Source organism: Oncorhynchus mykiss, chromosome 13 (assembly GCF_013265735.2).
Source record: "Oncorhynchus mykiss isolate Arlee chromosome 13, USDA_OmykA_1.1, whole genome shotgun sequence".
NCBI lineage: Eukaryota > Metazoa > Chordata > Actinopteri > Salmoniformes > Salmonidae > Oncorhynchus > Oncorhynchus mykiss.
In genome coordinates this window covers 41439230-41581885 of record NC_048577.1, presented here as the reverse complement: position 1 = coordinate 41581885, position 142656 = coordinate 41439230, and the positions used below count along the sequence as shown (strand labels likewise).

At 45.7% G+C, this 142656-nt stretch overlaps 9 protein-coding genes and 1 long non-coding RNA gene across 19 annotated transcripts in view; 5 read left to right on the top strand and 5 right to left on the bottom strand.

Annotated features, from left to right (window-relative positions):
- Positions 1-188, bottom strand: part of LOC110486386 (next to BRCA1 gene 1 protein) — a 13193-nt gene extending 13005 nt beyond the window's left edge. For both annotated transcript variants that reach the window (XR_002468066.2, XM_021557931.2), the window contains exon 1: positions 1-188. This exon is cut by the window's left edge and continues 115 nt beyond it. The gene's annotated coding sequence lies outside the window, so the exon portion shown is untranslated.
- Positions 189-308: 120 nt separating this feature from the next.
- Positions 309-8437, top strand: LOC110486387 (proteasome activator complex subunit 3). The gene is made up of 11 exons (XM_021557932.2): positions 309-484; positions 1031-1063; positions 1272-1334; positions 3456-3560; positions 6152-6203; positions 6446-6561; positions 6699-6767; positions 6927-6994; positions 7101-7155; positions 7240-7326; positions 7448-8437. The coding sequence occupies exons 1-11, from the start codon at positions 440-442 to the stop codon at positions 7526-7528; spliced, it is 774 nt and encodes a 257-aa protein (XP_021413607.1). The 5' UTR covers positions 309-439; the 3' UTR covers positions 7529-8437.
- Positions 8438-14460: 6023 nt separating this feature from the next.
- Positions 14461-17831, top strand: LOC110486385 (primary amine oxidase, liver isozyme). Its single transcript, XM_021557930.2, has 4 exons — positions 14461-16080; positions 16297-16582; positions 16692-16824; positions 16950-17831. The coding sequence occupies exons 1-4, from the start codon at positions 14508-14510 to the stop codon at positions 17232-17234; spliced, it is 2277 nt and encodes a 758-aa protein (XP_021413605.2). The 5' UTR covers positions 14461-14507; the 3' UTR covers positions 17235-17831.
- A 5204-nt stretch (positions 17832-23035) lies between these two features.
- LOC110486384 (glucose-6-phosphatase) lies at positions 23036-26897 on the top strand. Its single transcript, XM_021557929.2, has 5 exons — positions 23036-23502; positions 23726-23835; positions 24700-24805; positions 24957-25072; positions 25306-26897. The coding sequence occupies exons 1-5, from the start codon at positions 23285-23287 to the stop codon at positions 25812-25814; spliced, it is 1059 nt and encodes a 352-aa protein (XP_021413604.2). The 5' UTR covers positions 23036-23284; the 3' UTR covers positions 25815-26897.
- A 1397-nt stretch (positions 26898-28294) lies between these two features.
- LOC110486383 (histone acetyltransferase KAT7) lies at positions 28295-40726 on the top strand. Of its 5 annotated transcripts, none has more exons than XM_021557925.2 (14): positions 28295-28476; positions 32172-32319; positions 33123-33284; positions 34674-34913; positions 35092-35174; positions 35329-35415; positions 35597-35695; positions 35980-36069; positions 36574-36759; positions 36901-36990; positions 37097-37237; positions 37325-37418; positions 37548-37801; positions 38389-40726. In XM_021557925.2, exons 1-14 carry the CDS (start codon positions 28462-28464, stop codon positions 38485-38487), a joined length of 1788 nt encoding a protein of 595 aa, XP_021413600.2. In that variant the 5' UTR covers positions 28295-28461; the 3' UTR covers positions 38488-40726. The 5 variants fall into 5 exon arrangements, with proteins under 5 accessions (XP_021413600.2, XP_021413599.2, XP_021413602.1 ...); XM_021557924.2 differs by having other exon boundaries at positions 35980-36090; XM_036941113.1 differs by lacking the exon at positions 28295-28476 and adding an exon at positions 28970-29147 and having other exon boundaries at positions 35980-36090.
- Positions 40727-52136: 11410 nt separating this feature from the next.
- shfl (shiftless antiviral inhibitor of ribosomal frameshifting) lies at positions 52137-57015 on the bottom strand. The gene is made up of 9 exons (XM_021557922.2): positions 56566-57015; positions 55957-56092; positions 55225-55274; positions 54990-55049; positions 54624-54665; positions 54326-54481; positions 53994-54097; positions 53743-53903; positions 52137-53565 (listed from the first exon to the last, which is right to left on the bottom strand). The coding sequence occupies exons 1-9, from the start codon at positions 56590-56592 to the stop codon at positions 53348-53350; spliced, it is 954 nt and encodes a 317-aa protein (XP_021413597.2). The 5' UTR covers positions 56593-57015; the 3' UTR covers positions 52137-53347.
- Positions 57016-64295: 7280 nt separating this feature from the next.
- LOC110486379 (retinol dehydrogenase 8) lies at positions 64296-72508 on the top strand. Of its 5 annotated transcripts, none has more exons than XM_036941108.1 (7): positions 64296-64404; positions 65727-65883; positions 66002-66181; positions 68572-68751; positions 68868-68961; positions 70879-71062; positions 71202-72508. In XM_036941108.1, exons 2-7 carry the CDS (start codon positions 65793-65795, stop codon positions 71415-71417), a joined length of 945 nt encoding a protein of 314 aa, XP_036797003.1. In that variant the 5' UTR covers positions 64296-64404; positions 65727-65792; the 3' UTR covers positions 71418-72508. The 5 variants fall into 5 exon arrangements, with proteins under 5 accessions (XP_036797003.1, XP_036797006.1, XP_036797005.1 ...); XM_036941111.1 differs by lacking the exon at positions 64296-64404 and having other exon boundaries at positions 64445-65883; positions 71202-71424; positions 71569-72508; XM_036941110.1 differs by lacking the exon at positions 64296-64404 and having other exon boundaries at positions 64445-65883; positions 71202-71424; positions 71521-72508.
- LOC118938292 lies at positions 66889-67431 on the bottom strand. The gene is made up of 3 exons (XR_005035546.1): positions 67382-67431; positions 66970-67033; positions 66889-66917 (listed from the first exon to the last, which is right to left on the bottom strand). It is a non-coding gene; the product is annotated as an uncharacterized LOC118938292 (long non-coding RNA).
- On the bottom strand, positions 72242-73573 carry LOC110486381 (microfibril-associated glycoprotein 4). Its single transcript, XM_021557923.2, is given in 5 exon segments — positions 72242-72608; positions 72748-72915; positions 73058-73154; positions 73370-73396; positions 73398-73573. Coding segments are annotated over 5 exon segments (657 nt in total). The 5' UTR covers positions 73515-73573; the 3' UTR covers positions 72242-72360.
- Positions 73574-74149: 576 nt separating this feature from the next.
- notch3 (notch receptor 3) lies at positions 74150-121497 on the bottom strand. The gene is made up of 27 exons (XM_036941107.1): positions 121196-121497; positions 119171-119243; positions 99211-99353; positions 98660-98995; positions 97422-97778; positions 97091-97246; positions 96785-96970; positions 93732-93845; positions 92365-92478; positions 90197-90430; positions 89611-90060; positions 86773-87159; positions 86319-86547; positions 85984-86185; positions 85565-85721; positions 84505-84689; positions 84240-84372; positions 82034-82291; positions 81818-81930; positions 81048-81583; positions 80467-80942; positions 80095-80320; positions 79724-79983; positions 79185-79489; positions 78841-78988; positions 78619-78716; positions 74150-78423 (listed from the first exon to the last, which is right to left on the bottom strand). The coding sequence occupies exons 1-27, from the start codon at positions 121257-121259 to the stop codon at positions 76942-76944; spliced, it is 7422 nt and encodes a 2473-aa protein (XP_036797002.1). The 5' UTR covers positions 121260-121497; the 3' UTR covers positions 74150-76941.
- Between the last annotated feature and the right edge of the window lie 21159 nt (positions 121498-142656).

The window sequence follows — 142656 nt, the reverse complement described above, 5'->3', positions numbered from 1 at the left end:
TATGAATTAAAACATATCAAGGAAAACAAAAATGAATCACTGTTGCCGAGATAAATACAGATAGTCTGCCTTTATGGTATGTGATTTATCCGGATGAGGCGTCTTTTCTGTTTACATCACCAGCTATGTAAACACACCCATACGACCACGTGACAGAAACGCATATTTGAATCAATGTTGTGTAAAAATAAACACTGACACACAGTTAATGTAATACATGGACGTAACTTTTGTTTATCAGTATATAATCTTAAATTGTAAAATAATCCATGAGAAACATAGCTAGTGATGCGCTTTTTTTGGTCCACGTGGTTGTTTTACGAGTCGCATCTTTCCTACGTCATAACTTGATTTCGAAGCAGTGTGCGGCAAAGCAACAACGAGCCACTTAAAACCGTTTTTGTTTGTTTATATCAGTTAATTTGATTTATTTCAAATTATGTCTTCAAAAGGCATTAAGGTAGACAATGACCTCAAAACAAAGGTAATGTTTTCACAATTTCTTTGACGCAGAAGTTGAATAATTGAGAATGCTTGCCAGGCCTAGCTAGGGAGGTTAGCTGCATTTTGCTCATTGATTATAGTAGCTAGCTACGTTATTAGCACAGCACAACATCTATGAATGTTAAATTGAAAAAATCTGAGCTCAGTAAGTGGTGTTTGTTTATCTATCCTGTTGAGACTGGACAGTAGCGATTTGTTTGTTTATCTACAGTATCCCGCATCACACATTTTAAGCACGCGGGCTGTCTTTTTCTGCAGAAACGGCAACGTTAGCTAGTTACGTTAGTAACTCTATTTCCAATTTAATCTGTTGTAACACTAACAGTTCTTGGGGAGAGCGATAACATTAGCATATGTACAAATTTAACTAGATTAGGTCCCCTGCTAGCTACAGACGGGGGGAAGTATGGTGTTAAGAACAGCTGCTCCCATCAAATGGCACGTGGTGTTATTGGACTGTCATTCAACATGGTTTTACTTTCACTCACGTTTTATAAGATGTGTTCGAAAATTGTTATTTTCTCAGGTTGACGCCTTCAGAGAGCGGATCACGGGTGAGGTGAGTAGCAATATTATGTCATGTACCTATTTTAGACTTTTGATGGTCCTAGTCTTATATTTCACACATTTTACCAACCACAAATAACTATCAATCAAAAACCACAACTGTTTGGAGTCGTCATGTAGTGGAGGCATCATGTATATACTGATGCTGGTGGACACGTGATCATTGATTAAAAAAAAAAAATAACTTTGTTCTTTACTAGGCTGAGAACCTGGTCGCAGACTTTTTCCCCAAAAAGTTGCTGGAACTTGACAGCTTTCTGAAGGTAATTCATATTCTAATAACAGGGATTCTATTGTTGTACATTTTATTGTCAAAATAGAATCTAGGTTAATCCAGGGCCCCTTAATTAAGGGTAAGGTTTGAGCACGCCTCCATCGATGTGGCTGCAGTGAAGTGGGTTGAGAGCCTGAAGTTCCTGTGTCCGTATCACTAATTAACATGGTCCACACTAGAGCTGGGACGATAAACCGAAAATGATCAACACCAATCACAAGAATTTTGCCGATATCAATCATTACGATACGTAGCCTATACTAGTGAAATTTGATGTTAAATACACTTGCTAATATGGGTGATTCTTAATGGAACAGTTGATGGCAACAACCATCAAACCAGTAGTACATAATAACTGTAGTGCACATTAATGTTATAACTTATTGTTATTGCATCAATTCAGGCACTTTATTGCGCTTTGGATTTGTCCATATCACCCAGCTCTAGTCCACATATTACAGTTTAGTTTACGTCCCTTTCCTCGCCCCTACCTGGGCTCGAACCAGGGGCCCTCTGCACACATAGACAACAGCCACCCTCGAAGCATCGTTGCCCATGGCTCCACAAAAGCCACAGCCCTTGCAGAGCAAGGGGAACAACTACTTCAAGGTCTCAGAGTGAGTGACGTCACCGATTGAAAGGCTATTAGTGCACACCCCGCTAACTAGCTAGCCATTTCACATCAGTTACACACACCAACACAGTCGTGAGGAAGGCACGACAACGCCTCTTTCCAATTTAGGAGGCTGAAAATATTTTGCATGGGCCCTCTGATACTCAACGTTCTACAGCTGCACTATTGAGAGCATCTTGGCTGGCTGCCTCACTGCTTGGTATGGCAATGGCTTGGCATCCTGGGTCGTACGCACTACCGTCCAGGGCCTCAATACCAGGCGGTGTCAGAGGAAGGCCCTAAAAATTGTCAAGTACTCCAGCCACCCAAGTCATAGACTGTTCTCTCAGCTACGGCACCGATGCACCAAGTCTGGAACCAACAGGACCCTGAACAGATTCTACCGCCAGGCCATAAGATTGTTAAATAGTTAACCAAATAGATACCTGGACTATATGCATTGAACCTTTTGCACTCTCTTTTGACTCATCACATACACTGCTGCTACTGTTTATTATCTATCTTGTTGCCTAGTCTCTTTACCCCACATATGTACAGTTGAAGTTGGAAGTTTACATACACCTTAGCCAAATACATTGAAACTCAGTTTTTCACAATTCCTGACATTTAATCCTAGTAAAAAATCCCTGTCTTCGGTCAGTTAGGATCACCACTTTATTTTAAGAATGTGGAATGTCAGAATAATAGTAGAGAGAATGATTGATTTCATGTTCTCAGTGGGTCAGAAGTTTCCATACTAATTGTTTGTATTTGATTTTGCATTGCCTTTAAATTGTTTAACTTGGGTCAAACGTTTCAGCCTTCCACAAGCTTCCCACAATAAGTTGGGTGAATTGTGGCCCATTCCTCCTGACAGAACCAGACTTGTGGAAGTCTACACATTTTTTCCTGAGGTCTTGGCTGATTTCTATTGATTTTCCCCATGATGTCAAGCAAAGAGGCACTGAGTTTGATGGTATGCCTTGAAATACATCCACAGGTGCACCTCCAATTGACTCAGATGATGTAAATTAGCCTAACAGAAGCTTCTAAAGCCATGACACAATTTTCTGGAATTTTCCAAGCTGTTTAAAGGCACATGCAACTTAGTGTGTGTAAACTTCTGACTCACTGGAATTGTCATAGTGAGTTTTATAGGTGAAATAATCTGTCTGTAAACAATTGTTGGAATAATTACTTCTCATTCACAAAGTAGATGTCCTAACTGACTTGCCAAACCTATAGTTTGTTAACAAGAAATCTGTGGAGTGGTTGAAAAACAAGTTTTAATGACTCCAACCCAAGTGTATGTTAACTTCCGACTTCAACTGTACATATCTACCTCGTACCCCGGCACATCGAGTTGGTATATCCAAGTTATCGTTACTCATTGTGTAATTATTCCACGTGTTGTTATTTTTCAAATTCTCTGCATTTTTGGGAAGGGCCCGTAAGCATTTGACAAATACACTGACTTGATTTCTTCATCCTTTCCAGGAGCCCATTTTGAATGTCGCAGACCTGAAAGATATCCACTCCGAGATAAACGTCAAAGTACCTGACCCAATCATTCTCAACAATAGTCATGATGGAGTAGATGTGGTAAGTTCATGGATTCTCATTTGCATCAAATCAGTATCATGAAAGTGTATACATTCAATACAAAAATTCATATTTACAATGACGGCCTAGGAACAGTGGGTTAACTGCCTTGTTCAGGGGCAGAACAACATATGTTTACCTTGTCAGCTCGGATTCGATCTAGCAACCTTTCGGTTACTGGCCCAACGGTCTAACCACTAGGCTAACTACTAACCACTAGGCTACCTGCTGCCCCCATGGTTACAGGTAACACACTTGATTTAGCAAATCGGATCTTGATTGACACCGGCACCCTCATAGATATCATCCTGACCAACCTGCCCTCTGAATACACCCCTGCTCTCTTCAACCAGGATCTCAGCGATCACTGCCTCATTGCCTGCGTTCGTAATGGGTCTGCAGTCGAACGACCACCCGTCACCCTAAAACACTTCAGCAAGCAGGCCTTTCTAATCGACCTGGCCCGGGTATCCTGGAAGGATACTGACCTCATTCCGTCAGTAGAGGATGCCTGGTTTTTCTTAAAGTGTTTTCCTGACCATCTTAAATAAGCATACCCCGTTTAAAACATGTAGAACCAGGAACAGATCTAGCCCTTGGTTCACTCTAGACCTGACTGCCCTTGACCAGCACAAAAACATCCTGTGGCATTCTGAATTAGCATTGAATAGCCCCTGTGATATGCAACTTTTTTTTAGGGAAGTTAGGAACCGATATACACAGGCAGTTAGGAAAGCAAAGGCTAGCTTTTTCAAACAGAAATTTGCATCCTGTAGCACAAACTCCAAAAGGTTCTGGGACACTGTAAAGACCATGGAGAATAAGAGCAGCAGCTGCCCACTGCACTGAGGCTATGAAACACTGTCACCGCCGATTTTTTTTTTTTTTTAAATCCACGGTTAAATTCTCAGGCTGACTCTTTTCTCTGTATACATCAATGATGTTGCTCTTGCTGCTGGTGATTCTCTGATCCACCTCTACGCAGACGACACCATTCTGTATACCTCTGGCCCATCTTTGGACACTGTTAACTAACCTCCAGACGAGCATCAATGCCATACAACTCCTTCCGTGGCCTCCAACTGCTCTTAAATGCAAGTAAAACTAAATGCACCGATCGCTGCCCGCACCTGCCCACCCGTCCAGCATCAGTACTCTGGGCGGTTCTGACTTCTGAGAATATGTGGACAACTACAAATACCTAGGTATCTGGTTAGACTGTGAACATCTCCAATCCAACATTTTAATCTAGAATTGGCTTCCTATTTTGCAACAAAGCATCCTTTACTCATGCTGCCAAATATACCCTTGTAAAACTGACTATCCTACCGATCCTTGACTTCGGCAATGTCATTTACAAGATTACCTCCCAACACTCAGCAAATTGGATGTAGTCTATCACAGTGCTATCCGTTTTGTCACCAAAGCCCCATATACCACCCACCACTGCGACCTGTTGGCTGGCCCTCGCTTCATATTCGTCGCCAAACCCGCTGGCTCCAGGTCATCTATAAGTCTTTGCTATGTAAAGGTCCGCCTTATCTCAGCTCACTGGTCACCATAGCAGCACCCACCCGTAGCACGTGCTCCAGCAGGTATATCTCACTGGTCATCCCCCAAAGCTTTGCCTGCCTTTCCTTCCAATTCTCTGCTGCCAATTATTTTATTTTTTTTCCCCCCACCTTTATTTAACCAGGTAGGCAAGTTGAGAACAAGTTCTCATTTACAATTGCGACCTGGCGATGACTGGAACGAATTGCAAAAATCACTGAAGCTGGAGACTCTCCCTCAATAGCTTTAAGCATCAGTTGTCAGAGAAACTCACAGATTGCACCTGTACATAGCCCATCTGTAAATAGCCCATCCCCATGTTTTTTTTTTTCTTCTTTGCACCCCAGTATCTCTACTTGCACATTTTAATTTTCTGCACATCTATCACTCGTGTTTAATATATCTCGAGTGTTTAATTGCTAAATTGTAATTACTTCGCCACTACGGCCTATTTATTGCCTTTCCTCCCTAATCTTACCTCATTTGCACACTCTGTATATATATTTTTTTCTATTATATTATTAACGGTACGTTTGTTTATTCCATGTGTAACTCTGTTTGTGTCACACTGCTTTGCTTTATCTTGGCCAGGTCGCAGTTGTAAATGAGAACTTGTTCTCAACTGGCCTACCTGGTTAAATTTAAGGTGAAATAAAAAGATTATGAGAAGTAGAATCAGGTGTGTTACTGCTTGGCTGGAACAAAGGCCTGCACACACAGTTAGCTAGCGTTTGTTTATATTGCCACTGCCTAACAACTTCATTAGTCTGATCACAAGGGTATGTTCCACATCTGAAAGAGACTACCCCGAACAAAGTGGAGCATAGCCAACACCAGCACTCTCTCACTCACTTTAACATAACACTGTGAAGGAATGTTAATGAGACATAAACATAATGGCTCATTGACTCTCAGCAGGTCACTGTGCTCAATGCACTTGACCATTACTGTTCGAGGGAGAAAAATGTGGAACCCCTTTGATCAAGGGAGACCTGTAACAGAAGTAATGCCTATGTTAACGCATGGTTAATGTTTTATAGCAAAATTCCAGAAAACGGAAAATGGAAGATGGACTCGATGATAACTGTCAAGGTAAACCCTACTGCCTGTAGTCATGCCATTTTGATACTTGCATAATAAGTCTGGTGGCATTGCTGTACTGTAAAATAAAGTGTATCTCTTAATGTCTGTCAATGCCGACTTTTGCCAGAACCATTAATCTTTAATACATTTCTTGATAGAAGAGAATAGTAGACTACACTTGACTGATTTGCAGTATTCTATATTAGCTAGAAACTGCTTGGATATTTGACCTCTCAATCCCACCTCTCTAGATGGCCCCAAGGTGTTTGTCATGCCAGGGGGCATGATAAAGAGCAACGGCCAGCTGGTGGACCTGATCGAAAGAGTCAAACCAGAAATAAGAACCCTCATAGAGAAATGCAACACGGTATGTACCCACAAACACAGCCATTTTTCTTTGAGGGATTTATTGATTGCTTTTTGAGGGCTCTCCCCCTCTGAATTGCTTAGTGGAGATCTACTGTTAAGAAATGACTGTCTCATCTGTATGTCTCTCACTCTCAGGTCAAAATGTGGGTCCAGCTCTTAATCCCCAGAATAGAGGATGGTAACAACTTTGGTGTATCCATCCAGGTATTATACTTTCCCATCAGTATGAGTGCAGAGACATTCACATGTCTAGCTTCTGGTCTACTTTTCCAAACATGAACAAATCTCCATCACTAGGGTGCAGAAATTGCACTCTTTTGCCTTTCTGTCAGATTATGCTGGTCTTGTTGTTTCTGTCCACAGGAGGAAACTGTTGCTGAGCTCAGGACTGTGGAAGGAGAGGCAGCCTCTTACCTGGACCAAATTTCCAGGTATGCCACAGTATACACTACCTTGTGTTTTTATTTACTTCACAAAATTCCCTTATGAATCTATAAAACGGTTCCTTGGACTGTCTCAAACATTTGTTTTCAACAGGTATTACATCACCAGAGCGAAGCTAGTCTCAAAAATTACAAAGTACCCTCATGTGGTAAGTGTTAACTGCATACTGTTTACATCCACATCCAATCTGCCGGCCCGAGTCTCTTGTTGTTGACCATCTGTCTCTCTGCAGGAGGACTACCAGCGCACGGTGACTGAAATAGACGAGAAGGAATACATCAGCCTCAAGATCATTGTGTCAGAGCTGAGGAATCAATATGTGAGCAATACACGCACACTGTTCTGGCTCTGTTCATCCAAGTTGTATCAATGTTATGTTTGCCTGTCATGTTCTGGTGCAGATATTTGTTGACTAATAACCAAACTCCATCCGCTTGCAGGTGACATTACATGACATGATCCTGAAAAACATAGAGAAGATCAAGAGGCCACGAAGCAGCAACAATGAAGCCCTCTACTGAACACTCCACTTCTCCTTAACCTCTTCTCACCAACTCCTAGTAATAGCCACATTGGCAGTATTTGGATAGGCAGCCCAATTCTGATATTTTTTTTCACTAATTAGTCTTATGACCAATCAGATAAGCTCTGTTGTGATTGGTCAAAATGCCAATTTAATTAGTGGAACAAAGCTCCAAATTGGGGTGCCTGTGTGAATGCAGCCATTGACTGTAACAGGCTTTGTTCTGGACTATTATCATCAATTCCTTCAAGGTGGACTTCAAAAGAACCTCCTTAGACATGTTCTGAAACATCCATGTTTCCAGGACTTGTGAGAAGGTTGTACCTTGATTATGGATTTTTCTCCATGTCGACCAATCAAGCGGGCTTGAACTGAACTCAAACATGGCCGGCCTCCACAAGGTTGGTAGGAGGTCAGATGAAACTTTTTGTGTGCTTGTTGTCTGTGTGCTTGTAGTGTGTATGTCTTGTCTGGAAACCGTCATGGGAGTTTCACAGGTATACTTTGTCTGTTTTATCTTTAGTTTGTTTTTAAGGAATTATTTTTAGGATTCTGAAGTGCTTGGTGGTAACTATAATTAGCTGTATGTGAGATTGTCAAGGTGAGTGTGTGGGAATGCTCAGTCTGCATTTTAGTTGTAGTGTAGCTTGCAGTCCTGTCAGTTATTTCTATTTTATTTTTTCTTAAGGGACTACTCACAAGTACATTATGAAGGACTATGGTCTGTTTCCAGCACAATATGTAATGGCCATCCACTCCCACTCTGATCTTGGAGTTTCAATTGTGTTAAAAGCCAGATCTGTAATGTTCTCATATCCAGATGCTACGTGATGAGAGAGATGTCTTTACTGTATCTCTCCCTTAATTGTAATTTTGTTTTAAGAATAAATATTTTTACTTAATACAACTTGTTGAGAGAATGACATGGTTTCTGACCTGTTGTATATGCTGAAACTGTGTCTCAAAGAGCTTGTGTCGTTGAATTCAAGCCTTGCTGTGAAAATGATTAACCTCCGGATGAGGGGACAAAATACTTAGAAACCTAGCTATTAAAATCTCATTTGCTACGTATTTTCATACAAATGTGAGCAAATCTGCATTTTAAAAATCTGCATTTCCCCACCAGAGGTGTTTCCATCACACTTTTTTTTGTGGATAAAAGGCTGCGTGATGAAGTTTCATGTACTGAATTAAGGTCAGTGTTTCAATGGCATTTTCAGCTCTACAGATTTAGTTTTGTCACGCAGTGTTGCGATAAATGGCAAATTTGCCCAATTTTGTTCGTATGCTCTAGACAAGTTTGTTGGTGTACACAGGTTAGGTTATATGATAAGATGGATAAGAGCAAGATAATTTGTTAATTGGCAGCTAAGCACTGTTCATGTCACTAGCATACAAATTAAGACCCTTGATTTTTATTGGAAAGGAGCATCAAGCTCATCACTGTGCGCTTTCAGCACCCTGTAGTGTAGACAACTGCATGCTTTACCAAGTTGCAGTGGGATGACCACACATAGCAACGTGTGACTGCAAATTTACCTCAACATGATTATTCTATCAAATTGCGTAAGAAATTTCACCACAATTCGAAGCACAATTAATTTTACCGACACAAAGATCCTACCATGTCGAGTGAACAAATTGTAAACATTTACAGAATTGTAAGGACACATCCTGCTGGTTTGTTCTACTTGATCATTAATTGCACTCAGGTCTAAACCAGTCCCTGATTTAGAGGGGAACAATGGAAGAAAATAAAAAAGCATTGGCTTTGAGGTCCATAGTTGAGTTTGGGGGCACTACACTATGCACTCGAGTAGTGGTGTTATAGGGAAGTGCACCCAAGAGGTAATGTATAACAGGCTAAATAATGGGAAATTACAGGGGGTGAACTACCCACCCTCCTGGACACCTACAGCACCCGATGCCATAGGAAGGCCAAAAAGATAATCAAGGACGCCAATCACCCGAGCCACTGCCTGTTCACCCCCTTATCATCCAGAAGGTGAGGTCAGTACAGGTGCATCAAAGCTGGCACCGAGACTGAAAAACAGCTTATATCTCAAGGCCATCAGACTGCTAATCAGACATCACTTGCACATCAGAGGTGGCTGCCTATAGACAGATTATTGAAGTGGCCAGTGATTCCTAATGTCCCTTATCTAGCATTACTCATCTCTGATGTATAAACTGCACTCCACAATATTATACAGTATCTTAGTCACTTAAATTGTGTTTGCATATTGCATCACCCATTTCATATGTATATACTGTATTGTATTCTATACTACACCACTGACTGTTAAACAGTCATCTCCAGCACACCAGAGGATGCTGCCTATAGACATAGATTAGGAATCACTGGCCACTTTTACTCCTCTCATATGTGTAAACTGTACTCTATACTATTCTACGGTATCTTAGTCATAGCTACACCCGCAATATCTGCTAAACACTTATGTTACCAATAAAATTTGATTTTAAATAATCATCTATTTTTTTAAGTATCTAATCTGTTCGAAATATTTTTGCTGGTAAAATAACTGATTGGTTATCTTTTTTGTAATCAGTTTTTTTTAGATAACTCCCCAACCCTGGTCACGGGTGTGATATGAAATGTTCGTATATAGTGAGAGTTTAGAGAGACGGTGAGTCTTCAGCACATGACTTTACTGTATACAGAACAGTGGTTGTTTAGAGTAGCATTAGTGCCTGCTAAGGTTTATTGTACTCTTATATAAGATACAGTTGGTAAGTCTTGTCAGGGGTTACATCTGATCTTGACCTGAACAATGTTCCAAAAGATCCCATCCAGCTGTAAATGCAACCCTGTGATGTGAATGTTAATAAACTCTTAAAGGGAATGGTTGGTGTGGGCTGGTCATCTCAGATAAGATATGCACCTCTCACAATATATATATAACTGGCAACCGTTCCTTTACTGCTTTCTTCAGACCTCCCCTGCAAAATGGTCGCTCAAGGAATGTATTCGTTAGTCAAATGGATATTGATAGTCCTTGGCATTGCCTCAGTAATGGGGAACATTGTTCTAATATGGCTTAATACGAGAGATGTGACAGCAGGGCAACAATTCCTTGCTCAACCTCTCCACCCTATAACGGGTGAACACAAGGAGCGCAGCGTTGTTTTTGCTGACCTATCAGCTGAGGAATATCGTCAAGTACGCGACTACATGGGCACAATTCCAGACATAAACATTTCGTACTACTCACAAAATATGCCTTTTGACGATTACTTTAATCGACCTTTCGCTGCCAAATAAAGTGGATACGCTGCTCTACCTGGATGACAATGGACTCAAGCCGGTGAGAGACCCGAGGAGGGAGGTTTTCCATGGCACCCCCGGGTACATTAAAGACAGTGGTGGCAAGGTACCCAGTTGTCATACTTGAGTAAAAGTAAAGATACTGTACCTTAATAGAAAATTACTCAAGGAAAAGTGAAAGTCACCCAGTAAAATATTACTTGAGAGAAAGTCTAAAAGTATTTGGTTTTAAATATAATCGAAAGTAAATGTATCGAAAGTAAATGTAATTGTTATATTATTCCTCCTCCACCAAACTTTAGTCGGCACTATGCATTCGGCACGTAGCATTCTCCTGGCATCCGTCAAACCTGGATTCATCTGTCAGACTGTCAGATGGTAAAGCGTGATTCATCACTCCAGAGAACGCGTTTCCACTGCTCCAGAGTCCAATGGCTGCAAGCTTTACGCCACTCCAGCCAATGCTTGGCATTGCGCATTGTGATTATAATATTGGTGTGGCTGCACGACCATGGAAACTCATTTCATGACGCTCCCGACGAACAGGTCTTGTGCTGACGTTGCTTCCAGAGCCAGTTTGGAACTCGGTAGTGAGCGTTGCAACCGAGGACAAAACGTTTATGCGCTATGCACTTCAGCACTCGGCAGTCCTGTTCTGTCAGCTTGTGTGGCCTACCACTTCGCACCTGAGCTTTTGTTGCTCCTAGACGTTTCCACTTCACAATAACGGCACTTACAGTTGACTGGGGCAAAAATCTGACAAACTGACTGACTTGTTGGAAAGGTGGCATCCTATGATGGTGGAACATTGAAAGTCACTGAGCTCTTCAGCAAGGCCATTCTACTGCCAGTGTTTGTCTATGGAGATTGAATGGCTCTGTGCTTGATTTTATACACCTGTCAGCCACGGGTGATCAATCAGGTCTCCATACCCACATCGATAACCACACATGCAGCCTAGCATTTTGGGGGCCCTAAGCAAAACATATATATTTTTGTAATTATGAATTGTGTTGCTATATTGGATCAATAGAATATGGGGAATAAAATGTATCCAAATATACCAGTTAATCCTGAAATTAAACCTAGATTCCTTAATTGAAGCATAAAAATAGAAAGCCATCCATATCGCGGTCACCAACGCCCCACTACCGGACGAGCTAAACACCTTTTTCTCATGATTCGAGCACAATGACCCTAAGCTGCCGAGGAGAGCCCCCGATGACAACGTGGGCTACACACCCAGGACATATGTAAATCATTAAAATGTGTTAACCCTCACAAGGCGGCCGGCTCAGACGGCATTGCTAGCCCTGCCCTCAGAGCATGTGCAGACCCGCTGGCTGTTGTCTTCTCTGACATTTTCTCTGCCTAGGTCATATCGGTCAGGCCGCTATACCTTCAAGATGTCCACTATCATCCCTGTGCCCAAGAAAGGGAAAGTAACTGAACTGAATGACTACCGACCAGTAGTACTCACTTCTGTTATCATGAAGTACTTAAAGATGCTAGTCAAAGACCATATCACCTCCCTGACACACTCGACTCTCTCCAATTCGCCTACCGCCCTGACAGATCCACTGACGACGCAATCGCCATTGCACACTGCCCTTAGCCACCTGGACAAAAGGAATGCATACGTGAGGATGCTGTTCATCGACTACAGCTTGTTCTTCAATATCATAGGGTCTGAACTCCTCCTTATGCAACTGGGTTCTTGGCCTCCTGACGGGACACCCCCAGGTGGTGAAGGTAGGCAACATTACCTCGTCAACACTGATTCTCAACACAGGGGCCCCACAAGGGTGCGTCCTCAGTCCCCTTCTGTATTCCCTGTATACACACGACTGTGTGGCCTCACACAGTTCCAACTTCATCATCAAGTTTGCTGACAACACGACAGTAGTAGGCCTGATTACCAACAACGACAAGACAGTTTACAGGTAGGAGGAAGGCTCTCTGATGGCGTGGTGCCAGGGAAACAACCTCTCCCTCAATGTTAGAAAAACAAAGGAGCTGATTGTGGATTTCAGGAGGAACCAGGCTGGACACGCCCCCATTCTCATCAACGGGGTCGCCGTGGAAACAGTCAATAACTTAAAATTCCTTGGTGTACACATCTCAGAGAACCTGAAATGGTCTAACCACACGGACACGTGAAGAAGGCACGACAGTGACTCTTCAACCTCAGGATGAAGAAGAAATTCGGCCTGTACCGAAGGGCCCTCCACAGTGTTCTACAGGTGCATCATCGAGAGCATACTGTTGGGCTGCATCACTTACAGCAACTCCACCGCCACGGACCGTAAGGCGCTTCAGAGGGTGATACGTGCAGTCAAATTCACCATTGGGTGCACACCGCCTGCCCAACAGGACACCTACAACACCAGGTGTCGCAGGAAGTCCAAGATGATCATCAGGGACCCCAGCCATGCCCTGTTCACCCTGCTTCAATCACTCAGATGCAAACAGTTGTAAGGGATTTCTGGCCTATGTTCATACAAGAGACCACAGGAAATGTATTTGTTCAGAGGTTAGTTTGTCTAATAAGGATTGCAACCTGGAGTATACACTTACAGTAATTTGCAAGTAACACACTCAGTTCTCAAGATGGTGTTTGCCCTTTTTCTCCCCTACTATGGTTAAAGCAGCACAGGGTGAAGTCCCTGTGCTGCTTTATAAGCTCATAATTATCAGTTGCTAATACAAAATTGTCTCTGCTAGACATGTTTTGATGGTATACATTGTTCATTTACATTTAGGCCTACATTGTTTACAAACATTGGTGTAAAACAAGCTTATATTTTGGGTTCGGATGGGGTAAGTCTACGACAGTTGAACTACCTCATGAATCAATGGGTATAGGCTATATCATTCATGTATAGCAACTAAGACTTATAGCTGTGTTTGTTGGTTAGAATAAGAGAGCTCCTTTTAGGGCTTGCCTCAGAAAGAAAAGTGAGGAGCGCTATACACTATAAACCTACTTCAAACTGAGGACTTTCAGAAAGGCTGCCAAGACTTGTGGCTTTCCACAAATGTTGGGAAGAGAATGTTGGCTGCGTTCCGAAACGGAAAACTATTCCCACCAGGGTCCAGGAAACACCGCGGGCGACAACAGACGAATCAAGACGGCGTTTTTTCACTTCGACAGTGCAGTGAGTCCCAGTCTAGTGAAAATCAACAAAAGCAACACCATTAATTGTTTTGTCTGCGCGTGATGCCTGGTTTATAGAGGCTTCCAAACTAAAATAACCATTATAGTGTATTTCGACTTCAAGAAGAAGTTGCTCTTGCAAACCACATTTTGTGTAAAAATAGTTACACCTTTAATGTAATCTAGGCCTACATGTACAAATAAAAATATATTAAAAAAATATATCAACATAACTAAGTCCCTTGAACGAGTATTTATTTGACAGGAACGTGCAACCCTTTCCACAGTATGTGCGTAAAATGCACTTTACGCAGGAGGAATGTTGGCCTTTATCCAAAAACTATTGGATTAAATCCCGACAATTGCATAACTTTATTCAAAGTATGGGAGAACTTTGCATTTCTTGAGGGTGCTGCATGGGGGTGGGATGAGGGACGGACGGGTGTGGCTCATCCCAAATTCACTTGCGCGCCTAATCTTATTTTATGCTCCTCGCAATCGCCTCCTCTATCCAGAACACCCCATGGTGTTTAGATGTTGGTTTTGAGAATGACTTCATTAGTTAAATGGATATTGATATTCTTTGGCCTGATCTCAGTAATAGCGAATATTGTCATTGTATGTCTTTACTCAGGTAGGCTGCCCAAATGCTCCTCGAAGCCGCATCATGTTTTCAAGGGAAAACACAATGAACGCAGCGCGGTGTTTGCTGACCTGTCCGCCGAGGAATATCTCCAAGTCCGCGACTATATGAGTAATCAGAAAGACTTAGATATTTCTGTCAATGCGCTTACAAAGCCTTCAGGGAATTTTCTCTTCTTAATTGATGTTTTGTTGCCAAGGAAAGCAGATGCGCTTGGCTACCTAGATAACAATAAGCCCAAGCCGGTGAGAGAGGCGACTGCGGTGGTTTTCTATGGCACCCTTGGGCACATTAAAGAATATGTGGTGGGACCTCTCCCCAACCCGATTTACCACCGCGATGTCACCGTTGAGAGGTATAAAGAAGAGTTGCCCATCAATGCGCGTACGGTCACCATTGGTGAATATGCACTTATTTCCAAGTTTATTAATGAAGAGGTATTTACAAAACTTGGTAAAATTGCGAAAGAAAGTTTTGATGTCAGTAAAGAGAAAACCCTGAATTATTTCGAAGGCATGCCTCGGGGTGTCAAATCGGGAGAGAGACAGACATGGATATCTTTCTTTCGTGATTTGAGTGGGATGTACATCCACCCTGTAGGTTTGGAAGTTTTAATCAACCACGAAAGCACCAACGCGTCTCTTTGGAGTGTGAAGAGATTACTTTATAACGGACAGTACTTCGACAGTGTGGAGGATCTTCTAAAACAATATGATGATGGAAAAGTGACTAAAATTGTGTATAAACCTGTCCAGAACTATGCATCACTCAAACTTAAAAGTAAACCCACCGGTTTAAGCCCTCAGCAGTTTTACGCGCAAGGTAAACGCTTCAGTGTCAAGAATAATCATGTTATGTATCTCGAATGGAGTTTTGCGTTTGGTCTGAGTTCCCTCACCGGTATGAGAGTTTTTGACGTTCGTTTCAAGGGGGAGAGGATAGCTTATGAGGTTAGTGTTCAAGAGGCAATGTCAGTTTATGGTTCCATCACACCCGGCATGATTCTGACTAAGTTTTTGGACTCTAGTATCGGAATAGGTCGCTTTGCGCACGAGCTCGTTCGAGGCGTGGATTGTCCGTACGCGGCAACCTACATCGACACTTTCCGATACATTGACGTCAGTGCACCTCAGAGATTCAGGAATTCAATTTGCCTTTTTGAGCACAATACAGGCCGTCCTCTCAGAAGACACTTTTCGGACTTTTTCAGCAATAGTTATGGTGGCATGGTTAACAGTGCCTTAGTTTTTAGGACCATTACGGCCATAGGTAACTATGACTACTTGTGGGACTTCATTTTTTATCAGAGCGGCTCTGTTGAGGCCAAAGTGCATGCCACTGGATACATATCGTCATCTTTCAATGTTGACGGCAATCTCAAATACGGACACCAGGTGGCAGAAAATACTATTGGGAACATCCACACTCATTTCATCAACTTCAAAGTTGACCTGGACGTGTTGGGTAAGTGTGAACAATACATTTGGCCGAGTATGAACCGATGAAAGGTCAAGCACAGTTATAAATGTTTTAAATGTTATTGTGGCCACTGAAGACCTGGTTTGAACCCCAGTTGGTTACATTGGTGCTGGACGTGTCTGTGAGTTATCTTTCATTTCAATGATAGGATTATAACATGATCCAATAATTCGAATTTGGAATTGGGTTTCTGTACCACAGGGGTTGAGAATGTATTCCAGACCAAGGACATGAAGTTTATGAATGTGTCTTTACCCTGGATGCCGGAGCGCTATGCCATGGTTCCTCAGCTGGTGGAGGCCCAGCTAAAGACTGAGAAGGAGGCTGCTCTCCGCTACGACACCAAGACGCCACGCTACCTTCACATCGCCAGCAACCGCACCAACCGCTGGGGCCACCAGCGCTCCTACCGCCTCCAGGTGGTCAGCTTCACCGGTGACAGCCTTCCAGAGACGGAGCCAGAGGAGAAGTCCATGTCTTGGGCTAGGTGAGTCTCCCTCCCCTCTCCTCTTAAGGAAGGTCCTACTTCCTAAAACACAGGTTACAGGTAGACCAAAGGCAAAGCAGTTTGACCAACTTTTGTTATTTTATTACAGGTATAAAGTGGCCATCACTAAGCACAAAGATTCCGAGCAGACCAGCAGTAGCCTGTACAGTCAGAACAACATGTGGACACCAGCAGTGGACTTCAGCAAGTACATTGAGGATGACGAGAGCATTGAAAACCAGGTATGTTTTTGATCTTATGGCCATTGTCCTTACATATATTTTACCCCTCTCTTGAGATTTGCACATTTTCAGGTCATTGATAAATGAAGGTTTGGTAGTCACCGAATTAGTGCTTTTTCGTCTAGGACCTGGTTGCCTGGGTAACCACCGGCTTCCTCCACATTCCTCATGCTGAGGACATCCCCAACACAGTTACCGTTGGAAATGGAGGCGGAGTGATCCTGAGACCACATAACTACTTTGATAAGGACCCGTCTATTCACTCTCCAGACGGGGTGTACATCAGCCCAGGGTCAGAGGGAAACTGTGAAAATAACAAGATGGCCTGCTTGGCTGAAGACGCATGCAGCCCAGTCGTTGAACCCTTCACCTACAATGGGTTTGAAGGGACCATAAAGTTTGAAGAGTGAAAAAAAAAGTCCCCAGTCCCAATCCTGAGTGTGCTCTGCACTAAACACTAAAACACTTATAAAAACGTGAATCTTGCCCAAGACAACATTTGAAATAATTAAGGAACAGCATTGGATTTCTAACTTGGCATGGACTCTACAAGTTGTCAAAAAGTGTTCCACAGGGATGCTGGCCCAAATTGACTCCAATGCTTCCCACAGTTGTTTCAAGTTGGCTGGGTGTCCTTTGGGTGGTGGACCATTCTTGATACACACGGGAAACTGTTTAAGAGTGGAAAAACCCAGCGGCGTTGCCGTGTGCCTGGCACCTGCTATCATACCCTGTCCAACAGCACTTAAATCTTTTGTCTTGCCCATTAACCCGCTAAATGGTACACTCACTGTATATATTCAACTCAATACAGTATAGGTTTATATCTGCTCATTTGAATACTTTATCACTGCACTGAGGCTTTTCAATTCACTTTCGTCTGACCACTCTCTGTATGAGGAGGAAGCTGGGACTCTCCGTTGATTGTTTTGTCTATGTTTTTACCTTACACAGAAGAATGAATCTCTCTAGTTGTCTCTCCCAATAAAAATAATTGTTTAAAATGGGCCGGTCCTCAGCTGTTTCCTGTTTTTTCAGTCTTTCTACTCCCCATGGTGTCTGCAGAGACCAGATCAAAGTGGGTGAATGAACTCCCCACCCCTCCTCACTTCATGGGAACACAAGTTCTTGTTGTAATGCATTTGAATACATTGGAAACATTTTTTTAACCTTTATTTAACTAGGCAAGTCAGTTAAGAACAAATTCTTATTTACAATGACGGCCTACACCGGCCAAACCCAGACGACACTGGGCCAACTGTGCACCACCCTATGGGACAATCACGGCCGGTTGTGATACAGCCTGGATAAGAATTAACTTTTTTTTTCACAGTACAGTAGGGTAACAAATTTAAACAGCACTGCAATTCATTTCCTGTAAACATGCATTTCTGGGGGGTTTGTTGCACAAGATTTGGTCATTTTTTAAGTCCATTGCGAGTCTGTAATTTCCCCCATTGGATAACCCACAGATTTTGTAACATATCTTGGCGCAGCCTCCAATCCTTACAAAAGGTGACCTGAAAATGACCTCCTCTCGCTGGCCATCGTAAATATTTGAAGGAATGTCCATGCAGGTAACAGGCCTCTTACGCTGAACTTTGTCCACATTTTGGAGTGATGGATTTCTCCTCCAGTGCTAAGTGCCTCTTAGACCTGTGTAGGCTGCTCATCACACACACGCACACACACGCATGCACGCACACACACGTCTACTCCCACTTGTGTTGCAAAACGTCTGTTTGAATTTAACCTTCCACTTTCAATAAATTCCACTCACACTGTGTAGACATTCAGTTACAGACCAGATGTTAAAGTGTTAGAATGTGAGGGGAATGGATACATTGAATCAACACTGGAGTTAGTGGTGTCAGAGAAAACGTTCCTATGGAGATTACCACATCTGGGTTCGCATGATTTCGGTCAGACACTAAGGACACTTCGGTTTGTCGTCCATTCTAATTAATGCCTGCAGGCTAGCTTGGTTAAAACAAGAAACATTTGTAAAAAAATAATTAAAAAAAACACTCATTTGTCAAATTCCTAACTTGACTCCTGACTCTTGCAACCACACCCCCCTCCCCCTAAATAAAGAGGAGATAACTGCATCTGTGTTAATGTCCGGGACATTTTCAACTGGATTCAAACTCTCAGCTGCCTAGTGCTGGTCACCCCAACATCCTTGCCCTGTGACCTTCCTGCTCCACTAACCATATAACGGTCATAAGTCATGACCAGTAGACTGTTCCAGTTAGTGGTAAGAATGACTGATCTCAGAGGTAGACCAAATACTGGTTGTCAGTCTCTCCAGAGGCACCTTCATTCTGAGAGTCACTCCCTTGGAGTTGAAAAGTCTGCACCAAGATTACTAGACTTAGACTAAGCAGTAAGAAGACTTGAATAGAGGAACATACACAGGATAGCCTATAGCCTATGTAACAGTATAACTTTAGACCGTCCCCTCGCCCATACCCGGGCGCGAACCAGGGACCCTCTGCACACATCAACAACAGTCACCCACGAAGCATCGTTACCCATCGCTCCACAAAAGCCGCGGCCCTTGCAGAGCAAGGGGACCCACTACTTCAAGGTCTCAGAGCAAGTGACGTCACCGATTGAAACGCTATTTAGCGCGCACCACCGCTAACTAAGCTAGCTGTTTCACATCCGTTACACCTACATAGAAAGATAACATATTTCTATACAACATTAGATCAAATGCTGGCCAGATAAAACCACACATCTTTAGCTATTTCCATGAGTTCACTTGAGCTTGATTTTCATTTCATAATGAAAGACCCATGCACAACTATTAGGTAACTTCAACCATGGGAAATGTTTTTCTTTATGGCAACAAGAAAATCTAGCAAAAAGTACTCAATGTCAGGGTCTCTTGGTTCAGGGCATGCTGTGAAGAGTCTCAACTGACTTGGGAAAGTATGTTGGAAGTTTCTATAAAGAACCTTACTGTCATAACAGGACTGTTTATCATTTGGATTCTCTTGGCAGACTGCCTGGCGAGACATCGAGAGCAACATGGGTGTCACATACTATAACTTCCTCTGTCTATTCTCAAGGGCAATAGATGGAAAGTTGCCTACAAGTTGAGGTTCGTGATAGTATAGTACAACACTTCCTTTGATCCTGTAGTCCTTAATTAGTCTTGTTTCTCTTTCAACAACAACTTCTATAACAGATGCATAGATGTTGAACAGACCAGATGACTTTATAAACAAGACCTCAACTTTATGGCTAAATTGTATTGTGTAAACACAGTGATGCTATTTTAATACACTAATATATCTGATGCAGCACATCAGATGATTGTTTATTCAATATTTCAATGTGTTGTGTACCCATCCCTATTAAAATAAACCATAAATGAAATTAAATCTAGGCCTATGCATGGTGAGACCCCAGTATTTGACTACCCTTTGGAACTTCCTCAAAGGTAAGCCTCTCCAACTGATGAAAGAGGATGCTGACAGAGTCCAGAAACTCGGGGAGGAATCCAAAAATCTCCCATTGACATCAATGCATTGTTTCTGCAAAAGTCTGAGCCTTGTGATTCCCTGGTGCTAAAAGTCTCCTGTAGACTGTTATCCTCCTTTTATAACGTGGTGAACAACAGCAACACTAGACAATGTAATGAACGCATGGTGACCTGCACAGGTTTCCTCTCTAATGCATCATGCATCCTCACACTTGTGATGGATGTGTCGGGGATGTCTGTAATCATTAACTGATAGACCTGGTTTGGTCATAACTCACAGTCCCAAACAGCCACAGCTCAGAGGACTGATCTCCATACAAAGCAGACAACCATTGGCTGAACATTCAATATTTGGACAACTGTGTGTTTTTCTCTAGTTTATCAGCACAGTCCACTGGGACAGATGGTACCTTGGGGTGCAGGGCAGTGATGTTGGTGATGTGGTCTATGGCAAGGGTATTATTGGTGATGGAGTGCCCGGTTTAACCTCTGTTTTAATTCTGCTTATTAAGCCTGGTTATAGCACTCTGGTAATCAACATGGCGCAATTAAGACAATTGCCTTGTTAATCACAGACGTATTTGTGTAGACATAAACAAGAGGCTCTTGGCTGAGTAAACATATTGTAACGATTCTCTTCTTGTGAAGTAGAGGCGGACCAAAGCGCAGCGTGGTGGTTGTTCATTGTAATTTATTGACGACACTATACATGAACAAACTAACGAAAAAACAAGAAACGTGAGAACTCAAAACAGCCCTGTCTGGTGCAAACACAAAAACAGGAACAATCACCCACAAACACACAGTGAAACCCAGGCTACCTAAATATGGTTCCCAATCAGAGACAATGACGAACACCTGCCTCTGATTGAGAACCATATCAGGCCGAACATAGAACTAGACAAACTAGACATGAAACATAGAATGCCCACTCAGATCACACCCTGACCAACCACAACATAGAAATATACAAAGTAAACTATGGTCAGGGTGTGACACATATTCACAGTTACATGTTTCATAGCAGAGATCAACCACAGTTGATGACCTCCTTGAGTTTCAATCTCACACCAGTAGCAGTCCCTTGGCTGGCTAGAAAATATCAATAGGTTTGTAATGGATTTACAAATGTTACATGAATAAATATCGCAAAAATATATCCTATTCTACCATCAGGGAAGAGTTCAACAAAACACACTTAGATCATGCATCTCTCACCTGGTTTCCCCTCCCCTCCCCACCCCACCCCACACACACGTTCACTTGTCTCCCCCCTCCCTAAACGTGTTTCTCAAGGAAAAGCCATCCGCTCCATTAGGGCAGTTGGAGGGGTGGGGGACGGACATGAAATGGGAATTGTAGGATGTGTGTGTACGTGTGGTGGGCTGCACAGTGGGACCATGCTAGTGTTATTTTTAGCTCCCTGGGGAAGATTATGGTTTGTGGAGCAAACAACAGCAGCAGTAGCAGGCAAGGAACAGGCCTAATGTCTGTCAGCCGGCCACGGCCAGATAACATATCACCTTGGAAACTTGTGCTGGTTGGAGGGTGGTGACTGGGAACACTCAGCTAGAAGTAAACACAGACCCTCTCATCCTCCCCTCCTCTTCCCTCCATGCCTACCCTCACTAAACGAGGCTACACTCTTTTCCATCACTAGCTCGGCATGCCTGTCCAGTGTGGGTTTTTCCATATTGCCCTCTTTTTTTCCCTCCTCCTTTGGTCTTCAGCAACACATGCAAAGTAGTATGTCCAGGAAAAGTCCTCTTTCTTAAAATGGTTAACCATACACTCTTAGAAAAAAAGGAGCTATCTAGAACCTAAAAGGGTTCTTCGGCTGTCCCCATAGGAGCACCCTTTTTGGTTCCAGGTAGAATTGTTTTGGTTCCAGGTAGAACTCTTTTGGGTTCCAAGTAGGACCCTTTCCACAGAGGGTTCTACATGGAACTCAAAAGTGTTCCACGTGGAACCAAAAAGGGTTCTCCTATGGGGACAGCCAAAGAACCCTTTTGGAACCCTTGGAGAGTACATGTAGTTTAAAGCAGTCATTGAATGAAATAAGAATGATGGATCAATGAGACATTGAGAGATATTGAACTCTTGAAAGGAGAAATCTGTCAGCGATTCATATTGAACCCATACTCTTGTTATTGTTCAACTCCACTATCCCCATAAGAGGGCAATCAGGCAGCGGGGGAAAAAGAACACCTCACATTTACTTCATCTGGCATCTACTCACTCTGAGCTCTCAACAGGGCAGGGAGCGATAACTGGAGGAGCAGCCCCTGCACATGCATGACACGTGACGGTGGTGATGAGTATGTGTGCATGCATATGTCTTTCAGCGGAGGCTGGTGGGAGGAACAATAGCAGGACTGGCTCATTGTAATGGCTGGAATGGAATTAATGGAACGGAGTCAAGCATGTGGTTTCCACATGTTTGATGTGTTTGATACCGTTCCATTGATTCCATTCCAGCCATTACAATGAACCTGTCCTCCTATAGCTCCTCCCACCAGGGGGGGGGGGGGGGGGGGGGGTCCAGCAATACAAGGCCACAGGTAGTAGTCCCCATGGTGATGCACTGACCAGCTGGCTGCAGTGCAGTCGGTCATGATGTAATGTTTGTCCAGTTCTTTCCCTCCTCACTCTCTCCAGTTCAAAGATCAGGCGTGGTGGAGTGACCAGGTGTTCACACAGGGTATAAAAGGGATAGCAGCGGTGACAGGCGTGCACTGGACAGACAAGCAGCACACACTACAAGGGCTGCACAGAGACCTCACACCACTACCTCTTAACTTTATCAGACAATACACACAGAACTATGGTACTGCCAGCGGGCAACTCAGCAGACACCTCTGCTCTTCTGACATAAGATATCAGACAAGGCAGCAGCTATAGATCAGTTGTCGAAGACTGTACTTAACGTTAGTGTGACTGTCAGATACAGTGAACTAGAGAGCAGCCATGGACACCGTCCACGCCTATGGGGTTAGCACCACACGATACCTCCAGACTCACTACAGGGACACTCAGAGCTGGTTCCTGTTTGTTTCCATGGCAGCTGACCTGCGGAACACCTTCTTTGTCTTCTTCCCTGTGTGTTTCCACCTGCGGGAATCAGTGGGGGTCAAGCTGGTCTGGGTGGCTGTGGTGGGAGACTGGCTCAACCTTATCTTCAAATGGTAGGTGACTGCTAATACTAATACTAATCACAGTGCTCAGATGCTAAGATAAAGAATAACAATATAATATGTATATTTCCAGGATGAAAATACTGCAGGTTCCAAATGTTTTAACTATGCTATGAGAACGATCCAACAGATGATCCCTCCATTTCGTATGTTGCCAGACAGAGGAGGATTCAATATGTGATACATGATATATTACTCTCTCATGTCTACACAGGATCCTGTTTGGCGAGCGTCCCTATTGGTGGGTTCAAGAGACTCCTTACTATGCCAACTCATCAGCGCCACAAATTGAGCAGTTCCCTATGACCTGTGAGACTAGTCCAGGTGAGTGCCTGTTTGTCTGCTGCTGGTGGCAAAACCACTTTCCCTTCTGGAGAATCCGTGCAGTATTTTCAACTCAAATGAATTAAATTCCATTATTATTTTTTTAATTTTTTAAAAATCTTTATTTAACTAGGCAAGTCAGTTAAGAACAAATTCTTATTTACAATGACGTCCAACCAAAAGGCAAAAGGACTTCAGGGGGGCTAGGATTAAAAATACAAATAAATTAAATAAAAATATAGGACAAAACACACATCACGACAAGAGAGACAACACAACACTACATACAGAGAGACCTAAGACAACAACATAGCATGGATGCAACACATGACAACACAGCATGGTAGCAACACAACATGGCAGCAGCACAACATGGTAGCAGCACAAAACAGGGTACAAACATTATTGGGCACAGACAACAGCACAAAGGACAAGAAGGTAGAGACAACAATACATCACGCAAAGCAGCCACAAAGCAGCTCTCAGTAAGAGTGTCCATGATTGAGTCTTTGAATGAAAAGATTGAGATAAAACTGTCCAGTTTTAGTTCTTGTTGCAGCTCGTTCCAGTTGCTAGCTGCAGCAAACTGAAAAGACGAGCTTTAGGGAACTTTAACAGAACGTGACTGGCAGAACGGGTGTTGTATGTTGAGGATGAGGGCTGCAGTAGATATCTCAGATAGGGGGGAGTGAGGCCTAAGAGGGTTTTATAAATAAGCATCAACCAGTGGGTCTTGCGACAGGTATACAGAGATGACCAGTTTACAGAGGTGTATAGAGTGCAGTTTGATTCAGTTGGATTCCATTTAGTTCGCAATTTTTCTTTCAAGCAAAACTGTACTTGACAGCAGTTCTCCTCTCACAGGAAGTCCGTCGGGTCATGCCATGAGTGCTGCAGGGGTTTACTACGCTATTATCTCATCACTCCTCGCCATCCTCCTCAAGGAACATGGGGGTCACATCAAGAACTGGTAAGAGGACAAATTCTGTTGTTTATGTTGTTTATCAGAGTTTATCCGCTAGACACAATTATCTAGATTGAATGATCCAACTCTAGGTGACTGTGTGTCTTTCCCCGTGTGTGTGTGTGTGTGTGTGTGTTTGTGTGTGTGTGTGTGTCAGGTGTGTCCGCGGGACCCTGTGGGCTGTCTTCTGGTGTGTGCAGGTGTGTGTCTGCCTCTCCAGGGTTTTCATTGCTGCCCACTTCCCTCACCAGGTTGTCGCTGGGGTCGTCACAGGTCAGTGGAGAGCCCCAACTCTTATACCGAATTCTAAATCAAACCCTACACCCTACCCTGTTGTGTATGTGTGCCATTCAGAGGGTAAATGGGCAAGACAAAAGATTTAGGTGTCTTTGAACGAGGTATGGTAGTAGGTCCCTGGCGCCTTTGTTAGGTGTTTTCCCAATTGAGAACATTCAAGTGAAAGCTGGGAAAGAACTTCTCTTTGACAAGCCTGTCCGTTTTCTTAGGCATCCTAGTGGCGGAGATCTTTGACCAGATCCAGTGGATCTACAGGGCTAGCCTGAGGTGCTACGTCTACACCACCCTCTCCCTGCTCTCCTTCGCTGTGGGCTTTTACCTGGTCCTCAGGGGCCTGGGGGTGGACCTGCTCTGGACCCTGGACAAGGCCCAGCGCTGGTGCCAGCGGCCCCAATGGGTCCACATAGACACTACACCCTTCGCCAGCCTCCTGCGCAACACCGGCACTCTGTTAGGCCTGGGCTTGGGCTTGCACTCGCCCCTCTACGCCGAGGCCCGGAGAGTTGGCGGTGGCGCCACCTACAGGCTGGCATGTGTGGGCGCCACACTGCTGCTGCTCCACCTACTGGACTCATTCAGGCCACCAGCCCACACCAGGGCTCTGTTCTACCTGCTGTCCTTCTGTAAGAGTGCCACTGTGCCCCTGGCCACTGTGGGCATAGTGCCCTACTGCGTGGCCGGGGCAGCGGGACAGAACGGAAAGAAACACCAGTTTTGAACTAATTCAAACTTATTGTAATTCTGTGAAAAATGCCATGATGGGACAGACAGAGGCGGACTGTCATAGGAGAGGCAGGAAAGTTCACCCCAGTTGAAAGGGCTTGAAGGTCGGTCAATAGACACTTGTTGCTGCATGAGGTGGATGTTTTATATTAGATTTCTTATTTTATTTTTTGTCACATGCACAGATGTAGTTGCAGTGTACAGTGAAATTCTTAAGCTCCGAGCTCCAGCAGTGCAGGTGTGAATGAAACAATAAAAAAATATTATTATTATTATTATTATTATTATGTATACATGTTTACAACATGACAATGGTAAATATAAATGTTCATTGGGTGAGGGCAGGGTAATTGTCCGTTGGGGGGGATAAAATGTCCATTGAGAGATCAGCTGTCGTTTTTCAATGGAGAAGGGCTGGTGCAGTGCAGTGGTCATGGACAGGGCTTGCCCTGAGAAATTAGACAGCATAATAAATCCGTTATTAGCTCACTACTTGGTTTTCTTTTCATATGATATGAGAGAATATTATTTTAAAATTAAATATATATATATTTTTTATTGTGTACAATCCACATGAATCATGCTCTATGAAACAGACACTTTTCCTGTAAATGCCCTGTGATTTATAATACCCAATGGCACATTTTATTTGACAATCAAATAGCATAATTAATAATCACTTACTGTAGATAGACCACAGTTCATTTATTTGTTATCGCTCTCAGCCAGAAAAGCCTGTGGAGGATTCCGTCTTTAGATTGTAAAATCAAGAAGCACTCCCAATCGGTTTGTTGTCTTCATGAAATATTGTTATAGGGAGAGAAGGAGGGTGAGCATAGAATTACATATATACTGAACAAAAATATAAACGCAACAAAGTGTTGGTCCCATGTTTCATGAGCTGAAACCAAAGATCCCAGAAATGTTCCATACGGACAAAAAGCAGATTTCGCTCAAATGTTACGCACAAATTGGTTTTACATCCCTGTCATTGAGCATTTCTCCTTTGCCAAGATAATACATTCACCTGACAACTGTGGCATATCAAGAAGCTGATTAAACAGCATGATCATTACACAGGGGGAGCGTGCAATTGAATGACTGCAGGAATGTCCACCAGAGCTGTTGCCAGATAATTGAATGTTAATTTCTCTATCATAAACTGCCTCCAACGTTGTTTTAGAGAATTTGATAGTATGTCTAACCCGGCTTCACAACCGCAGACCACGTGTACTGCAGTCCGCCGCGAAACCGACTTCAGTGGGCAAATGCTCATCTTCGATGGCCACTGGCAAGCTGGAGAAGTGTGCTCTTCACGGATGAATCTCAGTTTCAACTGTACCAGGCAGATGGCATTGTGTGAGCGAGTTGTCAATTTTGTGAACAGAGTGCCCTATGGTGGTGGTGGGGTTATGGTATGTGCAGTCATAAGCTACGGACAATGAAAACAACTGCATTTTTATCAATGGCAATTTGAATGCACAGAGATAACGTGATGAGATCCTGAGGCCCATTGTCGTGCCATTCATCCGCCGCAACCACCTCATGTTTCAGCATAATAATGCACGGCCCCATGTCGCAAGGATCTGTACACAATTCCTGGAAGCTGATAATTTCCCAGTTCTTCCATGGCCTGCATACTCACCAGACATGTCACCCGTTGAGCATGTTTGGGATGCTCTGGATCGACGTGTAAGACAGCCTGTTCCGGTTCCCGCCAACATCCAGGAATTTCGTACAGCCATTGAAGAAGTGGCCACAATCAATAGCCTGACCAACTCTATGCGAAGGAGATGTGTCGGACTGCATGAGGCAAATGGTGGTCACACCAGATACTGACTGGTTTTCTGATACAAAACCATACTTTTTTTGTTAAAGGTATCAGTGACCAACAGATGCATATCTGTATTCCCAGTCATGTGAAAGCCATAAATTAGGGCCTAATGGATTTATTTAAATTGACTGATTTCCTTATATGAACTGTAACAGTAAAATCTTTGAAATTGTTGCATGTTGCATTTATATTTTTGTTCAGTATAGAACTCTATAGAACTCGGTGGGAGTGAGACTTAGTAGCAAAGACTGTGTGTGGGGGAGGGGAGGTCAGCTACACAAGACCTCCCCTGATATACACTCAATCAGCGCTCTATGATGAATGAATGGTCTATGTACATCCTCATCAAACTTCTCACTATTCATCTTGTGTACTGTACTGTATTTTACCTCAGAAAAAAAATACACAGTCTATTTTTATGTAAACTGTATGAGTCAGTGTATTTCACTGTACATTATCTGGGGTCCTTGGGATGTCCGTACCTCTAGACCCTAACCTTACATTTCAACTTGTAGTGGGTAGGGACTTCCCATGGATTCCGGATAGCAAAGGGCCTTTACACAAGGGACCATCATGTACACGTTACAACACTGCCATCTAGTGGCCAATTGAATAACAGTAGAACCGTTTCAAAACATTCCGAAACGTGTCGACTTGCTTGAACATACCACGGAAGTGTGAGACAAACGTTGAGCGGCATCTCCAGTCAACCAGTTTCATTAGTGAGCATTTTCATTTTAAAACGCTGTTTATTTTTTACAGCTAAGGGATAGCTAACGTCTTAAAACAGACACCGTTAAAGTGAAATATGCCTCGGAGAAAGGTAAGAACTTGGTTTATTTATATACGTAGTTGTAAAATACAGGTGACTGACTCATGCTAGCTATATCTAATGTCAATTTGTTTAGCTAACTTACTATCATGTCGAAATGTCACTATAACGTGACAGATAGGAGCTAATTGAGTCCTGGTTGGCCTTAAAGCATAGCACAATCAATTTTGTGTAACATTTAGAATAGCACAAATGCCATGGCAAGCTGATGCGATACTGGTCTAGTTAATGCTAACTAGCTATCCATGAGTGTGTTCATTCATGGCTATAGTGATGGGGCGCATTTGAACATCATTTCACAATCGCTTTAGCTATCTAACGTAGTTATCTATCTTACAGATGAACTACCAGCTAGCAGTGATATAACCAAAAGCTTGGTGGAACAGGCCCGCAGGGTGTACGGAAAGGTGTTATCTAGGTTCAAACCTCTCTGGCTGAAGCTAGTTGAATCCTGCTGGTGGTGAGGCAAATACTTGTCTTCCTCAAAACAACGATTTCATTGGATTGATTCAGGAATAACATAGTGTCAATTGGTTTAATTTTCTCCTGTCCCGCCTTTCCTCACTTGCAATTGGTTAAAGACACATAGTGCCCTCAAGATTGTTAAACCATTTTCATCTCGAAATAATTTTCGCTACGCTAGTTGTCAACGTAACAGTATGGTAATGTTGATATGCATGGTCCGTTGCATGTTCATGTTTGTTTTGGAACATTTATGGAGTGGATTTCAGTTCTGACTGTTAGTAAATGTTTTGACATGGTGCATTGTGGGAAAAGTACTACGGAAGTGTTGCTTGTACACATGCTCCTCCTCCACATTAATCAAGATGTAAACCATTGACGCTTGTAAACAATGTTTTCGGTGATTCTTGTATTTTATGTGCTTGTGCTGTTGGATTAGGACTTTTTTTCTGTGTAGAGTATTAGATAGTATTCCAGTCCAGTTTGCTTCAAAACATACAATGCCTTCAGAAAGTATTCACATACCCTTGACTTATTCCACATGACACCCTGAATTCAAAATAGATTAAATATGTTTTTTTTCTCACCCATCTACACACAATCTACACACAATACCCCATAAGTATAATGACAAAGTGAAAACATGTAGTTTAGAAATGTTAGCAAATGTATTGAAAATGAAATCAGAATTATTCACACCTTTGAGTCAATGCATGTTAGAATCACATTTTTTCTGGGTAAATCTAAAAAAAAAAACGTTGCACACCTGGATTGTGCAATATTTTCACATGATTATTTTTTTTAATTCTTCAAGCTCTGTCAAGGTGGTTGTTGAGCATTCCATTTTCAAGTCTTGCCATAAACTTTCAAGCCGATTTAAGTCAAAACTGTAACTAGGCTACTCAGGAACATTCAATGTTGTCTTGATAAGCAATTATTGTGTATATTTTGCCTTGTGTTTTAGGTTATTGTCCTGCTGAAAGGTGAATTTGCCTCAGTGTCTAGGTTTTCCTCTAGGATTGTGCCTGTGCTTAGCTCTATTCCATTTATTTTATCCTAAAAAATTCCCTTGTCCTTGCTGATGACAAGCATACCCATAACATAATGCAGCCGCCACCATTCTTGAAAATATGAAGAGTGGTACTCAGTGATGTGTTGGGATTTGCCCCAAATATAACGCTTTCTATTCAGGACATAAAGTACATTTCTTTGCCACATGTTTTTGCAGTTGTAGGGGGCTCTCACACAATTGGTTTGGTGTGTTTTTTCTGACCTCTGGTGCGTTTACCCCCTTAGTTGGGCTCGTTTGGACTGGTGTGATTACTATCTGCACTCGAAAGCACACTAAACAACACACCGTGATTTGCTCAAGAAGGGTGTACTCTGTCCGATTCTATTCATACCGTGGTGCGGTTCACTGCAGGTGAGAATGCAGTCCGGGCTAAACACAGGAAAATATCCTATCACATTTTTTTTTCTCACCTTTATTTAACCAGGTTGGCCAGTTGAGAACAAGTTCTCATTTACAACTGCGACCTGACCAAGATAAAGCAAAGCAGTGCGACACAAACAAATGTACAGTCAATAACACAATAGAACAAAAAGTCTATATACAGTGTGTGCAAATGGCGTGAGGAGGTAAGGCAAGAAATAGGCCATAGTGGCGAAGTAATTACAATTTAGCAAATTAACACTGGAGTGATAGATGTGCAGATGATGATGTGCAGGTAGAAGTACTGGTGTGCAAAAAAGTAAATAAAAATAATATGGGGATGACGTAGGTAGATTGGATGGGCTGTGTACAGCTGCAGCGATCGGTTAGCTGATGTTTAAAGTTAGTGAGGGAGATATGAGTCTCCAACTTCAGCGATTTTATTTATTTATTTTTAATTGATATTAATTTGTTTTTGTTTTTTTGTGCAATTCGTTCCAGTCATTGGCAGCAGAGAACTGGAAGGAAAGGCGGTGTTGGCTTTGGGGTCACCTCACTGACCAAGGCTCCGATTGCTAAGTTTGGCTGGGCGGCCAGCTCTAGGAAGAGTATTGGTGGTTCTAAACTTCTTCCATTTAAGAATGATGGAGGCCACTGTGTTCTTGGGGACCTTCAATGCTGCAGGCATTTTTTTGGTACCCTTCCCCAGATCTGTGCCTCGACACAATACTGTCTCGGGGCTCTACGGACAATTCCTTCGACCACATGGGTTGGTTTTTACTCTGTTATGCATTGTCGACTGTGGGACCTTGTATAGTCAGGTTTGTGCCATTCCAAATCATGTCCAATCAATTGAATTTACCACAGGTGGACTGCAATCAAGTTGTAGAAACATCTCAAGAATGATCAATGGAAACAGGATACACCTGAGCTCAATTTCGAGTCTCAAATCAAATCTTATTTGTCACATACACATGGTTAGCAGATGTTAATGCGAGTGTAGCGAAATGCTTGTGCTTCTAGTTCCGACAATGCAGTAATAACCAACAAGTAATCTAGCTAACAATTCCAAAACTACTACCTTATAGACACAAGTGTAAGGGGATAAAGAATATGTACATAAAGATATATGAATGAGTGATGGTACAGAGCGGCATAGGCAAGATACAGTAGATGGTATTGCGTGCAGTATATACATATGAGATGAGTATGTAAACAAAGTGGCATAGTTAAAGTGGCTAGTGATACATGTATTACATAAAGATGCAGTAGATGATATAGAGTACAGTATATACGTATACATATGAGATGAATAATGTAGGGTATGTAAACATTATATTAGGTAGCATTGTTTAAAGTGGCTAGAGTCTCATAGCAAAGGGTCTGAATACTTATGTAAAAAAAGGTTGCCTTGTCATTATGGGGTATTGTGTGTAGATTGAGGAGGGGGAAAAACGGTTTAATATATTTTAGAATAAGGCTGTAACGTAACAAAATGTGGAAAAAGTCTCTATGGGTCTGAATACTTTCCGAATGCACTGTAGGCTACTGAATATAGCCTATTCACGTCGCAGTTAGAGCGGCTATTGCGCTTTTTCCTCCCACATGTTGGAAGACAACGAAAGTAATAGGAAGATTGGGGCACACAAGTGATGCTTCGTGATAATCATAAATAGATTCAACGATAGCATTGTGTTCATACAAGCTAACAGGAACCAAACCAAATAATCGTCATGTTTATGTTACTGATGTGCATAACTGATGACCGATCTTCCCTTTTGTTCTATGAAAGAGGAATGCTGGGAGCAGCTCCGATGGCACTGAGGATTCAGACTTCTCTGCTGACCATGAGCACACAGACCGAATCGAGACCTATGGGAGAACACGGAGGAACACGCGCCTCACCCGGGCTTCGCTGCGACTCAGCCAAAGTTCACAAGGTAAATATGCCTTTTCAAATCAAATATTTGTCACATGCGCCGAGTACAGTGGCTTACTTACAAGCCCTTAACCAACAATACAGTTTTGATATGGAACTGTCATGAGATGGCCAATATATTTATATTGTTATGTTTCTGCATCAAGAACTTGCTGAATAACTATGAATCCTATATGAATCCCTTGGATTCCAGCCCTATGAGTTTTTAGTCTAGGTCATTGAACCAAATGTTATGACAATAATCTAAGTCAGAAGATTCAAAATGAAGATACTGAATGTAATGCTGGGGTTCTCTTTTGTCTGTCTGTAGCTATACCCATAGATGTGCTCATGGGTTATTATCGCTTGCTGTACAATAGCCATTGTATATCAGCATTCAAACTCATAAACTATGAATAGGTTTAGACAGCAGTCATCCCCCCTGATCCCTATTCGGTTTGGCAGTCATGGTTTGAGTAGAGGATGATATAGTTTCCACTCCCTTTTGTTATTGAAAAAAAACTGGATGCATTCTATGTGGTTTTTAAAAAGCTTGGCATGTCCCTTGGTCCTCAATTTGACAACTGAACTGATATTGTTATTAAGTTGTTATACACAACAAGTAGCCTACTGCTTGGGCCTATGTTTTGTTTGTTGCCTGTACTCTACTGGTCAGTTATGTTGTGGAAACGAATCCGTTTGTTAAGGGAGCGTACGTAAGTGTCTCTGCTTGACGAGACAAGAGTTGTAGCTCCTAGCCTGCTACATTACTGCTGAGGGCCAGAGACCCCTGTAGACATCTGTTTAAAAAAAATGTGTTTTTAGATTCCAGCCCTGTCCAGATCAGCCCAGCAGAGGTGGTGACCTTCTCTGCCCGGCGTGTGACCCGTAGCCGTAGTCTGCAGCAAGGGCCGCCGGTCACCCCCAAGAAATACCCTCTGCGCCAGAGTCGCTCTTCGGGGTCGGACACGGAGCAGCATGCGGAGGGTAGGAGGAGGAGGCAGCATGGTCACTTTCTCTCACAGTTCCCCCTGCTCCATTGTCCACACCCGAGAGCTGGCCACCCACTGCGTTATTTATGTTATATTTTCATTGTATTATTTTAAGTTTTCAAAGAGGCAGTGATGCTCAACCAGTGCTTTTCTAATCTTTAAGTTTGTTTTGGGCTTGTGTCCTCAAACATAGATGATTTGAGCTTGTGTTGTCCTCCACATGTTATTCCACTCATTTGTTATGTTTCTCAGACAGTTCTGTTGAAAATTGCAGCCTATGCTTGTAGCTACCATCCCTATTGATTCCTTTGGGTTTCCGTTGCTGGTGTGGTGGGGTCGTTGTATGCGATCATGTATTGGGTGTTTGGTGTCATGATGAGTCATCATCCCCTCCTGTCCTGTTTCATTCCACCCAAGGCATGTTTTTCCAAACCTGAAGGGGGTGTGCAAGAATTGTGAAAAATAAATGCATCACCAAAAGCATCACATTGACAAAAAATATGTAGCATAGTGTGTGTGTATAACAGCATCACAACAAAATGAAATCTTGTGTCTTGAAACTGTATAAACATGGTACTGTGAGAGGGTGGTGAGATAGTTGGAATGTCCTCATTCACAATTCTAGATACAAGCCAGGCACTTGAAATATGAATTAAGCCCCATCATGTGGGCTCCCAAGTGGCACAGCGGTCTAAGGCACTGCATCTCAGTGCTAGAGGTGTCACTACAGACCCTGGTTCGATTCCAGGCTGTATCACAACTGGCCGTGATTGGGAGTCCCATAGGGCAGCGCACAATTGGCCCAGCGTCGTCCGGGTTTGGCCGGTGTAGGCCGTCATTGTAAATAAGAATATGTTCTTAACTGACTTGCCTAGTTGAATAAAGGTTACATTTTTTATTTTGTATTAATAAGAATTTGTTCTTAACTGACTTGCCTAGTTAAATAAAGGTTAAATAAAGGTCAAATAAAAAAGTGAGTAGTGTGGAGATTGTGTGGAGAATGTGTGCAGTGTGGAGATTATAACAGAACATGGCCAAGATGTTCAAATGTTCATAGATGACCAGCATGGTCAAATAATAATCACAGTGGATGAAGAGGGTGCAACAGGTCAGCACCTCAGGAGTGAAAACAGCAGGTCTGGGACAGGTAGCACGTCTGGTGAACAGGTCAGGATTCCATAGCCGCAGGCAGAACAGTTTGAAACTGGAGCAGCAGCACAGCCAGGTGGACTGGGGACAGCTAGGAGTCATCAGGCCAGGTAGTCCTGAGGCATGGTCCTAGGGCTCAGGTCCTCCTCCGAGAGAGAGAGAATTAGCGAGAGCATACTTTAAATTCACACAACAATTCCTTTACATGTGTTCTTCTCCCCGTTGGCTCTTCCAGACCTGAAGCGAGCAGCAGACCAGGACGAGTCTCCGCCCCGCACCCCAACAGGGAACGCCCTCTCATCGGAGTCGGACATTGACGTGTCCAGCCCTAACGCCTCTCATGACGAGAGCCTGGCCAAGGAGCTGTCACTCAAAGACTCTGGCAGTGACCTCTCCCACAGGCCCAAGCGCCGCCGCTTCCACGAGAGCTACAACTTCAACATGAAGTGCCCCACACCAGGCTGCAACTCCCTGGGTAAATGATCTCATTCTTAACTGTCAGCTCCACCGTCAATGAGGGCAGGGCATTTTATTTACATAGTTTATTTTTTGTGCAATGTGGACCTCAGAACGCTACACCTTCAAAACACACACTGTTAATTGTTATGTTCTGCATTTGTTTCACTTGACGTTCTGTTTTATTTGTTTTTCAGGCCATTTGACAGGGAAACATGAGAGGCACTTCTCAATATCTGGCTGCCCTCTCTTCCACAACCTCTCTGTAGATGAATGCAAGGTAAATCTACAAGACCTTGGAAGTTGGCCTTAGTGTTGAGGTGTGGGATTCTTGGGCCGTGTCTGAAATCTGTCTGCCTACTCCTTAATAAAACAACATACTGTAGGCATATCTTTAGTAGGGATGGCTTACCAAACGGGATTTCTCTTCACAGACGAGGGCCTCCTCTCGTGACAAACAGGTGGAGGAGCGGACGTTGTCCCACCGGCAGGATGAGAACAGACACGGTACCCGTCACCAGGTACTATGATCCTGGGCCTTTCATTTGGTCGACCATCTCATTTTATCACTACGCTACTGTTTTTGGTTTGGATTTGTCCCTCCTTGCAGTAAATGTTTCAAGAAAGGCAATAGGGCGCAAAATAGGATTTGGATTTAAAGGCAGTATCATGGCCGTTTCATAACATTGCATAATGGATTAGGCCCCAACGGAGAGACAGATGAGGTACAAGGAGAAGGTGACGGAAATGAGGAAGAAGAGGAACTCGGGTCTGCTAAAAGAGCAGAAAGACCAGTACATGGTGAGTGTGATGATCTGACCTCTAATCCAAACTCTAGGAAAGAAAAAACGATCCTTTTCCATTAGTGCCAGAAGAAAAAGCTGTAGCCTACACGTTGTAATACACTCTTATCCCATACGAAAGGTAAACAAATATAATACTTCCAATATTAAAAAGTGTCTCGCAAGCACAGTTTGACAACTGTTCGGACAACAGATATGTTGAAGGTAAATAATGTGTCCGGTTGAAGAGATGTGCTGATTGTTCTGAGGTTAAAGGCTTCTTCTCCCTCTCTGATGTCCCAGGATCACCGGCAGTCCCACGGCAACAACCGAGAGCCCCTCCTGGAGAACATCACAAGTGATTACGACCTGGAGCTCTTTCGAAAAGCCCAGGCACGTGCTTCGGAGGATCTTGTAAGAGAGAGAGAACTCATCGCCCTTCCTCCCATTTTCCTCTTTCTTTTCCTGAGCCTGTACTAGTGACTGTCTGGACTGGGCCCAGTCGACGCCCAGCTCTCACCGTTTATGGTGGGCAGTGCCAGACGGGGAGCATTCTGGGTAATCTGGCTACTCACACTGTCTGGTGTTGTCAGTTACAAGACCGGGTAGTTTATGGAGAAGGTCTTCTTCGCTTTCTTTGAGTTAGATTTACTCTAGCCGATATCTTTAAGAGGCTGCCCTTTCAGTCTTCCAAATCAAAGCTCTCTCTTATCCTTTCCACACACATTTCTAACCTTTTTTTTCTAAATGAAAGCGTAATCTCTGGTCGCTTCCACGGAGAGTAATGAGTTCTCCTCCCGTGGCGCTTTGCCTGCCCCTCTCCCTCGCTGCATTGGTCAAACCTCTCTCTTCCTCCTCCCTTTTCTGTCCCCTCTCCCTGTCCTCCGCCTGGTGCAGGAGAAGCTGCAGGGCCAGGTGGCGGAGGGCAGCAACATGATCAAGACCATTGTGTTTGGCCGCTACGAGCTGGACACCTGGTACCACTCGCCCTACCCCGAGGAGTACGCCCGCCTGGGACGCCTCTACATGTGTGAGTTCTGCCTCAAGTACATGAAGAGTCTGACCATCCTGCGCCGGCACATGGTGAGAACGTTGATGCATGTCAATTAGTTTCTCCGGTGTTTTCTGATTGTTCTTTATGGATGGATTCAGACGTTTCAGAGTGGATCTCAGTTCTGAATAGGTTTTTATATGATGGTCGGTGTTGTTCCTCCCCCTGTACAGGCCAAGTGTGTCTGGAAACACCCACCAGGGGATGAGATCTATCGAAAGGGAAACATCTCCGTCTTTGAGGTGGACGGTAAAAAGAACAAGGTGAGAGATTGCTGTGGTCCCAGGAATGTAATGTTATCCTGCCTTGTGAATGTTATGACTACCCTGCTCTGACCATAGCCCTGCTAAATGACCCTATCGTCCACAGATCTACTGCCAAAACCTGTGCCTTCTGGCTAAGCTCTTCCTGGACCACAAGACCCTATACTACGACGTGGAGCCCTTCCTCTTCTACGTCATGACAGAGGCTGACAACACCGGCTGCCATCTTGTTGGCTACTTCTCAAAGGTAACCAGTTAGTCGTAGTTATAATGCTATGTTTAATTTATAAACTGCTTTTCTCAAACTCGAAACGTCTATGCCCTCCCATTTTAGGAGAAGAACTCGTTCTTGAACTACAATGTCTCCTGTATCCTCACCATGCCACAGTACATGAGGCAGGGCTACGGAAAGATGCTGATTGACTTCAGTGAGTACAGCCACTACCTTGTGGTCTCTCTGTAACTCTACCTGACCTCTGTGTAACCCCGTGTGTGTTCCTGGTTTCTCCCTAACCCTGGTCTCTGTGTAACCCTGTGTGTGGTCTGCCCTCTCCCAGGTTACCTACTGTCTAAGGTGGAGGAGAAGGTGGGCTCTCCAGAGCGGCCCCTCTCAGACCTGGGCCTAATCAGCTACAGGTCCTACTGGAAGGAGGTGCTGCTGCGCTACCTCAACCAGTTCCAGGGGAAGGAGATCTCCATCAAGGAGATCAGCCAGGAGACAGCCGTTAACCCAGTGGACATCGTCAGCACCCTGCAGTCCCTCCAGATGCTCAAGTACTGGAAAGGGAAGCACCTGGTCTTGAAGAGACAGGTATGTCACCTACCATTTCTTCATATATTTATTCTTTAATCAGCCAAGAACAAGTTCTGATTTTAGTATGACGGCCAGGACATTTCTCCAACTAACTGTGGAATTAGTTGGGGTTTGGGTTATTCCATTAGACGTCAGTTCAGTCTCGATATTGTCTTGGACATCCACTTATCATTGAGCCTAGCAGTGCTAACGTGCTACTAACCTCACGGAGCCATCCTTCCAAATCTCATCACGATGACTTTACTATTGGAAGTCTAGAGAACTTTGGTATTGGATTTTGAGTAGAAGTGACGTTTCCCCTCAGGATAGGCTTTTTTTTGTTGCTTTTTTAAATTTGCTTTGTTTCTCTTTCTACCGTGTCAGTCAGTTTGTCTATGCTGTGTTAGTTGGGTATGAATAAATCAAATAAGCTGAAACATGCTAAATATTTAATGGGTTTGAAAAGTGCCAACATGTGTAGTTTCCATCTATACCACTGTTGTCTGTCCTTTTTTTTGTCTTCCTGAGGAGAACTTCCATAGGTTTTGGAATGGAGCGTGACAAACCTTGGCTTCTGAGGCTAACATGCTAACTATCTCCTCCAGGACCTAATCGACGACTGGAAAGCCAAGGAGACCAAGCGTGGCAGCAGCAAGACTATTGAACCCACTGCCTTAAAGTGGACCCCACCTAAAGGAACATAGGACACTTCTTCCCCCTACACCATACCACGCCAACTCTCCAACACAATGACCTGGGTTCAAAGCTCACTATCAGAATAGTTTACTTCAAACAACTTTTTGATCAGTACACTGTGTTAGTGCAGAATTATTGATCATGATTATTGAGAGTCCTAACCAGGCTTATGTAGTAGATCATAATAGCAACAAGAATACTGATGGTGGGTTGCTTGAATCCAGACCCTAGCTTGCCTCACACAACTTCTCAGTAGAACCGTATTAACCTAGTGAGCCAGTCAGTTAGTACGTATGGGAATATAGCTGTCTTTCTGGGGAGGGGTTGAGGTAACACAACAATGTATCCATGTGTCTTGATTGTCTTTAATATTTTCTGTTTGGTTTGGGCTTTATTAGACTTTATTTTGTTATATATTTTTTAAACTTCTGTTTGGTTTTACCACTGTTTTAAGCTGTTTTGGCTAATGTCCTTTTTTAAGCTATTTTACATTTGGCTTCCTGAAAGATTGCCAATTCCCTTTCTTCCCCTTCTCTCCAGTGTGCACTCTTTCAAGTATTTAAAAGCATCGGACTGGTGAAAACGTTGGCTGGAGGAAGTTCCTTACCCCAATCCATTCCTTTTAAATCCACGAGGAAGAGTGCACAAGTAAACACTTTGGGGGAGGAGGAGAAGAACTGGAATTCTAGAGTCAGGCTCTGCCTGAGGCCGAAGTGCGAATTTGATGTCAAGTTCAAGTCATGCTGTCAATATATTTAAATGATGGAGAGAAGATTTTATAGTACAGGTTTGGCAAGACAAAGTATATTTGAAGAAAGTTTTTAAAATGTGCAGGACTGGTTTCCTAGCCGTACTGAGAACTAGATTTGAACATGTCATTGGAAGAGATTTTCTCTAACATGTTGCAGAGGAACAGACAAATGCATGTAGTACACAGCAAAAGAGACTATTTGTCTTGCGCTGTGGTCAACCCATTTTATGTCTGTTAATGTGTATAAGGATAAAATAATGGATGTTACTGACTGTTAGACTGATTGTGCATATACATGGGATGAAACCAGAAATGACCTCCATCTGCTGTGTGTATATAAAGATTTTGAGTTTCCACAGCGACGTATGGCCCTCATCTCAAGAATTTCTAGCCACAATAGGGCAACAAATATATAAAGTGCACATCTTTATAGTTGCAGAAGAAATGGCCTTTGCTGACCATATGTCAAAAGTGAACTCTTTATTAACACCGTAAAGGATTGACAAACTTCACTGTCATTCTGAAATAGTGTTAATCATTGTGTAGAGTTTTGAGTTTTTATTCCGTTGTGTTTCTGGGTTCTTTCTTGTGTGTTTAAAAAAATAAGCTATTTGATCCGTGTATTTGTATGTCATAGGGGAGAAACAAAACAAGCTCAGAATCTGAGAGGAGGTATTTCTTCAAGGCTGCCAAATAGACTGTATATTTCACCACCATATTTCAATGGATCCAGGTTGAACTAGGAAACTAATACTCCAATAATATGGCGTTATGATTCTTTTCAGAATATAAGCACTCGTGTTGGATGTCCAATTTAAATTGCATGTTAAAATAGTTTTGGGCCAGTCCGGCTTCATTCATTCCTTCTGCTTTTGAATGTTAAGTAAAAGTCCTTGAAATATACCTGCCCATCAGATTGTTTACTTCCTTATTTTGACTCTCTAAAACTAGATTGTACACTGTCCACTATATTTTGGGGTATGATTTTGATTTAGTTGCAAAGTTTATGGTTCTTCAAAGAGTCTGTATAATGTCAGCATCTTTGGCATGAATAGATGCTAACTTGGCCTAACATCACACAGATATTATTGCAGGTCAACTTGCAGCTCATTTCACTGTATATTTTATTGGAACCAGAGAAAACACTGCTACAACAGGTCAACTGTTAATTTCCCCAAAACAATTCTCCTTTACCTCTGCCTTTCATATTTTGCCTCCCAACATGTTGCTGTGGGCTGTGTTGTCTTGCCGCTTCCTCCTGTGCCAGTCATGGCAGCTATAGAAAGCAACTCCAGAACAGCTCCATTTACCTGAAACCAGTGTGTGGTCATAATGTTCACCTTCATACAAGCATTTGTTCTTCAATAAGCTATCAAAGACCACTGTCGCTACACAGCAGTCAGCAGTACCTCTGTACAGCATTAATATGTAGATAAGTTGTGTGCACCTGCTTTTGTACTTGCTTCCTCTCCAATAAATCTAAACTCCAAAATGTCTTGATCCTGTGTGCAAGGTGTTCTTTCTGAACTTTCTTGGGCAGCATCCTCTGTTTCCCCAACACTGCAATGTGTTGCTGTCTCGGGTGCATGGATCAGTCTAGTGATTTCATCTCCGCTCCATGGCCTGCACCAATCTGGTAAATCTACACAGTTGAAAGCAAATGAACACTACAAAAAGTGTTGAACAAATTGTTTTTATTAAGGAAATGTGAACAGCATTGAGCCTTTGCCACATAGATTTGTAGGGGTTCACTGACAAATTATCAGCATTTGATATGAAGCACAGAAAAGCAAATAACTTTTCAATTTTAATGAATCTTGAAGTTCAGTGATGGGGCGTGTGAATTATCTTACATTAGACAAATATACCTGTTTGTATGCACAACAATCCATTAATATTATGCAACAACAACAAAAATACTTGACATGACAAGCGGCTTGTATTGCAAAGAAGAGTACAGAATGATACAGTTAAGGAAGGCATAAAATGTCAATTAGTTGCAGCAAATCTCTGACGCAGTTTAAACACAGGTCAAATAATTATTGACCCTTATTACACATTCCTTATGTTACATCAATTAAGCTTTGTTGCAGGTATTGGATTGCTTTGACCTAGATTAATAATTTGAGCAACATTGATTATTACAGTAACTTTGAATAATCAAGTTATATCTTCATCTCTAGTAATACTGGGGCTTGTTCCATTCCTCTTGTGACTCTGGAAAAAACAAATATGGAATAAATACATTAGATTGAAATTGTTCTGAAGAATGATAGCTAACATATTTATCATCTGGCAAGGTGCTTGACTCTACCTCCACTAGAGGACCTTCGACCCATGAGTCCAATATACATTTCTCCTTTATTTCCTGATGAAACACACACACAATATTTATTTTATTTGAGAAATACATAATATAGGCTATAGCCCAAAGCAGGCCAATTAATAATTTAATTAATAATGCTTTCAAAACCTACTTTTCTGCCCCAGTCGAATCGGTTGAGGGACTCCTAAATTGGGAAATGAAATGTGTTTAATTCATTCAAATTTCTATCATTTCTATACATTATAGCCTACAAGCTCATTTTACTATGACCCCCCCCCACACACACACAAAAAAAAACCAGACCAAATTAAAATATCTGAAAGTTGAATTGACCTGAGCTTCGCCCAATTAGTCCATGAAACTTCCGCGAGTTGGACCTCTTGATGGGGTCAGCCACTCGGAAGGCAAAGCCACTTTCCAACGGATCCCTCTGTAACAATAATTGTAACAGTGAATAAGTAACATAAGCCTTCTATCAACCATTGCCATATAAGATGTCCTAAACGTGAAACCCAAAAATAATAGCTTAAACGTAGCAGGACGCTACAACATTCGCTGCTAACCAACTAGCTATGCACTTCAGAAGAAGGACGTGCGTTTTACCTGCCAGTTTTCAATCGACCAAATATCTCCATCGTCGCTGGTTGGGGTTCCCAGGGCACAGTAAACCTGCGCAAAAACTGCAACAATCAAAACCACAAACTTTAAAACGTCCATGTCGGTAAATTTGAGGAAATAGATGATAGGCAGCAGGTGTTTCTTCTGTTTGAAACAAACAGATATCTATTAATAAGCAAAGCCAAAGTTGTAACAGTCTTTATAGTGTGGTCTCTCTCGTGTGCCTGTCAATCGGTAACGCTGTGGTCAGTTTATATTCCAATGTTTTTGCTCCGCCCCTCTCTCCATATAGCATCATATGTGCATTTTTATGAGAGTAAATAATGTTTTTGACATAGCTTTGTGCGCAACTGGTGAGCAAACTCACGAGTGTCTAAAGCCATCTGACCGTTTCTCATGATGCATGTGTTGTTTTTTTCCAACCCATTTATTTCACATGGTGTGTTCGAATTGTTTACCTCTGGATAAATGATCATCCAATGAGGGCAAAACACTCAGAGGTGAGTACTATTGAGTTAGCACAATAAGCAATGACTTATTGAATAAATATATATTGCAGTTGCAGTTGACTTGGTGAAAAAAAATGCTAATTAGATCAATGTTGGACAAATCCAACCCTCTCTAATCAATATATGTATTGAAAAACGTTTCTTATATCTTAACAGTTCTTATTCAGTAATTGCACTCTTTCTATCTCTGTGTCAGACAGGGGAGTCATGCAACCCAAAAACCCGAGGGGGCACAAAGTATGTGAGGATGTCTGGTGGGTGGGCGGCCAGAGAAAGGCTATAAATATAAAATCATAAAAGCTAATTTACAAAATATACCCAGAACGCAATTATGTCATTAATTAGGAATGTATAACATTGCTTTGTTCATTATCACCAATAATTCAGCTATTTGCCAATTTGGAGAATTTAGAATTTTTCAAACATCTGAAACAGCTTTTTTTCTGCAATCGATAGCCATAAGCATTATGCTTCATTCTATGTAAAAACAACATGGTTATTTTTCTGCATATCTAATCATACCTCTTGAGCTGTCTGTATCCTACTGACTGGTGTTTTTTTTATTATTAATAAACTAAATATGTTACTTTGCATTTCTACTCAAATCTGAGTAAAATATTGAAATGAATGAGTCTTATTCAGTACATTTAGTAATTGCTTGCTTTTCTAGTCTACCAACCTTGGCAGCAGGCATGCCAGCTGAGATAGTTAGACAAGCTACTCTAACTTGATAGCCTGAAATTTCTTCTTGGTAGCTAGTTATGAGGTAGGGAGATTGGGAACATATCTGGGCTAGCTAAAGCCAACTTTGCTACAGAAGTAGGATCTTAATTTGATCACTTGAAAAATTAAAGGAGAGATGCACATTCTAGGAGCTCAGATGCAATAATTTAATAACCAAAGTTTTAACAGACAAGCTGTTCACATAGTGTCAAAGGACACACACAGGTGTCTGTAATCATGGCCGGGTGTGGCCTGATATCATTGGTTAATTCTCAGATATAAAAATAACATACCAAAAACATGAATGGATAGCATATGATCATAGATACAATTTGGCTACATAGGCCTACAAACATTTACAATAGTAAAATCACAATAATCACAAGAATGGCTTCAGATAAAAGTCTACGTTAAGACCGAAAGGAACAATGGTCTTTAAATTAAAGATCCAGGCAGCCTCTCGTTATAACAATAAATTGTCAAGGTCACCCCCTCTCCTATGGAGGGTGACATGTTCGATGACGATATAAAGTAGGGATGAAATCGAGTGGTTTGCTTCCAAAAACTTAATTTGATCACCCTGTTGCAGCATAACTTTCCTGCAATGCCGGAAATGTAACACTTGTAGTGTATTTGAGGTTTAAAAAGGTTTCTGAAGTCTGTCATTTCCACTTTGAAATAACAGACTTGATTTTCAATTACAAAAAATGTATCATTCCTTACAAAAAATTGCATCAATTATAATCCACATAATATTTCCTATTGCTGCAGGATTATTTTCCTGCTGTAGTAAACTGCCTCAAATTAACATCCTACATATGTAGGTGTCTAGTAGTATTACAGAGAAACAATAACAACAAATTAAACAAAAACATGTCATGTTCTTTTTTTTTCCTTCCCCAGGACACACCTGAGGGGGCACGTGCCCCTGTGCCCCTTATGGGCATGACACCTCTGGTGGCAGATCTGCATGTAGCATGTAGGCCTACATCTTCCATGTGTTTTATGGCATGTGTCACATAGCAGGCATAGGCTAAGGTCTATGTTAATACACACATACAATACATACATTAAAATACAGGCTGGATATACACCACAAGAAAGAACAAAATAACATGCTACACACGTGTTGGTTATATCATCCCTCTAATGATAGATGGACCAATTCCAGGCTGAAGTACAGGTGCTATTGGATGTGTGTGACAAGAGTGGTTCAATCAGCACATAGCCATGTGTTTTGCATTCAATATCCCAGCCAGTCACAAAGGTTCCTAATATCCTCATTGTCTTTTTGGACATTGGGGTCAACTCTAGGGATGAATCTGTAAAATGAGATTGCGGCTCTATCCAGCTCAATCCTACCCAGGCCACAGAGGTTGTTTCAGTGAAATGGCAGGTCTCACTGAGTAGGCAGTCAATCTCAGGCATGTTGCTGCCTCATGTCTAGAGGTGTGAATATGTGCCAGGAAGATCAGGCTGGCTGGGAAGTTAAGTTAACTTAGCGTCTTTGACAGGATTCACTTTTTTTAATATGATTGATAAAAAACAAAAAAAGCATATGTAATACAATGAATGTATCATTGAAGTAGAACGATTGATACAGGTGAGAGGTTATATAGAACCCGCCAGAATTACATGATAGAAGTGCCTGTAATCAAGCTGTATTGAAAATCAGACCCATTTGAAAATCATTCTCCATTGAAGTCATAAGGGTCAGTATCAATGGACATTGTGGACGTCATCAGGAGATAATGACACATTTCTGGAAGATAAAAAACTGAAATAAATGTTTAGTCTAGTCATCTTTTTTTGTTTGTTTTACAGTCCTGCTTCAGCCATATAACTGAAACAACATTTTGGTAACATAGCTGTGTTGTGTTAATCATGTCTAGCACAGCTCAAGAGATCAGCCAAATTAGATGGAGACATAGCAGCCATGTTGTTGAGTAGTTTTCTCCCAGCTATCTGACCTTTCAGAATCATAAAACACACAGCATTCTGCCCATCGATGCGCGCACATCATTTTTGCGACGTTGTCAGGCAACCCATCTACAAAGAGCAATAAATAGCAATAAAGAATGTTAGTCTTCAAGTTTTCAACATCTGGCATCAACTTGAAAGCTTCTTTATTAGTTATTGTAATTCATTCGGGAATTAGCCTGCTAATTTGGATTGTTACGCAACCCTACACACATATGCTACATCTTATAACTCTGAGGGTATTAATGAGCAAAAATGTGTTCCTAGAATTGGACCTCATTGAAAAGTCATCCCACCTGGGCGATACATGTCAGCCATTTCTATTACAGGTACCGAGGAATGCATAGGTTAGATTGACTTCAAGCCAATTAGGATGAGAATTTATGTCAGTTCCTTCTCAACACTTCTGCCTTCAGTCTGGAATGTCACACTGCCAACTAAAACGCTCCTCAGGGAGAGCATGATTAGTCCCTAGTGTTCTCTCTCTTGTTCCACCGATCAAATCAAATGAAATCAAGCATTTCAGACATGGAATGAAACGCAATGTGCTTTACAGGGAAAAATAATGAATAACCTACGAAAATAAAAACTGAAATATTTACTACACAGCAAACGTCAGATAAACCAACACAGTTTTGGCCCTCAGGTTCTCTGACAGGCTATTCCAGAGGCTGGGGGTATAATAACTAAAAGCTGCCTCTCCATGCCTCTTGGCCCTGAGCTTTAGGACAGTTAAAAGGACAGTGTCAGAGGACCTGAGGGACCTACTGGGTACATAACTTAAAAGCATGTCTGACATGCATTGGGGTGCACAATTGTGGATTGATTTAAAAATCCAGAGAAGAATCTTAAAATTAATTCTAAAACTCACAGGCAGCCAGTACAGAGACCTTTAAACCGGTGTAATGTGTGCTCTCTGGTCTTGGTCAGTACCCATGCTGCACATTCTGTATGTTTTACAGTACAGAGACCTTTAAACCGGTGTAATGTGTGCTCTCTGGTCTTGGTCAGTACCCATGGTGCAGCATTCTGTATGTTTTACAGTACAGAGACCTTTAAACCGGTGTAATGTGTGCTCTCTGGTCTTGGTCAGTACCCATGCTGCAGCATTCTGTATGTTTTGTAGTACAGAGACCTTTAAACCAGTGTGCTCTCTGGTCTTGGTCAGTACCCATGCTGCACATTCTGTATGTTTTACAGTACAGAGACCTTTAAACCAGTGTAATGTCTGCTCTCAGTCTGGTCTTGGTCAGTACCCATGCTGCAGCATTCTGTATGTTTTGTAGTTGACCAATGGCTTTCTTGGGTAGACCAGACAGGAGAACATTACAGTAGTCAAGCCTGCTTGTAATAAAAGCATGGATGTGTCTCTCTGTATCAGCCTGAGAGAGAAACGGCCTCATCTTGGCAATGTTCCTCAGGTGGTAAAAAGCTTTTTTGGTCACATTCCTAACGTGTGATTTGATATTTTGTTCAGAATCTAAAGTAAAACCTAGGTTTTTTATCTTTTGTTTTATCTTTATTGCCCATTAATTAAAATGTGCAACTAGATTCTCTGTCTGTGATTTGGCTCCAACAATAAGTACCCCAGCTGGAGGACGTTGTGAGCCATCTAAGTATTTAAATCACTAATACGGCCTAATAATTTATCTGTGGAGCTAAAATCCTCTGGTGACACAGAAATGCAAAGTTGTGTATTGTCTGCGTAGCCGTGAAAATCAATGCTTTGCTTACTGATAACGCTGCCAATGTGTAACATATATATAAACTGAACAGTAAAGGACCCAAAATCGAACTTTGTGGGACGCCACATGTGATTTGTGTTTTATGAGTTATGTTCACCAAGGGTGACAAAAAAGTCCCGACCGGTTAAATCAGTCCCAAACCAATTGATAACTGGACCAATGTCTTTCACATAGCTCTCTGGGATAATGTCAATAATACAGTTAACCAGTCCACCATCAACTATCAAGGTATTATTTATGTTAACAAAACGTTCAATTTGATTGGTAATCATCTTTGTTTGTGCTTTTAGCATAACTCTCCCAGATGCCAACATTTCATCAAGGCACACATCTACAGAAGGGAACATTTAGTTGAGGTGAGACATTTCTCTCTGACACTTTGTGGTGATTGAAAGCAGTCAGACATCTCTGGCCATGTTTAGGCGTGGAGTGATGTGGGAAGGGTCAGAGGATGCAGAGAGATGAGATGAGTTAGACCAGACTAGACCAAGGCTGATTTGAGGATGTGATCTAAGGAGGGTCCTCAGATGATCTGAGTGTCCTGATGAGAAACACTGTAACCGCTCTCCAAACGGACAGGGGAAAAAATGTGACTGCTTCTGTCCATATGAATTCTAGACTAAAAGGAACGACAATACCATCATGTCACTGCTCATAACCGTCTCTACAGAAATGTGTCTACAAATATTCTGTAATTCCTTCCTATCAGGAGGCGAAAGAAACGCTCACCTGTTTAGGCAAGGTGCTGGCAGAGTAGAACACTTGAAAAAGAAAAGGAGAGCCACACTAGATGCAATCATTTTATAACCTAATAACCAACATTTTGACAGACAAGCTGTCTTCATCAGGGTATAGTCCTGGTGCTATATCATATTTATGCACATACAGTACCAGTCAAAAACGTTTGGACACGCCTACTCATTCAAGGGTTATGCTTTATTTTTAATGTAAAATAATATTGAAGACATGAAAACTATGCAATAACAAATATGGAATAATGTAGTAAAGAGAGCTTACTCCAATGAGTATATCATTGATATGACTGGGCATTTCCCTCAATGATGGATTGACTCAATAATTTGCCTGAGAGACCAGCATGTGTCTTTGAAGCATGTTTCCTCTAAAGTCCTCGACTGATTGGAAAGCAGTTCAACTCAAATCAAACATCAGTCAGTTAGCTGGTGTGTTGCCGTATGGTACACACTCGCTCTCCACTGCAACGTGTGTGTGTCACAGATGGGCTAGATCTCACTACCTGCCAGACTGAGCTGTGAGGTACACCCACACCCTGTTAGGAAATTGTCTTTTAAAGAGCGAGTCACTGAGAGGCATCCGCCTTCATCTCCTCTCCACACCACTAGCTACTGTGTGGTAAACTACTGACGCACTGTGGGCTTTATAATCAAGTCAACTCCTTTTCACTAAACTATAACTGTCACATCGGAAGATAAGCAGTGTTAAATCACACATGGGATGGCAAGCCACTGTATTGACTCAATGAATGAGTTGTGTATTCAATGCTCAGCAGGATCTTGCTATTTAGTCCAATATTCTGTTTATTATATGAAGATATCAGGGTAACACATACAGTGATGCCATTGAAATTAAAGTAATAACGATATAACTATGTTATTTTATAGATAATTTATAAATCAGAAATAAACTTTTGCTCCTTCTTCAGGGAAAAGATAACCTTGTAAATAGATTCATCCCTGAGGCATTTCCAAGCTCCTAACTGCTTTCCATATGCTTCAATTTGGCAAACAAATATTATTTCCCAGGGGCAAAGACTATGTACAGCGGGTCTGAAATGATTGACACCCTTGATAAAGATGAGCAATAATGACTGTATAAAATAAATGATTCAAATACTGAGCTATATTGTATGCTCAAAAAAAGTGGGAAATTATATCATTTTATAGTAATGCAATTGCTAAAAAAAAAGATTTTGCTTAACAGTGCTAGAGGCGTCACTCCAGGCACCCTGGTTAGATTCCATGCTGTATCACAACCGGCCGTGATTGGGAGTCCCATTTGGCCCAGTGTTGTTCGGGTTTGGCCAGTGTATAAAATAAATTATTCAAAATCAAATTCTTCTCAAAAAGGTAGGGGTCCAAATTATTGACACCCCTAAAGATTCGTAAAAATAAAGTAGTCAAAAGTTTCGTATTTGTTCCCATATTCCTAGCAAACAATGAATACATCACGCTTGTGACTCTACAAACTTGTTGGATCCATTTGCATTTTGTTTTGGTTGTGTTTCAGATTATTTTGTGCCCACTAGAAATGAATAATAATTAATGTATTGTGTCCGAAAATCCTGAATGTCTACTGGTTTTATTGGTTTATTAGGATCCCCATTAGCTTTTGCCGAAGCAGCAGCTCCTCTTCCTGGGGTCCACACAAAAACATAGAACACGACAAGTAACAAAACACGGATACACTGATAGACAAGAACCGTCACACAAATGTAAAATACAACGATATACAAACAATACAACTAAAGAATGTGTGTATATTTTTTTATTTGATCTTTATTTAACTAGGGAAGTCAGTTAACTTATTATTTAACTCACTTATTTACAATGACGGCCTACACCGGCTAAACCCGGACGACACTGGGCCAATTGTGCTCCTCCAAATGGGACTCCCAACCACGGCCGGTTGTGATACAGCCTGGACTCTAACCAAGGTGCCTGGAGTGACGCCTCGAGCACTGAAATGCAGTGCCTTAGACTGTTAGAGTGTGTCAGTGTGTGTCATTTCACAGTCCCTATTGTGCCATGAGATGTTGTTTTATAAAACATTTTTAGGTCATTTTGATGTTTGCTTGAGTAATTGGAGATAGAAGGTAGTTCCATGCGATCATGGCTCTGTATAATACTGTGGTGAGTCCCCTGTCTTGTGGGGTATGTATGAGTGTCTGAGATGTATGTTATTTGATTATACAGACGATCTGGAATTTTCATCAAAGTAATATTTCTCATAAAAACTACAAGAGAATACTTCAATCTCTCTTTAACTCTCAACAAGGAAAGATTGGCATGCATGTTGTTGATGTTATGCAGTTACTGTGCATTCGGAAGGTATTCAGACCCCTCCTCCTTTTCCACATTTTGTTAAGTTATAGCCTCATTCTAAAATGTATTTAACAACAAAAAAAATCCTTATCAATCTCCACACAATACCCTGTAATGACAAAGCGAAAACAGGTTTTTAGAAATTGTTGCAAGTTAGCTATTAAAAATAAAAAACAGAAATACCTTATTTACATAAGTATTCAGACCCTTTGCTATGAGACACGAAATTGAGCTCAGGTGCATCCTGTTTCCATTGATCATCCTTGAGATGTTTCGAAAACTTGATTGGAGTACACCTGTGGTAAATTCAATTGATTGGACATGATTTGGTATCACAGTTAACAGTGCATGTCAGAGCAAAACCAAGCCATGGGGTCAAAGGAATTGTCTGAGGAGCTCCAAGACAGAATTGTGCCGAGGCACAGATCAGGGGAAGGGTACCAAAACATTTCTGCAGCATTGAAGGTCCCCAAGAACACAGTGGCCTCCATCCTTTTTAAATTGAAGATGTTTAGAACCACCAAGACTCTTCCCAGAGCTGAGAGACTAGTCAGGATGAGGGAAAGATGAATGGAGCAAAGTACAGAGAGATCTTTGATGAAAACCTGCTCTAGAGTACTCAGGACCTCAGACTCGGGCGAAGGTTCACCTTCAAACAGGATATCGACCCTAAGCACACAGCCAAGACAATGCAGGAGTGGCTTCGGGATGTCTCTGAATGTCCTTGAGTGGCCCAGCCAGAGCCCGGACTTGAACCAGATCGAACATCTCTGAAGAGACCTGAAAATAGCTGTGCAGCGACATTCCCCATCCAACCTGACAGAGCTTGAGAAGATCTGCAGAGAAGAATTGGAGAAACTCCCCAAATACAGGTGTGCCAAGCTTGTAGTGTCATACCCAAGAAGAATCGAGGCTGTAATTGCTGCCAAAAGGTGCTTCAACAAAGTACTGAGTAAAGGGTCTGAATACTTATGTACATGTGATATTTCAGTTTTGTATTTTTTATAAATTAGAAAAAATGTCTAATAACCTGTTTTGCCTTTTCATTATGGGGTACTGTATGTCAAGGGGTCTGAATACTTTCCGAATGCACTGTAAGGGCAAGGCGTGCTGCTGTTTTCAAACAGCTGCAGATTTGCTAGGTTTTTCTCTGCTGCATTTGACCATATTACCAGACAGTAATCAAGATGGGACATCTTCACAAAAACTTAAGTCAATATGATAATTGACCATCCAATGATAAATCAAATCAAAGTTTATTTGTCACGTGCACTGAATACAACAGGTGTACAGTAGTAGACCTTACAGTGAAATACTTACTTACAGGCTCTAACCAATAGTACAAAAAAGGTATTAGGTGAACAATAGGTAGGTGAAGAAATAAAACAACAGTAAAAAGACAGGCTATATACAGTAGCGAGGCTATAAAAGTAGAGAGGCTACATACAGACACCGGTTAGTCAGGCTGATTTAGGTAGTATGTACATGTAGACCATCCAATGTTATACCTAGGAGTTTAGTCCCTCTGTAACTTTCTCCCTCATCATTACCCGCAATCAAGGTAGCACCCACATTAATGTAGAGGTGTTTAGAAACATTATATTCTTATTTACAATAAAAGTGATTCCAAAAAGACACAGTAGATGATTTACCATTCATTTCTATAGGTCACAAAATGATCTGAAACACAACTTAAACGAACTGCAAATGCATCCAAAAAGTTTGTCGTAACAAGCTTGATGTAGTCATTGTGTGCTAGGGACATGGGACCAAATACTAAACTTTTGACTATTTTATTTATAAGAATCTCTAGGGGTGTCAATCATTTTGACCACTACCCTTTTGAGAGAGAAAAAATATGACTTGTTAAATAACATCTCTTTCTCTGAGGAATTGTATTATTAGTATAAAATAATAATTTCCCATTTTTTTGCACATACAATATAGCTCAGTATTTGAATTCTTTAGTTAATAAAGTCAATATTGCTTATCTTTGTCAATCTTTAGCAATAACTTTGAACCCCACTTGAAATGTTTTTCTCAGGTTATTCTTAAACAAACAGAATAAATTATGCTTTATTGGTGTACAGGTATCTTCTAAATTATTTACAGTGATATATTAAAATCCACGGTGGCATGTCTGTGATTTTTCCTCCTAAAAATTGTGAAAGAATCCAGCCACCCATATCATAGACTGTTCTCTCTGCTACCGCACGGCAAGCGGTACCAGAGCTCCAAGTCTAGATCCAAAAGGCTCCTTAAAAGCTTCTATCCCCAAGCCATAAGACTCCTGAACATCTAATCAAAATGGCCACCCGGACTATTTACATTGACCTCCCTTTGTTTTTACACTGCTGCTACTCGCTGCTTATTATCTATGCATAGTCACTTTACCCCCTACCTACATGTACTTTTTTACCTCAATTAACCTGTACCCTGCACATTGACTCAGTACCGGGAATCCCTATATATAGCCTCGTTATTGTTATTTTATTGTGTTACGTTTTTGAATATTTTCTTATTTTCTTACTTTAAAAAAAAACTCTGCATTGCTGGTTAAGGGCTTGTAAGTAAGCGTTTCACCTGTTGTATTCGGTGCATGTGACAAATACAATTTGATTTGAACCCGAGTCGTTTTGAAAATTAATAATAGTAAGATTTCATAATGCATTATTTGTGTTTTTCTGGGGGGGACCAAAATGCATTATTTGCGTTTTATAATATATTCTTGTTCAAGTTGATATGACAAATCTATTTGAACACACATATCACTAGAAAGCTAACTCCTGAATAGGTAACCAAAAGTAAAGTCAGAATTATGGGCAGAAGCCAGTGTGGTCAATCTCCCCTTATCATTCAGACATTAACAAAGCAGCAGCAACAACACGTGGCAACACTTCAAGAAGCATAAACAAAGACAAAAGCAAAACATGAAACTAGTTATATCATCTCACTTATATCATCTGACTGTTGTGAATATTGAGCTGCATTTTCATGGTTTTTAGGCCTATGAGATGCCATCCTTACACTGAATGTGAACCTAAGGTAAGCGATCATATCCTGATCGTTGGAAGCACCATTGGGGAAGAATGGAAGCTGCTCACGACTGTTGGTCACTGGTAACATCAGTGCTGCTCTAGCTGCTGCTGCTACCACTACTGTTGTCCTCTTCACTCTCCTCTCTGATGTCATCCATGATGAGGTCGTACAGGTTCTCCAGGCTTCCTTGGCTCAGGCAGGTGTTGACGGTGGAGCCGGAGCTGATGTGGACGGAGCTGGGATTGACCACACGAGGCTTCCTGTTCCTCTGGCGACTGCGGGGGTGGACACACTCTGTCCCAGGAACATGGGGCTCTGGCATGGAAGTACAAGGCCAGTTAGTTGGCTGGAGCCAGCAGCCAGACAGACAAGTAAAAGGACGCCATCTGGGGGTACATGTTTGTAGTAACACACTCTACAAACCACAGTACATTGCACTGTACAGCAATCCTGTGTGTGTGTGTGTGTGTGTGTGTGTGTGTGTGGTTTAACCTTGTCTGTTGTAACAGTCCTCAGCGAGGCAGCTGTGTGGGATAGGTTTTCTGGGTCCTGCTCCTCCGACCCCTCCCTTGCGTGGAGGAAGAATCTCTGTTGGGATCACCAGAGTTCGGCAGGAGTAGCAGGGGGAGCCCAAATCCATCCTCCCAAAGCCCCTGATGGACAAATCAAACCAAGTGCATAGAGATTAAATCACATGTATAATGTCTTATAATCACACATGTACAGGACGCTCCAGTTTTTACCTGAAGGAGCGTGTGCATTTGGTGCAGCAGAACTCTCCAATACCCCACATTTTGTCATAAGGGACAGGGTCATATTTCTTCTTGCACAGGTGACAGCGAGATACCTAGGAGAGATGACAGTCAGTGGAGTCCCCAGTTAGTAGATGAACTGGCCATGTGAAATACACGTTCTAAGACAAAGTAACAAGGTAACAGAAACACAGTTACAGACACAGGCATGGAGAAATACATTTGAACTATTGTGCATCGGTTTGGCATGCACATCAAACAGAGTGTACCAATGTGTGGAGACCACGGTGAATACCAGGTGGGTATGTATGGAAGAGCATTACCCTCTTCCTCTGGGGTACCCGACGCCACCAGTCCTTGTCACAGGTCTGGCAGGCAAACTGGTGCAGGACAGAGGGGGTGAGGTGGCGCTGGGCATTATCAAACATTCTCTTGTTCTTCTCAGTGAGAGGCAGGACCCGCAGACGCTCTCCCAGCTCCTGAAGACTCAACACACACGAGCCACACACATAAAGGCAGGTACGCACTCATGCGCACACACACCTTTCAGTTAGCCATCCACTTAACCCTTAATCTCTTTCCCCACCAGTAAAGTCGGAAAATAGCCCGTGGATGACTGACCTTGATATCATTATCGTGTTCAGGCTGTCTGCTACCTCGGGGCTGTAGGGAAGACAAATGTAAGTCATAGAATTAGAAATAGTCAAGGCAACCAATTTACCAACCTGATCATCAGATTGGATATAGGACCAATGTAATATGATAGGAGTTTTATTCCCTCTTTCAGCCCTTGAACAGTGTTGTTATAATAGCTCACAAATCTATTCCCAATGTGTTATTACCCATTACCAATATGGTTATGGAATATGGAACTTCAAAATCAACAGAGATTATGCTGACATGCCTGATATCCAGATGTCTTCTGATGAACATCGATTCTTTCACCCAATGAAAGAGGGACTAACTGACACTGTGACTGTGTTGTACCTGTTGCGCAGGAGGGACCTGAGGTTCCCTGTCCTCAGCTGTGAGTCTCTGCACCACATTCTGAAAGAGAGAGAGAGAGAGGGGTGGGTCAAGGGTCAGGGTACAACTGAACTATCATGTTTATGACCACAAAGATCACATGTTCAAAGAAGTACAGACCCGCCTGGATACACCCCTAAGCCAAAGAGACACACCACAAAGCGACAGGGAATAGTATGGCATTTATTAATGTAACCTTGACAGCCTGATCCGTCTGTAAGCATTTTCTGTCCTCCTCATCCAGCTCTGCACGGCAAGAGTAGAGAAAGAGGAAGAGTCAGAGATTAGATTGTCAATATGGCCAACCCTTTAACGCAAATAAAATGGGTCTGGTTGTTAAACCCCCAGAGACCATGTCTGAATAGAGAGGTTAAAGAGGCCATCAGCAGCTGAAACAATAACAGTCTTCCTCGCCCCTGGCTCTGTAAAAAATGTAGGGATGGTGCTGGAGAAATGTAGGCACTTTAAAATGTATACGCAGAGCTATGGATGCAAGGACTGACCATCCATGATATAAAAATGATAGTTTTAACCATGTTTTGAGGATATATAGCGTTTGTTTTTTTCATTGACTTTGCTTACAAACAATGGAGTAAAACAAGCTTATATTTTGGGTTCTGATGGGTTTCGACAGTTGAACTAAGCTCACGAGGCATTTGTAAGTTATATTCTTCAAGAATCAATGGGTACATATCATAAATGCATAAGTCCAACAAACGGATGTAGCAACTGCAGATTGCCCCTTTAAAGGATAGTTTCCAGGACAGATTAATCCTAGTTCTGTTCCTGGACTAAGGGGCACATTTAACGGAGAATCCCCATTGAACAAGCTTTTTAGTACAGGACCCGGTGTCTTGGAAACCTCTCCATAGGGATTTCCTATGGTGGTATGACTGGGGTTTGCATTTACTGTGAAACATTTCTTTACCGTTGCCTTTCTTCAGTATAACTGCCCAGGTGACCATTTGATGGTTGTTGGCATAGCGTCTCATCAGTAAGGTTGCCTTTTCCACCGCTATCTTTCCATGGAATGTCTCCCTGAACCGCCTGACACTTTTCTCCAGCTGAGTTAACAGACAAATAATAAAAGGACAATAAGAATCTAAAATAAACAGGCTGGTCTCAATCATGTTGTAAATAAAATAGAAGATTGGGCACATTCAACAGGAAGATCGACAGAACATTGCAACAAATGCAAATGGAGCCTAAGGGCATGGTTTATTCAAAAACAGATCACAACACAGCGCACAATGAAACACACACTGCTCTTGCCCTGTCCTCTCTAACCACGTAGGCCTACTTATAAAGTGTAATAACTCAATAGTGTTTGATGACGTTATTTAGGTTTAGTCTAAACGTATGAGAAATGTGATTAAAAAAACATCATTCTTATCCAACGTTAAAAGTTTCACATCGACCATAACACAAATTGAACATTGGATCCGTAGGACTACAATACAAACAAGAAAGGCGCATACAAATTGACCATATAAAACAGTGTTATTGGCCAAATAAAACTAAGTTTACCGTATCCTACCTCAAATTCATCTTGCAGAGAACTCATTTTGTTATCGTCTAGGCTTTTTCTATCCTTGTATGTCGTTCTTTGGCAACATATTTTGCAACAATCGATCTATTTCCATGTAGCGCTGCAGTTGCAGTGTTGACTAACGTTAACAACTTTCACTTCGATAAGATGCCGCATTCAAAAGCACTGGGAACTTGGAACAATCCGATGTCAAATCATTACGTCAGGGATCTTTAGGGCGAAAAGTCGGAGCTCGAGAAAGAGGCCTGAGTTCCCGAGTTGAAATTCCGAGTTGGGTGACCGTTCAAATCACATTTTCCCTGTCGGAGCTCGTTTTTTGTGCAAATTCCCATTTGTTTTGAATGCGCTGAAATCGGATTTCGGAGTTCCCAGTTCCGAGTTGTTTTGAACGTATCATCAGACTGGTCATACGCACCACGCGTCCACACACGCCCACGCACGCCACACACCGTAAAAACCAACACACACCAACCAATGAGCACACAACCAGCCCCCGCTACTTCTTCTTTTTCTTATTTGGTATCATGGCGTTTGCACATTTTGTTTGTGCATTTCGCCACCTACTGTGCGGTAGTGTATGTTCAATCACGTTATACAAAAATAAAAAGTGCTAAAAAAAAAATACACTGCTCAAAAAAATAAAGGGAACACTAAAATAACACATCCTAGATCTGAATGAATGAAATATTCTTATTAAATACATTTTTCTTTACATAGTTGAATGTGCTGACAACAAAATCACAAAAATTATCAGTGGAAATCAAATGTATCAACCCATGGAGGTCTGGATTTGGAGTCACACTCAAAATTAAAGTGGAAAACCACACTACAGGCTGATCCAACTTTGATGTAATGTCCCTAAAACAAGTCAAAATGAGGCTCAGTAGTGTGTGTGGCCTCCACGTGCCTGTATGACCTCCCTACAACGCCTGGGCATGCTCCTGATGAGGTGGCAGATGGTCTCCTGAGGGATCTCCTCCCAGACCTGGACTAAAGCATCCGCCAACTCCTGGACAGTCTGTGGTGCAACGTGGCGTTGGTGGATGGAGCGAGACATGATGTCCCAGATGTGCTCAATTGGATTCAGGTCTGGGGAACAGGTGGGCCAGTCCATAGCATCAATGCCTTCCTCTTGCAGGAACTGCTGACACACTCCAGCCACATGAGGTCTAGCATTGTCTTGCATTAGGAGGAACCCAGGGCCAACCGCACCAGCATATGGTCTCACAAGGGGTCTGAGGATCTCATCTCGGTACCTAATGGCAGTCAGGCTACCTCTGGCGAGCACATGGAGGGCTGTGCGGCCCCCCAAAGAAATGCCACCCCACACCATGACTGACCCACCGACAAACCGGTCATGCTGGAGGATGTTGCAGGCAGCAGAACGTTCTCCACGGCGTCTCCAGACTCTGTCACGTCTGTCACATGTGCTCAGTGTGAACCTGCTTTCTTCTGTGAAGAGCACAGGGCGCCAGTGGCAAATTTTCCAATCTTGGTGTTCTCTGGCAAATGCCAAACGTCCTGCATGGTGTTGGGCTGTAAGCACAACCCCCACCTGTGGACGTCGGGCCCTCATACCACCCTCATGGAGTCTGTTTCTGACCATTTGAGCAGACACATGCACATTTGTGGCCTGCTGGAGGTCATTTTGCAGGGCTCTGGCAGTGCTCCTCCTGCTCCTCCTTGCACAAAGGCGGAGTAAGCGGTCCTGCTGCTGGGTTGTTGCCCTCCTACCGCCTCCTCCACGTCTCCTGATGTACTGTCTCCTGGTAGCGCCTCCATGCTCTGGACACTACGCTGACAGACACAGCAAACCTTCTTGCCACAGCTCGCATTGATGTGCCATCCTGGATGAGCTGCTCTACCCGAGCCACTTCTGTGGGTTGTAGACTCCGTCTCATGCTACCACTAGAGTGAACGCACCGCCAGCATTCAAAATGACAAAAACATCAGCCAGGAAGCATAGGTACTGAGAAGTGGTCTGTGGTCACCACCTGCAGAACCACTCCTTTCTTGGGGGTGTCTTGCTAATTGCCTATAATTTCCACCTGTTGTCTATTCCATTTGCACAACAGCATGTGAAATTGATTGTCAATCAGTGTTGCTTCCCAAGTGGACAGTTTGATTTCACAGAAGTGTGATTGACTTGGAGTTACATTGTGTTGTTTAAGTGTTCCCTTTATTTTAAAGCTCAAACAGGATAACTGATATATCCTAACATGACCTCTGACTCAAAACTCAAAAGGACTGACAGTGACTCCTCTGTTTCACCACGCTCCCCACCAGGTCTGTGTCGCACCAAACGGCGGGCGTCACAAACACCTGGAATCTTCAACTTCAATTGCCCCACCACCACACTTAACGCCACACTTAATGCGATCCCAGAAATCACTCCTTTCAATGTTGACCTGTTCCTAAGAGCAAAGCACGAAACAGATCTTGACCCAAGTTGCGTGACATGGAGCGCCTGCTCCCTCTGGTCAGAAGAAACATAAAACAAAAAGAAAAAGTCCACTTCAGGTTACCTTCACAGATTCTACTGTAACTCCTTTCCCACCCATTCTGAAACCACAAATGAATCTGCCAAAGGGTAAGGGTCCACTTTCTCCAAAAATGTCACTCCTATTGAACTACAGTAGATTATTTTTTATCATGTCCAACGATGTCAAACTCTTCACCACACCTCACTTACCTCGCCCTCATTCACTTCAATTCATCCTCTAGAACTCAGTCTGGCTCATGACTCACTCTGTTTGACACCAATCATCCTCAACACCCCATCTCCATTTTTACCTCCATCTTCCTCAGATTCAAATCCAACTTCTACTTTCCTCATTCTCTTCAACCACCTCTTCCTCTTTTTCCGCCTCCATTCCTCCTTAGAAATCCACATTTCTGTGTCCCTGTCCCAATATTCCTCTTCTTGTTCCATGATTCCTCTTCAGAACCCCTTTCAAGTGAACCGCTCCAACCAGCCCCCTTTGCTTCTTCTTCTTTGGGATTGGATTGGTGGATCGCATCCAACTTTTAAGGTGCATACACCACCACCTACTGTACTGGAGTGTAAGGCCAGTCACAGCCAAACCAAAATGTAATTATCTTCATTAGTCCTGTTCCTCTAAGAAAGGGAAATACTACTTCCCTCCCCTTTACTCCCCCCACTACACCACCAAAAGTCCAACCCCATCCAGCCTTTCTAACCGTTTCACACAATCTCTCCCAATCTACATTACCAGTCAAAAGTTTGGACACACCTACTCAGTCAAGGATTTTTCTTTATTTTTACTATTTTCTACAATGTAGAATAATAGCGAAGACATCAAAACTATTAAATAACACATATGGAATCATGTAGTAACCAAAAAAGTGTTAAACAAATCAAAATACATTTTATATTTTTCAAAGTAGCCATCCTTTGCCTTGATGACAGCTTTGCACACTTGGCATTCTCTCAACCAGCTTCATGATGTAAACTGGAATGCCTTTCAATTAACAGGTGTGCCTTGTTAAAAGTTAATTTGTAAAATGTCTTTCCTTCTTAATGCGTTTGAGCCAATCAGTTGTGTTGTGACATGATAAGGGTGGTATACAGAAGATAGCCCTATTATGGCAAGAACAGCTCAAATAAGGAAAGAGAAATGACAGTCCATCATTACTTTAAGACATGAAGGTCAGTCAATCTGGAAAAGTTTCTTCAAGTGCAGTTGCAAAAACCAACAAGCGATATGATGAAACTGTTTCTTCCGAGGACCGCCACAGGAAAGGAAGACCCAGCGTTACCTTTGCTGCAAGGCATAAGTTCATTAGAGTTACCAGCCTCAGAAATTGCAGCCAAAATAAATGCTTCACGGGGTTCAAGTAACAGACACATCTCAACATCAACTGTTCAGAGGAAACTGCATGAATCAGGTCTTCATGGTCGATTTGCTGCAAAGAAACCACTACTAAAGGACACCAATAAGAAGAAGAGACTTGCTTGGGCCAAGAAACATGAGCAATGGACATTAGGCCGGTAGAAATCTGTCCCTTGGTCTGATGAGCCCAAATGTGAGATTTTTGGTTACTACTGCCATGTCTTTCTGAATCACAGTGTAGGTGAACAGATGATCTCTGAATGTGTGGTTTCCACCGTGAAGCATGGAGGAGGTGGTGTGATAGTGTGGGGGTGCTTTGCTGGTGACACTGTCTGTGATTTATTTAGAATTTAAGGCCTACTTGACCAGCATGGCTACCACAGTATTCTGCTATGATACGCGATCCCATCTGGTTTGCGCTTAGTTTGACTATCATTTGTTTTTCAACAGGACAATGACCCAACCCTCCAGGTTGTGTAGGGGCTATTTGACCAAGAAGAAGAGTGATGGAGTGCTGCAACAGATGACCTGGCCGCCACAATTACCCGACCTCAACACAATTGAGATGATTTGGGATGAATTGGACTGCAGAGTGAAGGAAAAGCAGCCAACAAGTGCTCAGCATATGTGGGAACTCCTTGAGAGAATGCCAAGAGTGTGCAAAGCTGTCATCAAGGCAAAGGGTGGCTACTTTGAAGAATCTAAAATATACAGTGGGGCAAAAAAAAGAAAAGTAACAGTATTTAGTCAGCCACCAATTGTGCAAGTTCTCACACTTAAAAAGATGAGAGAGGCCTGTAATTTTCATCATAGGTACACTTCAACTATGAAAGACAAAATGAGGGAAAAAAATCCAGAAAATCACATTGTAGGATTTTTAATGAATTTATTTGCAAATTATGGTGGAAAATAACAAAAGTTTATCTGGATACTTTGTTATATACCCTTTGTTGGCAATGACAGAGGTCAAACGTTTTCTGTAAGTCTTCACAAGGTTTTCACACACTGTTGCTGGTATTTTGGCAAATTCCTCCATGCAGATCTCCTCTAGAGCAGTGATGTTTTGGGGCTGTTGCAGGGCAATACGGACTTTCAACTCCCTCCAAAGATTTTCTATGGGGTTGAGATCTGGAGACTGGCTAGGCCACTCCAGGACCTTGAAATGCTTCTTACAAAGCCACTCCATCGTTGCCCGGGCGGTGTGTTTGGGATCATTGTCATGCTGAAAGACCAAACCACGTTTCATCTTCAATGCCCTTGCTGATGGAAGGAGTTTTTCACTCCAAATTTCACAATACATGACCCCATTCATTCTTTCCTTTACACGGATCAGTCGTCCTGGTCCCTTTGCAGAAAAACAGCCCCAATGCTTCACAGTAGGTATGGTGTTCTTTGGATGCAACTCAGCATTCTTTGTCCTCCAAACACGACGAGTTGAGTTTTTACCAAAAAAGCTCTATTTTGGTTTCATCTGACCATATGACATTCTCCCAATCTTCTTCTGGATCATCCAAATGCTCTCTAGCAAACTTCAGACGGGCCTGAACATGTACTGGCTTAAGCAGGGGGCCATGTCTGGCACTGCAGGATTTGAGTCCCTGGCGGCGTAGTGTGTTACTGATAGTAGGCTTTGTTACTTTGGTCCCAGCTCTCTGCAGGTTATTCACTAGGTCCCCCAGTGTGGTTCTGGGATTTTTGCTCACCGTTCTTGTGATCATTTTGACCCCACGGGGTGAGATCTTTTGTGGAGCCCCAGATCGAGGGAGATTATCAGTGGTCTTGTATGTCTTCCATTTCCTAATAATTGCTCCTACAGTTGATTTCTTCAAACCAAGCTGCTTACCTATTGCAGATTCAGTATTCCCAGCCTGGTGCAGGTCTACAATTTTGTTTCTGGTGTCCTTTGACAGCTCTTTGGTCTTGGCCATAGTGGAGTTTGGAGTGTGACTGTTTGGGGTTGTGGACAGATGTCTTTTATACTGATAACAAGTTCAAACAGGTACCATTAATACAGGAAACGAGTGGAGGACAGAGGAGCCTCTTAAAGAAGAAGTTACAGGTCTGTGAGAGCCAGAAATCTTGCTTGTTTGTAGGTGACCAAATACTTATTTTCCACCATAATTTGCAAATAAATTCATTAAAAATCCTACAATGTGATTTTCTGGATTTTTTTTCTCATTTTGTCTGTCATAGTTGATGTGTACCTATGATGAAAATTACAGGCCTCTCATCTTTTTAAGTGGGAGAACTTGCACAATTGGTGGCTGACTAAATACTTTTTTGCCCCACTGTATATATAATATAATATTTGTTGAACACTTTTTTGGTTACTTCATGATTCCATAAGGGTTATTTCATCGTTTTGATGTCTATTATTCTACAATGTAAGAAAAACCCTGTAATGAGTAGATGTGTCCAAACTTTTGACTTGTATTGTACGTCATACAATTTACAAAATATCAACACATGCTCTGTTTCGTCCACTAAACACTCATCACACAGATCTGTTTCATGTCTCCCTATCATCCACAACGTGGTATTCAAACCTGTGTGCCCAAACTGTAGTCTGCTCTACACAGCTTCCTTTCTCCCACATCCCATCCTCTTCCTTTACTGACCGGTGCATGCAAAAAAATGTCCTCCCCTTATAACTAGCATCCCACTGACTTTGCAAAAGATCGAGCCCTTTTGCCCGGATCAAGGACTTGACTTCCCTGTGTCCCAGCAGGACTTGAATATCTTCCCCCTCTCTCCTCACAGCACTCTTAGCCACCACATCGGACTTCTCATTACCCTCCACACCCACATGGGCGGGAACCCAGCACAAGCTCACCACCACTCCCATCCTCTCCAATCACATTAACAGCACCATCATCTCCACAAACAAGTCTATCCTTTCCGACCTGCCAGTCTTCACACTACCCAAAACTGCAGCTGAATCAGAGCAGATCACCACTCTGAGTGGTTTCACCTCATCCACCCATCTCAAACCTATAATAATGGTCATCAACTCGTCCGCATATACTGACACATAATAATTTAACTGCTTACATACACTAACATTGAAATCTGAGATATACACCTCTGCCCCCAGCCTACCACTGACTGGATCATTTGAACTATTTGCATATATCATAAAAAAAACTCTACACACCGTCTCACGTCACCAAATTCTCTCCTGCCATCAATCATGTCCACATCTACACTTGGTTAAGGAAACAGCCATGGAGGAACGTTCCCCAATGTATTTGCAGGCCCTCTCCCTCTCTTCCCCAGTCCATACTCTACCACCTTCTGCCCGATTGTCCACCAGTACGCCCTCTGCTTACCCAGTCCTCGCTCCCAGCATTCCCCAGGTGCCATGACCGCAGGATGTCCTTCTGAACTCCCTTTCAACCTCGCCCAGTACACTAATGCAAGTTTGTCCCTCCTTATCCAAGTTTTAATGAGGAAGTGTATGTAAACGTTGGACTGCAACTGTATTTCTATTCTTCCTACACATTCCAATTCCTGTATCTCCAATATTCTGTATGCCAACCCCTCTTTAACGAATGTAGCACAACCCCCACCGTCCCCACCACTCTGTCACATCTAAGCGAACTGAATCACGGAATCACCAGCCCCCTCTCCCAAACCAACGATTTAAAACCTAATGTAAATTGCCGACGAAGAACTACAACTCCCAGTAGAGCAGCCACAGTTTGCAAAATGACATGACCCAGTTAGGTCATCCGGCTAGCGGCTGCTCGGTCGTCGTTATGTGACTGTTCACTTTGCTTTAGCGTTGGTTAGAATAACCTACATGTTTACACGTTGCTCTAAATTGGCAATCTTTACACATATATATATATATATATATATATATATATATATATATATATATATATATATATATATATCTGTATTAGATTACACATATACGTGGGATATATACCTGCACCGTAGCAACTGCGCACTATTTCCCACACTACAGGTTAGTATACCGGTAGACTATAGCCATTTATAACGGCTGTAACTGTAGCCTGCTGTAGCTGTATTAACCTGCACATGGGGCATTTGAGAAAGCAGCACCAAGCAACCTTTTTTTTGTCATTGGAAACAACGCAGCTGGCAACTTCTTCAACTTTGTGTTGCAGCCTTTTAGGCTGACCAGAACTTGCATAACTGTCACTATTACATTATAATTCAGCAATAAGGACAGAGGGGGTGTGGTATATGGCTGTTCTTATTATTTGTGACGCAACGCAGAGTGCCTGCATACAGCCCTTCACCGTGGTATATTGGTCATATATCACAAACCCCCGAGGTGCCTTATTGCTATTATAAACAAGTTGCCAACGTAATTAGATCAGTAAAAATACATGTTTTGTCATTCCCATGGTATATGTCTTATACACCACTGCTGTCAGCCAATCAGCGTTCAGGGCTCGAACCACCCAGTTTATAATATGATGTAATGTATGTGTGTATGCTATGTACTTAAATATTTATATTAGAAATGTATTTAGATTTGTAAAGTGGTGCAGACCCGTTGTCATTAAAAAAATTGCATTTGTAAAGCCCAGCAAAAATACTTAAGTGATTGAAATTAATGTAGGGGGCTGAGGAGAGGCTTTGTTACTGAAATCCACATAGCCATCCATATAATTAACTTTACCCTCTAGAGTGAAATTAAGCAATCAGCAGCAGGCTACTGACATCTGAATGAAGTGGGGCAAGCAGCGACCCCACAGACCCGTTGTACCAATCGGTTTGGTCGTACAGCATAGACGGGTTAGCTGACAACGTCACGAAAACGATGGGCGCGCTTCCATGTGGCGTGTTGTTGTGATTCTGGATGACCAGATTGCTAGCAAAGCTGACAAGAGACTGCCATGTGGGAAATCGAAAGTGGATCGTTTCATCTTGTTCTTTATACCATCTCTTGTTTTGAGGTGTTTTGATTGATTTCATGTCAATGTTAATATGGCTAAAATTCGCTAGCTAGCTAACCAACAACTGTAACGACGTATTTGAGAGACAACAACTGCAAATTGATTTATGTTTTCAACAAATATTGTAAACGAAATATAGTTTACATGTTGTCAACAAAAGCCAACAACGTCAGTTTTGCCCCATAGTTGCGCACGTGTCGGTTTTGTTGCTAAATAGCCAACCCGTCAATGGAGCCAATGCGTTCCCAGTATAGACGCATAGGATTAGCCTTCTAATCTTTGAACAAAGCACCTGCTTCACACACTGGCCGTGACCGCAAGGTTGACTGGTCACTAAGGTCCATGCATTCCAACTGCAAAGGACTCTGGGAGAGTTGCAGAGAATCCAGTTTCAATCAGGAGCAACTGTAGCTGCCGTGAGGTATCCATGGGGACCAGGAGGGTGCTGGTGACAGGCTGTTCCTCTGGGATCGGGATGGCTGTGGCTGTACGACTGGCCAAGGAGAAGGGATTCAAAGGTCAGAGAGGCACTGAACCCTTGATTGTAAAACATTGTGGTTTTCATAAATTAAATTGACAGTTTGACATGCTCAACCCCATCAGTTGAGATGCAATGCAAGTGTTGTTAACTTGCAGTGTGTCTGTGTGAGGCAGTGGTTGCCACCATGAGGGACCTAGAGAAGCGGGAACCCCTGGAGAGAGTGGCTGGGGACACCCTGAACAGATCCCTGGAGATCAGACAGCTGGATGCATGCTGTGAAGACTCCATCAGAGAGTGTGTGGACAGCCTGCAAGACAGACAGGTGGATGTACTCGGTGAATATTAGGCTTCCACGCATGCACGCTCGAACGCACGCACAAATATAACACAAACACACATTGATACTGACTCTTCACGCACACACACACTCACATGCAATAATCATATACACTGCAGCTACTCTGTTTATCAAATGTCCTGATACATTACCCCTAGTCACCTTACCCCTATACATTTCTAACCCTACCACTCTAGTATCCCTGCACATTGTAAATATGGTTTTGGCACTGACCCTGGAACTGACCCAGTATACAACCTACTGACCCTGTATACAGCCTACTGACCCAGGATTTGACCCTGTATACAGCCTACTGACCCTGGAGCTGAACCTGTATACAGTCTACTGACCCTGGAACTGACCCTGTATACAGCCTACTGACCCTGGAACTGACCCTGTATACAGCCTACCGACCTTGGAACTGGCCCTGTATACAGCCTACTGACCCTGTATACAGCCTACTGACCCTGGAACTGACCCTGTATACAGCCTACTGACCCAGGATTTGACCCTGTATACAGCCTATTGACCCTGGAGCTGACCCTGTATACAGCCTACTGACCCTGAAACTGACCCTGTATACAGCCTACTGACCCTGTAACTGACCCTGTATACAGCCTACTGACCCTGGAACTGACCCTATATACAGCCTACTGACCCTGGAACTGACCCTGTATACAACCTACTGACCCTGGAACTGACCTAGTATACAGCCTACTGACCCTGGAACTGACCTTGTATACAGCCTACTGACCCTGGAACTGACCCTGTATACAGCCTACTGACCCTGTATACAGCCTACTGACCCCGGAACTGACCCTGTATACAGCCTACTGACCCTGGAACTGACCTTGTATACAGCCTACTGACCCAGGTTTTGACCCTGTATACAGCCTACTGACCCAGGATTTGACCCTGTATACAGCCTACTGACCCAGGATTTGACCCTGTATACAGCCTATTGACCCTGGAGCTGACCCTGTATACAGCCTACTGACCCTGAAACTGACCCTGTATACAGCCTACTGACCCTGTAACTGACCCTGTATACAGCCTACTGACCCTGGAACTGACCCTGTAAACAGCCTACTGACCCTGGAACTGACCCTGTATACAGCCTACTGACCCTGGAACTGACCCTGTATACAGCCTACTGACCCTGTATACAGCCTACTAACCCTGTATACAGCCTACTGACCCTGTATACAGCCTACTGACCCTGGAACTGACCCTGTATACAGCCTACTGACCCTGTATACAGCCTACTGACCCTGTATACAGCCTACTGACCCTGTATACAGCCTACTGACCCTGGAACTGACCCTGTATACAGCCTACTGACCCTGGAACTGACCCTGTATACAGCCTACTGACCCTGGAACTGACCCTGTATACAGCCTACTGACCCTGTATACAGCCTACTGACCCTGTATACAGCCTACTGACCCTGGAACTGACCCTGTATACAGCCTACTGACCCTGTATACAGCCTACTGACCCTGTATACAGCCTACTGACCCTGTATACAGCCTACTGACCCTGGAACTGACCCTGTATACAGCCTACTGACCCTGGAACTGACCCTGTATACAGCCTACTGACCCTGGAACTGACCCTGTATACAGCCTACTAACCCTGTATACAGCCTACTGACCCTGTATACAGCCTACTGACCCTGGAACTGACCCTGTATACAGCCTACTGACCCTGTATACAGCCTACTGACCCTGTATACAGCCTACTGACCCTGTATACAGCCTACTGACCCTGGAACTGACCCTGTATACAGCCTACTGACCCTGGAACTGACCCTGTATACAGCCTACTGACCCTGGAACTGACCCTGTATACAGCCTACTGACCCTGTATACAGCCTACTGACCCTGTATACAGCCTACTGACCCTGGAACTGACCCTGTATACAGCCTACTGACCCTGTATACAGCCTACTGACCCTGTATACAGCCTACTGACCCTGTATACAGCCTACTGACCCTGGAACTGACCCTGTATACAGCCTACTGACCCTGGAACTGACCCTGTATACAGCCTACTGACCCTGGAACTGACCCTGTATACAGCCTACTGACCCTGGAACTGACCCTGTATACAGCCTACTGACCCTGGAACTGACCCTGTATACAGCCTACTGACCCTGGAACTGACCCTGTATACAGCCTACTGACCCTGGAACTGACCCTGTATACAGCCTACTGACTTTCTTGTGTTCTTCTTATTTCTATTTTTTGTGCATTTTTGTTCTACTTGACTTAAAACTTGAACCACACTCCAATATAAACTCACTTGTACTGTACACAGTACACCATAACACATTGTCATCCATAATGAGTGAACAGGGTGTGACATGGCAGTATCTGTCTCCCTCAGTGAGTAACGCAGGTGTAGGCATGATTGGGCCGTTGGAGTGTCAAAGTATGTCTGACATGCAGGGGCTCTTTGACACCAACTTCTTTGGCTTGGTGCGGCTGGTGAAGGAGGTCCTGCCTGATATGAAGCGACGTCGAAGCGGACATATTGTGGTGATGAGCAGCATCATGGGAATTCAGGGTGAGTAGTCAGTACATAAATGCAGCTTCAGAAATAAATAAGGTGTTTACTTCCTAAACGTATCCCTATAGAATCGTACATTAAAACAAATGAATGGATTGTATTTGTATTGATAGGGCTACTCTTCAATGATGTCTACTCTGCTTCAAAGTTTGCTGTGGAGGGGTTCTGTGAGAGTCTAGCAGTGCAAGCCATGAAGTTCAGTGTGAAGTGAGTCTACATTTAAGGAGATCCAGCCACATCATTTCAGATGAGTCACACATCAGTAACTAAACCAACACTCGGCAGTAATAAGACTTTGCCCTAATGCCCCGACAGTGAACCCGCAGGTTATGTTTTCATGTAGATGATTAGCCTGAGATAGGGAATAGCTGATCGCACATGCATGTGCAAGCAGGAGGATTCCCTCAGTTAAACAGTGGTCTTTTATCTCTCCCTGCTCTGTCAACCTGTCCTTCTCCCTGCTCTGTCCTTCTCCCTGCTCTGTCCATCTGTCCATCTCCCTGCTCTGTCCACCTGTCCTTCTCTCTGCTCTGTCCATCTGCCCATCTCCCTGCTCTGTCCTTCTCCCTGCTCTGTCCACCTGTCCATCTACCTGCTCTGTCCATCTGTCCATCTCCCTGCTCTGTCCACCTGTCCATCTACCTGCTCTGTCCATCTGTCCATCTCCCTGCTCTGTCCATCTGTCCATCTCCCTGCTCTGTCCACCTGTCCTTCTCTCTGCTCTGTCCACCTGTCCATCTCCCTGCTCTGTCCTTCTCCCTGCTCTGTCCACCTGTCCATCTACCTGCTCTGTCCATCTGTCCATCTCCCTGCTCTGTCCATATGTCCTTCTCCCCGCTCTGTCCATCTGTCCTTCTCCCTGCTCTGTCCATCTGTCCTTCTCCCTGCTCTGTCCTTCTCCCCGCTCTGTCATCTGTCCTTCTCCCTGCTCTGTCCATCTGTTCTTCTCCCTGCTCTGTCCATCTGTCCTTCTCCCCGCTCTGGCCATCTGTCCTTCTCCCTGCTCTGTCCATCTGTCCATCTCCCTGCTCTGTCCACCTGTCCTTCTCTCTGCTCTGTCCATCTGCCCATCTCCCTGCTCTGTCCTTCTCCCTGCTCTGTCCACCTGTCCATCTACCTGCTCTGTCCATCTGTCCATCTCCCTGCTCTGTCCACCTGTCCATCTACCTGCTCTGTCCATCTGTCCATCTCCCTGCTCTGTCCATCTGTCCATCTCCCTGCTCTGTCCACCTGTCCTTCTCTCTGCTCTGTCCACCTGTCCATCTCCCTGCTCTGTCCTTCTCCCTGCTCTGTCCACCTGTCCATCTACCTGCTCTGTCCATCTGTCCATCTCCCTGCTCTGTCCATATGTCCTTCTCCCCGCTCTGTCCATCTGTCCTTCTCCCTGCTCTGTCCATCTGTCCTTCTCCCTGCTCTGTCCTTCTCCCCGCTCTGTCATCTGTCCTTCTCCCTGCTCTGTCCATCTGTTCTTCTCCCTGCTCTGTCCATCTGTCCTTCTCCCCGCTCTGGCCATCTGTCCTTCTCCCTGCTCTGTCCACCTGTCCATCTCCCTGCTCTGTCTATCTGTCCTTCTCCCCGCTCTGTCCATCTGTCCTTTTCCCCGCTCTGTCCATCTGTCCTTCTCCCCGCTCTGTCCACCTGGGTTTCTCCCTGCTCTGTCCTTCTCCCTGCTCTGTCCATCTGTCCTTCTCCCCGCTCTGTCCATCTGTCCCTCTCCCTGCTCTGTCCATCTGTCCTTCTCCCTGCTCTGTCCATCTGTCATTCTCCCTGCTCTGTCCATCTGTCCTTCTCCCTGCTCTGTCCATCTGTCCTTCTCCCCGCTCTGTCCATCTGTCCCTCTCCCCGCTCTGTCCATCTGTCCTTCTCCCCGCTCTGTCCATCTGTCCTTCTCCCTGCTCTGTCCATCTGTCCTTCTCCCTGCTCTGTCCCTCTCCCTGCTCTGTCCATCTGTCCCTCTCCCTGCTCTGTCCATCTGTCCTTCTCCCTGCTCTGTCCATCTGTCCTTCTCCCTGCTCTGTCCTTCTCCCTGCTCTGTCCCTCTCCCTGCTCTGTCCATCTGTCCTTCTCCCCGCTCTGTCCATCTGTACTTCTCTCCGCTCTGTCCATCTGTCCTTCCACTCTGAGGATGACTCTAGTGGAGCCTGGTCCGGTGGGGACAGAGTTTGAGAGGAAGGTGTACGAGGACGCTGAGAAGATGGACCTCGCGGGCGTAGACGAGGAGACTGCTAGGATCTTCCGTGAGATCTACCTGCCCTACTCTAGGAAGGTGTTCAACTCTCTCGCACAGACACCCGAGGAAATAGCAGAGGTAACACTCTGTTATGTCACTATCTTATATTTTGTGACTACTATCCTAGTATTATTTGGTATGCAGTCTCAACATCTCATCCTTTGGTGGCTAAATGTTAAACAGAATATACTAATCGCTCTACTATACTCTCTTGCAGCAAACACTTCAACTGATCACAGCGAAGGAGCCTCCGTTTCGCCACCAGACCAACCGTGTGTACATGCCCATGACTGCCCTGAAGCACGCAGACCCTACCGGTCGTCTACCCCTGGACACCTTTTATAAGCTGTTGTTCAAGCACGACAGTCTATTCACTGCCAGTCTGGGGCTGCTGCGCATGTTGCAGAAGAGGGCAGGGAAGAGCTCCAAATGAGCAGAAGGTTGGAGAGACAGAGTGAATAACCTGGTGAGGAGAGATAGAGCAGAAGGTTGGAGAGACAGAGTGAATAACCTGGTGAGGAGAGATAGAGCAGAAGGTTGGAGAGACAGAGTGAATAACCTGGTGAGGAGAGATAGAGCAGAAGGTTGGAGAGACAGAGTGAATAACCTGGTGAGGATAGATAGGGGGATAGAGAGAGCAGAAGGTTGGAGAGACCGAGTGAATAACCTAGTGGGGAGAGATAGGGGGATAGAGAGAGCAGAAGGTTGGAGAGACCGAGTGAATAACCTAGTGGGGAGAGATAGGGGGATAGAGAGAGCAGAAGGTTGGAGAGACAGAGTGAATAACCTGGTGAGGAGAGATAGGGGGATAGAGAGAGCAGAAGGAGTGAGTCATTGAGTGACTCCACTCTGCAGTGCACAAGCCCCCTTTTCCTTTCTGCTAGTCATGTTTGTGTATAGAAACAACAAAAGATTACTGTTGAGACCTTCCTGATAGATCCTTAGTAAAAGATGCACGCCTCAGACCAACACGCTTCCTTGTGAACATTCTCTAACCACTCCTTAAACTATCAATGACTGTGCTCAACAAAGATGAGACTGAGATGAGACAAGTTAAGGACTGATGTTTGTGGGCCTCTAATCAAACCCGGTAACCTAGCCGTACGAACTAAGGGCTCAGTGTGTCTCAGACCAATCGGGACTCCTTCAACTGTTCCTCCAGCTTTTAGAGGATATTAGTGTGTTACTACTGTATTTTAACAGTGTAATGAAGGTTTACGGTAAGACTGGCAACACTTCAATAAAATGAGACAAAAAGCTTTTTTCCCTTCAATTTATTAGCTTTAAAATGTTTAAACTTCAGTGGCTTTCCAAATATTTTCATAATTTGAAAGGTAATATTTTTATGTGAAGTGTGAGTGTGAGGGGTTGTGAACTTATTCCACTGGCCTTATCTTCATTTCAATGGCTTTTAAAGAGTATTTATAACCTTTCCAATTCACCCAGTTGATACCAATACCATAGATTGAGTCGCCCCACAGATATACCCCGTTGGGATTGACACTGTGGCATTCTCCATACCACCATCCTCCTAGATATGATTTAGCACAGTTTGAAACGTAAGTGTCCTGGTCTTTATCGAAGGTGGAGAACTTCTGCCCATTGTGTTCATCCATAGATTTTCCTGAAATGCAGAAGGGATTGTTCCACATTTCCATTTACAGTATAACTTTCTTCAGACTGTATCGACCAAGTAGTCCTTTCAGATTTGTAATACTGTTGTTTCACGGGAAAGGAGAAATTGAAATGTTCTTTAGACTCACCAGCACCTCCATCTTTGAAGCCACTTAAATGCAGCTTGTATCCTTCATGCTCAGAGTCGACAGAGAAGGAGGAGTACTGCACGTGGGCTTTAGCCCCTTCGAAGTCCTCCAGGTCCACCCTCAACTCATACTTCTTCCTCTGAGTGAGGAGATGGATGTTTTCTAGGCCTGAGGGAGAGCACAAGGTGTTGGGGGGAACATAAGACGAGGTGAGTATTAAAGATAGTAATAATACACATGAACAGACATTTAATGCATTTCGTATCTCAGCATAGACACTTCAAATGTGTCCAGTGCGTCATGCTCTTACCTAACCAGTACTCTCCAGAAGCCTGCCCAAACCCACTCCTGTATTGGTCCCATCCACGGTAAAAGTTCACTGTCCCATCCTTTCTCTTCTGGATCACCTGGAATAGAGGGGCATTTTGAGATGTTCCACAGAAATGTGAGATGTTCCACACAAGGGGAATTTTTATCCATCTCTCCAGGTTGATAACATTCTCTACTTCAAATGTTACTTGCGCAAACAACAACATGGATTGAGCCCTGAGGTAGTGGTAGTGAAACACACTGTGATGAAGCTCAAAAGGCTATAAACAAAAGGTCTAGTCACTGTACACACTGTCCATTTCCCCCCCCCCAGGTTGGTCTTCACAGCCCATGTCACAGTAGACCTGGATGGGGGAGGTTGTTCCTGCAGGGTAGATGGTGTACACTCCACTGTGTCCAAAGCCCCTTCTATACACATCAGCACAATCCACTGGCATGATATCGTACGGTAGAGTATTGACTGCCACTGGGAGTAGTAGAATGAGCACATCCAAAGCCTGCAATAAATGTCAACTTTAACTTAAAGACATTATTATTATTATTATAGAATAATAATCCCCCACCCCCTATTCAAGGCAACCAATCTCACCTTCATTATTTCTCTGATAGGATAAAATGACCTTGGGAAAGTTGTCCAAAGTTGTGATCCTTCCTCGCTCCCAGAGTAACGTTGAACTGAAGGAAAATGATGAATAGCAAGGTCTTTGGAAGTTCAGGTTTATACCATTTAAACTTGTTTACTTTTGTGCAATTGCGACAGAGTGGAAATTCCACCCGACATGGGCACGAACTCACAACTCTCATCGCCGTAACAACGTACTCAAGAGGTACTGTCAATACCACTGACCCAGAAATGCTAAGGCATTCCTAAACCCAGGGAGACAGTACTTCTAGGTCTCAGGAAGGCCGTAGCGATGCCTTTAACCATCCACATCTAAAACGGCAATCAACATCATATTCTACATTTGAAAGGATTTGCTCTATTCAACAGTGATACTTAATAATTAGTACATTATTATAAGTCAAATATAAATGTGTGAAAATACGATGAATGCAAAAAGATACACAGAAATGTAATTCCCTACAGTTTTTATTAGAAGTGACTTACTTTACAACTTTTGTCTGTAGAAAGAAACATTGTGGAACAGTTTTTTTTTTTATGTACAATGATTTTTAAACTACTTTTAAACAAGTATAGGAATTAATAATAATGATAGAAAATATCTATGACTTCTAATAATACAAGACCAATAAAATATCAGTCACATCCTCAATTTTCACAATAATCCTAAAAGGAAGTACATTTTCTTTTTGTCCTTTTTAGTACATAATCATTTTTAGAAACATAAGATGCATCTTAAACAAGTAAATCTACCCAGGACAAACATTATTTACAGACAGAAGTTGGGATATCTGAAATGTACAGACAGAGCATAGTAGTGTCGCCAGGAAAGGAAATCAAAGGACAACAAATAAACACTTCACTAAATGAACCCTGAACTGGAATCTGAACCTAGTATCAGTCCAACCCAGAAACCTCCCAGGTCTGACTGTACTGTAGTAGCTGGTTATAGTGAACAGGCTTGGACCAGTGAAGGAAACATAGTAATGAAATCGAACAGGGGAGGAGGATCTGATTGGCTTTCCCAGTAGTAAGTATCCTATCCAGGGAGCAGCAGTGGTCTTGTGAGGGTTAGTTGGATCCCTGGGGAGTGACATCCATAGTAAAGAGCTACAGTAGGGGGGTGCAGCACTACATAGTAGTGTTTTCTCTCCTTCCACGTCTTCTAACAAGTCATATGTAAATGTCCTCTCCGTGGCTAGTGGGGTGCAAGCTGCTAAAGATGCAGGGGAACGCTCCTCTGCATGCTGTAGTATAGCACCTCCCTGAGGAGTGACAGAGCACTAACAGTCCCGACCCACCAGCCAGGCCCTCACACTGACCGACGACTGACTGACCACAACTGGAGCGCACCAGAGTTGGAATCAGTCTACAGACTTATCCGTAACTGAACCGCAGGAGAACATACCAACACCTCCATTACCAATGGAACTGCAAGAGAATGTGCTTCTATTGGCCAACGCGACAGCTAGCCTGAGTCCCAGATCTATGTGTGCGGTCTTGCACGCATAACAATGACCGCAATGGAGTCGGCAAGAGAGCACAAGCAGATGTGGGATTCAGGCTACACAAAAACAGGACCAGGGTTCAAAGAGTAGAATAGAAGCAGTCAAAAACATGCTATCACACTGACAGGCAACATGCAGGAATGTTTGCAGGGGAGTGGTAAAGGAATAGCAGCTGATAAACATAGCTTAGTACACCGAGGAGATGTTCAAAAAAGTAACCAAGGTGTCAACACATATACAGTATGTAAAAAAACAACAACAGATAACTGAGTTAAAACCAAAACTAAAGGGCAGTGACAGGCTGATTTTAGAATTGGCATAATAATGCCCTCATCTGAATGAATGTTCAGAATGAGTGAAAACAAGCTGCATGACTGAAGTAGTGATGGCAGACTGGGGGGGCAAGCCCTTTAGACCAGGACCAATGAGACTAATGACTAGGATGACTCGAGCCATGCCTGGGACTGACACGCAGACGGCCTGGGACTGACACGCAGACGGCCCGGGACTGACACGCAGACGGCCCGGGACTGGCACGCAGACGGCCCGGGACTGACACGCAGACGGCCCGGGACTGACACGCAGACGGCCCGGGACTGACACGCAGACGGCCCGGGACTGACACGCAGACGGCCCGGGACTGACAGGCAGACGGCCTGGGGGAGAACGTAGCTTAAGTCAATGGGAAGTTAAAACTTTTAACACATCAATGTTTTTGTTGAGTTGTCTGTCTGACTAAACACTGGCCAATGAACGTACTGTAATGAATGTTTAAATGCCTTCCTGGCTCTTGTGTGTGGATAAGCAGAGTGCCTCATTGCAGTGTCAGAACCCCACGATCACCCTCCCTCCCAGCGCTTTGTCCCGTCAAGTGCTTCAGAGACGCCCATCATTCTACATTCTTACACATAATACTTAATCACTCCTTTTTTTCCTAGTTCATCAAATCAGAACATAATATCCCTAATGACAGCCAACTTAAAAGAGTACATATTTGTTCCCAAGCCAATCTGATCGTTTTACCTGTTGGCCTAAATAAATAACATCAGTCAAGAGAGGCGGGATCTCTTCCTCTTCCTGTCTGAACCCCATGTTGATCTGCCTACAGAGTGTTAGACACCGGTGGTGTGCTGGGTGGAGAGAGACTGAATCACTAGTCGTTTTCCTTGTAACACCACTGGACCCAGGTGAGCCCAAGATATGTAACAGGTGAGTGTGAAACACCGTGTGAGAGGACAGGACAGAAAGAGGCTGAGAAAACACCTGAAAAGGCACTTCTGAGAGAAGAAAACAAACAATAAATAAAAATAAAGGAATTCCCTTCAACATTGTTGCTTTTTTCTTTCTTTTATCTACTTTTTAAGAGTTTGTTAGTTTTTCAGGAGAGCATCCCTAAGTCTTTGAAATGAAAGACTTCGTTTTCTTCATATACTTTTTATAATAATAAAAAAACAAGTCCATCTGTGACAGAATAAGTCTTACTTCATTAAATTGTCTGATCTTTTATATCCAGACAACACATTTCCCTTTACTCTTTCTCTGCAAACAACACTAGCAGACGGTCCTTGTGATAAAACACAGTCAATCCAAATCCAATGGAAATCTTGGAACCAGGCTGACGCATAAACTCCAGACACACAGGCCTTTACAGCCAGTCGTCTCCTCTCTCCTCTCCCCCAGGCAGGTCTCTGTTAACCAGGTGTTAACTAGGTGTTATCCAGGTGCCTTGGGGGTTCATGCAAACACCTGCATCTTGCCGTTGGACTCCTGGACATGGGGAATCTGGGTTTGGGCAGGACCGGCCACCGCCGGGCTGGGGGTGGAGTCTGACCAATCAGACACACAGTGGGGGGAGGGGCTGGACCAGGGCTCGGGCGACTCTGGGGAGGGGGTCAGGTAGGGATGCTCGCTGGACAGGCGGAGGTAATGCTTGGGGGTGGCATCCAGGGCGGAGGAGTAGCTGTGCTGGGAGGGCGGGGTGGGGTAGTCCTCTAAGCCTGCAGTGCTGCCACTGGCCTGGGGAGGAGGGGCCTGGGAGGCCTGTGGAGAGGTGGGCTGAGTGGCTGGCTGGGGCTGAGGAGGCTGCTGCTGCTGGAAGAAGGCTGGAGGGGGCTGTGTCGTCTGGGGGGTGGATGGGGAGGAGGTGCCCATGCGGAGGCTCTGCTGGCTGGCCATGGAGTGGTTGTGGAGCTGCTGCTGCTGCTCTGAGATGGAGGGCAGCTTGACGGGGCTGTGGGAGATGGGCGTGCTGGCGATGACAGGCGTGGGCTGCAGCATGGCCTGCTGGGCGCTGCGGTACAGGTTCTGCTGGTGCTGCTGCATCATGAGGCTGTTCTGCTGCTGCTGCATGGGGCTCTGAGGGTGCATGCCCGCCTGGCTGCTGTGGACCAGGTTCACCACCTGTCCCCCGCACTGGGAGGAGGAGGGCATGCGGCTGTGCCAGTCGAAGGGCACGCTGACAGGGCTCACCAGGCCCATGTTGAGCCCCAGCTGACCGGCGTTGAGCACATAGCTGTGGGGGCCCTGGTTGACCTGGCTGGCCATGGACACGCGGCCCTGCATGGACATGCCTCCATCTCCCAGGTCGTTGAGCTGGGCCAGAGACACAGCGAAGGGGCCAGAGCCGTCCATCATGCTGTTGTGCACCATGGGAGTGCTGGGCACCGACATGGAGGAGTGGAAGAGCCCCGAGGAGGGCATGGCGACCGGGGAGCAGGGGTTGGTGATGTAGCCGGCGTTGTTGGCCCCTCCGCGGGGGGAGTCCAGGGAGTCAACGGGGGACAGGGTGACAGAGCTCTCCAGCAGGGCGCTCTGCATGTCCAGGGTCAGCTTCTTGTTGCGGGCCTTAGCTGAATCCTTCAGGTTCTGGGCATGCTGCCCTCCCAGACCTGAACCCTTTGCCCCGGGGCGGCGACTCTTCTTCCCCTGGGGGGTGTTCTTCAGGCCGGGCATGAAGGCACTGGGGGGGCACATGAGGGGGGACAGGGTGTGTCCCCCGGCCAGGTGGTGTGGGGCCCCTCCGTGGCCCTGGGGGCTCCTCACTGTGTTGTACTCATCCAGCAGCTGAACGATGTCATGGTGCATTCTCTCCTGGGCGATGTCCCGAGGCAGACGGTCCATATGGTCGGTTATCTCCCTGTTGGCGAAGTGGGCCAGGAGGACCTTGACCGCCTCACAACTACCCTCACGCGCCGCCAGGAAGAGAGGCGTCTCCTCCTAATATACAGAGAGGGGGGGGGGGGGGGGGGGGGGGGTAAGACGGGAGAGAGAGAGAGGGGGGAGGGGTAAAACGGGAGAGAGAGAGAGAGAGAGAGAATTAGACATGTTGGCTCCTCAATATCTCTATATATTCCAGACTGTATGACTATGGGGAGCTGACAGTTGTAGATATAGGTGGAGGGCTGTGTGTACCTTGAGGTCCTGCATGTCTTTGTTGGCTCCGTTCTTCAGCAGGGCCATGGTGGCCTCCACGTTGTTGACAGCAGCTGCCCAGTGCAGAGCAGATTTACCTGGGATGGGAGGAACACACACTGTTGTTACTCATCCTACCTCTTACCACGAAACACAGCATCGCCATTCAACTGCATCAACTCTCTCTTCAACACTCACACACTAGTTTAGCCAATCACGTACCCAGTTCGTCGACAGCGTTGATGTCTGCGTGGCAGGTGATGAGTTCCTCCACCATGCCCTCTACGGCCAGGCGGGCAGCCAGGATCAGGGCGGTGGAGCCGTCGTACATACGAGAGTCCAGGTCTGTAGCCCGGGTTCGGATCAGAATCTAACCAGGACAGACAGGGAGAAATACCATGTCAGTCTGGCAGATGACACAGCAGTCTACTCAGCAAGTGGGAAACCGTAAGCAGTAGCCAAGTCAAGTCTTACATGTGTAATTCTGCGTATAGAAAGACTGAGGAATACATTGAGTTCATGTGAAGATATAACTTAAACATTAAGCATCTGAAAAGTGTGTTTACCTGGAAGACCCCCTGGGCGTCGGCGGCCACGGCGGCGTGTAGCGGCGTGCGCCCTGTGTTGTCCTGCGCGTTGGCGTCGGCCCCGGCGTCCAACAGCCGCTTGGCGGCGTCAGCGCGGGCGTAGCGGGCAGCCAGGTGAAGGGCGGTCTCTCCGGTGCGGTCCGTCTGGGCGGCCAATGTGGCGCCCTGGTAGATGAGGTCAGAGATGATGTTGGCAGAACACTCCTCTGACTCCTCCTCCTCGGGGAGCTCGGGCTCCAGACCGCCTCCGCAGAACGACGCCAGCATCAGAGGGGTGAAACCGTCTGGAGGGGAGAAGGACGGGAGAGGCGAAGGGTTAGTCAATGTGTCAATCAAAACACGACGGACAGGAACAGATCAAAGAGATCAAACGTAGCAACTAACAATAAACACCGGGAATACGAATCAGGAGGAGCAGTTTTTAAAGGATATACTACAGCCTCAAGGATTCCAGTCCAGACACATACAACACTGCACATGACACAACAACACTCCATGTGGTTCATTTCAATACTGACCAGGTCCTCGGACGTTGACGTCCATGCAGTCCTGGTCGAACTCTCCCTGGGGCGGGGTGAGGGCCATGGAGGGGGGCATGCGGATGTCTGCAGCCGCTAGGTGGTGCTGGGTCCACTGTCTACAGTCTACAGTGTCTTCACTGTCTGACAGGATGCTGGGCTCCTCAACCTTCAGTCTCTTGGCCTCGGGGCAGTCTGTGTCGATCCACGAGTCACTGTGGTCGCCAAGCAGAGACTCCTCCACCGTCTTGGGCATGTATCTGGAGAGAGACCGGTAACACACAGTCACAATACCATAGTGGAGCAGATACATTGATTTGGAATCACCATAGGAGTTCTGTAAGTCAGGACACAACAGTGTGGTTACTCACTTCATGCCCAGTGCGTCCTGGCCTAAGGGTTCCCTGCGGTTCTTGTTGCTGCTGGGTTCCTTCTTGGGGAAGAAGCCCTCGGGGAACCACAGGGTGCTGTGTTCTCTCTTTCTGCGGCCGATCAGCACGCCCACCACCAGGATGACCAATAGGAACAGGGCTGCCACGCCCACCAGCATCAGCTTGCCCCACTCTGGCATGTCTACAGGGTCTGGGATCTTCTCACCTACATGTTATTACAAGGACTTTAGTATACGAGCTGTGGTTACAGTATTTGATGGAGAAATGACGTATATTGCAATGTTTGTAAGGTTATCTCCTGTTATCTTTAGATGCTGTATCCTGGTATAGTGTCCGTGGGTTTCTACTCACCGCGGACTTCTTTGATGGGGTAGGGGAAGCGGAGCATCTCCACGGCTGACAGAGCTCCCAGGTAGTCTGCTGCACTGTCTGCCGATGGGAAACAGTCGTCCGACCGCTGGGAACACAGACGGTTGTCTATCTCCAGGTACACTATGGACCCAATGACCTCCTGGTGGGGCTGCAGCTCTCGTTTGAGGCGCGCCTCTCGGCGAGTGTAGGGTCGGATCATGGGCTCTCCGTTGTGGTCCAGGCGGAAGCGCAGGGTGGTTCTCAGGATGGCGCTGAGCTTCTGCAGGAAGGCAGGGGCCGTATTCACGAGTTCGTCCGGGGGTAGCAGGACCACCAGGACCAGCACCCCGTCAGCCAGGTTCTCTGGAACCTTCCCTGCACAGTCCAGCCCGTCCCAGCCACACTCCTCTGAGTTACAGCCCTGGTCACAGCGGCCGTCAGCGTAGTGGTCGATGCAGTACGCCTCGTAGATGGGACTGGTGGAGACAGAGAGTTACAGAGATCAGCTTAGAGGGTCTCATATAGAGGATAAGGTGAAAGAATGAGAGTCCAGAACAGAATGCTGGCGGTGGAGTACTTACTTGCAGATTTTCTCCTTGTTCTTGCAGTCAAAGTTGTCGTAGAGGCAGTCTGCGTTGTTGCACGACTCGTCACACTGGCTGTTGTTGAAAACACGCCAGCAGCGCGGATCGGTGCAGCGCGCCCACGGGTTCACCGCCAGTGAGCAGTCGCCCCCATCCCAGCGGCATGGGAATGTGTTGCACTCCTTGTCGCAGACACCGTCGTTGGCCTTGCCGTGGCAGTCGGCCAGGGGGCAGGCGGGCGGCAGAAGGGTCTCTACCAGCCTGGTGCTGCCCTGCTCGCAGCGCTTGCCCGTCCAGCCTTGGGCACACTGGCAGAGGAAGAAGGGGAAGCTGGTCTCCTCAGTGCAGAGGCCTCCGTTGCGGCACGGCTGGGAGGAGCAGCCCTCGTTACTACGGTGCTGGCACTGGGGCCCAGCATAGCCTGTCAGGCAGGTACAGCGGGCGCCCCGCGTGGTCAGAGCACAACTACCTCCATTATAGCAAGACAACTCCCGACACGACATGCTCCTCTCACAGTTGTTCCCAGCATAGCCCTGAGGAGGGAGAACAATCACATACAACGTCAGTGTGGGTACGAAACAGAACAACTAACCCTACAGGACGTTAGCATTGTAATACATCCAGGGGGCTTTGACATATGGTTCTAGGTTATGCTCTGTGAGCAGGGAAGTTCAGGGAGACAGAGATGGTTGTAGAAATATCAGCTGTCTCCACAGGCGGACTAGACACGGGGTAAAAGTGTGCCACAGTGACATGTTGATACTTACCAGCTGACAGGTACAGGCGTATCCAAGGGCTGAGGTGCTGGAGACAGAACAGGCCCCTCCGTTCTGACAGGGCTGAGACTCACACACACTGAACCTGCTCTGGCACCGCCGACCTGCACACAATAACACACACACGTTAGAGTGGCACGAACAGATACAAACACACACATTTATTACACAGCAATACGACTATACACACACGCGCACCCTCCTTACCTGTGAAGCCGGGCTTGCAGACACACTGGTAGTCGTTGGGGAGCTGGATGCAGTCCAGACTGTTGGTGGGGCTGCAGGGGTTGGAGTGACACTCGTTGATGTCCCCCTCACACCTCTCTCCAGTAAAGCCAGGGGGACAGTTACAGCGGTAGCCCCCCACTCTGTCCACACAGGTACCGTTGTTCAGACACTTAGGAGGAGTCCCGCGCAGCCGCAGAGGAGGAGCACAGTCATCCTCGTTGATCTCACACAGAACACCTGTAGGAGAGATGGACAGGTATCAACATTGAGTATGTTTACAGGCACACTAGTAATGAAATATCAAACTGAGTATGGCATTAGTCATGTAAACACCTAACTCTTCTTATCTTAATCAGTGTAAGGCTATAATGGTAGTCAGCATACGCAGATTAAAACACCTGGTTTTCTGAGTAATCTTCTCTAATTATTAGGACATGTTGTGAGTATGGAAGAGGACATGTTATGAGTATGGAAGAGGACATGTTATGAGTATGGAAGAGGACATGTTATGAGTATGGAAGAGGACATGTTGTGAGTATGGAAGAGGACATGTTATGAGTATGGAAGAGGACATGTGAGTATGGAAGAGGACATGTTATGAGTATGGAAGAGGACATGTTGTGAGTATGGAAGAGGACATGTTATGAGTATGGAAGAGGACATGTTGTGAGTATGGAAGAGGACATGTTATGAGTATGGAAGAGGACATGTTATGAGTATGGAAGAGGACATGTTATGAGTATGGAAGAGGACATGTTATGAGTATGGAAGAGGACATGTTATGAGTATGGAAGAGGACATGTTATGAGTATGGAAGAGGACATGTTATGAGTATGGAAGAGGACATGTTATGAGTATGGAAGAGGACATGTTGTGAGTATGGAAGAGGACATGTTGTGAGTATGGAAGAGGACATGTTGTGAGTATGGAAAAGGACATGTTATGAGTATGGAAGAGGACATGTTATGAGTATGGAAGAGGACACGTTGTGAGTATGGAAAAGGACATGTTATGAGTATGGAAGAGGACATGTTGTGAGTATGGAAGAGGACATGTTATGAGTATGGAAGAGGACATGTTATGAGTATGGAAGAGGACATGTTGTGAGTATGGAAGAGGACATGTTATGAGTATGGAAGAGGACATGTTGTGAGTATGGAAGAGGACATGTTATGAGTATGGAAGAGGACATGTTATGAGTATGGAAGAGGACATGTTGTGAGTATGGAAGAGGACATGTTATGAGTATGGAAGAGGACATGTTATGAGTATGGAAGAGGACATGTTGTGAGTATGGAAGAGGACATGTTGTGAGTATGGAAGAGGACATGTTATGAGTATGGAAGAGGACATGTTATGAGTATGGAAGAGGACATGTTATGAGTATGGAAGAGGACATGTTATGAGTATGGAAGAGGACATGTTATGAGTATGGAAGAGGACATGTTATGAGTATGGAAGAGGACATGTTATGAGTATGGAAGAGGACATGTTATGAGTATGGAAGAGGACATGTTATGAGTATGGACGAGGGCACGTTGTGAGTATGGAAGAGGACATGTTGTGAGTATGGAAAAGGACATGTGAGTATGGACGAGGACACGTTGTGAGTATGGAAGAGGACACGTTGTGAGTATGGAAGAGGACACGTTGTGAGTATGGAAGAGAACATGGAAGAGGACATGTTGTGAGTATGGAAGAGGACATGTGAGTACGGAGGAGGACATGGGTGAGTACAGAAGAGGACATGGGTGAGGACAGAAGAGGACATGGGTGAGGTCAGAAGAGGACATGGGTGAGGTCAGAAGAGGACACGAGTGAGTACAGAAGAGGACACGGGTGAGTACAGAAGAGGACATGGGTGAGTACAGAAGAGGACATGGGTGAGGACAGAAGAGGACATGGGTGAGTACAGAAGAGGACATGGGTGAGTACAGAAGAGGACATGGGTGAGGACAGAAGAGGACATGTGAGTACGGAGGAGGACATGGGTGAGGACAGAAGAGGACATGGGTGAGGACAGAAGAGGACATGTGAGTACGGAGGAGGACATGGGTGAGGACAGAAGAGGACATGGGTGAGGACAGAAGAGGACATGTGAGTACAGAGGAGGACATGGGTGAGTACGGAAGAGGACATGGGTGAGGACAGAAGAGGACATGGGTGAGGACAGAAGAGGACATACCCAAGGTGCCAGGTGGGCAGGAACAGATGTAGTGTCCCACCAGGTCAATGCAAGTGCCACCATTCTGGCATGGGTGAGACTGGCACTCGTTGACCTCCATCTCACAGTTCTCTCCGGTGTAGCCTGGCATACACTGCAGGGCCATAGACACATAATATTAACATCATATCTAGAACCATATTACAACAACATTAAGACAATCACTTTAGAGTTATTAGACAAACTGCAGTTTATACAGAATTCTGACTTGACTAATCCGACTCACGTCACACTGGTATCCTCCCACGTAGCCCCTGCAGGTGGCGCCGTTGCGACAGTGTTTGTCCTCACAGTGGTCCACCTGGCTCTCACAGTAGCTGTCTGAGTAGTCTGTGGGACACTTACAGTAGTGGGTGTTGCCTGTGTTGACACAGTGACCTCCGTGATGACACAGCTCGTCTGTCTGGAGGCCTGGGAGCAGACAAGAGACCGGGGATGGTTATACCATGGTATAAATACAAACACTTACTACATACATGCACTAAACCAGGGGTGTCAAACATAGGGCCTGTGGGTGGTTATACCATGGTATAAATACAAACACATACTACATACATGCACTAAACCAGGGGTGTCAAACATAGGGCCTGTGGGTGGTTATACCATGGTATAAATACAAACACATACTACATACATGCACTAAACCAGGGGTGTCAAACATAGGGCCTGTGGGTGGTTATACCATGGTATAAATACAAACACATACTACATACATGCACTAAACCAGGGGTGTCAAACATAGGGCCTGTGGGTGGTTATACCATGGTATAAATACAAACACATACTACATACATGCACTAAACCAGGGGTGTCAAACATAGGGCCTGTGGGTGGTTATACCATGGTATAAATACAAACACATACTACATACATGCACTAAACCAGGGGTGTCAAACATAGGGCCTGTGGGTGGTTGAGTAAAACAAAATATATATGTACGAACTCAATATACTTTAAAATGACTAAAACCAAATCAAAACAGTGTAGTAATGATAATGAGCCGACATTCATACAGTTTGTTGACTGTCCAGCTCTCTAATAATCACCAAAATGAAGCTAGACAGTCAGGGAGCATCGGAAAATCCCACAACTATGGATAAAGGACAATTCTTTGCTAACTTTGATGGAGAGGAAATATAAAGATTTTTGTGTGCGGCCCTCTGGACCTCGTTGAAGACCGAATGAGGCCCCCGGGGAGTTTAACACCGCTGCGCTAAACACTTACAGTAAACACACACACACACACACACACACACAACTAACAAGAACAGAGCATGCCTCCGTACCTCTCTTGAGTGCGGCAACCTCACAGGAAACCCCAGGGATGTCACAGTAGCGTCCAGACCAGCCTCCCAGACACTCACAGGAGAAGGAGGCGTCCTTCTGACGACAGCGCCCTCCGTTCTGACAGGGAGACGAGCGTCTGCACCAGTCCACTAGCATCTGGAGAGACAGAGAAGATAACCAGCTTAACACCACAGTATCTGAACATGTGTTTGTGTTAATGCTTTCTAGATTAGTATAAAATAGAATAGTATAGAATATAGTATAGAATAAAATAGCATAGTATAGAATATAATAGTTTAGAATTTAATAGTATAATATAGTATAGAATATAATAGAATAGCAAAAAATAGCATAGAATAGTATAGAACAGAATAGTATAGAACAGAATAGTGTAGAATAGTATATGCTGTGTGTGTACCTGGCAGCGGTTGCCTGTGTATCCCTTGGGACAGGAACAGCGGAAGGACTCCAGAGCGTCCTGGCAGACCCCTCCGTTGAGGCAGGGCTGGGAGTCACACTCATTCACCTCATACTGGCAGTGGGAGCCTGTGAAGCCTGAGCGACAGGTACAGGAGTAGCCGTTGATCTTGTCTGTACAGGTACCTCCGTTGAAGCATGAGCTGTGGGTGTAGGGTAAAAGATAGTTCAATCATCACTGCTGATCCATTCTGCACACATCCGAACACGCACCGTTTCAAAGGTCACAAAGGGCACACGTGCACGCATACAAACACAGCGGGCTATGAGACTCACCTTTCAGTGCAGTCTGGGATGTTGGTCTCACAGTTAATGCCAGTGAAGCCAGGTCTGCAGGTGCAGGTGTAGCTGTTGACGTAGTCTGTGCAGGTGCCTCCGTTCTTACAGGGGGCGCTCTGACACTCGTTGACCTCCACGGCACAGCGAGGCCCCGTGAAGCCTGGCAGACAGCTGCAGTGGAACGAGTTCACACCGTCCGTACAGGAACCCCCACTCAGACACGGGTCTGCAGGAAGACAGAGAGAGAGAGAAAGCGAGAGAAGGGTTAGGGATGGAGGAGGATGATATGTCTATACAGTACTATAGTTCTATGGATAATGTTGTAAACTGGAGTTGGAGGAAGTAGAAGCAGACACGGAGGCCAGTATTGTACAGCAGCAGCAGAGACTGTGGTCCTATGGATAATGAAGTACAGTAATAGAATATTGCTAGTCTCTCATTGGTCACTCACTAGGGGCACAGTCATTGATGTCCGTCTCACAGTTGGGCCCGGTGAAGCCGCCGCGGCAGGAGCACATGAACCCTCCCAGTGTGTTGGTGCAGGTACCACGGTTCTTACACGGGTTGGCGATGCACTCGTTCACGTCAATGTTGCACAGCTGACCTTGCCATCCTTGCTGGCAGTTGCACTGGTAGCCCAGGTAGTCAGGTGTGTTGGTGCACAGGGCATGGTTGGCGCAGGGGTTGGGGGAGCAGGGGGTGAGCACGTCGGCACAGGTGGGCCCGCTGTAGGGCAGCTCACACAGACAGGTGAAACTGGCCACGCCGTCCACACACGTGCCCTGGTTCAGACACGGACTGGACGAACACTCGTTGATGTTGACCTGGCACAGGTTACCTAGGCAACGCAGGACAGAGCGACACAAGGGAGATGTGTTAGATTACGATACAGAGTATAGTCATTGAGTAGGTTAATTTAACATGGGGATAAACCTTACTAAGTAAACTGTGTCACCCGATGCAGTTATTTTAGATATACACTAGGGGGCGTTATGAGCCAGTATATTAGATGGGACCCTTTATGGATGATCTGGAAACCAAACCAAACAAGGCCTCTTGAGTTGTGTGAAGCATCAGTTGGCATGAGAACAACGTACATAAGTTTACACGGTCTGTAGATGTTCAAATGTTTTGGTGCATACATGCATCTCCAAGTTTATTTTCAAACAGTGATTGGTGTTTATCTACCATGTGTTTGTATACTGTGAAAGTGTATACATCACGGGTGCCTGGTGTATGTTTGTAGTGCCTCTGTGTGTCTAGAGTCAGGGTTAGGGATAGAGATAGGGTTTGGGGTAGAGTCAGGGTCTGGGATAGAGATAGGGTTCGGGGTAAAGTCAGGGTTAGGGATAGAGATAGGGTAAGGGATAGAGATAGGGTTAGGGATTGAGATAGGGTTCGGGATAGAGATAGGGTTAGGGATAGAGATAGGGTTAGGGATAGAGTCAGGGTTAGAGATAGGGTTAGGGATAGAGATAGGGTTCGGGGTAGAGTCAGGGTTAGGGATAGAGATAGGGTTAGGGATAGAGTCAGGGTTAGGGATAGAGATAGGGTTCGGGGTAGAGTCAGGGTTAGGGATAGAGATAGGGTTTGGGGTAGAGTCAGGGTTAGGGATAGAGATAGGGTTTGGGGTAGAGTCAGGGTCTGGGATAGAGTCAGGGTTAGGGGTAGAGATAGGGTTTGGGGTAGAGTCAGGGTTAGGGTTTGGGGTAGAGTCAGGGTTAGGGATAGAGATAGGGTTTGGGGTAGAGTCAGGGTCTGGGATAGAGTCAGGGTTAGGGATAGAGATAGGGTTTGGGGTAGAGTCTGGGTTAGGGATAGAGATAGGGTTTGGGGTAGAGTCAGGGTCTGGGATAGAGTCAGGGTTAGGGATAGAGATAGGGTTTGGGGTAGAGTCAGGGTCTGGGATAGAGTCAGGGTTAGGGATAGAGATAGGGTTTGGGGTAGAGTGAGGGTCTGGGATAGAGTCAGGGTTAGGGATAGAGATAGGGTTTGGAGTAGAGTCAGTGTCTGGGATAGTCATGGATAGAGATAGGGTTTGGGGTAGAGTCAGGGTTAGGGATATAGTCAGGGTTAGGGATAGAGATAGGGTTTGGGGTAGAGTCAGGGTCTGGGATAGAGTCAGGGTTAGGGATAGAGATAGGGTTTGGGGTAGAGTCAGGGTCTGGGATAGAGTCAGGGTTAGGGATAGAGATAGGGTTCGGGGTAGAGTCAGGGTTAGGGATAGAGATAGGGTTCGGGGTAGAGTTAGGGTTAGGGATAGAGATAGGGTTTGGGGTAGAGTCAGGGTCTGGGATAGAGTCAGGGTTAGGGTTGGGATAGAGATAGGGTTAGGGTTGGGATAGAGATAGGGTTTGGGGTAGAGTCAGGGTCTGGGATAGAGATAGGGTTAGGGTTGGGATAGAGATAGGGTTAGGGATTGAGATAGGGTTAGGGTTAGGGTTGGGATAGAGATAGGGTTTGGGGTAGAGTCAGGGTCTGGGATAGAGATAGGGTTAGGGTTGGGATAGAGATAGGGTTAGGGATAGAGATAGGGTTAGGGATAGAGATAGGGTTTGGGGTAGAGTCAGGGTCTGGGATAGAGATAGGGTTAGGGTTGGGATAGAGATAGGGTTAGGGATAGAGATAGGGTTAGGGTTGGGATAGAGATAGGGTTAGGGTTGGGATAGAGATAGGGTTAGGGTTAGGGTTGGGATAGAGATAGGGTTAGGGTTGGGATAGAGATAGGGTTAGGGTTGGGATAGAGATAGGGTTAGGGTTGGGATAGAGCTAGGGTTAGGGTTGGGATTGAGATAGGGTTAGGGTTGGGATAGAGATAGGGTTAGGGTTGGGATAGAGATAGGGTTAGGGTTGGGATAGAGATAGGGTTAGGGTTGGGATAGAGATAGGGTTAGGGTTGGGATTGAGATAGGGTTAGGGTTGGGATAGAGATAGGGTTAGGGATAGGGTTAGGGTTAGGGTTGGGATAGAGATAGGGTTAGGGTTGGGATAGAGATAGGGTTAGGGTTGGGATAGAGATAGGGTTAGGGTTAGGGATTGAGATAGGGTTAGGGATAGGGTTAGGGATAGAGATAGGGTTAGGGTTGGGGTTGGGATAGAGATAGGGTTAGGGATAGGGTTAGGGATAGAGATAGGGTTAGGGTTGGGGTTGGGATAGAGATAGGGTTAGGGTTGGGATTGAGATAGGGTTAGGGATAGAGATAGGGTTAGGGTTAGGGTTAGGGTTGGGATAGAGATAGGGTTAGGGTTAGGGATAGAGATAGGGTTAGGGATAGGACAGCAGGCTCACCTCTGAAGCCCTGGCGACACTTGCAGGTGAATCCGTTCAGCTGATCGATGCAGGTGCCAGCGTTCTGACAGGGGCTGGGCAGACAGTCATTACGGTCTAGGTCACAGTTCTTCCCCACCCAGCCGGGCTCACAGTCACAGCGGTAGCCGTTGATGTCGTCTCTGCAGGCGCCGTGCACACAGGGGTTGCTGCCACACTCGTCCACCTGGGAGTAACAGTAGGGAGGCTGGAAGCCCTCGGGACACTGGCAGTGGAAGCCGTTCTCCTCGTCCACACACGTCCCCCCGTTCCTGCAGGGTCCGGACGAGCACTCGTCCATCTCCACGTTGCACAGAGGGCCGGTGAAGCCCGGTTTGCACACGCAGTCGTAGCGGTTGATGCCGTCCTTGCAGATGCCATAGTCACATGGTTTGCTGGCGCAGTCATCAAAGTTAATCTCACAGTTGGTACCTGTGTGTACAAGAGAGAGAACACCAATCAAACAGCAGTACTAAGACAGAGACCCCAGCAGACACTCTGTGTCCATAATCAGAATAAAGTAGAAGATATTTAGTGTTATGAATCTCTGTTGGTACTGCTCTCTCACCTGAGGTACCGTGCTGACACTGGCAGATGTACTTGTTGACCAGGTCCACACACTTGCCCCCATTCTGGCAGGGGTTACTGTGGCACTCGTTCAGCTGGTTCTCACAGCGGTAACCCGTGTAGCCCGCATCGCAGTTACACGTGTAGCTGGCGATGCCGTCCACGCAGGTGCCGTGGTGGCACGGGTCGGGCTGGCAGTTGTTGGTGTTGCTCTCGCACAGTGTGCCCTCGTACCCTTGGGGAAGAGACAACAGGAATTAGAACAGGTCTCCTGGGGTTTCTTTGCGTCTCACTCTTCATCTTTTAGACAGTTTTTTGTCTTTAAATCTGCCTGCCACCTCTCCTCATCCAAACCCCTCCTACCATTTCCCCTCTCCCATTCACTTCTCTCCATCTCCACTTCCCTCTTTATCCCTCTCTATTTCCTCCCCCTATTTCCCACTCTTTCTCTCTCTATGAAAGCTTCTACAGTTTGGAGTTCTGGGCCCCGTGGTTTCCATGCCGACGGTGGTGTGTGTGTGTGAGACTGAGCAGTGTTAGTTGGTTCGTTAGTTTGCAGAGCAGAGCCATGTGGTGTGTTGTGTGCTGCTGTGCCGGGTGCTAGGTAGGCCCCATCGTGCTGTGGGCCAGGGGACAGGGCCTTGCGGTGTTGAAGGAGTAGGGCCCTTGGCCCTTGACAAGGCTCACAGGCCTGGCTTTGTTCCCACCGGGGACAATGGTCCGCGCCACGTCTAACAGGGCCACTTCACTCAACAACAGAGGAGGGGGGGTGTGGGGACACAGGGAATACCAAGCAGCTGGTCACCGCTAAACAATACACACACACTAGACCAACTAACACAAACACACCTGCTCAAGAATCATGCTAAAAACAGCTGAGCTGTTCACAGTCTTACACATAGATGTTAATATGAATGGGAATGACCTTGAGTGAGCTAAGATATACCACAAGGCCAGTGCAGCGTGTTGGGGTGTGTGGGGGTATGTATTGTGGGGTACAGAGGAACAGATGTCGGGGGGATGACCAGCCCCAACCCCCCCGCACCCCCAGCAGCTGCTGGCCCTGGGTGACCCTGTGTGTGATCCTGGGGTCCGAGGGACCGGCTGGGGAGAAGAGGGGGATTAGGGGCCTCAGTCCAGTCTCAACCCCAGCCCAGTCTCAACCCCAGCCCCGCCTCAACCCCAGCCCAGCCCAACCTCAACCCCAGTCTCAACCCCAGCCCAGCCTCAACCCCAGCCCAGTCTCAACCCCAGCCCAGTCTCAACCCCAGCCCAGGCTCAACCCCAGCCCAGGCTCAACCCCAGCCCTGCCTCAACCCCAGCCCAGTCTCAACCCCAGCCCAGTATCAACCCCAGTCCAGTCTCAACCCAAGCTCAGTCTCAACCCAAGCTCATTCTCAAACCCAGCCCAGCCTCAACCTCAGCCCAGCCTCAACCCCAGCCCAACCTCAATCCCAGCCCAGTCTCAACCCCAGCCCAGTCTCAACCCCTGCCCAGCCTCAACCCCAGCCTCAACCCCAGCCCAGTCTCAACCCCAGCCCAGCCCAGCCTTAACCCCAGCCCAGCCTCAATCCCAGCCCAGCCTCAACCCCAGCCCAGTCTCAACCCCAGCCCAGCCTCAACCCCACCCCAGTCTCAACCCCAGCCCAGGCTCAATCCCAGCCCAGTCTCAACCCCAGCCCAGTCTCAACCCCTGCCCAGCCTCAACCCCAGCCTCAACCCCAGCCCAGTCTCAACCCCAGCCCAGCCCAGCCTCAACCCCAGCCCAGCCTCAATCCCAGCCCAGCCTCAACCCCAGCCCAGTCTCAACCCCAGCCCAGGCTCAACCCCAGCCCAGTCTCAACCCCAGCCCATTCTCAACCCCAGCCCAGTCTCAACCCAAGCTCAGCCTCAGTCCCAGTCCATCTCCAGCAACAGTCTCCCAGGTCCAGTCCAACCAGCAGTCTGAGGCCGCAACAGACACACAACCAGGGAGTCATCTGACCCGACCATCACACTCACTCTCACTGAGACCATCACCATCTATAACACCTATAGAGGTGAGGGGACAGACTAGGGGCTGACTGTCAGTCTAGGACAGTCTAGGACCACTCATGTATGTACACACTGACACACACAAACACAGAACACACACGTGGACATAAAGAAATTGACATTATTGCTCCTTACCTTCAGCACAGCGGCACTCGTATCCGTTGGGCCGGTCGTAACACTTGGCTCCGTTCTGGCAGGGCGTGCTGGCACACTCATCAATGTCGATCTGACACATGGTGCCAGTAAACCCTGGGACAGGCAAATACAGAGGTGAGGGGTCAGAGAAAAGCTCCGGTAGACGGGTCCACAGTGAGGTCAGCCAGAGGTCTCCAGGCTAGGTTAGGGGTCTGTACAGTGGGATGGTAAGGTTCTAAAGTGTCTGAACAGGGTGATCCATGGACTTGAAACGTCTACTGGGATCCACAGTGTAGGATCTAAACATGGTTCTGGAGGGGGTTAGGCTCTGCAATGTCTGGAATCTGCAGTGTTCTGTTGCGTCTGGACTATGATGCATTCTGGGATGTGTGGTGAATTTGAGAATGTCTGGACTCTTAAGGACTATGTTGTGTTCTGGAATGTCTGCTAATGTCAAGTCACGGTCCAACTTCCAACACATCTACCAATCGCTTAACCCAGCAACATTTTATCTCCCACATGCTTACCGTTTAAATGGATTTCTTGCCCCGACATTAATGTAAATGTCAAACCAGAATAGTGAATATGACTAATGCCTTGGTCAACTAGCTAAGGCATTTCATCTTGTACACGTTCTTCTACAGTGTCTGAAACAGCTCGTCCTCAATTTGTTGAGACGGAAACACCAAAGTAGGCTTTAAATGAACTTGTATTCCCCATGTCTGAGAAAAAGTTTAGCTGGCAAAGCAACAGAAATCAATGGGGAAGGGGCCCATGGAGGAGTCAATTGGTGCGGTCGGTTTAGGAATACCTAGTGGTAATTAACAGTGTGAAGAGGATGGACCTGGTCTGTGTCTCTGTGTTGCTGCTTGGGGCAGGAGGTTAGAGGGGGAGAGACAGTGGGATTGTTTTCTCTCTCAGATACCCCCCCCCCCCTGCCTGCATCAGCTACATAGGCTCAATAGCTAGATGGGGGGTGGGGGGGATGTCTGCCCCAGATGTAAATTGCCAACCTGAATAAGAATCTCATTAGTAGGACTGCTGTCCCTTCCACATTCCACCATAGATGGGGAGAGGAAGGGGGAGGGGTTGTGGGGGGGGGGTCACAATAGTGTCTTTGTTCAGTGGAAAGGATAGGCAGGCTGCCTCTGGGGCCTGCGTGGCTTTTATGACTGGGCTTGGTCGCTCTAAACTCACATCAGACAAAACTAGCAAGAGGAGCACTGATTCACAGGGACATTTAACTCTACATCTCACACCTGTTCAGTTCACACTGACCAACAGGTCAGCTATTTTCATTCATGAAAGGCAGGAGAGGTTCTTTGCTGTACCTCAACAGCTCAGAGAGACTCAGACATGAATCTTACCTGGTTGGCAGGTGCACGTGAAGCCGTTGACCATGTCCCGGCAGATACCGTCGTTCACACAAGGGTTGCTCTCACACTCATCCACATCCACCTCACAGTAGGTCCCCATGTAGCCTGGAAAGTAAATATGCATATATATATATTTTAACATATATATTATTGGATTTTTAAACAGGACAATCAACATAATCATTATAGAACAGCCTCTGCATACACATTATTAACACAAATATCAAAGATCACATTTATTCATAAAATACAAAACTGTGAAGTGAAAAACTATTCATTCTGGGCCCTTCTATGTCCAGGAGACGTGACTATATAGTTTCCCTATCTATCTAGGGGACTTCTAGCAGTGGAAAGAGTTCACACAGTCTCAGGGGGCCACAGAAGGTTTTCAATCAACACTGCTCTTGTCAGAGTCCCAAACCACAGGGGGAACGTTAGCTTTTACTCCCAGGATGGGAAACCATCACAAATACACCTAATTGAAGTGCTGTCTGGGCTAAGGCCTGTGACCTGTATCACCAAACCCCACCGTGGTTCCACACGGTATTACCACTCCCTGTCCCTGGGTCATCTTCCCCTTAACAACTGTCCTATATTCAGTGGAACCGTGCTATAGAGTGTTGCAGTGTCCCCTCCATTGAGGTGAAGCTGAGTGTGGAGTGGCCCGCGGTGGCTCTGAAGAGACAAAGCCGGCGTGGAATCAGGAAGAATCGGCCACTTCACATGGCGCTCCACCAGGCTAGCCGATGATGAGGAGGGTGGAGAGAGAGGAAGGCGGCTGTCTGTGGAAAATGAACGGGGAGGTGGAGGGGAAGGGGGAGGGTAGAAGCTCTGGGAAAAAGCCTCTCTCCCTTCTCTTCTCTGTATGTGTATGAGGGGTGTAAAGTGGAGCACAGAGGGGCCCTATTGTCCTGCTCCATTCCCACCACTCATTATTATTCACAGCACACTCCTCCCCCTCGCCTCGCTTCTCTCTCTCCCTCTCTCTCTCACCATCCAGCCCTATAGACCACGACTCCCATCCCAAATTTGCATAGTCCCCCAAACCAAACCCCCAGCCAGCATGCATGGCCTGAGGACGGTGCCGTGCGTGAGAGTCTCAATGTGTTTGTGAAAGAGGGTCGGGAGCCTTGACTCTGTACCGTACCTAACTAACACACTGGCTGGCTGTCTTACTGGGACCACTGGTGTCAAGGTTATGAGCACCTCTCTAGCCCACCACCACCAGCACCACCACCACTACCAGCACCACCACCACCACTACCACCACCAGCACCACCACCACCAGCAGCAGTGAGAATGTGTTACATAATAAGATCTAGTGCCTAGGGAAGGAGGAGGGTTAGAGCTGTGGCTACTGCTGCTCTGGGAAAGTCAAGTGTAAAGCCATCATCTCCAGAGTGTCTGGGGCTCAGAGGGTCTATAGTAAACAAGAGGGATGGGAGATCAGTGAGAGATGAGATCAGAGGACTGGGCTGTAGTTCCCTGGCTGTAATTCCCTAGCTGTAGTTCCCTGGCTGTAATTCCGTAGCTGTAGTTCCTTGGCTGTAGTTCCCTGGCTGTAGTTCCCTGGCTGTAATTCCGTAGCTGTAGTTCCCTAGCTGTAGTTCCCTGGCTGTAGTTCCCTAGCTGTAGTTCCCTGGCTGTAATTTCGTAGCTGTAGTTCCTTGGCTGTAGTTCCCTGGCTGTAGTTCCCTGGCTGTAATTCCGTAGCTGTAGTTCCCTAGCTGTAGTTCCCTGACCGTAGTTCCTTGGCTGTAGTTCGCTGGCTGTAGTTCCCTAGCTGTAGTTCCCTGGCTGTAGTTCCGTAGCGGTACGTTCCCTGGCTGTAGTTCCTTGGCTGTAGTTCTCTGGTTGTAGTTCAGTAGCTGTAGTTCCCTGTAGTTCCCTAGCTGTACTTCTCATTGGTTCTCTGGCTGTAGTTCAGTAGCTGTAGTTCCCTGTAGTTCCCTAACTGTACTTATCCGTAGTTCTCTGTTTGTAGTTCAGTAGCGGTAGTTCCCTGTAGTTCCCTAGCTGTATTTCTCTGTAGTTCTCTGGCTGTTGTTCAGTAGCTGTAGTATCCTGTAGTTCCCTAGCTGTACTTCTCCTTGGTTCTCTGGCTGTAGTTCCATAGCTGTAGTTCCCTGTAGTTCCCTAGCTGTACTTTTCCGTAGTTCCCTGGTTGTAGTTCCGTAGCTGTCGTTCCCTGTAGTTCCCTAGCTGTACTTCTCCATAGTTCTCTGGTTGTAGTTCCGTAGCTGTCGTTCCCTGTAGTTCCCTAGCTGTACTTCTCCGTAGTTCTCTGGTTGTAGTTCCGTAGCTGTAGTTCCCTGTAGTTCCCTAGCTGTATTTCTCTGACTTTAGTTCCGTAGCTGTAGTTCCCTAGCTGTATTTCTCTGACTTTAGTTCCGTAGCTGTAGTTCCCTGTAGTTCCCTAGCTGTATTTCTCTGACTTTAGTTCCGTAGCTGTAGTTCCCTGTAGTTCCCTAGCTGTATTTCTCTGACTTTAGTTCCGTAGCTGTAGTTCCCTGTAATTCCCTAGCTGTATTTCTCTGACTTTAGTTCCGTAGCTGTAATTCCCTGTATTTCCCTAGCTGTATTTCTCTGACTTTAGTTCCGTAGCTGTAGTTCCCTGTAGTTCCCTAGCTGTATTTCTCTGACTTTAGTTCCGTAGCTGTAATTCCCTGTAGTTCCCTAGCTGTATTTCTCTGACTTTAGTTCCGTAGCTGTAGTTCCCTGTAGTTCCCTAGCTGTATTTCTCTGACTTTAGTTCCGTAGCTGTAGTTCCCTGTAGTTCCCTAGCTGTATTTCTCTGACTTTAGTTCCGTAGCTGTAGTTCCCTGTAGTTCCCTAGCTGTATTTCTCTGACTTTAGTTCCGTAGCTGTAGTTCCCTGTAGTTCCCTAGCTGTATTTCTCTGACTTTAGTTCCGTAGCTGTAGTTCCCTGTAGTTCCCTAGCTGTATTTCTCTGACTTTAGTTCCGTAGCTGTAGTTCCCTGTAGTTCCCGGGATGCATTTCTGTGCTGTGAGGTGTCTCCAGGTGGTCGGGCGTGTGGTCCTACCTGGCATGCAGATGCAGGTAAACTCTCCGATGCGGTCCAGACAGGTGGCATCATTCTGGCAGGGCATGGACAGACACTCGTTGATGTCGATCTCACAGCGGGGGCCGGCGTAGCCTCGGCCACACTGGCACTGGAAGGACCCCTCCGTGTTCACACACTTCCCAAAGTGTTCACAGGGGTTGGCACCTGTAGGCAGAGGGAACAGGGGTCAGTGCACCCGCTCACACACAGTACATATAGGGCGGGGCCAGGTGAGATAGGACCAACACAAAGCAGAGGTTGGTGCTAAATAATATGCCCTCTTACCAATGGAACACTCGTCCATGTCCTGGTTGCAGGCTCCGCCCACGAAGCCGGCGGGACAGGTGCAGATGGCGCGCCCGTTCAGGGGGTTGGTGTCACACACGGCGCCCTCATTACACGGGTTGCTGACGCACGCGTCGTCCAGGTGACACAGCAGACCTGAGGGAAGGGACACAGGGACTAACAGAGTCATGTCAGGAACACTGTCCTAACTAACATACAGCTGACTAGGACTGCAAAATTCTGAATGCTTCCCTGGTTTTCCAGACCGGGATTTCAGGAAAACTAGGTCATTTGGGGAAAGTTCCCGGTAACAGTGGACCAGTGGACTCACCGGTTTTCCCCACGGGGCATTCGCAGAAGAAGGACGCCACGCGGTCGTGGCAGGTGGCGCCGTTGAAGCACACGGCGGTGGCACAGTCGTCGATGTTCTCGCTGCAGTCGTCTCCCGTCCAGCCGTTGACGCACACGCAGGTGTGCCCCCCGATGGTGTTGAAGCAGGTGCCTCCGTTATGGCAGGCGTTGGGCTGCATAAGGCACTCATTGACATCCTCTGCACAGTACTGACCTGTCCACTCAGGTGAGCACTGGCAATTATAGGTGTTGACTCCATCCACACACAGGCCTCCATTCATACACCTATGCCCTGGGCAGTCATCCACGTTTGTCTCACAGTTGTGTCCCTCAAACCCTGACAGAGAGAGAGAGAGAGAGAGAGGTAGGGGTGAGAGAGAGAGAGAGAGAGAGAGAGAGCAGGGAAAGAGAGAGAGAGAGAGAGAGAGAGAGAGAGAGAGCAGGGAAAGAGAGAGAGAGAGCAGGGAAAGAGAGAGAGAGAGAGAGAGAGAGGGGTGAGAGAGAGAGAGAGAGAGAGAGAGAGAGAGGGGTGAGAGAGAGAGAGAGAGAGAGAGAGGGGGGGGGGAGAGAGAGAGAGAGAGAGAGGTGAGCCTCAGGGATAATAAGCACACGCATTTGAGTTAAGTGCTCACTAACACATCCAATGCCTCCCCACTTCCATTCATATGGTCTTCCTAAACATTCCCCTCTGCTTCCCACAGCCGTGGAGGTGAAGGGCAGAGAGGGGCAGTAAAAGTGTTTACATGTTCTCATGGCGTGGTGTTTCCCACAGTAGGTAGCAGCAGCAGCAGAGCACCAGGGAGGCCCCTGACACCACCGGGCTGACACACAGCGCTGTGCTGCGCTACAGAGGTCCACTACTCCCCGCCATGTTTGCTTGTTTTATAATCTCTCACAGTTTCAATTACTTCCTCTCTGGCCCAGAGACATTTCCTGTCAGCTCCCAGGAGGGAAGCCAGAAGGGCCATGAAGTAAATTCCTCCTGAAGGGAGCAGTTTGGAGTAGAGCAGCGGCCCACTCTCCTCTCCCAACCCCCGTTTGTCCCCCCCATCCCGTCAACAAGCTATTTATAGCAGCCAGAGAGAGAGAGAGAGAGAGAGAGAGAGAGAGAGAGAGAGACATGGGGTTTATAGTGACTGGCGGGGCTCTGGGGTCTGTGTGTGTGTGTGTGTGTGTGTGTGTGTGTGTGTAGGCCAGTTTATGAGCCAATCAGCTTACCTGGCAGGCAGGCACAGTCATAGGTGTGATCTCCGGTCGGGCGGCAGGTGCCCCCGTTGATGCACTGGGAGGGGGCGCAGGGCAGGGAGGACACTTCGCAGGTGCGCCCGCTGTACCCAGGTGGGCACTGGCAGCGGAAGGAACCATGGGTGTTCATGCAGAGGCCTGCGTTGAGACAGGCGCCAGACTTGCGGCACTCGTCGATATCGTTGCGGCAGTTCTTCCCCTGGAACCCGGGCGGGCAGGAACAGTTATAGTGGTTATTCCAACTGGCACAGCGGGCGCCATTGGCACAGGGGCTGGTGGCACAGGCGTCTATGAGGGAGCAGTCTTGACCTGAGGATAGATAAGGGATGCAATGTCTCATTATGAACATTTTAGTTAACACCTAAACCTAATATATGCTTTATAACTTGTTATAAGCATGCATGAGCCTTCAACTGCCTCTCATCATTGTACTTACATACTTACATAAATGTGCACAGATCAGCTCTTTCCCACACCACTCTCTCAGGAAACACTGATCCACACGGACAGACAGACAGACATACCTCTGAACCCTCTCTGACACACACAGGTGAATTGTGGCATTCCGTTGGCCACCTGGCTCTTGCAGGCAGCTCCGTTGAGGCATGGCGACCGGTGACAGGGGTCCAGGCTTTGGCACAGAGGGCCGATGTACCCCGGCCGACATCTGGAAATACGGAAAGAAATACGGAACACAGCATGTTAGACCCTAGGTTAGACTGACAGACAGTCTGACAGCAGAGCAGCAGGCCTCAGAGCTGAGGCTGTTGGCTGTTCCCAGCTCCCTCCCTGTTCCTGCTCCACCCCCTTATAGACACCTTGGCAGGCGCCTCTGACTCTGACCCTGGAAGGAGTCAGTCCCCTTGGCCCTGGGCTGGGTGGGTTCCATTCAGTCAGAATATTTATACTGCAAGCACACACACACACACACACACACACACACACACACACACACACACACACACACACACACACACACACACACACACACACACACACACACACACACACATTACACACACACATTACACACACACTATTTCTAATTCGGAAACAGATGTAAGCCATCAGTCATTGCCTTTCTCTCTTGTCTGTAAAAGACGAGACATGCACTCTCCTCCATTTCCCTCTCCCTCCGTTGTTCCCAGCTGGAAAGCATCACTCGCTCCATGCCAGTTCACATTCTTCCAACATTACTCCTTTTCCACACTTCAGCTCTCACTTTTCCCCTCGTACGTTAAAACAAGCACGCCCCAAAACCAGCAGCTTACAAAAGCATGTCAACAATGTCAGACCACCTGTGACATAGTTGACCTATGAGAGATGCAGACATTAGGAACCAGGACTCCACTAACACAACATTTCACTGACTGAGAGCTGCTTTGGAACGATTGTAAAGTCTAGGTGAGAAATAAATGTCTCTGCTTCCTGGGCCTCTTCCTAGTTGTTGTTTTCCAGTAACGCATCACACCATCTTGATGGACGACTAAAGCCTGAACTAAAAGTGTGCAGGTAGGGTGAGATAAACAACAGGTTTCCTGTGGCCTACTCCAGGGGCCCCAGGGGAGGGAGAGCTCGGCGAAGCAGTACCTATTGGGGTCTGTTTGAGAGGGAGGCCAGTGTGATAGGTAGATAACCCTACATCCACCCAGGGACAGGGAGCCCCGGTCCGGCCAAGGGATAGGGACGGGAATTGGCTCCCACTTCAAACAGGTCGTTTGAAGCTGATGACAGGGCAGTGATGGCTGGGCCCTGGCCCTCCCTTGGGTCCCACTCTCCTATTTCACTGTAAAATAACCCCCGGGCAGAAAACAACAATGGCTTTTCCTCTTCTTTTTTGCAGGAGGGGGTAGATCATCTCTGTTACTGTTTGTGCTTCTTTTGTGACCTCAATCTGCTTTTATGACCCTGCTCTCTGACTGGGGGGCCTGAGGCTAGTACAGGGAGAGGAGGTGCAGTTTCTGACCCGTAGGGGCCACTCTTCTTGTGGGTTACCAGGCCCTGTGTGCTGAATACTGAGCCGGCCTGCTCTCTGACTGGGGGGGCTGAGGCTAGTGCAGGGAGAGGAGGTGCAGTTTCTGACCCGTAGGGGCCACTCTTCTTGTGGGTTACCAGGCCCTGTGTGCTGAATACTGAGCCGGACTGCTCTCTGACTGGGGGGCCTGAGGCTAGTACAGGGAGAGGAGGTGCAGTTTCTGACCTGTAGGGGCCACTCTTCTTGTGGGTTACCAGGCCCTGTATGCTGAATACTGAGCCGGCCTGCTCTCTGACTGGGGGGCCTGAGGCTAGTGCAGGGAGAGGAGGTGCAGTTTCTGACCTGTAGGGGCCACTCTTCTTGTGGGTTACCAGGCCCTGTATGCTGAATACTGAGCCGGCCTGCTCTCTGACTGGGGGGCCTGAGGCTAGTGCAGGGAGAGGAGGTGCAGTTTCTGACCCGTAGGGGCCACTCTTCTTGTGGGTTACCAGGCCCTGTGTGCTGAATACTGAGCCGGACTGCTCTCTGACTGGGGGGCCTGAGGCTAGTGCAGGGAGAGGAGGTGCAGTTTCTGACCCGTAGGGGCCACTCTTCTTGTGGGTTACCAGGCCCTGTGTGCTGAATACTGAGCCGGCCTGCTCTCTGACTGGGGGGCCTGAGGCTAGTACAGGGAGAGGAGGTGCAGTTTCTGACCCGTAGGGGCCACTCTTCTTGTGGGTTACCAGGCCCTGTGTGCTGAATACTGAGCCGGCCTGCTCTCTGTCTCTCTTAATACACTGTGTTCCACTGGCTGCTCTGCTCCGCTTCCTAAAAACAAGACTGCTCAGTGTTCTGTGGCCTTTCTTTCTACCTGCCATGACAATGGCGAGACCGAGAAGCCACAGGGCTCAGCATGGAGAGGCAGGCACACCCGCATGAATGTGCAGCCGTAGAGACACACACACCGGACCTAAAATCCAGAGAAACCCAGGAAAGTCCCCTCTACACTTTCAATGACATGCTGAAGAATTACCAGATTATTCAAGTACGCCGCTCTGATTCATTAGACAACCGGTCATTTTGAACAAAACTGCCATTACAGTAAGAACATAATGGTTCTTGGCAGTTGGGAGAGTGTTGGGGCCTGGGAGAGTTATGCTCCTCTACATGGAAGAAGAACTTGAGCAGCTATATATATATATATATATAGAGAGAGAGAGAGAGATCCCTGCTGGCTCGCTTAGTTTCCACGGCTACTCCTTCGTGTCCCAAAGCTCCTGCAGCATAGGCCTGGCTTTCCCTATGAACCCACTCACATGCTGGGAGGTCAGATGTCAAAGGTCACCAGTCTGATTGTAATGATAATGTCAGTCAGGCTGTGGAAAGGAGGGGGCAGAGCTGGCCAGGGGATGTGGGTGGTTGTGGGAAGGCAGGGGTTGGGGGGATTCTGTTGGAGAGAGAATGTCTTTGGGAGGGTATGGGTGGGGTATAGAGGGGGGTTTGGTCCAGAGAGATTGTCTTTGGGAGGGTATGGGTGGGGTATAGAGGGGGGTCTGGTCCAGAGAGAATGTCTTTGGGAGGGTATGGGTGGGGTATAGAGGGGGGTCTGGTCCAGAGAGAATGTCTTTGGGAGGGTATGGGTGGGGTATAGAGGGGGGTCTGGTCCAGAGAGAATGTCTTTGGGAGGGTATGGGTGGGGTATAGAGGGGGGTCTGGTCCAGAGAGAATGTCATGTCATATTTCCTGTAATCTCTCGTCCCCTGCTCTGAAAACACTCTCTTTGAATCCCATATCCCTGTTGCCCAGGCAACCTCACAGACGAACGAGCAAGCCCTGACACCGGACCAATCACCAGCCTCACCCCCCCACTCCCTCCCTCCCAAGCCTTCGTCCCCTTAGCTATTTGTCATGGCTTGGCTGGGTTTATTTAGAAGCAAATTAACTATGTCTGGAATCTAGGGTGTCACCCAGGAAGAAACGAGGACAGCGCTGCGTCGGCTCAAAGAGATGACTGGACGGACTGAGGAGGGGAAGGGGAACCGCTTGGAGGTTTTAAAACTAACAACACAGACTGACACTCAAACTCTTCTGAGGCCATTTAAAACGCTGAAGAAAGAACGGCAGAACAGCCATCTTTTACGGCCTGTTGTTCTGTTCTAAAGGCCTTCACAACTCTCCTGGACAGACAGACAGACAGGGAATAACAGCTACTTCTAGAAACTAGCGGATGTGAGACTGTATGTGTGTGTGTTTGTCTGAGGCACAGTGAATGAGACCCGGGCAGTCACACTCAAATCTTTTTGACTTCTATTCTGTTGTTACGGCAGTTAAAAGTTTAAGGGAGAGAGGAGAATCTCAACCGACGACTGTGGAGAGAGCTGCATAATGTGTGGATAATACTGACTGAGAGATGTTACAATTCAGGAAGTAAGGGTGAAAGAGTATGACTGGATTGTGAGAATAAATCAGGTGTGTGTGTGTTTGTGTGTGTGTGTGTGTGTGTGTGTGTGTGTCTGTGATTGAGCAGCAGCAGCGGTAGAGCAGGAGGGAATGCAGTGGAGAGATTGTTTGCTTTCCTTTAAAAACACACAGTCCAGCAGCCAAAACACACATTCTTTTGTCTAGGGCCTTGGCCATTGTCAACATGCTACTCTCGGAACACATAACTAAACCAGGTTTCTGTCAGTCTCGTGGCTGTGGGGGACGCTATTTTGTCCTGCACCTGTGGTTCAGTCATGCAGCCTTATCAGAATCTGGGAGTTCAGACTTTTACAGCCATCTGGATTCCACCACTGTTGTGAAAGTCCTTGTCTGTTGAGACTGCTGTAGTGTAGCCTAGCAGAGCAGTAGCTGCTGGACCTTCGACCAGAGCCAGGGGGTGTTAAGTGTTTAGTGGTAGGATGTGGAGGGAGCAGGTGTGTGTGTGTGTGGGGGGGGGGGGGGTTGCGCAACCTGTGTCAAGATTTACTGAGGGCTGACTCCTGACCTTTGAGGAAGAGAGTGTGCCAGAGCCAGATGAGGGGGAGGTCTGTGGGGTGCAGCGGGGCCCGGGGCCAGAAAAGCCAGGGTAATCTCCTCACGTCACAACAGACCTGAGGGTTAACGCCAGCTGCAGCCCCACTCAGCCCCAGCCAGCACCATGCATCTGTCCACATCTGTCAGAGAGACTCAGGCTGTCTGGTGTTGGTCCACTCTGCCCCAGCCAGCACCATGCATCTGTCCACATCTGTCAGAGAGACTCAGGCTGTCTGGTGTTGGTCCACTCTGCCAGGGCTATACTTTACTCTTGCTAGAACAATGGAGCTATTCTGCCTGGCTGGTAGACGAGGCACGAACACCAACACACACACACGACATTACTTCACAAACACTCACATGCAATGGAGGTACTTTTTACACCTTCAACCAAAAGGGCACCAACGACAACAAAAACAATGTAAATATTCACATGGTATAATGTGCACACACATGCAAAGAAACACCACAGTACACATCCAAACACAAGCAGGAACTTACAACCACTATAGCTGCTGGAAGAGGAGGGAGGCAGTATGGTGAGCCCATCACAGGGCTGGGGATCCACTGGGAAATGACAAAACAGGTGACAATGACATTGAGCTACTCCAACGTTCTACACTTTATGGGGGACACTTCTGAACAACATCAAGGGACCCAGACAGACCTACCGCAAAGACCCATTGATTTATGTGTGTGAATCAGGACACCTCTGTTCAGCCCGTGTGTGTGACAGTAACCCAGAGACACTTGTTCTGCTCTGTGGGTCATTGTGCAAGGTAACACTGAGCCCACCCTCTGAGACACAATACATCACCCAGCCTGACACAGGGGTCGCAGGCCAGCTCACCTGTGGACGTCACGCAGTAATCTGTGACACGGTTCGACACACCACGGTCACGGCCTACAGAGCAACAAGTATGGATGAATGGCCTGATCCCCACTCAAAGGGTGACCTATTCCACAGGTATTGTGAATCAACCAAAAGCCCATATAAGACAAATGGACAATAACAATAACAGGATTGAAAGCACAGCAGGGCCACCATCTTGTCATCCCCTTCAGCAGGAAGGAAGGAAGGAATCTCCAACCTCAACACTTCTGAGAACTGTCATGGAAGTATTATCCTTCCCTTGTTTGCGAGCTTTTGCTTTGGGAGGAATTTACGAAGGTATGGGAATTTGGTAACCTCCAACAAAAGTCCCTCTTAGGCAGTGTTCTGCCCACAGCAAAGCACAGCCCCCGTCAGGCAAACTCCCACCACCATCACCACCACCACCATCACCACTACCACCACCATCACCACCACCAACACCACCACCATCACCACCACCAGGAACCAGCAGCTCCATTTCTTTGTGAGAGTCCATACTGACACCATACTGCCAACAAGAAGAGATCCTCCTCCCCCAACACCCCCTCTCCTCTCTCTCTCCCTGCTCTCCTCTTTCTCGGAGAGGAGCCAACAGGTTGGGGGTAGGGGAGAGTCCTGTGGGCCAAATAAAAGAGCTAAAGTAGTCAGAACTCCATTGTGTGAGGAGGGGGGGCTGGAGCGGAGTGGAGGGAGGAGGGGCAGTGACCCAAACAGACAGTCTTTCAGGCCTGAGCTTACACGGACCAACAGATCTCAGCTGTAGCCTGGCAACAGTAACCCATGGTTGGGGAGAGGGTGAGAGGTGAGGGGGACATTTGGGAGAGACACAGGGTTCTGTGAAGACAGTTTGTAAAGTTCTGGAGACCATACAGTATGTACAGGTAACTTAGAGTTCAGTGAGTGACAAGATCAAACAGAACGACCATGATCAACTATAAAAGGATGTGTGTACCAGAGTTTCCCAGTTTAAAGTCCAACGTTTTATTGAATAATGGTGCTTGGCGACAGACAATGGAGGTATTGAAATGAGCAGAGGGAGGTTTGAGGAGCACCCCCATGGCATGAATATTAACCATGTGAACATTAAGACAATTAACCTCCTCTTAGAGAAAAGCAAATATGAATCTGAGCAGAAAAAAGCTGTCACTAAACCCTCTTAACCCTCGAGGGGACAAGAACACATGGGCCTATCAGTGTATTTCAAACTCCCGTGGCTTTGCTCGTCTCAATGATCTTTGTAAGTCCTTGTTTTCTCTGGTCAGAAGACTGCCTGGACATGGTGCATTTTTGTACCTTGGCGTGACACATGTCTGCAATTGTGTAAATAAGGGCTCAGTAATGCAGTAAACACACACATTTACCTCACATTAAACTGAAACGAAGACACTGATTCTTTAGGAGACAATGCAACTCTAAAGTTGATATCATAAGAAATACCTCAAACGAGAACATCTTTTCTTTGGGATAAAAAAACTCCCTGAAATAGTTTGAATAGCAAAGCAGACATCCATAACCGCATCACATGCATCCCAGGGTCGAGGTCTTCCAAAGCATTCTTCTCAACGTGCTCCACCACAGAACCCCACCCCACCACCTAAACTGAACCAGACTGCTGCAAAGCCTGAGAAAACAAAAGGGAATTTTTCCAGCACCAAAGGCAACTTCAAAAATCAACTTCCTCACAGAGTTTCTCAACATGAAATGGCAGAACTTCCCTCCCAATATCTTGCCTGTTTCTCACTGTGCTGGTTCCAAGTTCATTCAGGAATAATGTATAGCCAGGCCTAAATGTGACTAATGATGATGAGACAGCATTTGTTCCAATCCAAAGACCAAGTTCATTTATCATAGTTGGCTATTCTACACCTCGGTGAACATTTATATCACAACGACTTTGGGAGAGAGCAATGAATGGATTCCAATATATTCAAACAAAAGCTTTTATGAAGACAGGTTGATGGATTAGAATGTGGAGTCCAAACCAAACAGACCAGCACAGAGCAGACCGTTTTACAGGAGAACCGCAGTGTGAGAATCAGAGTCATTGGAGGTATGTTTACAAGACAGGGACTATCTTCCACCGTGATAAGAAACCTGGGGGAGAACGCTAGGAAAAGGGCCAAAGAATGTCCGTTATCTCAAGCACTCTCACCAACAAACCTCTGGAGAACGTTAAGATGAAGGGTGAGAGGTCCTCACTTCTATCTCCTCCAACATCTCATAAACACCAAAACAAACACTCGACAACGTGGGATTTGACTTGTATCTTTCTGTAACTGTGCCTGGTTTCTTTCTACTTTAAAGGTGGACTATGCAGAAATCGCTCCACCATTTGATGGTTGCTAAAATTACAATAGTTTCCAAAGTGTCAGTTGATGTGACAAAACAAGCAAGTATAGTGTAGAGCATCATTGTACCATCTAAACTAGAGGTCGACCGATTCATCGGAATGGCCGATTAATTAGGGCAGATTTCAAGTTGTCATAACAATCAGTAATCGGTATTTTTGGACACCGATTTTTTCTTATTTTTCTTACCTTTATTTAACGAGGCAAGTCAGTTAAAAGAACACATTCTTATTTTCAATGATGGCCTAGGAACAGTGGGTTAACTGCCTTGTTCAGGGGCAGAACAACAGATTTTTACCTTGTCAGCTCTGGGATTCGTTTTTGCAACCTTCCGGTTACTAGTCCAACGCTCTAACCACCTGCCTTACATTGTACTCCACGAGGAGCCTGCGTTGCAGGCTGACTACCTGTTATGCGAGGGCAGCAAGAAGCCAAGGTAAGTTGCTAGCTAGCATTAAACTTATCTTATAAAAAAACAATCAATCTTATCATAATCACTTGTTAACTATACATGGTTGATGATATTACTAGTTTATCTAGCGTGTCCTGCGTTGCATATAATCGATGCGGTGCCTGTTAATTTCTCATTGAATCACAGCCTACTTCGACAAACGGGTGATGTCGTTGCACCAATGTACCTAACCATAAACATCAATGCCTTTCTTTAAAATCGATACACAAGTATATATTTTTAAACCTGCATATTTAGTTAATATTGCCTGCTATCATGAATTTCTTATAACTAGGGAAATTGTCACTTCTCTTGCGTTCCGTGCAAGCAGTCAGGGTATATGCAGCAGTTTGGGTTGCCTGGCTCGCTGCAAACTGTGTGAAGTCCATTTATTCCTAACAAAGGCCGTAATTAATTTGCCAGAATTGTACATAATTATGACATAACATTGAAGGTTGTACAATGTAACAGGAATATTTAGACTTAGGGTTGCCATCCGTTAGATAAAATACGGAACGGATCTGTATTTCACTGAAAGAACAAACGTTTTGTTTTCGAAATCATAGTTTCTGATTCGACCATTCTAATGACCAAAGGCTCGTATTTCTGTGTGTTATTATGTTATAATTAAGTTTATGATTTGATAGAGGAGTCTGACTGAGCAGTGGTAGGCACCAGCAGGCTCGTAAGCATTCATTCAAACAGCACTTTCGTGCGTTTGCCAGCAGCTCTTTGCAATGCTTCAAGCATTGTTTATGACTTCAAGCGCTGTTTATGACTTCCCGAGATTAGGCTGGTGTAACTGATGTAAAATGGCTAGCTAGTTAGCGGGGTGTGCGCTAATAGCGTTTCAAACGTCACTCGCTCTGAGACTTTGAATAGTTGTTCCCCTTGCTCTGCATGGGTAACGCTGCTTCGAGGGTGGCTGTTGTCGATGTGTTCCTCGTTCGAGCCCAGGTAGGGGCGAGGAGAGGGACGGAAGCTATACTGTTACACTGGCAAAACTAAAGTGCCTATAAGAACATCCAATAGTCAAAGGTATATGAAATATAAATGGTATAGAGGGAAATAGTCCTATAACAACTACAACCTAAAACTTCTTACCTGGGAATATTGAAGACTCATGTTAAAAGGAACCACCAGCTTTCATATGTTCTCATGTTCTGAGTAAGGAACTTCAACGTTTCTTACATGGCACATATTGCACTTTTACTTTCTTCTCCAACACTTTGTTTTTGCATTATTTAAACCAAATTGAACATGTTTCATTATTTATTTGAGGCTACATTTATTTTATTGATGTATTATATTAAGTTAAAATAAGTGTTCATTCAGTATTGTTGTAATTGTCTTTAATTACATTAACACATTTATTTGTTGTGGAAAAGTGTGCTTGCCTTTCCTCTGGTTGTCTGAGGGAAAAACCCATCCCTTCCTCTCCTCAGCTAGTCTGGGTCTGAGAGGAGAGGGAGGGGAACACGGGGAGGAATCTCAATCGGCTGGGCTCAACCTCAGCTATTCCAATTACATGTCTCTTTAGAAGCCGTAGTCTCCCAGCAGAAAGAGAAACAAGCAGGGGATGAGACATCAGAGGAAGGCCTGTCCCTATCTAAGCACCAGATTTAGACATATAGGAACTGAAGCATAATGTAGTAATAATATAGGACTTTATCGCATATCTTCTTCCTCTTTGGGCCACACAATAATGGACAGTCTGACGATGATTATCTAGCTCAGTTGAGTGTCTGTGTCCCTGTGTCTGAGTGCTGTGTGCGTGTGAGTCAGTGTTTGTTCTTAGTAGAGATTCCAAACACAAAACATGAAGGGTTCACATGAGAAAAACAAGCAGGCAAGTTGTACCACAATCCCTGATGATGAGTTGTGGCAGTAACATGATTGCGTAGGGGACGTTGTTGGTGGTATTGTGGTCAGTGTGGATGGAGGGGTCAAGAATGAGGAAGGCAGAGAGCAGTGAGTAAGCTGCTTTAAGCTGCACAGACAGTCAGGATGTGCGTATGACAGCGGGTCAGAAGGCACCACTTCCTCTGATAGGGCCTGGGAACCACAGCCCTCAGTTCTCCTCCAGCCCCCATGACCCAAGAGCAGTGGGGACAAACCCCCTTCTACCCGCTACCTCCTCTCTCTGCTCAGACCCAACCACCACTGTCTCAGATAAATACAGGTCATCTTCCCTTAGATATACAACCACCTCGAATCTTATCTACAGGTCCAACAAGCTGAATACACAGATTCCTTCAAGTCGGGAAGAGACCACTGACTCCTCGGGAGTGAATCTCAATTGTGTTTACGTGATTCCATGGATCCTCTCTCATAGATGCGTTTTGAGGAGGTGAGGGAAGAGGATGCAAGGAAATCAAGAAACACAGCTGAGATTCATCCATGGAGTCAGTGGTCTGACATGACGGACTGGGGATGGCTCAATCTGCCTGTCAACCAGACACGAGTGATCTGTGGTTCCCTCCCGCTGCATGTTGGCGTGAGAGAACCTAATTGTCTATCTATCCCACCAGTCATTCCAAACATGGCGTTTTAAATGAGAGCCTGTGGTCATGGTGTTTGAAGCATTCCTGAGATGAGTGCAGGGGTGAACGGACTGGAGGTGAGCAGGACAACACACTGAGATGACTGCAGGGGTGAACGGGCTGGAGGTGAGCAGGACAATACACTGAGAGGACTGCAGGGGTGAACGGGCTGGAGGTGAGCAGGACAACACACTGAGATGACTGCAGGGGTGAACGGGCTGGAGGTGAGCAGGACAATACACTGAGAGGACTGCAGGGGTGAACGGGCTGGAGGTGAGCAGGACAATACACTGAGATGACTGCAGGGGTGAACGGGCTGGAGGTGAGCAGGACAATACACTGAGATGAGTGCAGGGGTGAACGGGCTGGAGGTGAGCAGGACAACACACTGAGATGAGTGCAGGGGTGAACGGGCTGGAGGTGAGCAGGACAATACACTGAGATGAGTGCAGGGGTGAACGGGCTGGAGGACAATACACTGAGATGAGTGCAGGGGTGAACGGGCTGGAGGACAATACACTGAGAGGAGCAGCGGAGGGGAAAGGAGGAAGCTCACTAAAGCATTCCTCTCTCATCCAGCGTGAAGACGCCAGAGAAAACACTACCAGCCCCAAGGTGTTCCGGGCAAAGCCAACAGTAATAACTAACTAACTGTGTTGTCTGCCTGCCTCGCTCTGCCTGTCACCGTGTGACTGCCCACTCGGATTTTATTGTTGTTGATGAATCAACATTGTTTCCACGTCAAAATCAATGTGATGATGTTTAATTAACGTGGGGAACTGATTGGATTTGCAAAAAGTCATCAACGTAAGTCATCAACGTAAGTCATCAACGTAGGTCATCAACGTTAGTCATCAACGTAAGTCATCAACGTAGGTCATCAACGTAGGTCATCAACGTAAGTCATCAACGTCAGTCATCAACGTAAGTCATCAACGTAAGTCATCAACGTAGGTCATCAACGTAAGTCATCAACGTAAGTCATCAGCGTAAGTCATCAACGTAAGTCATCAACGTAAGTCATCAACGTAAGTCATCAACGTAGGTCATCAACGTTAGTCATCAACGTAAGTCATCAACGTAGGTCATCAACGTAAGTCATCAACGTAAGTCATCAACGTCAGTCATCAACGTAAGTCATCAACGTAAGTCATCAACGTCAGTCATCAACGTAAGTCATCAACGTAAGTCATCAACGTTAGTCATCAACGTAAGTCATCAACGTAAGTCATCAACGTCAGTCATCAACGTAAGTCATCAACGTAAGTCATCAACGTTAGTCATCAACGTAAGTCATCAACGTAAGTCATCAACGTAAGTCATCAACGTTAGTCATCAACGTAAGTCATCAACGTAAGTCATCAACGTAAGTCATCAACGTAAGTCATCAACGTTAGTCATCAACGTAAGTCATCAACGTCAGTCATCAACGTAAGTCATCAACGTAAGTCATCAACGTTAGTCATCAACGTAAGTCATCAACGTCAGTCATCAACGTAAGTCATCAACGTAAGTCATCAACGTTAGTCATCAACGTAAGGGAATTCATCATCTTTTTTTGGACCTAAATCCAATGACATGGTGAATTTTTTTGTTGATTTCATGTTGAATTCATGTTAGTTGACAACTCAACCAAATGTACTTCAAAACTGTTGTTGAAATGACACTTGCGCCCAGTGGGTGGGGGATGTGTGTACATCTCTCTTTCAAGGTGAACTGGCTCTGTTCAGGGGTACTGTACAGGATGACATCTCAGGGATGGGCAACTTTAATGGGGGTGGGGGTCACAAAACGCTGAACTCGTCATGGGGGGGTCTGCATACCCACATCCATACTCACTCACATGTGCAACCTTTTGGAGAGCCTAAGCGAAAATGGTAGTTTTAGAGTTCATTTCCTACAATTCTACTAATTTGGCCATGGGGCGGAGAGAAATGTTTGCAGTTTTTAATATGATATCTGACTGAGATTGACTAACAAAATCAATTGGGGCCTCCCGGTCGGTAATTCCACCGTGATTACTACAAGTTTAGATAGCTGGCCGCAAGACCGCCAGTGACCCATCCAATTCCCTGGTCTATCTGGTTTGGATCCAAATTACAATAATCACATTCAACAGAGCCTGATGCATTTTTCATGAGGAAACCCAGACATGAGGGACACAGACCCTACTACACAGACCCTACTACACAGAGACCCTAGGACACAGACCCTACTACACAGAGACCCTAGGACACAGACCCTACTACACAGATCCTACTACACAGACCCTACTACACAGAGACCCTAGGACACAGACCCTACTACACAGAGACCCTAGGACACAGACCCTACTACACAGAGACCCTAGGACACAGACCCTACTACACAGAGACCCTAGGACACAGACCCTACTACACAGAGACCCTAGGACACAGACCCTACTACACAGAAACCCTAGGACACAGACCCTACTACACAGAGATCCTACCTACACAGAGACCCCAGGACACAGAGACCCTACTACACAGAGCTCCTACTACACAGGTACCCTACTACACAGAGACCCTAGGACACAGAGACCCTAGGACAGAGAGCCTACTACACAGAGATCCTACTACACAGAGACCCTACTACACAGAGACCCTAGGACACAGAGACCCCAGGACACAGAGACCCTACTACACAGAGCTCCTACTACACAGGTACCCTACTACACAGAGACCCTAGGACACAGAGACCATACTACACAGAGCTCCTACTACACAGATACCCTAGGACACAGAGTTGCTAGGACACAGAGACCATACTACACAGAGCTCCTACTACACAGATACCCTAGGACACAGAGTTGCTAGGACACAGAGACCATACTACACAGAGCTCCTTCTACACAGGTACATTACTACACAGAGACCCTAGGACACAGAGACCCTACTACACAGAGCTCCTACTACACAGGTACCCTACTACACAGAGACCCTAGGACACAGAGACCCTACTACACAGAGCTCCTACTACACAGGTACCCTACTACACAGAGACCCTAGGACACAGAGACCATACTACACAGAGCTCTTACTACACAGAGACTCTACACACACACACACACACACAGGCTGAAGTGGCTGTTCCCTATCAAACTGAAAAACTGTCCCTCGTTCATCATGTCCTAAGAGGCCGGAGCTTCCATGGAGGTCATTAAAACACAACACTTACAATTTATAGACCTCACCCTGCTACTGAGGTCACATCACAGCTATTAATAACACACAGAGAGACACTGTTTCCATCCCTCCATCGGCCTGGCCTCACAGACAGACAGTCAGACAGACAGACAGAGAGAGAGAGAGAGAGAGAAGAACATATCTTTCAGATCCATCCCTCCATCCGCCTGGCCTCACAGACAGACAGTCAGACAGACAGACAGACAGAGAGAGAGAGAGAGAGAGAGAGAGAAGAACATATCTTTCAGATCCATCCCTCCATCCGCCTGGCCTCACAGACAGACAGACAGACAGACAGAGAGAGAGAGAGAGAGAGAGAGAGAAGAACATATCTTTCAGATCCATCCCTCCATCCGCCTGGCCTCACAGACAGACAGTCAGACAGACAGACAGAGAGAGAGAGAGAGAGAGAGAGAGAAGAACATATCTTTCAGATCCATCCCTCCATCCGCCTGGCCTCACAGACAGACAGACAGACAGACAGACAGAGAGAGAGAGAGAGAGAGAGAGAGAGAGAGAGAGAGAGAGAGAGAGAAGAACATATCTTTCAGATCCATCCCTCCATCCGCCTGGCCTCACAGACAGACAGACAGTCAGACAGACAGACAGAGAGAGAGAGAGAGAGAAGAACATATCTTTCAGATCCATCCCTCCATCCGCCTGGCCTCACAGACAGACAGACAGACAGACAGAGAGAGAGAGAGAGAGAGAGAGAGAGAGAGAGAAGAACATATCTTTCAGATCCATCCCTCCATCCGCCTGGCCTCACAGACAGACAGTCAGACAGACAGACAGAGAGAGAGAGAGAGAGAGAAGAACATATCTTTCAGATCCATCCCTCCATCCGCCTGGCCTCACAGACAGACAGACAGACAGACAGTCAGACAGACAGACAGAGAGAGAGAGAGAGAGAGAGAGAGAAGAACATATCTTTCAGATCCATCCCTCCATCCGCCTGGCCTCACAGACAGACAGTCAGACAGACAGACAGACAGAGAGAGAGAGAGAGAGAGAAGAACATATCTTTCAGATCCATCCCTCCATCCGCCTGGCCTCACAGACAGACAGACAGACAGACAGAGAGAGAGAGAGAGAGAGAGAGAGAGAAGAACATATCTTTCAGATCCATCCCTCCATCCGCCTGGCCTCACAGACAGACAGTCAGACAGACAGACAGAGAGAGAGAGAGAGAAGAACATATCTTTCAGATCCATCCCTCCATCCGCCTGGCCTCACAGACAGACAGACAGACAGACAGAGAGAGAGAGAGAGAGAGAGAGAGAGAGAGAGAGAGAGAGAGAGAGAGAGAAGAACATATCTTTCAGATCCATCCCTCCATCCGCCTGGCCTCACAGACAGACAGACAGTCAGACAGACAGACAGAGAGAGAGAGAGAGAGAGAAGAACATATCTTTCAGATCCATCCCTCCATCCGCCTGGCCTCACAGACAGACAGACAGACAGACAGAGAGAGAGAGAGAGAGAGAGAGAGAGAGAGAGAAGAACATATCTTTCAGATCCATCCCTCCATCCGCCTGGCCTCACAGACAGACAGACAGACAGACAGTCAGACAGACAGAGAGAGAGAAGAACATATCTTTCAGATCCATCCCTCCCTGCCAGAGGATCTGAAGCCATTGTGCAATCTGCGGTGGGGTCCACCACTGTGGGCTTTGAGAGACACAACACACAGAGGATAGATAAACCGTTGGAGGAGCTGGGGGAAAACAGACAGAGACAAAGAGTGTTCATCCCCAATAGCAGTGAGAGAGAAAGGGAGCATGTTCAGAGAAGAGGAGGCCTGTGGGCTGGTCCGCCGTCCGGCTCCACTCCTCCACGCACGAGCCCGTCTCTCCCAGCATGCGGCCAGCAGGCCGCTCAATGGCAGCACCTGGCCCTCCGCTTCTCCCCCTTTGTCAAAGATCTGACTTCACTGGATTACCATCACAACATGCACCAGCTGTCCCCCCCTGCCCAATTCTTCCAGCTGGATCCACTCTGAATGACACCCTCTCAATCTGCCTAATTATCTCCGACACTCCAGCGGCCCCTCCTATGCACATTCCGTCTACACACAGACATACGGGGCGGGGCGGAGCAGAGGGGACCCGTGGCCCTTCAACTGACTGCTCACCTAGAGGGCACTCTTTCCGTGATACTCAACCTCTTCACCATCAAGTGCATCACACGTCTGTCTGTCTCTGGGCTTTGTGCTCCCTGGCCTTGTGTTCAATTATGGGATTCAGAGAGACAGAATGAGAGACAGAGAGAACAACAACGTTCTGCCCAATGATTTGTGTATGTTTTGTACTTTCCCCAACAAACCAGGATGTTGATGTAAGCAGGCGCATCAAGAGAAGAGAAAAGAATAGCTAAGACTCAACATATGACACAACAGGGTATCCTGCCCTGAAGCCAATGTACTGGATCCAATATACTGTTATCATGATTCAGAGAAGAATACAAAAATCACTTGGATTGCTGTAGTGTGTGTTACAGGTGCATCAGCATAGTAGTCCCGCCCAGGCCAGACCAGCCAGCCCCTACACCTATCAGAAGTGACCGTCATGCTGGCTCAGTGAGACGGAGGAACAGGTTCCAGAATGATTACTCCTGTAATCTGCTATCCACTACACATGTCTGAGACCCTGCTCGTTCACCTTAGACAGGGCCACAGCAGTGAACCTTGAGGGGGCCAGACAGACATGGCCACAAGAGTGAACCTTGAGGGGGCCAGACAGACAGGGCTACAACAGTGAACCATGAGGGGGCCAGACAGACAGGGCCACAGCAGTGAACCATGAGGGGGCCAGACAGACAGGGCCACAGCAGTGAACCATGAGAGGGCCACACAGACAGGGCCACAGCAGTGAACCATGAGGGGGCCAGACAGACAGGGCCACAGCAGTGAACCATGAGGGGGCCAGACAGACAGGGCCACAGCAGTGAACCATGAGAGGGCCACAGCAGTGAACCATGAGAGGGCCAGAAAGACAGGGCCACAGCAGTGAACCATGAGGGGGCCAGACAGACAGGGCCAGACAGACAGGGCCACATCAGTGAACCATGAGGGGGCCACACAGACAGGGCCACAGCAGTGAACCATGAGGGGGCCACACAGACAGGGCCACAGCAGTGAACCATGAGGGGGCCAGACAGACAGGGCCACAGCAGTGAACCATGAGAGGGCCACACAGACAGGGCCACAGCAGTGAACCACGAGGGGGCCAGACAGACAGGGCCAGACAGACAGGGCCACAGCAGTGAACCACGAAGGGGCCAGACAGACATTGCCAGAGCAGTGAACCATGAAGGGGCCAGACAGACAGGGCCACAGCAGTGAACCATGAAGGGGCCAGACAGACAGGGCCAGAGCAGTGAACCATGAGGGGGCCAGACAGACAGGGCCACAGCAGTGAACCATGAGGGGGCCAGACAGACAGGGCCACAGCAGTGAACCATGAGGGGGCCAGACAGACAGGGCCACATCAGTGAACCATGAGGGGGCCACACAGACAGGGCCACAGCAGTGAACCATGAGGGGGCCAGACAGACAAAGCCACAACAGTGAACCATGAGGGGGTCAGACAGACAGGGTCACAGCAGTAAACCATGAGGGGGCCACACAGACAGGGCCACAGACAGGGCCACCAGACAGAGAATACATTGGTATCTGGGACAGTAACAATGACAATCAAAAAAATATAGAATATTACTGTCACCTGAGAACAGAGGAAAATAATACCCATGCTGCACAACTTCAGAGAAGGACCTGATCAACAGCTTCTGCTCTGAAACATCAGGTTGGAAAATCCACAGGTTGATTTCAAACAGAGAGCTAATGGCTAGTTTGCCTTCAGTGATTTCCAGGTAAAATCTCACATGTCTCACCAGCTCTCTGCAATTTATTCCTAAAGCCCTCAATTTGATCTCTATCTGCTATGTCTCTCTCTCTCTCTCTCTCCATTCCTTCCTCACTCTCCTGTGCCCTTTCCTTTTCTCACCCTCTCCCCAGCTCTCAGCTCTCCTGATGGTGCCCGGTTACAGTCAGGTGTCTGGGGGAAGAAAGGATCTTTTCTGCTGTTGTGGTTCTCCAGTTACACTGGGATCCCAGGGGATGGGGCTGGGTCCTCCAGTCGCCTCTGTCTAGGACTGGTTTGACCACTCCGCTCCCCCGTTAGCCGGTCTGAGGCTACGCTGCCTGTCCCGGTCATTGCCCTGCTGTGGACGTGTTACCATTCTGTGTGGTACGGCATTTCGATTTCTTATTGGGAATCTCTTCTATGTCTCGCTGTTGACACTGACCCAGAGGAGTGATTACGCATGAATGGATAGCCCTCCACGCCCCATACATATAGACACGCAGCGCCAAGAAAGCTGAGGAACACAAAGCGTGAACACACTACACACTTTCTGAGAAGTGAACACTAACCCAGAGACGAGACGCCATTAAAGTTGGGAGATGAATGAACACGCTCGGTCCAAGTTCAAGGGTTTAACTATGTACAATGATACAGTCATGACCCGTGGAAGGTTGAAGCATAGGCCAGTTGGTAGAAGAGTTATGTGAAGACACACAAGTCTTTAGCTCCAGAAAGTCTAAGCAGTTTGAAAACAGAAGAGAGCTCCTCTCACAAAGAACAGTTTGAGGAGCTATTAACACAATTACACATTTACCAACCGCTTCCCCTGCTTCAGGTAATGATTTGAGAACTATGTTCTCGTTTGTTGGTGACTGGCTTCACGTGCGTTTACACAGACACTACCTGACACTTTTATACCTTTATGCGCTGTCTGTGACTGATCTTTTACAATGGCCATGTTTTCAGACAGGTCAGAACTGGGAGGTAAGTAATGAGATGGCAGTGTGGAATGTTCCAGGCAAGCAGCAGACTACTGTGGTGGAATCAGTGGTCAATCACTAGCCTACATGGGGAGCTACTATATAGCCTGGTTGAGAAACTCTACTGAGCATCGGAATGATGCTTGGTGATGTCAAATAGCCTTCGGCTCAACTGTAGCATGAAGGTGAGGGTCTTGTCACCAACCAAGTCCTAAAAACGACTGTAGTGGAGGGAGGCTGCCTGTCAGCCAATCTCATCAGACAAAAGTAAAAACCAAAGGAACCAAGAGTTATTGTTCCGTCTAATTCTCAGCTCTGGTCCAACTTCAAACACTAATGCATTATAGGCTGTGGTTTGCCCAATGGTAAAAAGCCTAATGGCTCCCTCGCCATCATCACACTGTATCTATCCTAACTACTGAGATTGTTTCCCACGTACCCCCTCGCCTATTGGAAAAACAAAGACCCCTAATCACTGTGAACGACGGTGAGAGCTCACACAGAACATATCCAAATCAGGCAGGAAAGTAAAAACAGCAGCCCCCGGGCTCTCTCATGATAACAATCACGTTGCTCTCGCTCTGAAGGACTGGAACCTCGACCTCTCCGATATATAAACCGTGGGAAACTCTCAAAATCAATTCTGCTGGTTACGAAACAATCCATGGAATTGCTTATAAGGAACACCTTAGTCATGCTATGAGCAGTTTAATACTGTCGTTTGTGTTCCACAAAGCTCTTCATCTTCAACAGGTGCAACTCCAAGTGAACGTGTGTCACAAGCCAAACAAGTCCAGGCTGGAACACTCCATTCAACCTGTCTGTATGTATCCATGTGTTGTTCATTACACCCCATGTAGTGGTTTGACTGCAGACTGAAACGTTTTATCAAACGTGTAAAATGTTCTCGGTAAACACTTGCCATTGTCCACATAGTATCGATAACCACCCAGCACTTGGCTGAGTTCCAGCCCATTGTGAGCGCGGTGCAGCTCGAGTAGTTTGCAATGCAATGATTTACTAACCAACGCTAAATAACACAAGTTCTGCTTACTGATACAAATGACTAAACTATGTCTACTTGAACCGTTTCTACCCCATCAGTCCTCAACTAATCCTGAGAGCCTACTCATAGGCCTGGGCCTATACTGTTTTCCAGAGTTCCTCCTCATCACGTCACCATTTGGATCAATGTAGGCCTGCAGTGATTTCGTACATGTGTGATCCACAAAACATGATGTTGCACTTACATGCATCGCGAGGGTGAGTCTATGCACGTTCCTCCATTGTCACACGGTCTGTATTTATCCAAGCAGCGGAATCCTGTGGAGAGGAAGGAGAGATGAAGCGAGGCAGACCCATGGTGATCAGGCCCTTTTCTCAGGGCAGGTTTGAAACGTGAATTTAATCCAGACATTTGATAGAGCAGACTATATCATTTGTAGGAGAAGTGGGCATGGAGGAACATTGTATTTTTTATAATCAAATTACACTTCTCCGCCGTTCAGAATCAATCATTCCAATATACCGGTACGCCATGTGCTGGATTTCAAACATGTTGCTCTTGGCTAGACAGTTCCATTTTCCCACTCGTTAAAATGACACTTTACGGACACACCCGCTGACATGGGTACGTGTATGTTTACTTTCTTGGCAAGAGCTGATAGCGTTATCTGCGACTGAATGCAGATGCATGCTGAGATGGGTGTAGACAGGGAAACGAGATAGGATTTCATATATTTGACATAGATTCCAAATCGCTTTAGTAATAATAGGTTTGATATGGTAATTATTGACTTTGTGGGATAACTATAAGAGTATCTGCCAACCCGTTTCGTTGAGGGTAGGCATAGCCTATAAACCAATGAATGGTTTCCATAATTTGTTTAATTACAGTGAAATGTGGCCGATTCAAGTTGATTAATGTACAGGGTTATTGCAAGATAATGAATTAATTCGGAGTTCAACGATGAGCTTGCCTGTATGCAACCAATCAAATTGTGTTACCATAAACTAACGTTTTACTGTATGTCAACAACATAGACCTATTTGTTACTTTCTCAACTGTAGGCCTAGTTCAAAAGATTTTCGCGCACAAACAGATCTGAAACTCACAACCCTATCAAACATCCATCCAAAAGGTTTGTCAGCCATATGTGGGAGTTTATTACACAGCATAGACAGATACATGACCTTTTTCGAATCATGTTATTATATTCTAGCACTCATCCCATCCCCCACAGCAACAAAGTTCAATTGTTTACAGCTCTTTGTTCAGATAAGGAGTGGGTGAAGTTGGCTCATCACCCCCCTTCACTCACAAACAAATCTCACCCTATACCCCCACGAACGAAGATAATAGACTTGAATGAAAGAGGGAAAATACTTATCTCCTACAAGACATACATATGGAATTCCGTTGTTATGTGAGTGAACCGTGCTTCTAGCCTACAACTTGTGGACGAATGCCCGTAGTAACTTTCTTTCAATGGTTACATTCCGCGTTCCGTTCTTGCGGGCTTGCTTGCACAGCGCTGCCAGCGGCACTCCATACTATCGCTTGTAATTAAGTTCTCACCGTGGCGATCAGCCTCGCAAAGTTACCCACAGAGACGCATACCAATGCCGCAGAGACAAGCTGATTCTTTGCTGTTATCGGGTGCAATCTGTAAACAAAAATCTCACCCATACAATAGAAGATACAACATTGGTATCAACCTCCACAAAACACCTCCCAACTTCCTTCCATTGAATACATTGGGCTTTGTCACTCAACACTGCTAGAAGATAGAATAACATCAGGGGGCAAATATTCCAGGATAGAATCCTCCTTGTTCACTGCCAGTCTACAAAGAACATTATGCAAATACAAAGTTTCGTAGCCTATACTGTAGGCTATACAAAAACGAATGCTTGTTATCCAGCTATTAACCCGTTATGACAGCCTTCGTAGGTGTTATATTAACCTGTCAGAAATCGAACTTTGAACGCCACTAACAACCAACCATGCTTTTGTAAATTAAATGCTTAAAACAAATCTTTGTAGCCAAGACTAGAGATCAGCTAGCATGTTGTCTGGCATGTGCTTCAATCTGATGCCATTTAAATTGTGCAGCGCACAGGTGACAAAATGTAACGTTAACAATTTGTGAAGGGGGGGAAAAAAACGGAAACAGCTAGAATTTGTACAGACTTGTCTGCTAGCCAAATTTAGAAAGCTCACATACATATTAATTGAAATGTATGTGACTGTCAAATCAATTAATTGTCCTTACCTTCGCAATTATGGACCAAGAATAAAATTGGTAAAAATATCCAAACGTTATAATTCCCCCCCATCTCGGTGGAAATTTGTCCCAACTTCTCTTTGAAGTGTTAACTTAGCAGTAATACATCCTTTGAGTTCACCGAGAGATAAAAGTTCCAAGAGGCAGTGTCTGGGATCTTCAAAAAGTTCATTAATCAACTAAAAGTACAAACGGCGTATAAATCGTACAGGTCCTATCCCGTATTAGCATTCGCAGCTCGGACGCGGCTGCTGTGCGTCTCCTCCTGGAACTTTTGAATAACTATTTTTTCTTCTCAGCTTGAAGTCTGCGCTGGGAAACAACTTGGTATTACTCCGCCCTCCTTTCCTCCCCTTTCCACTTGCAGTAACGGGTTACACTCCGCTCAAGACAAATAGTCCGCAAGCCACCCCTCAATGGACAGGGTAAAGTGTTTTTTGTATGGCATTAGCAACATTTAGGGAGAGACCAGTCTTGTTGTCTTTCAAGAGAATGACAATGCGGTTCCATTGAGGTATCTTATATCTCACTTGAAAATAATTTCAAAGAAACAGTAAATTATCTAATTAATATAACAGCACGTTAAGACATACACGTAGACAGTCAGTTTATACTGGCACTTTATATATATTTTTTTTCAGCATTGTAAACGATCTGTAAAAGCCAATCTAGAGTAGACTTACCATAAAAACATCTTTGCCATTACTACTTGATATGATCTGTTATTATCAACTTGATAATAATAGATAACAATCTTTGTAGAATAACATAATGTTTACAGTAGAGTGTGATGGACTAATGTTTTCCTGACAATGCACCTCTTGTTATCCTGACAGGAGTGTGTCTGGGTGCTACTTGTTTGTTTGTGTGTTTACACTTGATGCTGTGCAGATAAGACTGATGTTGACATGATGAAAATGAGAGCAGACATCCCTGTTACCACCCTTTATACTGCTACTGTCAGGGCTACAGGCCTCTCTTTCTCTCAGCCTGCCTCTCCAGAGTCCACAGCCCTACGTCAGTGGACTCATTTCATACAGCTGCTGTATAGGGCCTCGGTTGTTCTGTGTGCTCAGAGCGTAGCCGGTCGCTTACAGAGACAATAAGCGTGATTTGAATGAGAAAAGGAGTCCGGCATTATGACACAGTTTCTCTCCGCGGGGGACTGAGGTGAAGGGGGGGCAGTAGCACACTGACATTCTGCTCCTGGCCTTGAATAAATTAGCAAGGTCTAGATAGGGGGTGTGAATGTAGCAGAGCTCGTTTGGAGTGGAGCTCGTTACAGCCAGTGACGTCACTCTATAGGGGTAATTGAAAAGAGCTTGTTAGGGCCCACCAGACACCTGCCTCTTTTGGCACCGACCCTCTAAAACGTGTGTTCTGCTGTATCCATCCCAGTCAATAGCCGGATTCAGCAGCGAATACAATGGTTGATGATGTACACATGGTGGGTGGATGAGTTCATTTCTTCACCAGCACCAACAAATCATTTTGATGTTCTCACACTGATATAGCCACATGGATGCAAACTCACTCTCAACCAAGACTCTCTGACTATGTGTGAGTGTCTCCATATGTTTGTGAAAGACAGATGTGGAGAAGAAGAGAGCATGCGAGTGTGTGTGATCGGGTGAGTTTGTGTGTCTCACCTGGCTGGCCACAGTTTTGTCTTGCTGCCGCAGGGCTTGTGGTGTAACCTCTCCATATGGGTCATGGCAGGCTCCCATCTGTGTTGAGAGTCCTTTCCAGCTGGAGGACTTCCCAGAGAGGGTTTTCTCTCTGTGTGTTATAAGACAGAGAGTCTGTTAGGGGAGTCTATAATCACCCAGGAACTCCATGTCTGACTGTGGCCGCCTTATCATCCCTCATCCTTCCCTGATGACCTTCACAATAGAGGTCAAAATGGGCAGTTGATCAATCCCAGCTGCAACCTCGTCATACGCTCATATATCTCATTAGAATTTGCTGTTGGAGATGTTATATTTGGGGGTAATGGACCACTGAGAGGGGCATTCCCCAGCACCACAAAGTAGTTTGGGGATACTTTTGTTTGTGTGTGTGTTCTGGTATTTCCGATTTATGCACGGCACTGGCCTGGCACGCCCTGCACCTATATCTCTGTCATATCACTGGGTGAAAAAGTGTGTGTGTGTTTCCCTGTGCTCACAGCTTGCAGGCTGTTTGGCTCTGTTCCATAGAGGTTGTTCTACTCTGACAGTGCTTTGACAACAGAGGTGTTACCGATGAGTCACATCACTAAATGTGACAGAGTAATGGTGGCGCAGGATTGGAAACCTGTAAACTCTCACTATTCATTTTTTTACTGCTGTAAATACAGCGTAACAATACAGTGTAACAATTGACAATATGCTTGTAACACTGTACTTAATGTAAAAAAAAAATGACACTGTTATAACAACTCTGTAGTTAAGTGTTACGGTGTGTAAGTCACAGACACAGGCTTGCCAGTGTAGAGCCTTGACACTATTTGAGGTGTAAAAAATATTGACCTATTAAAGCTGCACTATGTAACTTTTTGGGTGACCTGACCAAATTCACATAGAAAAGTGTGTTGTAGATCTGTCATTCTTATTGAAAGCAAGTGTAAGAAGCAGTAGATCTGTTCTATGTCTGCTATTTCTATGCTTTCTATGCGATCTTAAGTTTTGTTTTTGCGTCTTTTACTTTCGGTTTTGTACACCAGCTTCAAACAGCTGAAAATGCAATATTTTTGGTTATGGAAGAGATATTTCACAGCGGTTTAGACGGTACAATCATTTTCTACACTATACTTTCTTGTTTTGTCACATAAACTGAAATTAGGCGAAGTATTTGAATTTTACCAACCAGGAAATGGTGGAGCGATATCTGCATATTGCATCTTTAAGGACAATGGACCACAGCCCAGTTAGTTGGATTTTGGAGCACACAGTGGGACCAGAGTGGGAGAGCAGACGGAGTAGCTTGATCAAAAACATAGTTATTTACAGTGTTGTAGGTCTACAGTGCAAAAGTGATGTTGAGGATATTTACAAATGTACAGTCCAGGAACATAAAAAAAAAAAATGGTTGTAGTAGTAGGTTTTAAGTTGGCTAGGCCTACTTACTGTAACAACCAAACACTGTATCAACAGCATGTTGTCTATATACCACCAACATCAGGTGAAAAAGCACATATGGCATAAATAGCCTGAAAGCAGAAATGGTCATACTATGACCTAACGACAGGTGGATCCATTCATGAGGATATTTACAAATGTACAGTCCAGATGTACAGTCCATTCAAAATAAATAAACACCTCAACGAGATTCAATAAACATGTATTTTACATCAATACATACAGTGGTAATAGGAAATAGTGTAAGCCATTTTAATTAGCACAAAATGTAATATAATGTCACTGACAATTCAGAATGGATTATCCCAAACAATGTGTGTGCACTACACAGGTAAAGTAGTGCACGAGAAGGGCATGCTCTCTAGAACTCCCAACATGAAGACAAATATTGGCAGGAATTGAGTGGGGAAATGGCGGCGAGCAGTGTGGTCGAAATGGAAGAAATGGAGAGAAGGTTGGAGAAGCAACAGCTGTGCTGGAATGTGAACAATATGGATGACCGTTCTGATGACATGGAGCGGGAGCATGAGGGTCAAGGATCTGCATGGTCTGTAGTGGAAAGACATAGGAAGAAGAGAGATCATGTGATCACGCCGATGTGAGTAAGACCTTTAAACAGGTCAACAAATGGATTACCAGGACGGGTACTCTGAGCATGCACTGACCAGCTGGAAAGTGTCTTCACTGACATTTTCAACGTGTCCCTGACCGACTCTGTGAAATCTACATGTTTCAAGCAGACCTCCATAGTCCCTGGTACCCAAGAGCACCAAGTTATCCTGCCTAAATGACTACCGACCCATAACACTCACGTCTGTAGCCATGAAGTGCTTTGAAAGACTGGTCATGGCTCACATCAACACCATTATCCCAGAAACCCCAGACCCACTCCAATATGAATACTGCCCCAACAGATCCACAGATGACGCATCTCTATTGCGCTCAACGCTGCCCTTTCCCACCTGGACAAAAGGAACACCTACGTGTGAATGCTATTCATTGACTACAGCTCAGCGTTCAACACCATAGTGCCCTCAAAGCTCATTACTAAGCTAAGGACCCTGGGACTAAACATCTCCCTCTGCAATCGGATCCTGGACTTCCTGACCCCAGGTGGTTAGGTTAGCCATCATTAAGTTTGCCGACGACACAACGGTGGTAGGCCTGATTACCGACAACGATGAGACAGCCTATAGGGAGGAGGTCAGAGACCTGGCCGGGTGGTGCCAAGACAACAAACTCTCTCTCAACGTGATCAAGATAAAGGAGATGATCGTGGACTACAGGAAAAGGAGGGACAAGCACGCACCCATTCTCATCGACAGGGCTTTAGTGGAGCAGGTTGAGCGCTTCAAGTTCCTTGGTGTCCACATCACCAACAAACTATCATGGTCCAAACACACCAAGAGAGTCGTGAAGAGGGCACGACAACGCCTATTCCCCCTCAGGAGACTGAAAAGATTTGTCATGGGTGCTCAGTTCCTCAAAAAATGATTTAGCTGTACCATCGAGAGCATCATTGGTTGCATCACCGCTTGGTATGGCAACTGCTTGGCCTCCGGTGCTATAGAGGGTAGTGAGGCATACGGCCCTGTACATCACTGGGGCCAAGCTTCCTGCCATCTAGGAACTCTATACCAGAAGGTGTCAGAGGAAGGCCCTAAAAATTGCCAAAGACTCCAGCAAGCGGTACCGGAGCGCCAAGTCTAGGTCCAAAAGGCTTCTGAACAGCTTCTACCCCCAAGCCATAAGACTGCTGAACGTCTAATAAAATGTCTACCTGTACTATTTGCATTGACCCCCCCATTTTTTTTACACTGCTGCTACTCGCTGTTTATTATCTATTATCTATGCATAGTCACTTTATCCCCTACTCTACCGGTACCCCCTGTATATAGCCTCATTAGTCGTTATTGTTATTTTATTGTAGCTCTTTTATTTTTTTACTTTAGTTTATTTAGTAAATATTTTTCTTAACTCTTATTTTTCTCAAAACTGCATTGTTGGTGTTAACGGTAACGGTAAGTATTTCACGGTAAGGTCTACTACACCTGTTGTATTCGGTGCATGTGACAAATTTGATTTGATTTGATTTGATGATACTGAAAGCAGTGGAGTATTTAGTGTAGAAAGCAAAAAGAGGGTCAAAGTAGGAAGCAAGAGTAGTAATGTGTCAGAGTGGGAAGTTGTGATGGTGTTTGATGAGACCACAGGGCCTCATTTACGCCCCATCCGACTAACTAATGCCGTAGGGAAATTGGAAGATTGGTAGATTGCTAATATTTTGTGGTAGCCAGGCTCAGCAAGGGAAGATTCTGCCAATGGAAAAGCTTAATGGGAAGAAGATTAAAAGCCATGTGCTTTATGCTAGGTTGAGGGGAGTCGCCACTGGGGTCCCAATTGCTATGTCCACAGAAAAGATGTGGTAAGTGTGGAGGGGAACATGATTACGTTGAACGTGGAAGCAATGTGGAGGTTAAGTGTTGTAATTGTGGGGGAGGACACAGTGCAGCATTTGGTGGATGCCAGGTGCAGAGAGAGGCTCAGAAATATACAGTAGGATCAATGATGATGTATCATATGCAGAGGCCATAAGACAGACTGGTAGAACTACAGATTAGACTGATGGATCTTTCATGGATGTACCTGTAGTAAGTGGACCTACTGTCAGACTAATGGATCTGACATGGATGTACCTGTAGTAAGTGGACCTGCTGTCAGACTGATGGAGTTTACATGGATGTACCTGTAGTAAGTGGACCTAAAGTCAGACTGATGGAGTTTACATGGATGTACCTGTAGTAAGTGGACCTACTGTCAGACTAATGGATCTGACATGGATGTACCTGTAGTAAGTGGACCTACTGTCAGACTAATGGATCTGACATGGATGTACCTGTAGTAAGTGGACCTGCTGTCAGACTGATGGAGTTTACATGGATGTACCTGTAGTAAGTGGACCTACTGTCAGACTGATGGAGTTTACATGGATGTACCTGTAGTAGGTGGACCTACTGTCAGACTAATGGATCTTTCATGGATGTACCTGTAGTAAGTGGACCTACTGTCAGACTGATGGAGTTTACATGGATGTACCTGTAGTAAGTGGACCTACTGTCAGACTAATGGATCTGACATGGATGTACCTGTAGTAAGTGGACCTACTGTCAGACTGATGGAGTTTACATGGATGTACCTGTAGTAAGTGGACCTACTGTCAGACTGATGGAGTTTACATGGATGTACCTGTAGTAAGTGGACCTACTGTCAGACTGATGGATCTTACATGGATGTACCTGTAGTAAGTGGACCTACTGTCAGACTGATGGAGTTTACATGGATGTACCTGTAGTAAGTGGACCTACTGTCAGACTGATGGATCTGACATGGATGTACCTGTAGTAAGTGGACCTACTGTCAGACTGATGGAGTTTACATGGATGTACCTGTAGTAAGTGGACCTACTGTCAGACTGATGGATCTTACATGGATGTACCTGTAGTAAGTGGACCTACTGTCAGACTGATGGAGTTTACATGGATGTACCTGTAGTAAGTGGACCTACTGTCAGACTGATGGATCTTACATGGATGTACCTGTAGTAAGTGGACCTACTGTCAGACTGATGGAGTTTACATGGATGTACCTGTAGTAAGTGGACCTACTGTCAGACTGATGGAGTTTACATGGATGTACCTGTAGTAAGTGGACCTACTGTCAGACTGATGGAGTTTACATGGATGTACCTGTAGTAAGTGGACCTACTGTCAGACTAATGGATCTGACATGGATGTACCTGTAGTAAGTGGACCTACTGTCAGACTGATGGATCTGGTAGGGAGTTGGTAGGGATTTATGTGGGGGTTTTTAATGTTATTTTTCATGGTAGTACAGAATTGGCCAGATCATGATTGATCGTACATTCCAGCACAGTAGGTGGCGGCATGCACTTAAACGTTTGTTTGCGGACCGCCATGATGTAATAGAAGAATAAGACTTCCCAACGTGATTTTCAAGCAAGCAGGTGAGTTGCGGTAGAAATGTTACCATCTAAACCGTGTCTTTTTAGGAAAAATAAGCAACATAATGACTTGGCCTAAGCTTGACTGTAAAGAAACACTAACACATACCAATGTGAGCATTCATTTGAAAAGGACAGGCCTAAATAGGCAACTGTAATCACACGTGACAGCGCAAGACACAAATAGGCCTAGGGCCTACTCTGAATAAGCGTTATTACGCGAGCCCGTGTCGTCACAGAGATGCAACAAATATTGGCTAATATTTCCTATTCATTGAGTCAGTTGCCAGTTATTGTGATATGTGATATGTTTTGCTGTTAGAAGGAATCCTACATCTTCCATGGGCCATGTAGTGTTGAGTTGGCTGTGACTGTTTGAGGTTGGGTTTGACCTGCCCCAGCATCTGTGCGTTTGAGATGTCGACGATGAGTATGACGTGTCTCCTCTCCTCTTCTTTATCTTCTTTTGAGTTTAACGGCGGTTGACATTCAATATGTTGCATTACCACCCTCAACTGGACTATAATATAAATCCATTATACTATGTGATTCATAGAGGAAAAAAGGGGGGGGGGGGCAATTAATACCCTTCCAACTCATTAAAAACCCACTACCCCACTTTGACCCTATCTGCTCCTGCACCATGCCAAAAGTTTGTAACTCTTCTGAAGTCAAACGTTGTATACCCAAATACTTCTCTGCAGCTGCCACCGCAACATGTATGTTCTGTGATTTACGTTCCATTTCTGCAGTACAGTTGATAACCATTGCTATGAACTCTAAGAAGCCAACTTTACTGAAGCATATATCACTCGTTGGCCTATCCGTGTGCTGGCACAGATCTACTACTCACTACTCTGACTCTAGCCACCTCAACCTGCCTCTCACGCATCGGACACTTCCGATCCCCAGCAACATGGGCAAGCCTACGGTTGGCACATTGAACTTTACCGAAACGACACAATCCTCTATCCCATGCCCTCCTGCACACTTCCCACATCTTAGAATCTCCCTCCTACACACTGCTGCAACATGACCATAAACGTTTTACCTGAAACAGAGCAGTGGATTCGCCACAAAAGCTCAAACAGGATACATCCTAACATGACCTTGTTGGGTAAAGACTCAGGCTCAAAACTCAGAAGAACTGGCAGTGACACCTCTGTTTCACCACACTCACCATCGTGTCTGTGTTGCACCAAATTGTAGGCATCACAAACACCAGGAATCTTCAAATTCAATTGCTCCACCTCCACACTTAACGCTTCCCCAGAAATCACTCCTTTCAATGGTGCCCTGTTCCTAAGAGCAAAGCGCGAAACAGATCTTGACCCAAGTTGCGTGACATGGAGCACCTGCTCCCTCTGTACAGAAGAAACACAAGCAAATATCACAAGTCCACTTCAGGTTACCTTCATGGATTCTAATGCACCCAACTCCTTTCCCACCCATCCTGAAACCATAAATGGATCTGCCAAAAGGCAAGGGTCCACTTTCTCCAAAAATGTCACTCTTATTGAACTAGATTATTTTGTATTTTGTCCAACGATGTCAAGCTCTTCACCACACCTTCCACCTCACTTAACTCTCCCTCATTCACTTTAATTTCTCCTCTAGAACTCAGTCTGGCTCATGACTCATTCTGTTTGACACCAATCACCTTCAACACCCCATCTCCATTTTTATTGCCTTCTTCATCAGATTCAAATCCAACCTCTGCTTTCCTCATTCTCTTCAACCACCTCTTCCTCTTTTTCCCTTCCTTTCCTCCTCAGAAATCCCCATTTCTGTGTCCCTGTCCCAATATTCCTCTTCTCCCGACTGAGCTTGCAGCCCGGGGGCATCCTGATGTAACTCCATCTCATAATCGTCCTGCTCAACTCGGAAACGTGTCTTCTCCAGGCGCCGACATTTTGAGAGCACGAGCCTTACATCAACCAAACTCGTTCTCCGGACGTGTCTCCTCTTCGTCGTGCCGCAGTATCGGTGCGTTCGAGATGTTGCCTTGGGCTGCGTTCACGTGCTAGTCGGAACTAGGAAACTCGGAAATGTCCGACTTGCTAACTGCACGTGTATAACTCCAAACAGTTATCCAGTCTTACATTTCTGAGTTTCCTGGTTCCGACTAGCACGTGAACGTGGCAGATGAGTATGACACATCATAGTCATCATTGTCATCTCGAATGCACTGATACCGGGGCAGGTTTGACCTTGCCTGAGGACCAGATGGTGAATTTCTAAATACACTGTCTGGAACATGAGTGTTTGATTCTGGAAATGGTCCTCGATAAGCCAGAATGTTGAAAACAATTATATTTGAACTTGTCCATGCTATTGGTCCTTCAACTACTCAAAATGTGAGACAAAATATCCACTGCAAAGTATTGTTTACCCAAGTTTTTAGAGCACACGTACTGAAGTTGAAATTTGTTTCACCTGGCACATGCGCAAAACCATGTAAACGTCTCCAAGACTTCGGTTCATATGCATGGGGGCCTAGTCTTTTCTTCACCCTGCAGGCCCAGAGGCCTGCGTTAAACCCCGTCATGTGTGGGAATAATACCAGGTTCATCTGATCTTAACCCAGGAAATAGGAACACAATCACATCAGATTCTGGTTTGACGTATTTTCTCTGAACTCATCAGTGGAAGAGCCAGCCCTTCACCACTGGAAATGTGAACTCTCCCTGATTGTTTGGAGAATAAAAGAGAACACCGTGACCAGACTACTTCTGTGGTGGTGAGTGTGTAGTGTACTGTTGTGTTGTTTCGGCTGTGCACAGCAACAATGGTTTGTTTGTGCGATGCGTTTTTGGGACGAGGTGAATTTAGAACTTCTTGTTGATTCTGTAGCCTACATTACTGCACATAGTTTCAGATACATAAACATGCGTGTGGGTGCGCACATGCACACAAACACACACACACAAACGCAAACAGAGATAGGGAACTTAATGTTTGTTTGTGTTAGGGACAGAGAGTGTGAGAGAGGAAAAGGCTGGTGGCAGAGTTCTCGCAGGACTCTGAGGGGAACTCACATCAGATAAACAACACTGACAGCAGTCAGGATTTATAACCCCTGGCCACTGATGGGAACCCAGTAACACTCCCTGTATTACCCTTTGAACCCTCACTCCTATAGGAGACAGAAATGCACTGAGGAGTTCTACAGATATGTGGACCTGGGTCTTTATTAGCAGTCTACATACAGTACATACTGTATTGACATGAAATACATACTGTCACGTTCTGACCTTAGTTATTTTGTTATGTCTTTGTTTTAGTGTGGTCAGGGCGTGAGTGGGGTGGGTTGTCTATGTTAGTTTTTCTATGATTTGCTATTTCTGTGTTTGGCCTGGTATGGTTCTCAATCAGAGGCAGCTGTCAATTGTTGTCCCTGATTGAGAACCACAGGGAGCCTGTTTTCTATTGTGTTTCGTGGGTGATTGTTTCCTGTTGGATGTTTGTTTCGGGTTTTCATTTGCACCAGTCACTTTGTTATTTTGTATTCTTTAGTGTTCAGTTTTAATAAACTAAAATGGACACTTACCACGCTGCACATTGGTCCGATCTCTCCTACTCCTCCTCAGAAGAGGAGGAGAACCGTTACACATACATCAAATGACCCTCACCCCTATGGCATTCGGCAATTCTCTGATGAATTATTTTCGATGATATAGATCTATCTGTCCCTATTACAATTCTATATTTACACTAAGGACATAAATCCAAGGGCTTGGCTATTCAAAGTAGCTTTTTGTAAGATCTTGTTGTTGACAATTCCCTACGTATAGTTAGTTGTATGTTCAGCTGTACTAACTAGTCCAAAGTATACTATTCCAAATCTGATTACCATGAGTAACCTACAGCATGTGCTTCTGTACTATTGTGAGGCAACACCGGCCTGGCCTGCATGCTAGTCTGCTTTTATCCATTCAGCAGCGCATTAGAATGATACTGTATGTTCTGTTGTTCTGTTTACCGAGAGGAGAGTGAAAGCTTGAGGTTAAAGCCACTTAGTGAGGAGGACCACCCTGGTGTGTGTGTAGGTGTGTGTGTAAAGAGAGAGTAAAGCTGCCTGCATAACCTCCCCCCACCTCGCACCCAGACCCCAGGGGAGCACGTTGATACCCTGCAGGGGTCACTTGGACAAACATAACAGACACACTGACCACTAAGATATATCTAATGAGATAGAGTTTTGTTTTGAAGCCCTGATCTGGAGTCTGTTTCTGCCCCCCGGCAGTCTGTAGGCTAATCACTACTATGTAGCAGCAGGTAGCCTAGCGATTAAGAGCATTGTTCCAGTAACCCAAAGGTTGCTGGTTAGAATCCCCAAGCCGACGTGATGAAAAATCTGTCAATGTGCCCTTGAGCAAGGCACTCAATCCTTATTGCTCCTAAATTGCTCTGGATAAGAGTGTCTGCTAAATGACTCAAATGTAAATGTACTGTAGACAGTAAGACTGTAGGGAGAAAAATGCTGTTGGGGATGTCATCAAAACAATTGCCCTGTATTGTGCCCTGTACTAACCTAACATGCTTCATATGATAGGAAGGGAAGGTGAGTTTGTAACATGCAGTATGCCCTGAGAGAACTAATGCTAAAACAGACTGTGGCAAGCCCCAGTGCTGTGAGTGAGTGCTCTTCTAGCCTAGTCCAGTGGCCTTTGAGATCTAGGCTAGCCTATCCTGCTCTGTGATGTGAGGCTGTTTGGATGGAATGAGGGGAGGTGATGACTTTACCACCCAGACCAGGCTGATTTATGTGGGAAAAGCTCCCAGAGCGCCTGTTGAGTGTGGAGAGGATTAGAGCCCCCCGCCACACAACTCCGTCACGGCCAATCAGCAACTCTGACCCCCTACAGACAGACGTCACGGCCAATCAAAACGCAACATTCAGGTCTGCTGTCTTTATTAGCTAACTACAGCTCCTCCCAGTTCCTTTATGATCTTATGATCTCTCTATCATCAGGCTCTGTAGGTTGAATCCATTTGTATGCTTTACGTGTTGGCCATGGAATTGTAATTAAGTACATATACGATAGATCCCTCTATTGATTAAGTGTGTGTTATGTCCAGGTGGAGAAACAAAAAGCGGCTTACAGGCCCAAGGGTCAAGGGTCTTGTAAAATTGACAATTTTGACTGTTAAAATAATTTTTGTGGTTCGGAGGGGAATGTGGTCTATTCCATCCATATCTATTGTTGACACATTGACTTATTATTGTGGTGTTGTGTTCTTATCATTAAATAAAGTTTGTTCAACAAGTAGTGCAAGAACACACACTCACACACACACACACACACATGCGCGCACACACACACACACACACACGAACACACACACGAACACACACACACACACACACACACACACACACACGCGCACACACTCCTTTTCCCGGGATGATAAGACATCACCTCGCTTGCTCTGCTCTGAATGGAAAGTCGGGATCATCTCTGAGGGCGGTAATGGGAACACCTCTGCCTTTCCCAGGATGATAAGTAAATGGAGAGGAACATAATATGATTTTTCCTTTCTTCCTATCTGAGTGTGGTTTGTTCATTTCCTGTTTCCTAATCTTTCAAGAAAATCCTGCTGAGCCAACAGAGCGACTAGAAGGCTAAATAATGTATTGGTGAAATGTGTGTTGATGTGGTTTGATCTTGTAGTTTCTCTGCTGTGTGTATTCATGAACTGTACTGGTGAAGCAGTTTGCTGGAGGCTTAAAAGTGGAAAATACCTTTTCTTTCATATTAATGAATCATAATCTCCCCCATCCTGTCTCCTTCACACTTTCCCCCCTCTCTCGCTCTCTGGCTTCGATATTTCTATATATATCCCTCTCTCTCTCTCTCTCTCTCTCTCTCTCTCTCTCTCGCTCTCTCTCTCTCTCTCTCCCTCTCTCTCTCTCTCTCTCTCTCTCTCTCTCGCTCTCTCTCTCTCTCCCTCTCCCACTCTCTCTCTCTCTCTCTCTCTCTCTCTCTCTCTCCCTCTCCCACTCTCTCTCTCTCTCTCTCTCTCTCTCTCTCTCTCTCTCTCCCTCTCCCTCTCCCACTCTCTCTCTCTCTCTCTCTCTCTCTCTCTCTCTCTCTCTCTCTCTCCCTCTCCCTCTCCCACTCTCTCTCTCTCTCTCTCTCTCTCTCTCTCTCTCTCTCTCTCTCTCTCTCTCTCTCTCTCTCTCCCTCTCCCTCTCCCTCTCCCTCTCCCACTCCCTCCACACACACAGAGAAACTGAGGCTTGTTACCTAAAGTAAACAATTGTGAGTGATGGATGTTTTTACGGATTGTGGGAAAAGGTGTTTGACTTTCACACAAGTCCTCTAAACGGGCTATTAAATCTTGCATGTGTGTACGTCTCCCTCAGGGGGGTAGTTTGTGTGTGTGTGAGAGAGGGGAACGGTTAGATTTTTTTTTTCAGGATCTTTTCCCACTCTCCACCCTCCCTTTTCTCATTTACTCTTTTCTCCTGGTTAGTGATTGTTGCCCCTGTTGTTTCTGTGTGGAAATGTGCCAGGGCTCTGTTGGAGTGTTAGATCACATCCCCCGAGGGGAGAGGCACCTAAAGACAACCCCTGTAGTAGACCTGTGCTACAGTGGACCTTTTATCCTCCCACCCTCCAGTCCCCTGGAGAACACAACAGAATCACTCCCCAAAAAAAGCAGACCTCTACTCTGATATTCCTGCTATGTAAGAAGTAGCCCCCCACCTATGGGGGTTTACACCCCCCACATGAGAGAAACACCCCAGAGCTCCTGTAAGAGAACCCGGTGGTCCACTCGCCCCTCAGTAGTCAGTCAGTCCGTCCCCAGCAGAGCAAGGAGGAGGAGGCCGCAGAGTACAGCAGAGCAGAGTGGATGGTCTGTGTGAGGGAATGTGTTTCAGATCAGGGCTGGAGACGAGCCAGCTGGAGGAATCTAGAGTGCCATGGCTCTGTTTCCGTGTGAAATAGCTTCTTAAGACCACTGTGAACAGCTGCCGGACAGTGTCCCCTCCCTCCCTTCTCTCTCCCCTCCCCCATCTCCCTAGGGCTATAAATCTCAGAGGAGGAACGGGAGGTGCTGGCGACTTGTTGAAAGGGCTCCAGAGGGGTTCCTGGGGTTTAGTGTGTGGGGTCAGGTCTGTGTTAGCAGGGTCCCGGTGCCGAGGCTCATGGCCTGATACCCAGAGATAACCCAGCACAGTGAGCGCACGCCTAAAGGCCAGGGAGCTGCTCTTCACTGCAGCCCTGGAGCACCATGTCCACTATGATCCACCACACCTCTCCACCCAGCCCCGCCCTGCCTGCCTGCCTGCTGGGTTTATAGATGGAGGGCACAAATGGCACCCCCCCAAAAAATATGGTTTATCTGAAGGAATGTCGAGGGTCATTTAAACCAGTCGTCAAAAACCAAGTCCTGATTCCAAGTAATCTGACAAATAATCACAAAACAAATAAGTTGGGGAATGTATTATTCACGGACACTATTTTGAACTTTGAACCTCGGTTTGGAGAAGCATACGTTCCACAAAATATGTCAAAACAAGAAAAATGACTGAATTACAACTGCAATTGATCCTGCATTTGCCTCTGAAAAACAAAGGAGGAGAAAAGAGTTGGAGGGGACCCCGTCTGTGTTGGTCCTCTGTCCCTCCTGAGTCAATTGTTCTGGAGGCATGGTGTCAACCCTGCGCCATCAATCACCCCCTTTCAGAGGAGGGCAGACAGCCCGGGGACCCGCCCCCCAGGACAGGGGGGTGGTGGTTCTCATGCCCTCACCCCCTCCTGCAGCCCCGCGCCCCTACAGACACAACTCTGACAGCTGGTCTGGCCATTAGGGATAGGCCGAGACCTGAGGGCCCCCTCACAGCACAGCGGCAACAGCTGCCAGCCCACTGCACTGCCCCTCCCTGCACCTCCGCTCTGCTCTGCTCCTCTCTGCTGGCCCAACCCCACCCAGACCCATAGCTCCTCAGACCCACCGCTATAAAGTCTGTATTATAGCTTTTATATTGTTGCTCCTCTTCGTTCCCCTCCCCACCCATGCAGAAGTCCTGATTGTTACATCTTACACGTTTAGTTATGTACACGTGGTTCTGTTTGTGCGTATGTAATTGAGGCTGAGCGGGTGGGTGTGCGACCGTGCATGTGACCGTGTGCGGGTCTGTGGAGTATAACTGCAGCGTTGTCACAGACGATGTGAGATCATCTTTTATTTCACCATCACGCAAAGCTGAACAATGTCACTATTGATACAACAGAGAAAGTGGATATGTGTTATGTACATGTTATTTACTGGGGAGAGCGTTCCTGTTTTGTCATAGCACTTGACTAGCAATTATCAAGTTTTACACACGGTGGGTGGTTTGACTGTAGTTGACTTCATCCTGTGTATTACAATTCCCTTATTCACTTGCTTCTGATGTGAAGAATGCACTTGAATATAACATTACAACAGTAGACTGGGTTAGACTCTGTTGTGTTGAAGTTGATGGACGTGACTAGAAAATATTAAAGCCAATTTTCCTATTATACACATGTTGCATCCTAAAACAGCTCAACCGTACTTTGCATTGTTGCTCAACCAGCCACATCTTGTTGTTTCAAATCCAGGTGTGTTGTAATTGCGCACAAGTTGTTGGGAAATGTATTTTTACAAGAAGGATCTTACAGAGAGTAAATGGTTATTACTCATCTATTCACTAATGGACTTTCTTGTGTTTGGCATTATATAGACCTGTATTTGCAATATCACATACTTACCATACATTGTGTTTATGTGATTATAGAGTGTGTGTATTCATTTGCAGACTAATGTTTGTGAATGTACACTGATTGAGATGAACGTGTTTGCGTGAGGTTACCTGTTTATTGGAGTGAGTGTGGATGTCTGTGTGTGTGTTCCTCTGAGAGCCGGTTGGGAGAAACCGAGAGAGAAGAAAAGCGTTGGGGGAGATTACGCCACTCTCTCTCAGGGGTCTTGTTTCTCATGCACTACCGACGGCTGAGTGGTTCCCACACCTCCACGCTGAGGTGAGAGGGAGGCCCCCCAGCCCACAGCCCCACCTGTACAGGTAGCCTGCCTGTCCCAGCAGAGCCCCACAGATCCCTGCTCTTCCCCAAGAAAAGAAACAGGGAAAACAGGATCAATCTGGCCATGCTACAATCAAAACACCAGCCAGAGAGACACAATGCCACAACACCACTAAGGTATAATTATAACAAACACTACCCGATAGCAGGATAATTACCCTAGTAGTTACCACACACACCACACACACACAGACATAGGCTACACACACACTTGCATACTGGCACAGACACACCCACACACACAGACCTCCGTGCCTCATAGCAGAGACATCACCACAAGAGAGAGTCTTAAAGACAGGGAGTGTCATTCAGTGCACCAAGCCATCAGACTGGAAGTGGAGGGAAGTCATGCGTTGGATGCTTTCACTAGTACTTCCTGCTCTGATGTAAGTCAGACTTTGATCCTTTGGTCCCATGTTGATTGAACTGACTCAAACACTCGGGCCAGTGGCACCACACTTTCAGTTTGCTTTTTGAAGTATAGTTTTTATGGCGTTATGACTTTGTACTGTGGAGGGGCAGTGCAGTGGTGGCTGTGTCGGTGTGTCAGTAGTAACTGGTCTGGTGTGAACCCTGCCAAGGCTGGTGAGTCCTCTGGCTGTCCTCCTGCTGCCAAAATCAACAGGCCTGTTTGTTCTGAGGGCCAATCCGTCTCTGATCGCTAGGATCTGTGACGGGGGCCCCTTGCCTTTTGTCCCAGCCCAGTGAAGCGGTGTCAGATGACATCTCCGGTTATTACCACAGTCTTCCTCTCGTCCTCTTCCTCAGTCAGTTCGGGCCAGGGCTGTGGAGGGAGAGAGGGAGGGAGCAGCTATAGCGCCAGCCTCGGTTAAAGATGTTATCACGCACCACATTGCAGCAGCTGCTCCAGTTCATTACAAAGGATTCCATGACATGCTCTGTGTCAGGCTTAGGGAGAGAGTGAGGATCATCAAGTCCAGAAAATGAGGGTGAATTTGAAGAGTGGTGAGCTTTACTGTTACTGGTCTCAGATTCCAGATTCCACAGCATGCTGCGCTGCACATCACGTTGTTGAGACAGACTGACTAGGCATGGCAGGTCTGGAGTGGAGGCACATAGGGAGAGGGTAGTGATGGAATGAGAAGGGGGGAAGGAAGGAAAATGGTGGGGGGTTGGTTGACATGGTTGGAATACTTTATGCCTGAAGGCTAACTCACCTTGACAAAGGCAACTTGGAAAGGAACTTTGACCCAGCTCCTCTGTGGGATGCACACACACACACACACACACACACACACACACATTTTCACCAGAGTACACATCACTCCCACATGAACACCTCTGTACGGATAGTGTGTGAAGATAAGGAGTTCCTTAGCCTGCGTCATTGGCTATGGACTGGACACAACATGACTGTTTATGTTTAGACCAAACTTCTGGCTCCGAGCTTTTCTTCTAAATCATAGTTCAGTTGAATCAGAAGGCGTGGGAATGGTTACTCCGAGCTAAACATGACAAATTATTTGTCTTTCTCCATATCTGGGTCTCGTGGGTCAAAGTGTGTGATTGGAGTTGAACGCTGTGCTGTGTTGTCTTCCTCTGAGGGGCTGGGGGAGGGGGGGGGGGGGGGGGGGGGGGAGCCGACGGGAGCAGACATTCCACACCACCACCGAGGCAGGGGGGAGGAGGGGGAGGGGGTTGAGTAATACCACTTTTATTAAAATATATTGAAGAAAAACAGCAAGCTGAGCTGTTGCAGGGGAGGAGGAAATCAACATGACAGATCCCCCTTCTCTCTCTCTTCCTCCCTCACTGGAGGCTTGTGCCTCTGCTCTGGCGATGAACCTTTCTTCTTCTTTTCAGCTCTCTCCCTTTCTCTCTCTCTCTCTCTCTCTCTCCCTTTCTCTCTCTCTCTCTCTCTCTCTCTCTCTCTCCCTCTCTCTCTCTCTCTCTCTCTCTCTCTCTCTCTCTCTCTCTCTCTCTCTCCCTTTCTCTCCCTCTCTCTCTCTCTCTCCCTCTCTCTCTCTCTCTCTCTCTCCCTCTCTCTCTCTCTCTCTCTCTCCCTCTCTCTCTCTCCCTTTCTCTCCCTCTCTCTCCCCCTCTCTCTCTCTCCCTTTCTCTCCCTCTCTCTCCCTCTCTCTCTCTCCCTCTCTCTCCCTCTCTCTCTCTCCCTTTCTCTCCCTCTCTCTCTCTCCCTCTCTCTCTCTCCCTTTCTCTCCCTCTCTCTCTCTCCCTCTCTCTCTCTCCCTTTCTCTCCCTCTCTCTCTCTCTCTCCCTTTCTCTCCCTTTCTCTCCCTCTCTCTCCCCCTCTCTCTCTCTCCCTGTCTCTCCCTCTCTCTCTCCCTTTCTCTCTCCCTCTGTCCGGTTCCAAACAGCTGTCCGGCCATCTCTCCTCCTTTAATCTCTCTTCTTGCTCCGTTCAACATCCCACTCCCTCTTCCTCGCTCCCTTTATCAAACTTTCACTACTCCACTTCCTCTCTTATGGCAGCCTCTCTGTCTCCCCATGTGAGTAGTTCTCAGTAGTAAACACATGCTCTATGTAAGTAGCCTCGTGGTGCTCCTCCTTCCATGCTTGTCTGCCCTCTGTTAGCATGGTGTCCTGTGGCTTTCAGTAGGTTGTGGTGCTGGTGGTGGAGCCCTAAAGAGCTGTGTTGGCCTAATCTCCTGTGAATGAACACTACACTGTTATTGAGGCGGACGTTATTGTCTGGTTGATTTTACAACCATGCTCCTGGTCCCGTTGACCCCGGTGACCCTGGTCACTGTTTCCCTGGTTACTAATGAAGGAACTGTGATAATGCAGCTCGAACAGAGAGAGGAGCTCCTCACCTCCTCGCAGACTGGACGACCCGTGGGTCTCACAGTGGCTGGCTCTCTAACCTCACATAGCAACAGCAAACAGGCCATGGTCACTTGTCTTAGACATTAGGCATGGCGGGAATGTCTTCTGCTATTTCCTGTTGGAGAAAATAAAAACATTCATATATCAATCTCAAAATGATTCCTTTGTGTGGCATTTCACAGTTATTAGCCACTAATTCTATTCAGGCCATCTGGGCAATCCAATGTGTATTTAGAATAAGATTATTAGCCTATAGGAACATACATGACGGGCTGGATTATCCTGCATCCTGGTAGAGCTTCTGCTGCAGTTGCAGCCGTCTTCCCAGGGAGCTTCTGCAGGAGAGATAGAGAGAGGGCTGCTGGGACAATCCTGGCATTCCAGGGCTCTGTCGTGTTGTCTTCTGCTCTCTAATTTGGGAGCAGCTGTCGCTCTGCAAACCCTCAACCATCAAAGCTCCTGACGGGAGGAGGGTGGGGGTAGGGGGGCACACATAGAGAAGCAGGGGTCTGAGAGGAGAGGAGTTATACTCAGCACACGTTCCTTCTAACTGTGTGCCAGGTCATCTCCGGACCAAAACACCTGCGAAAGGTAAGGGGGAGGATAAATTACAGGATGGAAATAGATAGTCACTGGAGGCCCCGGCAGTAAAAACACAAAGGCCAAATATTTTTAGATGGCCATTGATAGAAGTGCCCATCTCTGCCCCCCATCTCTATACAGAAAGTATTCAGACCTCTTGACTTTTTCCACATTTTGTTACGTTACAGCCTTATTATAAAATGGATAAAAAAGATAGATATTCTCAACAATCTACACCCCCCAAAATGACAGAGTGAAAACAGTTTTTTAGAAATGTTAGCATTTTTTAAATGTCTGCAGCATTGATGGTCCCCAAGAACACAGTGGCCTCCACCATTCTTTAATGGGAGAAGTTTGGATCCACCATGACTCTTCCTAGAGCTGGCTGCCCAGCCAAAGTAAGCAATCGGGGGAGAAGGGCCTTGGTCAAGGAGGTAACCAAGAACCAGAGTTCCTCTGTGAGTTCCAGAGTTCCTCTGTGGAGCTACTGCTCCAAAACCACCATAAAAAAGCCAGACTACAATTTGCAACTGCACATGGGGACAAAGATTGTACTTTTTGAAGAAACATTATCTGGTATGATGAAACAAAAAAATAATTGTTTGGCTATAATGACCATCGTTATGTTTGGAGGAAAAAGGGGGAGGCTTGCAAGCTGAAGAACACCATCCCAACCGTGATGCACGGGGGTGGCAGCATCATGTTGTGGGGGTGCTTTGCTGCAGGAGGGACTTGTGCGCGTCTATAAATAGATGGCATCATGAGTAGGGAAAATTACGTGGATATATTGAAGCAACATCTCAAGACAGTCAGGAAGTTAAAACTTTGTCGCAAATGGGTCTTCCAAATGGACAATGACCCCAAGCATACTTTCAAAGTTGTGGCAAAATAGCTTAAGGACAGCAAAGTCAAGGTATTGGAGTGGCCATCACAAAGCCCTGACCTCAATCCTACAGAAGATTTGTGGGAAGAACTGAAAAAGCGTGTGTGAGCAAGGAGGCCTACAAACCCGACTCAGTTACACCAGCTCTGTCAGGAGGAATGGGCCAAAATTCACCCAACTTATTGTGGGAAGCTTGTGGAAGGCTTCCCGAAACGTTTGACCCAAGTTAAAGTATTTGAAGGCAACGTTACCAAATACTAATTGAGTGTATGTGAACTTCTGACCCACTGGGAATGTGATGAAAGTTATAAAAGCTGAAATAAATTACTATCTCTACTATTATTCTGACATTTCACAATCTTAAAATAAAGTGGTGATCATAACTGACCTAAGACAGGGCACTTTAACTAGGATTAAATGTCAGGAATTGTGAAAAACTGAGTTTAAATGTATTTGGCTAAGGTGTATGTAAACTTCCGACTTCAACTGTAGGTACAGTCCTGTCTCGGAGCTCTACGGACAATTCCTTCGACCTCATGGTTTGGTTTTTGCTCTGACATACACTGCCAACTGTGGGACATAATATAGACAGGTGTGTGCCATTCCAAATCATGTCCAATCACTTGAATTTACCACAGGTGGACTCCAATCAAGTTGTAGAAACAACTCAAGGATGATCAGTGGAAACAGGATGCACCTGAGCTGAATTTTGGGTCTAATAGCAAAGGGTCTGAATACTTATGTAAATAAGGTATTTATGTTTTTATTTTTAATACATTTGCAAGAAAATATGTTTTTTTGCACTTTGTTATTATGGAGTATTGTGTGTAGATTGATGAGGGAAAAAAATATGTAATACATTTTAGAATAAGGCTGTAACGTAACAAAATGTGGAAAGAGTCAAGGGGTCTGAATACTTTCCGAATGCACTGTAAGCTACGAACAACGAACACAATTGCATT

Excerpts from the sequence above, each read along its gene's own strand:
- LOC110486387 (XM_021557932.2), top strand. The coding sequence starts at position 440 with ATGTCTTCAAAAGGCATTAAGGTAGACAATGACCTCAAAACAAAG. Across the intron at positions 6,768-6,926 it reads ACTTTGGTGTATCCATCCAG|GAGGAAACTGTTGCTGAGCT; the intron begins GTATTATACTTT and ends TTCTGTCCACAG. Across the intron at positions 6,995-7,100 it reads TACCTGGACCAAATTTCCAG|GTATTACATCACCAGAGCGA; the intron begins GTATGCCACAGT and ends TGTTTTCAACAG.
- LOC110486385 (XM_021557930.2), top strand. The coding sequence starts at position 14,508 with ATGTTGGTTTTGAGAATGACTTCATTAGTTAAATGGATATTGATATTC. Across the intron at positions 16,081-16,296 it reads AGTTGACCTGGACGTGTTGG|GGGTTGAGAATGTATTCCAG; the intron begins GTAAGTGTGAAC and ends TCTGTACCACAG. Across the intron at positions 16,825-16,949 it reads ACGAGAGCATTGAAAACCAG|GACCTGGTTGCCTGGGTAAC; the intron begins GTATGTTTTTGA and ends TTTTTCGTCTAG.
- LOC110486384 (XM_021557929.2), top strand. The coding sequence starts at position 23,285 with ATGGACACCGTCCACGCCTATGGGGTTAGCACCACACGATACCTCCAG. Across the intron at positions 23,836-24,699 it reads GACCTGTGAGACTAGTCCAG|GAAGTCCGTCGGGTCATGCC; the intron begins GTGAGTGCCTGT and ends CTCCTCTCACAG. Across the intron at positions 24,806-24,956 it reads GGGGGTCACATCAAGAACTG|GTGTGTCCGCGGGACCCTGT; the intron begins GTAAGAGGACAA and ends TGTGTGTGTCAG.
- LOC110486383 (XM_021557924.2), top strand. Across the intron at positions 37,238-37,324 it reads TTGTTGGCTACTTCTCAAAG|GAGAAGAACTCGTTCTTGAA; the intron begins GTAACCAGTTAG and ends CTCCCATTTTAG. Across the intron at positions 37,419-37,547 it reads AAAGATGCTGATTGACTTCA|GTTACCTACTGTCTAAGGTG; the intron begins GTGAGTACAGCC and ends GCCCTCTCCCAG.
- shfl (XM_021557922.2), bottom strand. The coding sequence starts at position 56,592 with ATGAGTTCTCTGCAAGATGAATTTGAG. Across the intron at positions 56,093-56,565 it reads CTCTGCAAGATGAATTTGAG|CTGGAGAAAAGTGTCAGGCG; the intron begins GTAGGATACGGT and ends CTGTTAACTCAG. Across the intron at positions 55,050-55,224 it reads AGACGGATCAGGCTGTCAAG|AATGTGGTGCAGAGACTCAC; the intron begins GTTACATTAATA and ends TCTCTCTTTCAG.
- LOC110486379 (XM_036941108.1), top strand. The coding sequence starts at position 65,793 with ATGGGGACCAGGAGGGTGCTGGTGACAGGCTGTTCCTCTGGGATCGGG. Across the intron at positions 68,752-68,867 it reads CAGCATCATGGGAATTCAGG|GGCTACTCTTCAATGATGTC; the intron begins GTGAGTAGTCAG and ends TTGTATTGATAG. Across the intron at positions 71,063-71,201 it reads CACCCGAGGAAATAGCAGAG|CAAACACTTCAACTGATCAC; the intron begins GTAACACTCTGT and ends ACTCTCTTGCAG.
- notch3 (XM_036941107.1), bottom strand. The coding sequence starts at position 121,259 with ATGGGGGGGAATTATAACGTTTGGATATTTTTACCAATTTTATTCTTG. Across the intron at positions 97,779-98,659 it reads TGACTGTGCCTGCCTGCCAG|GGTTTGAGGGACACAACTGT; the intron begins GTAAGCTGATTG and ends TCTCTCTGTCAG. Across the intron at positions 90,431-92,364 it reads CGAGTGCCGCTGTGCTGAAG|GGTACGAGGGCACACTGTGC; the intron begins GTAAGGAGCAAT and ends CTCTTCCCCAAG.